This window comes from Trachurus trachurus (assembly GCF_905171665.1).
Source record: "Trachurus trachurus genome assembly, chromosome: 1".
Classification (NCBI taxonomy): Eukaryota; Metazoa; Chordata; class Actinopteri; order Carangiformes; family Carangidae; genus Trachurus; species Trachurus trachurus.
Genome location: NC_139891.1, coordinates 39,470,539 through 39,591,393, shown reverse-complemented (window position 1 = coordinate 39,591,393; position 120,855 = coordinate 39,470,539). Strand labels below are relative to the sequence as shown.

Below are 120,855 nucleotides of genomic sequence, written 5' to 3'. Positions count from 1 at the left end.
GGCCTCCAGCTTCATCTCCACCTGCTGCCACTGGTGCAACCGAGTAGTTACATTGTATGTAACATCTCCTGTTGCGTGCCAGTGAATGTTTGATCCAAATCAGAAAACTTCCTTAGTGCCTTTGACAACCAAACGCTAACCGATACATCCTTGAGTCCTAGTGAATGTTTGAGCCAAATTTGAGGCGAGTCCGTCACAGTGTTACTGAAATATAAACTGGCTTCTACCTCAAACAACTGTCCAATCTCAAACACATGGGAACCAATGAAGGTGTAGCTGAGACATAAAGAGCCTAAGCAGAAGCAGGAAGTAACGTCACCATGGGACCTCAACTCTGAAAAAGTCTCCATGTAAGTGAACGGGAGTCAAAGTTTTATTTCGTGATCCGTTTGATTTGCGCCATGAGAAAAAAATCTGTCCTCTACCTGTTTAAAACATCACGTTTCATGAAGAGAAATCAGCAGTTTGTTGTAAAACTATTGTAAAATTCCGAAGAATCCGTAACCAGAAAGACTCAAAGTCGCGTAGGTGGCTTCAGGGCCGTTGTATAGGGGAGAAAGGTGATGATAACTCTAGGGGCCCAGCGCCCAGTGGGGCCCACAAAAAAACCCAGTAGTCTAATCTTTGTATGACTGATTTATTCTGCATAAGACCCTGATTAATACTCATACAGTAGTAATGCTGCATTAGCATCAAAACAAAGTAAATAAAAAATGATAATACATACGTAGTCTAAGAAAGAAGGGGAAAAGTCAGGGGGAGGGGCCCACTTTAGTATTCTTTCAGGGGGCCCAGAATTCCTAGCAACGGCCCTGAGTGACACCAAATGCCCAATGCCGACCACATGCCGCCCTTTCCCGTGTCAGTTGGTGACGTATTTTTTGTGGGACACCAGATCTGTAGTCCTAGAGCGTCTTCACACTAAATACATTCTTCTGTATTTATGTCTTTATGATAAACTGCTGGTTTCTCTTCATGAAACGTGATGTTTTAAACAGGTAGAGGTCATATTTTTTTCTCATGGCACAATTCAATCGGATCACGAAATAAAACTTTCAGTCCCGTTCACTCACATGGAGACTTCTTCAGAGTTGAGGTCCCATGGCAACCGTTACTTCCTGCTTCCGCTTAGGCTCTCTATAAAGAGTTGGACCTGGTTTGGACTCGGCACATGAGATCTGTTGACAATGTGAGAAATCACCAGAATGAGCCTTTAAACACAAAGCTAACAGTTGACGGTGCACTGATGATTCACACGGAGCTGACGATGTGAAGTTTGTCCTGAGGTCACGAGGTCGTTACACTACAAAGAGTTAATTAGTGTGATTCCTGGCGGGAGGATTACGACATGACACCGAGTTCAGTTCTACCGCTTTGTGTGCCAACTATAGCAAACGTTGGCATGCTAACACATTAAAAACAGGATAGCCGCTAAATATCAACATGCTAGCAGTGTTAGTGTGTATGTTAGCATGCTAACATTAGCGTTCAGCTTCACGCACCACAGTGCCTCTCTACAGGCTTACGCGGCTGCACTGCAAAAACTCAAAATCTTACCAAGAATATTTGTCTAATTTTTAGTCTAAATGTCATTTCTAGTCAAAACAAATCTAATTCTACTTAAAATAAGACTCATCACATTAAAAAGTAGCTTGTTTTTAGACACTTTTTAAAAATTCTTTCAAGTATATTTTCATTTGAATTAATCTGATAGTGGAGCAAGTTTTTCTTTCTTATTACAAGCACAAAAAACTTGCTTTCACTGGCAGATTTTTCTACTTATTTCAAGTGAAAATTTTGATTGAAACAAGTGAAAATGATCTAAAAACAAGTTGATTTGTAGGCGATGAGTCTTATTTTAAGTGGAAAGAGATTAGTTTTGACTAGAAATGAGACATTTTGACAAGAAATAAGACAATTATTCTTGGAAAGATTTTGAGTTTTTGCAGTGTGCTAGCATGGCTGTAGCTACACTCCAGGTCTTGTTGTATTTCAAAAGGCAGTTTCTCAGTTTTATCAATTTGTGTTTTACAGGAACTGCTGCATCGTCTCTGTCTGTGGTTCAGGGATCAAAGAATAATGAGGGAAGAGGTGGAGATAAACTGATCGAGAAAAAAACAAGGGACCCAAGATTGAACCCTGTGGGACGCCGCCACAGCCTGTGGAGGATGAGCTGCACTGCAAAAACTCAATATCTTACCAAGAATATTTGTCTTATTTTTAGTCAAAACAAATCTCATTCTACTTAAAATAAGACTCATCACATTTAAAAAGTAGCTTGTTTTTAGACACTTTTTACTTCTTTAGTATATTTTCACTTGAAATAAGTAGAAAAATCTGATAGTGGAGCAAGCACAAAAAAGCACAAAAAACTGGCAGATTTTTCTACTTATTTCAATTGAAAATTATGTAAAAACAAGTTAATTTTTAGGTGATGAGTCTTGTTGAAAGTGGAAAGAGTTTAGTTTTGACTAGAAATGAGACATTTTGACAAGAAATAAGACAAATATTCTTGGAAAGATTTTTGAGTTTTTGCAGTGTGACCACTTAACAGACTCTGGTTGAATTATCTGTGTTGAAACTGAACTCTCCTTTAAAAACAAAGACTTTAGAACCAGGTGTCCATCAGTCAGCAGGCACGCTGCATTTAGGTTCTGTGGGAAAACCCAATGTCAACCGCAAAACTCGGTCAGATTTTCCCACAGGACCTGAAGGCAGCAGCTTCTGTTTGGATAACTATTTTCTGAGTCCGACACTTAACACTGCAAAAATTCAAAATCTTACCAAGAATATTTGTCTTATTTCTAGTCAAAATGTCGTTTCTAGTCTAAATAAATCTCATTATACTTAAAATAAGACTCATCACATTTAAAAAGTAGCTTGTTTTCAGACACTTTTTTACTTTTTTCAAGCAAATTTTCCACTTTAAATGAGTAGAAAAATCTGATAGTGGATCAAGTTTTTCTTTCTTATTACAACCACAATTTTCAATTTTCTACTTATTTCAATTGAAAATTAGTTTGAAACAAGTAAAAATGATCTAAAAACAAGTTAATTTGTAGGTGATGAGTCTTATTTTAAGTGGAAAGAGATTCGTTTTGACTAAAATTGAGACATTTTGACAAGAAAGAAGACAAATAAATATTCTTGTAAAGATGTAGAGTTTTTGCGGTGTAGTTAGTGGAGCGAGGAGGACGAAGCCGTCTCTGATTGGTGGAGGCCTGAGGGCTGCTGGGCGGAGCTCGAGCCCGATCCCCCGAGGTTTCCTCCTCCGCCGCTCATGAGGCTCATGGGCGCGGGCGGGCGGGGGTTGAGGCGCGGCGGCAGCGGGTTGGAGGGGCGGATGAGGGGCGGCGGCTGCTGCAGCGTGGGCCGCGGCTGCAGGAATCGAGCCTGCTGCTGCAGCGGCGGCGGCTGGCGGTGCAAGGACGGCGTGGCCGGGAGCGACGGCCGCAGGAGGGGGGGGGGCTGGTGGAGCGAGGAGGAGGCGGAGGAGGAGGCGGAGGAGGAGGCGCCGGGCGTCACCACAGTCTGAGCTGATGAAGACGAGGCAGCAGGAGAAGCCCCCGAGGAGGTCACCTGACCCTGCAGAGAGGAGAGGGGGCGGGGCCAAAGTTACCTCACATTGTGCACTGCAAAAACCCCAAATCTTTCCAAGAATATTTGTCTTATTTCTTGTCAAAATGTCTCATTTCTAGTCAAAACTAATCTCTTTCCACTTAAAATAAGACTCATTAACTAAAAATAAACTTGTTTTTAGATCATTTTCACTTGTTTCAAACTAATTTTCACTTGAAATAAGTAGAAAAATCTGCCAGTGAAAGCAAGTTTGTTGTGTTTGTAATAAGAAAGAAAAACTTGCCCCATTATCACATTATTTCTAGTGAAAATCTGCTTGAAAGAAGTCAAAAGTGTCTGAAAACAAGCTGCTTTTTAATGTGATGAGTCTTATTTTAAGTAGAATGAGATTTGTTTTGACTAGAAACAAGACAAATATTCTTGGTAAGATTTTGAGTTTTTGCAGTGTGTTTTTGTAAATTTAGCTAAATCCTAAATTAAAGGATAATTACCGTTTTTTTACAATCTGGACTAGGGATGTCACGATTACTTGTTTTCACAATTAATCGTGGCAATAAACGCCACAATTAATTTATCGTAAAGATTCCTAAATACCGTCAAAAAGATGATGTTGGAACCTTATTGGTGCTCCAAAATAAAGGTGAATGCTCAGATAACTGGTCCATTTATCTAACATTAACATTGAAATGTTGGGAATTTAAATGTTAGCGTGTCATTTTTAATTTAAAAAAAAAGCAAAACAAAACAAAAAATGATTAAAATAAACGCAAACATTTGGTATAAATGACAATTTATGACCTGAATATTTCAAACGCTTCCCCCTGTGGATTAAGAATTGGTCATATATTAAAAGATACTTTTATATATAATATAATAATATAATATTTTGTGTTAACAACAAGTAATGTAATTATATTTTGACTATATTTGATTTTACACATTCATAGTGTTTTGAAATTAATTAATGCATTATAATCGTGGTCATCGTAATACCGTGATTATTTCTCTGACAATAATTATACCAAGAAAATGTATAATCATGACATCACTAGTCTGGACCTTATTTCTATCATAAATCCGATCATTTCCTCCCCCAGATAACTTTGGTGTCATTACAAGTGGTTGTGATGAAATGAGCTCCAGCCGAGAGGCGCGTATATCCGTATAATGGAGTCTACAGGGCAGCAGAATGCAGCCTCTAAATAACACATTATCTGCAGAGAAACTCCTTCATTTCACCAATATTTAGTTCTGATAGGCTAGTGCTATTCCCCTCTGAGTCCGGGGTTAGCTGTTATCAACATCCGGGGTCTGTAGGTTGACCTACTGACCTCTGACCTGGATGATGTCATCTCTGAGCGCCGCGCGGCTCATTCTGATAATAATCATTCTGCTTCGGCATTCGGGTCCATTTTTATCTCAACTAGCCGGAGCTTTAGTGAGTCCAGGTTGAGGAGAGGAAGCCTGTGGAAGCTGAACTTCATCCAGCTGCTCATTTTGTTCTGACAAGTCAGAAACACGCAGAAACCAACCGTAGCATTAGCGGTAGCAACAAGCTCAGAGATGACATCATCCAGGTCAGAGGTCAGTAGGTCAACCTACAGACCCCGGATGTTGATAACAGCTAACCCCGGACTCAGAGGGGAATAGCACTAGCCTATCAGAACTAAATATTGGTGAAATGAAGGAGTTTCTCTGCAGATAATGTGTTATTTAGAGGCTGCATTCTGCTGCCCTGTAGACTCCATTATATTATATATATTATTTCGTTGGAACGACTTGTGGGACAATGACAAGGAGCATGAGCAAGCAAAACTGTAAAATTCGAAGGTGCAGGACAACATTCGGTCAATCATCACTGTCAATACAGCATTTTACTAATGTTTAATGTATTTAATTTGTGCAATTTCTTGATCTAAATTTTGTAGCTGTGTTTATTTATTCATGATACATATTCACTGTATTTGTATTATTGCACTTATTGTATTCAGTATCTCTTATCCTTCTTTAGCCTGACCAGGGACAAAGACTGCAAATTAGCTGAAGCTAGACGTCTTGTATGCATCGCATGTTTCATTCTTTGTGGCAACGTTGTATGTATCGTCCCTGTTAAATAAACATTAAAATAAAATAAAAAATTACACCAAAGTTATCTGGGGGAGGAAATTATCGGATTTTATGATAGAAATAAGGTCCAGATTGTAAAACGTAATCATCCTTTAACACATCAGTGACCTCATCACACAACGAGCTGCTGAAAGGAGATAAATAAACGTCTGTCTCACCTCTTCGTCTTCCTCGTCGGTGCTCTTCCCTGACGGAGTGGTGCAGCTGTTCTTCCCCTCCTCTCCAGAGGTGGCGCTGTCCCCGTTGGGGGCGCGTGTCCCCTGCTCGGCCTCCCACTCCTGCAGCACCTCCTCCAGGTTGAACCGCCGCCGGTAGTTCACGAAGAAGTTCTTCACCTGGCCCACCGTCTTGTTGCCTATGACGTCGGCGATGGCCTGGAAGTCCTTCCCGTACTTCCTGACTCCTGGTGAGGAAACCACAAGGTCGTTTACGGTTTCATTCAATCAATGATCATCACCTCTTTAAATTCATCACAAACACTAATGTGCTTCAAATCCAGAGAACATCTTCATCAGTTCACCTCCCAACACAACAGGAAGTGTTTCTATTACTACTAATCACTAGGGCTGGGACGATTCGCTTTTCTCCTGATTCGATTCTTCTACGATTTTTTGGATGGCGATTCGATTTAAATTGTGATTCTACGACATTGCAGATTCTCTTGATTTTTAGTCTTTAGCATTTTTAACATTTATCTGCACACAAATACTGTAGGAGCCTAGAAATTAACATACTCCATTATAAAGTGAACTTAAACCCTTTTCAAAACCTGGACTCTCTGGATGTAAAAAAGACGAACAAATGCACATTGCACAATATTTAAAAAAAATTCCCCCCAAAATTTCAGATTTTTGGAAAAAAAAAATCGATTTAAAAATCGTCAAAAAAGATATTGTGTTTGGTGTGAACGCCCCATAAAGGCTAATGCTAAGCTAACATGATCAGTTGTAATAAACCAAACAAACTCAGCTTATTGTCAAACAGGAAGCTGTCTGCACAACTTCTAAAGTCAAGAAGAACAGCCCAGAAACACTTCAAACGTCAAACTGAAGTTGTTGTTTTCTGAAATTGTAGCACGTATGTGAGTCTTTGTGTGTGTTTCATTAAGCTGTAGTGCACTGAGCCTTCAGGGCTGCCGTAGCTTTCAGATCCGTGCACCTCCCGAGACTTTTCCCCCTGTTGTGAATTCAAACAGTGACGTTACCTTGAACGGCCAGGAGCTGCTCGTCCGTGGTCCAACGGGCGTTCACCTTCTGGTTACACTGCAGACACACAACATCCATTTGTATCCACTTGACAACTGTCCTCCTACTGTTTAAACCAGCTTTGTGTCTTTTACTGTGAAGGACGAGGATCAGGTGTGTGGTGTTTGTACCTCCGGCAGCCGGAACTCCTCGACCCCCGACTCCAACATGTGCTTCAGTCCACTGTTCATCTGTTTGGCGTTCTGGACCTGGCAACAAACAGATGGATTCACTCAGCTGGAGACTCAGAGCTGCTGCACTGCAAAAACTAAATCTTAAAAAGAATATTTGTCTTATTTCTAGTCAAAACAAATCTAATTCTACTTAAAATAAGACTCATCACATAAAAAGCAGCTTGTTTTTAGACACTTTTTACTTCTTTCAAGCAGATTTTCACTTGAAATAAGTAGAAAAATTTGATAGTGGAACAAGTTTTTCTTTCTTATTACAAGCACAAAAAACTTACTTTCACTGGCAGATTTTTCTACTTATTTCAAGTGAAAATACGTTTGAAATAAATGAAAATGATCTAAAAACAAGTAAATTTTTGGGTGATGAGTCTTACGTAAGGGGAAAGAGATTAGTTTTGACTAGAAATGAGACATTTTGACAAGAAATAAGACAAATATTCTTGGAAAGATGTAGAGTTTTTGCAGTGTGGAGCCCGTGCAGCTGTCACCACCAGGTGGCAGCAGAGCCCCGACATCAGGCAGGACTACTTATTTTTTTTTTGTTTTTTTCTACTTTTTTTGTTTGGAAAAGGCATTTGCAAACAAAATACAAAATTAGTATTTTCCATTTTTCTTTCTTTCCTGCATATGGGTGAACAACAACAAGAGTCTGCAAGTCTGTTTGCGTGGTAAAGGACAGTCCTCTGGGCGCTGCATGAGCCTCCAGTAGGGATGTCACAATTACTTGTTTTCACAATTAAAGGGATAGTATCATTTTTTTTAAAGTGGGGTTGTATGATCTACAAATAGCCCCTAAGTACTTTAATTGCAGTAGAAGACTCTCTGCACTCCTCCCGTTAGCAACGCAAGCCCATAATAGCCCTGCCCAGAGATTTACAACATACAGTGTTGTGAACAGACCCAAAGAAACGGCCTATTTTCACGGCCTAAAAGAGGTTTTACCTTGGTTAGGTCCAAATAAAAACTGTGTTTTTCCTGCACTTTGAAGGGCTGGAAAAAATTATATTATAGTGAACAATGGAACTGTGTATTTTTTTCAGGTAAAACCTCTTTTAGGCCGTGAAAATAGGCCGTTTCTTTGGGTCTGTTCACAACACTGTATGTTGTAAATCTCTGGGCAGGGCTATTATGGGCTGGCGTTGCTAACGGGAGGTCAATGGGCCTCATTCACGAACCGTTCTTAAGAACAAATTTGTTCTTAAGTCCTACTTATGAAGTTTTTACGAAGATTGTGGCATTCATGAATGTTTTCTTATCCAGAATTTGTTCTTAACTAAGAACAAAATCTACGAACAGTCAGGAGTATACTTACGCACTTTTAGGTGCTGAGACTTCTGCAAAAATAACCGATTATAGCGTTTTCTTTTGTTCTGCAGTTGTATGACATTATATGATTTGAATAAGAATTATTTTCTTATCTTTTATGATGTTTTTAATAATCATATATATTAATAATAATAATTGACAAATCATTGCAGTCTCTTAAAAAACATTATAGACACTTAATTCATATCAGTTTTGTTGTGTGCAACATACAGCTGCCGATATGATTTTTTTTCCCCTAATTGCGGGCTGCAACAGTACACTTACTGTAAGTGTTCACACTACACACAACAGTTTTTTTTTTTTTCATATGTGATATGATGATATTTATGATGGCACATGTGAGAGTGTGGTCTCTCTGATAACAACCGAAGAGCTGCATCTACTGCTGACGCTACTAAATATAGCCTAAATATAAATATAAAAATATAAACTAAATATAAGCATTTGTTTGTTTCTTTGTTTCATTCCTGCCGCAGTAGCGCCACTTCACTACTTAAGTTCTTTTTACGTTTGGAGTCTGGTGCTCCCTCCCAGATTTTCATTTGAGCATTTCAACTTTCTTTCTCACTTCACCTTCTCTGCTCAGTGCCTGTGGGTGCTGTGTGCACACGGCCCTGCAGTCTCATGCCCTTTTACGGGCATTGATGGGGCGGTTACCTATGCTGATCCTATGTTAATTAGACTCACCTGGCACACGCCCTCAACTTACGAGGAGATGGCATAAGAACACAGCTGTGAACAATTCTGAGGCTTACAAACGCGTTGATGAATCTGACGTAGGGTTTTCTTAAGGAACTTCTTAAGAACAATTTAAGAAATAATCTAAGAAGATTCTTAAGAAGATATTGGTGAATGAGGCCCAATGATACTATCCCTTTAACACTCCACTTGAATCATTCCCATTCTGCCGGTGAAGGTTTTGTGGTCTGTTGTGATGATTGGTGCTGTGCTGTGTTGAGGAAGAGGAGGAAGAGGAGGAAGAGGAGGAGGAGGAGGAAGAGGAGGAAGAGGAGGAAGAGGAGGAAGAGGAGGATGTCTCACCTGTCTCTTGAGCGACACCAGCTCCATGTCCAGCTGGCGCAGCAGCGTGTTGGCGGCGGCGGCGCTGCAGGACACGGCCACCACGTCCTCCTGGGTCAGGAACATGCCTTTGGGGGGGCGGCAGCGGGAACGCTGGTGGTGCCGGTGCTGCAGCGTCTGGTGCTCCCGCCGGCCCAGAGCCACTTTAGAGCCCGGCACCGGGGGCTCCACCTGGGTCTGACAGGAGGACGTATATAGTGTTCATTAGTTTTTTATTTTTATTGAGTTTTTCAGTTTGCTTTTTTATTTCAGTTCAGTTTCAGTTAGTTCAACAAGATAGTTATTACATAGTAACCAGATAGTTATAGTGATTGGTTTAATGAATCCTGTTCCTTAGTACTGTGTATTGCTGATGCACTAAGAACTGATTATATTATGAGCACTAACTACCTTGTGCCACTGCAAACGTGTGTTATGGCCTCACAAAATGTATATTTATTCATGTGAATTGAATGTGTCTTTGGTCTTTTGGTGCAAATGTGTGTTATTGTCTTACGTGCCTTAAGTGATGAATCAGTTTTATTTCGTTTTTATTGCTGAGGAATTGACAAGTTTTTATTTAGTGTTTGTTAGTTGTAGGTAGGGTTGCAAAATTCCAGGAATTTTCAAAGTTGGAAACTTTCCATGGGAATTAACGGGAATATGTGGGAATAAACTGGAAAAAATATGAAATTTACTAAACTGAAGGTTGGCCCTTAACAGGGAACTTAAATATAGTTGGGGGAAATATATTGTAGCATAATCTTGGCTAAAACAACCAGATTTAATCCAATATAGTGAGTAATATTTTATTCACCAATGCATTCATGTTTTTGTTGTTCAGTAAAAGAATTGATTGTTCATACAAGAATTAAAACTTGATAAAGTTCTACTCACAAATAAATCTGTAGAAATGTCCTGTTTTTTAATTGTATTATTGTGCATGGATGTCTGCGTATGACAAAACTAAATATTTACATTTATGTTTGGATATGATACAGTTTGTTTAGATTAATGACCCCCAATTTCCAGTTAATTCCCATAAATTCCCAATAATTCCCATGGAAAGCTAGTTTTAGTTTTAGTGAACTATAATAACCTGACGCTGACGGTCGGGGGTCACGTACCTCCTTCTTAGCTTCCTTGTTGGGGTCGTAGTCGCTGTCATTGGCCTCGATGGGATTGGCTTCCTCCATCTCCTCGTCGCTACGGCAACAACAACATCCACAACAACAAACGACAGTGATTAACCTGGTTTCAGACTGGACTCCGTGGAACAAGTGACCACTGTTCTTGGTCTTGGATAATAACATTTCATGCTTTAAGAAGAAGGAAGGATAAATCAGCATGGCCTGGCCTAGCTTATATTCAAGTGCGGCCTAGATATGTATTTTCTTTAAAAATGTAGCTGGTGCGGCTTATACAGGTGAGTCTATAGTCCGGAAAGTAGTAAATTGTCCATGATGTTGAGTGTCAACTGTTGGATACATTCATTCTTATGGCGTAATCTCACGGCGCACCACTCCTCCTCTCCCAATAATCGCAAAACAATAATAAATGGAAACGGTCATAAATTCGCATTTGCTTTTTGCGCATTTTCACAAAATCCGCTTTTAAATTCGATACGACTTGGATGGAAACCAAACTAATGTCGGCTGCAGTGCCTTTCTTTGTTTTTGTCTTTACAACTGTCTTTTGTCTTTGTGTTGTAGTGTTCTCGTAGTCTAGAGTGTCTATGTCAGTGTATTTTGTCTTGTGTTGAGATGTTTGTGTGTACTGTGTGTGTGTATGTAATGTATTTTAATGGGTGTGAATATGTACGTCAATGTATTAATGAAATTATGTATTGTATTATCATTTCAGTGATCAAGACCCCAGGGAGAGAAGCAGCTACTGGGAGTCTTTAATAAACATAAACATAAACTCCTGACGTGGCGTGTGTGTCTGGTACCTGTCGTCATGGTTACTCCGGCTGGCCAGCTTCCGGGCCTGCCGGTCCATCAGGCTGGTTCTGGACCGGGTCTTCTTCCACGAGTAGTAGTACTTCACCAGGCTGGAGATGGACTTGTCCGGTAACTGAACACAGCACGGGGAGAAAAAAAATCAACACTTTTTGTAGAAACGAGAGTTAAAGACACGTGTTGCAATAACTAATGATCCCTCAAAATAAAAGCCTTTAGTTTACAGGCCGTTAATAACAGGATAATGTCAAGAAATAGCCTAGAAATAACAATTAATTACGTGATAATATCAAGAAATAGCCAAGAAATAACAATTAATTGCGTAATAATGCCTAGAAATAACAAATAATTGCGTAATAATGTCAAGAAATAGCCTAGAAATAACAATTAATTACGTGATAATGTCAAGAAATAGCCAAGAAATAACAAATAATTGCGTAATAATGTCAAGAAATAGCCAAGAAATAACAATTAATTGCGTGATAATGTCAAGAAATAGCCTAGAAATAACAAATAATTGCGTAATAATGTCAAGAAATAGCCAAGAAATAACAATTAATTGCGTAATAATGCCTAGAAATAACAATTAATTACATGATAATGTCAAGAAATAGCCTAGAAATAACAATTAATTGCGTAATAATGTCAAGAAATAACAATTAATTATGTGATAATGTCAACAAATAGCCTAGAAATAACAGTCAGTGTCATCATAATGTCATGTTTTTCATAAAGGCAAAAGATTACACGTACTTTTCACCCTTTGAATTTTTTGGGAAAGGCCAGAATGTTTCTCCACCGAGTCCTTGAAATCAAAATGTATTTCTTCGCTATATTTCTCAACATTACTATGAAATTGATCGTTATTGCGAAGCTATTTCTAGACATTATGACATAATTAATTGTCATTTCTAGGCTATTTCTTGACATTATTACACAATTAATTGTTATTTCTAGGACATTTCTTGACATTATTACGCAATTAATTGTTATTTCTAGGCTATTTCTTGACATTATCCTGTTATTGACGGCCTGTAAATTAAAGGGTTACCAAAGTCTTCAATGTCTTAAGGATGTCAAAGCTGAGAAGAATAAAAAGCTCAATGTCCTGAAGTTTCACAGTAAAGTATCAGGGTACAAGTAGTCAGTCAGAGTGTTTGTGTGTAGTACTGTGTGTAGTACTGTGTGTACTGTGTGTAGTACAGTGTGTAGTACTGTGTAGTACTGGTACCATCTGCTGGATGCGGTGGAAGCTCTTCCCGTGGAAGCTGAAGGCCTGTTCAAACAGAACCTTGTCCTCCACCGTCCACTCGTCGGGGAACGGGGTGAAGTTGGGAAGATCGGCCAGAGACTTCTCGATGTTGTGTTTGTGCCAGAAGAGCATTCCCAGAGCCTACACACACACACACACACACACACACACACACACACACACACACACACACACACACACACACACACACACACACACACACACACACACACAAACCTTTAAAAACCTGTGGGTAAGTTAATTAGCGATGGTCTTTTCCCCCGGGATGACGACGGAGGTTGGCCGGCTGACCAGCTCTCAGGACGGGTGGTGTCTCTGTGTCGAGCCGTTGATCTTAATTGTTTGAATTAAATAAACATAATCTAAAGACATATTTATTTTTGGAAGTTTTTGGCAACATTGTACTATTACGGTTCATCATCTACTGTATTAGAAACAGCAGTCTCTGTAGACTTTCACCTTCACTGGCCTCATCCTCATTCACATTCTCATCCTCATCTTCCTCATCATCATCATAATAGCCTGATGTTTACTTTACTGCATCCAAAATCTAATTTATTAAGGATAAAAAACAAAATTATGATGAATTATATGTTTTTGAACATTATATTTACACCTGAACACACACTACCATAGTCTCATAATGCTATATTGATTCCATAATGGTCCACTGTCGCCTCAAGGCAACACTGCAATTTTCTATAATGGTACGTTGTTGCATTTTAACAAGTTTCCATTATTTAATAAGTAAATAAATTGCATGGAACTATTAAAAATTAAACTTGACTAATCTATTAGTGTAAATATATTTTTTTCCAGATGAAAAAGGGCCAGGAAGTTACTGTATGTTTTCAGACCGTTCTAGTGGAGCAAAATCTGCAAAAAAGGGTTTCAGTGGCTTCTTGAAAGTCATGTGATAAATTAAAGCATTGTTATTGGTTCTCTAAGGTCTCTTCTCTTTTTTAAAGTATTACAGCATTAAATGGGATGAATTGTGGAGATGTGACAGGCCAAAAAGTGGTACGTTGTTGGTATGTTGGTACCATAGAGGGTTAAAAAAATATGGCGGCGTCACTTTAAAGGGATAGTTCAACATTTTGGCAAATTGGCCCATTGCCATAATCCTTATAGTCATAGCAGTTGGTTCGTTACCTTTAATTGTCGGTGCAAGCTATTTTTAGAACGGCGGAGCAGAGCCGTGAGCTGCTCAGAGCTACGCTACGGAGGCTCATTATGGGATTTCTTGGTTTCCCTCATCAAACTCATCAAATACACAATCCAACAACTCCACAACGCTCTGGTGGACAAGTTGTGAGCTGCACATTCACCACGCTATGAGATAATAACACAACGTTACCACACAGAGTTGTTTTAGAGGGAAATTCATGCAAAACCACTGATGCGCGTTGCCTTCAGGGACAGTTTTTCATCAACAGTCTCTGTATTTCCCTCTAAAACAACTCTGTGTGGTAACGTTGTGTTATTATCTCATAGCGTGGTGAATGTGCAGATCACAACTTGTCCACCAGAGCATTGTGGAGTTGTTGGATTGTGTATTTATTCACGGCTCTGCTCCGCCGTTCTAAAAATAGCTTGCACCGACAATTAAAGGTAACGAACCTGCTGCTATGACTATAGGGATTATGACAATGGGCCGATTTGACTAAATGTTGAACTATCCCTTTAAGACTTGGCGGCTCTCACCTGCTCCACGTTGTAGCCGTGCTTCTCCTTGGCGATGGCGATGTACTCGTCCACTGTGGAGGGAAACACACAGCGTCAGACCGGACCGACCGTCGTCATGACAACCTGAGGACGGGGACGGGGTTGGACTTACGTTTGGAGTCGATGATGCTGTGGTACGGAGACCAGACCAGCATCCCGCCGCTGTCCTTGTCCGTGTACTTGGTGTTGCCTAGGGCGACCACAAACACACCACGGGTCAGTGAGAGAAGCTGCTGCTGCTGTGGTGCATTATGGGACATTTTTTACTTCTATTCATTTTCTTGGTGAAATCTCCGTCCTGGTCTTAAGTTTTAATAATTATCAGCCTGGTTTTATTGATTTCTGATCACTGAATTTGATACATTGATCATTTTTTCAATAAACACATGATTGACTCATTGACACATTTTAATTTTCTGTAACTTTTTGTCGTTGTAAAGAAACAAAAACATTTGAAGTGATCTTAAATGTTACGTATTTATGACATACAGCTCTGGAAAAAATGAAGAGAGCACTCCCAGAATGATCAGTTTCTCTGGTTTTACTATTTATAGGTATTAAATTAAATGTTTTTTGTTTTATTCTATCAACTACCGACAACATTTCTCCCAAAATTGAAATAAAAATATTGTCATTTAGAGCTTTTATTGGCTGAAAATGACTAAACTAGTCTAAATAACAAAAATATCAAGTCTTTTCAGACCTTGAATAATAATAATAATGCAAAGAAAACATGTTGATATTTATTCCTAAACAACACAGCAAGAATATTTGAACTCAGGAAGAGTTTATAAATCAGTTTTTGTGGGATAATGTCGATGTTTTTTTTTTGGTGTTTAAAAAAGAAAAGAAAAGAGAAGAATGACTGTCAAGTCTGTCATACATGGAGAGATGCTTTTAAGAAACATTTGTGAAAGTGCTCTCTTATGTTTTTCCAGAGCTGTATATATAGTCTATGAAATTATATTTTTTATTACCATTATTTTTAAATGATTGTGGTCTGTTTACACTGTAGGCTCCTCTCTGGCCTATAAACCTACATTACAATGCGTTGTAAAGCATTTATTACATGTCAATATGCTGATGTTTCAGTTTAGTGTTATAATCGAATCACAAATGTGTCACGCGGCTTCAACATGTGATTTATTATATAAATATAAATATAAAGGACTGAACTGAACCAACAGCCAATTAAACGGATGCGTCACTGTTGTTGCATCACCTTAGTTTCCCTCTGTTCAGCTCTGATTTTACTGTCTCAGGTGAGTTAGTACCTGTTGACAGGTGAGACGCAGTAAAGTGTGTAGTTACACCGTTTGTCCAGCAGGAGGAAAAAACATTCAGCACAAACACTGAAGACTGTTGGTTTAAAGACAAACTAACTGAACTCCTGTAGGAAAAACTGTTTTTAAATATCAGAGAAGCAGCTACTTAAAGTTTTAGATCCTATCTATCTATCTATCTATCTATCTATCTATCTATCTATCTATCTATCTATCTATCTATCTATCTATCTATCTATCTATCTATCTATCTATCTATCTATCTATCTTATAAATACAGTAACATTCAAACTGATCGATTAGGAAAACGGTCTGGTCCAATAATCTCCATAGAAACTGTGATGTATTACAGCAATGCCGTATTCCTTATTACTGTTTGACCTGGTAGGCTTGCCGTACTGGAGTAGTGGTCTGCGCATGCCCAGTAAGGCTTCTGTAAAATACTCACGTGCTACCTGTGTTGTACTGGTTACCCCGAACTGCATAGTAAAAGCTACTAAACGTGTGCAGCTGCCTTCGTTATTGGAATAATACACCACATAATTGGCGACGAGATAAACTGGACGAGGTAAATGGCGACCTTTGCAAGACCGGACGAGTTCAAGCCTGAAATTGAGCCATGGTCTGCCTACGTGGAGCGCATGGAGCTCTTTTTCGAAGCACACGATGTTGCAGACGACAAACAAGTGGCGACTCTGTTGAGCACAATGGGGGCTTCTGCCTACGGACTTTTGCGCAATCTGGTCCAGCCAGAAAAGCCAAAGGATAAAAGTTTTCAGCAGATTGTGACCGTTCTGCGGGGATATTACGAGCCTAAACCGTTGGTCATCGCGGAGCGCTTCAGGTTTCGTAGGTGTGTCCAGAAAAGTAATGAGTCGGCTTCTCAGTTCGCGGCGGAGCTACAACAGTTAGCCGCAAAATGTGACTTTGGAGACCGGTTGGATGAATCCCTACGAGACGGTTTCGTCAGCGGGATTAATAATGAAGCGTGCCAGCGGAAATTGCTCTCAGAGGACGGACTTACTTTTGCAAAAGCCCTGGAACTCGCAATGAACATGGAAACAGCTCAACGAGATGTGCAGCAGCTGAGGAAGGGAGACGGCGCTACCGTTTCTGTTAACAAGGTAAACGGGAAACAGAGACACTCACCTTCAGCACAAAAAGAGTGCTATAGATGCAAAGGCAAAAATCATAGCGCTAGTGACTGCTACTTTAAGGACAGTAGATGCCATAAGTGTAATAAAGTGGGGCATATCCAAAAAGCGTGTAGGGCCGGCGGTCCCACGCATGAGAAGAGAGGAGCGCAGAAGAGGCGCACACAAAAAGTCACCACAGGCTATGTCCATGCAGAAGGGGCAGAAGTGGATATGTTCCCAGTGCTTTGTGCAGGTGACACAGACAGGCGGCCATTCAGCGTTGACTTTGAAGTAAATGCGGTTCATGTACTGATGGAAATAGACACGGGAGCCGCTGTCAGCATTATCTCAGAGACTGTGTACGAAAGATCATTCTCACACATACCGCTAGAGGGCGCGAGTGTCAAGCTAAAAACCTACACAGGTCAGCCCATCCCAGTGAGAGGACAGTTCATGGCTAAAGTGACATATGAAGATCAGACTGCTGACTTGCCACTGGTAGTTGTAAAAGGGAAGGGTCCTTCACTGTGTGGGAGAAACTGGCTTGAACAAATTAAACTCAATTGGAGAATGATTAAAACTGTCAGTGGACATACACAGCCGCCCAGGTCTATTCCTGAGGTGATTGCAAAATACAGTGAAGTTTTCAGAGATGAGCTCGGGACATTAAAGGACGTCAAGGCAACAATCTCTGTCAAGCCTGAGGCAACCCCAAAATTCCACAAAGCACGCCCCCTGCCTTTTGCAATGAAAGAAAAAGTGGAAAAAGAACTGGAAAGGCTGGAGAAAGATGGCATCATCTCCCCTGTAAAGCACAGTGAGTGGGCTGCCCCAGTAGTCCCGGTAACCAAGCGGGACAGCACACTCCGTTTATGCGGCGACTACAAGGTTACTGTGAACCAGGCTACAAACACCGAGATATACCCCCTACCACGCATTGAGGAGGTGCTGGCAACACTTAGTGGTGGGAAGTTGTTCTCAAAAATAGACCTGGCTTCAGCATATCAACAGGTACTACTTGATGAAGACTCCAAGAAATATACAACTGTAAACACTCACAAAGGACTGTTTGTTTACAACCGCCTCTGCTTTGGTGTAAACTCTGCTGTCAGTATCTTCCAGAGAATTATGGAGAACCTGCTGAAGGACCTCAACGTGGTGGTTTATCTGGATGACCTCCTTATAATGGGCAGAGACGAAGCAGAGCACCTCATGAACTTGGACAGAGTTCTACAGCGTCTCCAGGAGAACGGGTTGAGGGTGAAAGAGTCCAAGTGTGAATTCGGCAAGACTCAGATTGAATATCTGGGTCATGTGCTGGATGAAAAAGGTGTGTACCCGTCCCAAGACAAGGTGAGAGCCATACATGATGCACCAGCACCCACAAGCGTCAAAGAGTTAAGAGCTTTCCTGGGGCTGGTAAACTATTATGGACGTTTTGTGCCGCAGCAGAGCACAGTGCTTGCACCGCTCTACAGCCTGCTAAAAGATGAAACCACCTGGAGATGGAGCAAGGCTGAACAAGATTCCTTCAACAAGTGTAAACAACTTTTGACAAGTGACAAAGTGTTAATGCACTACGATCCTCACCTGCCGCTAACTCTCGCATGTGATGCTTCTGCTTATGGGATCGGAGCGGTAATTCAGCACACAACGCCAGATGGAAAAGAGCATCCAGTGGCCTATGCTTCACGGTCTCTCTCCCCAGCAGAGAAGAAATATTCACAAATCGAGAAGGAGGCTCTGAGCTTGGTGTTTGGTGTGAAAAAGTTCCACCAATACCTGTGGGGACGGCAGTTTAACCTAATTACAGACCACAGACCTCTGCTAACACTGTTCGGAGAGCATAAGGGACTTCCAACAATGGCGGCAGCACGTATCCAGAGGTGGGCCATCATATTATCTGCATATGATTACCACATACTGTACCGCCAGTCTGAAAAGCATGCCAACGCAGATGGATTATCACGTGTTCCGCTGCCTGAGACCAAGGATGCCGGAACAGAGACAGTGTCCGCATACATTGATGCACTGGTGTGTGAGCACCTGGAGGGGGCACCACTGAGTGCAAGACGGATCGCCAAGTCAACAAGAAACGACCCAGAGCTTTCAAAGCTGCACAGGTACATCATGGAAGGATGGCCGAAGGAAATACCAGAGGAACTGAAGGTGTTTCACAAAAAGAAAGATGAATTGTCTGTGGAGCAGGGATGCGTCCTGTGGGGGACAAGAGTGATTGCACCTGCAAAACTGAGATCAGCAGTGCTAAAAGAGATCCATGCCGGTCACCCAGGCATCGTGAAGATGAAGACAGTCGCACGGCAATATGTCTGGTGGCCTAAAATCGACATCGACATCGAAAAAGTCTGCAAAGAGTGTGAGACTTGTCAGCTGGATCAACACATGCCACGCCAGGTCCCACTACACCCATGGGAGTTCCCTGGGGGTGTTTGGAAAAGACTTCACATTGACTTTGCGGGCCCGTTCATGGGTAACATGTTCATGATCGTGGTCGACGCGTACTCAAAATGGTTGGAAGTTTACAAAATGACACAAATAACTTCTGCAGCGACCATTACCAGGCTAAAGAGGCTGTTTGCGTCATATGGAGTTCCGGAACAAATAGTCACTGACAATGCAACAACCTTCACATCAGATGAGTTCCAGCAGTTCGTGAAGAGGAATGGAATCCTCCACACAACTGGTGCTCCGAGACACCCAGCTACCAACGGCCTAGCTGAGAGGTATGTTGCAACCTTCAAGGCAGGCATGAAAAAGCTGGCAAAGGAAGACCTGAGCATTGATGATAAAATCTCACACTTCCTGCTTCGGTATCGTACAACTCCTAACAGCACGACTGGCGAGTCACCGGCTGACTTGTTTTTAAAGAGACATGTGCGAACCAGATTGGACTTCCTGAAACCAAGCATCGCAGAAACGGTGAGAAGGAAGCAGTATCGACAGAAGGAACGACACGACAACAAAGCTGCAGAGAGGCAGTTTGACGTGGATGAACAGGTTTATCTGCGCAATACTGCAGGAGAAAGTCCAAGGTGGATTCCAGGAGTAGTAAAGCAGCAGACTGGCCCTGTCTCATACAAGGTGCTAGGTGAAAAAACTGACCACATGTACAGACGTCATGGGGATCAGCTTAGACCTCGCTTCTCTCCAGACACTCCGGAGTCAGCACCTGAGGAGGAGGCCGTCGAGTTGGCTGGGCAGGCAGAGGCTTGTTCAGGAACGGAGCTCCTGGTACCTGAGACCCCAGCATCTGAGCTGCCCAGGCTCCCTGAACCACCTGACCCAGCTACAGTGACTTTGAGGCGCTCACAACGTGCCACACGCTTGCCACAGCGTTACCAGAACTGATCATGGAGATTAGAAGTTCTGAGGACTGTTGAGAAACTGATTGCTGAATTTGAGTTTATTAAAAGTTTATAATTGAGTAACACATTAAGAGCATTCAGTATGGTTAAGTGAACATGTCTATTTTCTATTGTTAACAGTTACAGTGATGATAGTGTTTGCTTATGCACTATAGTGATAAACACTGTTTTGGGGTGTTAGAATATTTTGAGTTAGTTTTGAGCTAAGGGGAAGGAAATGTGATGTATTACAGCAATGCCGTATTCCTTATTACTGTTTGACCTGGTAGGCTTGCCGTACTGGAGTAGTGGTCTGCGCATGCCCAGTAAGGCTTCTGTAAAATACTCACGTGCTACCTGTGTTGTACTGGTTACCCCGAACTGCATAGTAAAAGCTACTAAACGTGTGCAGCTGCCTTCGTTATTGGAATAATACACCACAGAAACGTTGGAAATTAAATGTTTAACAGAACTGACGTGTTGTTGATGAGTTGTTCATGTTGTTTTGATGAATGTTCCTGTCACTTCATGATGAACCGTTACACACAAACTCCATTCATCTTCATTAAGTGAAATTAATTCATGTCTGTAACAAGTTGTGATGAATAAAAACTGACTTTAAACTCTGATTCAGTTTTAATCCACACGTATAAGCTACATAAACACACAACACACTCTACAAACCAACAGCCAAAAAAAAAAAAAAAAAAACCTTTACCGGGCTCGAACTCGGGGATGTTCGCCTGGTAATCGGATCCAACCCGCATCCCCACATCTGGAAAACACACAAACACACACATAAAGACACACATAAAGACAAACACACACACACACAGAGAGAGAGAGAGAGAGAGGGGAGAAAGGTTATAAAGTGTATGTAACGTTCAGGTTCTCAACATCAGCAGCGATCAGCGGCGGCGGAGGTTGTTCGAGGCTATACTCCTCACCGTGTTCGAGCAACACACACACACACACACACACACACACACACACACACACACACACACACACACACACACACACACACACACACACACACACACACACACACATGCAGACACACACACACACGCACACACACACAGACACACACACACACACACACAGGCACACACAGAGAGAGGGGAGAACGGTTATGAAGTGTAACGTTCAGGTTGTAAACACAGACACCCATCCAGCGATCAGCGGACCAGCGGCGGTTGTTCGAGGCTATACTCCTCCTCACCGTGTTCGAGCAACACACACACACATACACACACACAAACACACACATATAGAGACACAAACACACGCACAGACACACACACAGAGAGACACAGAGGGGAGAGAGGTTATGAAGTGTATGTAACGTCCAGGTTGTAAACACAGACACCAGCGGCCAGCGGCGGTTGTTCGAGGCTATACTCCTCACCATGTTCGTGCAACACACACACACACACACACACACACACACACATATATATATACAGACACAGAGAGACACAGAAGGTTATGAAGTGTATGTAACGTTCAGGTTCTCAACACGGACATCAGCGGCGATCAGCGGATCAGCGGCGGTTGTTCGAGGCTATACTCCTCACCGCAACACACACACATACACACATACATACACACACACACACACACACACACACACACACACACACACACACACACACACACACACACACACACACATACAGACACACACAGAGCGGAGGAAGGTTATGAAGTGTAACGTTCAGGTTTATAAACACGGACATCCATCCAGCGACTAGTGGCGGTTGTTCGAGGCTATACCCCCCCCTCCTCCTCCTCCTCCTCTTCCTCACCGTGTTCGTCGTCGCTGCCGCTCTCGTCAGTGAAATGTCCGTTGGAGGCGGTGGACGGACTCTTGGTTCCGTTGGAGCGGCCTTTGCCCAGATACTCCGAGCCCTTGTCCATCATGCCCGGCATCTCTGCGGCGGAGGGACACACAATGTCACCAACACCAACACACAACAGCAGCAGCAGCTTCTCTTCTTTTTTCTTTTTTTCCCTCTCTCTCTCTCTCTGCCGCTGCTGTTCGCTCGCTCGCCGCAGCTCCGTCCGCGTCGCTGTCTTCTCCTCTGCGCGCTCCTCCTCCTCCTCTCTGCCTGTGCGCGCTCCCGCCACCTATAGTCTTCTTCACACAGTCACTTCCGGCTGAAACAGAAACACAAACGACAACAACAAGAGTGTGTCCTCTGAGTTTCGCGGTGGTTTAATGTGTGTAATGTTTCATTAAAGGCGGAGAAGGGGAGGGTGTTTGTTTCCGAGGCTCTATCCTCCGCGGCGGAAGGGTTTTTACGCACCGTGGAGCGGCTGTGCGGCGACTTGCTGCTCTGCTGCTGCGGAGCTTGTTGCAGCGTATCCCTCCGCCGACACAAACTAATAAACTAAAAAAACACACGATGAACACAACAAAACAGAACTTTAACAACAGAAACAGAGAATTTAAACAAATAAAACCGGAAGAGAGTCACACAATGTCACACAAAAACCCACAAATATCAGAGAAACACATTCATAAACACAATATTTTTACAATATGGCTACACATACAACAGGCCTATATATTTATTAAAATATAGTAACATTATATATATATAATAGCCTCTGTGCACCGAAGTAGATGTAACACGGCAGATAATTCACTCTGTTATTGGTCTTTTTCTCCTTGTTTATGAGTCGGTCTGCTGCGCTGAGTGTTGATGACCAGCAGAGGGCGACAGCGTTTCACTCTGACAGCAACAACACAACCTCACCTGAGCACAGAGAGGGGATGTAAAGAGTTAACACCTGCAGGTAGACAAATCTAGATTCATTCACTTTAATCCACTTTTACTCACAGACTGTTTCCTATAACGAGACATTCATAGACTTAAAGAGTCACAGCTTTTATTACATCCCATAGGCCGATATTACAGTGGGTTATTGTGTAGAGAAGAAAAGTGTTATTATGTTCATGTATTAGGCTATGTAACAGGTTATGTTTCACTTAAAGGGATGGTTCAACATTTAGTCAAATTACCCCATCACCATAATCCCTATAGTCATAGCAGTAGGTTCGTTACCTTTAATTGTCGGTGCAAGCTGTTTTTAGAACGGCGGAGCAGAGCCGTGAGCTGCTCAGAGCTACGCTACGGAGGCTCATTATGGGATTTCTTCTTGGTTTCCCTCATCAAACTCATCAAATACACAATCCAACAACTCCACAACGCTCTGGTGGACAAGTTGTGAGCTGCACATTCACCACGCTATGAGATAATAACACAACGTTACCACACAGAGTTGTTTTAGAGGGAAATACAGAGACTGTTGATGAAAAACTTGTCCACCAGAGCGTTGTGGAGTTGTTGGATTGTGTCAAGTCAAGCTGCTGCCATGTTTTCTCAAGGCTATTTGCATGTGTTTTCCTTAAAGGTCCTGTGTGTGTTGTGTTGACCTCTTGGAGCAAATCAATACTTTTATTTTCAGAATCTATTGACCAGTGACTTGTGTCAGAGGTCACTGGTGGCGATGAACTGACAGTGAAGTATCTGCTCTGTCTTTAGTCTTTATGCTAAGCTAACCCACTGCTAACTGACAGAAAGATCAACAGGTTGATAGATGCATCAATGCTGTAGGCGCTTTGAAGAGTGAGGTGTAATAATTCATTCATAAAAAACTAAAATTTTAGAAATAAAATATTAAATAACCATTTTAAACTATTTTGAAACTTATTTTTTGAAAACCAGTTATTATTTTTTGCATCATTTTGGCGCCTCTTTTCTAAAATTAAAAAATCTTAAAGGGCCAGTTCAACATTTAGACAGATCCTTTTCTCACCATAAGTTCTATAGTCACAGCAGCAGGTTCATCACCTTTAAACTCATCAAATACACAATCCAACAACTCAACTGAGTTGTTTTAAGCTGCGTTCACACCGGACCTTTTGTTTTTAGAACGAGCGACGAGTTTACATGTTGAGTGAATGCAAACCAGCGATTGAGCGTTTTATCGCCCAGGCGAAAATACACTCGGGGCGTTTTTTCGCTCCGTCGCTCGAGATGAGAAATCCCAACTCTCCGGCCGTCAGTCGCTCGTCGCTCAGCGCTGATTGGCTGCCGTGATCCCGGTGTAAACAGAGGCACATGGCAGTGGGCATGACGTCATCAAAGAGAAAATGCAAGCGACTGCAGCTGAGCGACGGAGCAGTTATTTCGGAGCGATACGAGCGACAGCGACAAAAACAAAAAGGTCCGGTGTGAACGCAGCTTTAGAGGGAAATGCAGCCGGAACTACATTCCAGACACGGCTGCTGCTGGGCGGAGGGATTTCAGAAGAGAAAGTAGTTCAGAGTATTTGCTTCATGTGTCGTAATGTTACATGATTATACGTTATTATCTCGTAGCGTGGTGAATGTGCAGCTCACAACTTGTCCACCAGAGCGTTGTGGAGTTGTTGGATTGTGTATTTGATGAGTTTGATGAGGGACAGGGGACCTGGACCGTTCACTGAGCAGCTCACGTCTCTGCCCCGCCCATCCCACAACAACATGCACCGATAATTAAAGCAGAAGTAAGCAATATTTTTGTGTTAATATAAGTCTTAAATAGTTGTATCTTCCGACAGCAATCACTTCTATAGAGTGTTTGGACAGAAACACGGGTCTGTCAGTCACTCTGCTCTGCTCTGAGCCCAGGAGAAAACTTTTCTCGTATCCTACAACCTTTATCCAATGAGGAGAGAGAACGGCATAAAGGGGCAGTCCTCTCTGTGTGTGCAGCCAAGGGACGCCGTGAATGTGGTGACGTAGGGACGAGGACCAATAGATCCATGACGAGGGCGGGGGCTGCTAACTCCATCGGCTGACAAGACGTTATGGTGCGTTCAAGGAAACTCGTAACTTGTGTATTTCCGACCTGTGAAGTCGTACCAGTTTGATCTGGTACGAGTTCACGGGTCGGAAGTTACGAGTGGCCGTTATAGTGACTTTCACAGGTAAAACAGGTCGGAGAAACACGAGTGGGTTGCCTGGAACGCTACAAAGTCGTAAGTCGTGACATGACGCTGTAATTTACGGTTTCAAAAGCCGGCCTGGAACGCAGCATTAGCCAAAACCACCGGATCGCTTACTTCTGCTTTAAAGGTAACAAACCTACTGCTGTGACTATAGGGATTATATTATGGTGATAGAAGAATTCGCCAAAATGTTGAATTGAACTATCCCTTTAAGCCTTGGAGGCCACGCCCTCTCTTCTCCAGGTAGCAGCAGTAAATAAACAACACACAAAATTGTTCTTCTACATTTGTGACGAACTGACCCTTTAAGTGAATTCACAGAGTGATGTCATGATACCTGCTCTCTCTCTCTCTCTCTCTCTCTCTCTCTCTCTCTCTCTCTCTCTCTCTCTCTCTACCACAGCAGCCTCACGGAGCGCGTGCTGCAGCCATCTGCCCAATAACCATCCTGCTGAGAGACACAGAGAGAGAGAGCGCACGAGCAGCTCCTCCACGGCTCGTGCAGCAGCAGCAGCAGCATCAGCTATGTGAGGCTCGCGCGGCGCCGCGTGCAGCTGCAGGAGGAGGAAGGATGGCGGGAGGACGGCGGGGGCTCGTGGCCCCTCAGAACACCTTCCTGGAGAACATCGTCCGGCGCTCCAACGGTAGGACCGGGGTGTGTGTGTGTGTGTGTGTGTGTGTGTGTGTGTGTGTGTGTGTGTGTGTGGTTCGGTTCCGTTGTGTGATCCATCCATCCATCGGATCTTGACCGCGGTTAGTTAAAGGGATAGTTCACCCTAAAATTGAAATTTATCTTACTCATTATCTATTATCTCCTACTCCCCCTCATGTGGACTAAGGGCTGGGAGAAGTTTCAGAGTCCTCCGTGGCTTCTCTGAGTTACAGGGGGTCTCGGCGTAGCAGTGCATGTCCATATAACTGTTGCAAATGGATACCAACTGTCTTCGTAACAAAAAGACACACCAAAAAACATCCAAATACCTCCATGCTGCTCGTATGGCAAGGCAAGGCAGTTTTATTTGTATAGCCCGTTTTTACCACCAGTTTGTCTCAAAGGGCTTTACATGGCATCATAACAACATCCTCTGTCCTTAGACCCACACATCCACTGAGGAAAAACTCCATGGAAAACCCTTTTAACAGGGAAAACCAGGAGAAAGCTCAGGGTGAGCAACAGAGGAGGGATCCCTCACCCAGGACGGACAGACGTGCAATAGATGTTGTTACGTATGTAATGTCCGTCTTGTATTGAAGCCCCGAAATGCGAATTTGTCCCGAAAAAAATTAAATAAGTCTATATTTAAAGCTTGTTTTGTAGTGGAAGCTTCTCGAAGCTTCTCTTCCCGGTTCGTCTAATTTGATGAACCAGGAAGAGGAGCTTCCGCTACAAAACAAGCTTGAAATATAGACTTATTTAATTTTTTTTGGGACAATTTCTCATGTTGGGGCTTCAATACAAGAGGGACATTACATACGAGCAGCATGGAGGTATCTGGATGTTTTTTGGTGTGTCTCTTTGTTACGAAGACAGTTGGTATCCATTTGCAACCGTCATATGGACATGCACTGCTACACCGAGACCCCCTGTAACTCAGAGAAGCCACGGAGGACTCTGAAACTTCTCCCAGCCCTTAGTCCACATGAGGGGGAGGAGGAGATAATAATGAGGGAAATTTCAATTTTGGGTGAACTATCCCTTTAAGTGGACATACTAAAACCTGCTCTCTGTTGTGAATATTTTCCAAAATCAACTCCATGTTTTCGGGTTTTTTGATTTTGTTGGTTCAAGAAGATCAATCAGAACACATTACTAAGGGTTTAAAGGAATAATTCGTCACTATTTTGTGAAGTTACGCAGTTTAGATGTTTTAAGAAGCTAAGGACACAGAGGTAAAAATACGACCTTGATTACTGGAAACATAGAAAGATGTTTAAAATGTTCAAAATTCTTGCTAGCCATTTCAGACGTTAATATTTTAGTAATAAATCAATATTTGGGGATTTTCGGGGCTAAACGGACAAATAACGGGCATTTTTGTACTACCTTTAGACACTGACCAATAAACCGATTTTGAATAAAATAATCTGTGCTGACTAGTGGGCATAATACAATTTATCCTGAGATTTTTTTCCTGTCTTGATTAATTGGAATCTTTAAAAAGAAAATGTTGTCAATGATTCATTTTTTAAAAGCAAAAACGCTTCATAAGATGACTCAGATTGTTATTATCTTGTTATTGTGCAAATGGATTCAATAGTTTGGGATTTTGGATTGTTGGTTGGTCAGAAAAAAGTCAGACAACACACAATATGTTAATTATTTTGTATTTTACTCTCTTTTCCGAAGTTTAACACACTGACCAATCAATAAACACTATCAGATGTATTAATAGTGAGGATTAATAATAGCTGAAGTAACAGTTCCTCTGCGAAGGAACAATAGGAACAATAGATTGTGTTAATTACTTGAAACATAGAACAATTTAATTTTTTTTTTTTTTTTTTTTTTTTTTTTTTTTACCCTAAATCATCTAAAAGAAGCCCAGGCTTTTATTTGCTTCAACAGAACTGAACTGAACCGGCTTGGGACACGCTTTTACTTAATTTTACACAAATCTTGGGAAAATACAATACTCTGGGGAAATACAGTACTATCAAATCGTTCTATTCTCACTGTTGTAAGTAAGAGTAAGAATAGTTACTTACTATAATTATAAGAAAATATAAGATTTTTTTTTTTTTTTTGCCAAACTTCGGCCCAGAATTGATGCTAATGAGTCGGGTCGCAAATCTACAACATCTGTCCCCACATCGCCACGGCAGCAATGAATGGGAGCGGATTGAAGTTCTGCTGCTTAGGCTGTTTCCATCCCTCAAAGCCACAGACAGCGTCAGATGGAGACTCAAACATGCAGCCAGAAGTTTATTTACTTCAACAAGCCGACATGTTTGTAAAACTAGATCTGATTCAAAGTCTGGCGGAGTCGAGACCTAGTTGACGCTCGGTGTGTTCAGGTGCAGGGGGAAGCTCCCGTTTGTGTCATAAACACAGGAATATCAACTCTTGACTTGCTTCAAGTGTACATTTTTTCCCACAGACAGCGTCAGGTGGCTACTCAAACATGCACTGAGAAGTTTTTATTACTTGAAGCAAGTCAAGAGTTGATATTCCTGTGTTTATGACACAAACGGGAGCTTCCCCCTGCACCTGAACACACCGAGCGTCAACTAGTTCTCGACTCCGCCAGACTTTGAATTAGATCTAGTTTTACAAACATGTCGGCTTGTTGAAGTAAATAAACTTCTGGGTGCATGTTTGAGTCTCCATCTGACGCTGTCTGTGGCTTTGAGGGATGGAAACAGCCTAAGCAGCAGAACTTCAATCCGCTCCCATTCATCGCTGCCGTGGCGATGCGGGGACAGACACAACTACCGCAAAACAGGAGACATTAAACTGGAAACCTTCAGATTCCTTCTTTTAGACCTAAAATGTTAGGAACATACAGCCTGAGTTGAATTTGCCCAGAATTGTCCTTTAAGGCTTATAGAACTACACTCTCTCTTTATTGTCTGTAAAATGTGGAGTTATAGCTCAGAGTGAACCTGCGAGGCCATTGGTCGGTCTCACTACAGATGTTGGGTTGGATTCTGTTTTTGTCGTTTTTTTAACAAGCGACACTGCTGTCGTTTTGTTGTGTTGTGTTTTTGTTTTATTTCAGTGCAGGTGAACAGACTTTGGTTTCTTGCCCCAGTCCGACATGATTAGCCAAAGTCTTAAAAATGAGTCGTAAATCCACAGTAACATTAGTTTTAATGGCTCTAGAGGGACGACAACAGTGAGTAAGGGACTTTTCAGCTCCGACTCTGTGAAACGTGAAGTCATCGGCTGCCTCTGCTCCTTTAACCACTTTTCTTTTCACCTTTTTCAGTCTGGACATTATCACATAGACAGACAGGTACAGACCAGTGTTTCCACGTACTGTTGTGTACATGTGCCCCCAAGTAGTTTGTGTGTTTAATCCTCGCTGTTGTTGTGTCTACTTCCCTCCCTCTATTTGTAGCTTCTTATTTCTCTTCCAGTGTCTGAGGGGTTCATGAAGCCAAATGGTCATTTTATCATTTTACTGCCTTGAATTTATTCATTTTTTTGGGTTGCTACCAAGTTTTTTTTTTTGTGTGTGTCTGTGTGTGTAAGATTTACAGAGTCCAGAGTCAGATTTTATGTTATTAAAATTTACGTTCAGGCCATAATAAGCCAAACCAACGGAAAGAGAGTTTGTTCTAATACAAGTCAGTGCTCCATGTGTATGTGAAGCTTTTAATGTTCAGCTACTGTGTAATAATAATGAAAAGTGATTTTACAGCCTCAAAATGACCATAAAGTTGAATTAACTCCTCTCTGACACCAGTCATAAAGCTCCATGTTTTCTCCTTCTGCTGCTGCTGTGCTTTTATTTTGAAAAGGTTGATCCATGAGGAGATCTAAAAACCATCTGTGTAGTTTTCATCTCCTCTCTCAGATTCTCTCTGGAGCTCTAGTAACAACAGGTCAGTGTCAGCCAATCAGAAGAGAGGAGGAGGAGGAGGTTCTGAGCCCCTCTTCTGATTGGCCGACTGTTTTCTGAAGTGATTCAATAAAAGAACAGAGCAGATTTCAAAATAAAACACTCAGAGAAACCACATCCTGCAAGTTGTCGGATGGTGGTGGGCGGGGCTTTGGGTGACAGCTTAGTTGTGACATCACAAAGTGACAGGAAGTCCTGACGGCTGGTTTTAAGGCTCAGTTTCTAAATCCAGGCTGTGTGCATTTCTCTGATACTTTCACAGTATTAATATAGAACCTAGAGCTGCTTTATAATCACACTACACATGGACATCTACCTTTATACTGTATGGAGCTTTAACACAAACATCTACCTTTATACTGTATGGAGCTTAAACACAAACATCTACCTTTATACTGTATGGAGCTTTAACACAAACATCTACCTTTATTTTGAAGGAGCTTTAACACAAACATCTACCTTTATACTGTATGGAGCTTTAACACAAACATCTACCTTTATACTGTATGGAGCTTTAACACAAACATCTACCTTTATACTGTATGGAGCTTTAATACAAACATCTACCTTTATACTGTATGGAGCTTTAATACAAACATCTACCTTTATACTGTATGGAGCTTTAATACAAACATCTACCTTTATACTGTATGGAGCTTTAATACAAACATCTACCTTTATACTGTATGGAGCTTTAACACAAACATCTACCTTTATACTGTATGGAGCTTTAACACAAACATCTACCTTTATACTGTATGGAGCTTTAACACAAATATCTACCTTTATACTGTATGGAGCTTTAATACAAACATCTACCTTTATACTGTATGGAGCTTTAACACAAACATCTACCTTTATACTGTATGGAGCTTTAACACAAACATCTACCTTTATACTGTATGGAGCTTTAACACAAATATCTACCTTTATACTGTATGGAGCTTTAATACAAACATCTACCTTTAAACTGAAGGAGCTTTAACACAAACATCTACCTTTATACTACTGTATAATGACCCTTTAACACTTTTACTTTACTTTATCTCAGTGTAGCCTAAACGTCTTTACCAAACCCACTTTTACAGATCATGTTCAGGTCTCAAATTTAATTTAGTGTTAATTTTCAAAAGTCTTGTTAAAAGAAGTCGTGGTTTATTAACGTGGCTCCACTTCCAGGTTTGTATTTGCTCTGGACCTTTAAAAAAAAAAAAGAAAGAAAGTAAACAGACAGGGTTTTCACATGACAGCTGTACATACAGCATGTGCCCATATCCTAAACACACAGACACACACACACAGCAGCGTCATGGATGTTGGTTAATTCACTGTACCGACAACCTGCAGCTCAACAATTAATTACCATGACGCAGTTCTGCCGTTGAGTCCGTTTCACCCCCGTTAATTAAATCACAGAGGATGAAAGCGAGCTGAGTCTACCTCCACGTGTCCTAGAGGGGGCGCTAGAGGGAAGGTCATGGGAGGTCACAGAGATCGGCAGGAATTATCCCAATTAGTGCAATCATTTACCAGCGCTGTGAAGCTGTTTTAACATGAACGCTGTAATGAGGTTGGATTATATAAAGAGGTACACACATTTGAACAAACACACTATGGTATGAGAAAAGAGCAGTAAGAGTTATCCACAAGGCAGGTAATAGAGATCCCTCAAATAGGTTTTTTTTATTTCTGTGGGTTTGTTGAAAATGGGGGATATATTAGAATTACAGACCCTAAAAATAATGTTTAAAGCAAAGAACAGATCGTTACCAGAACATTTACAAAGCTTGTTTAAACTGGAGGAAGAGGATAAAACAGACTGAAGCTGGATTTTAAACATACATTTGCAAGGTTAAGCTTAAACCAAATGTTTATTTCTGTTGCAGGTGTAAAACTATGGCATTCACAAAGCAAGGAACTGAAAAGTTGTACAAGTATGTCTCAGTTTAAGAAAATGTTTAAAAAAGAAAAGACAAGTATCTACAAAAAAGAAGAAGGAGAAAGAGAAAAAGAAGGGGGAAAAAAGAAAAAGATAGATAGCCGAGTGGTGTCTTCCGTTATTTTGTTTGTTTTTTTGTCATTACTGTTTCATCATCTTTAATATTTTGAAACAGAGAATAATATTGGTGTTGAAGTAAGACAATGTAACTATAACAACAGAGAGGGGCAGGTATTATAAGTTTTCTTCATCCTGCTCCTTTTCATTTATGGTGAAATTGTGTACACTATATGTGCAACTATGTGAGAATGTACATACCATGAATGAAATAAATCGAAAATGAAATGAAGTTGTAAAACAGCTACAAAGACATTTCATTATCCCAACAGTGTTTCATTATGTTAAATATAGTTATTTTCCCTCACTATGACTGATAATCAATGCAATTATATCAATATCAACATCAGATATTGACATTTCATTGAGCTTTTGACTGACGTGTGTTTGTGTTTGTGTTGTGACTGTGTCATAGTGTAGTGTTGCTTCCTTTCAAAACAAATCTCCGTCTCCTCCGCGCTGCTGCGTGACGTTTGGTCCCGTCATGTGTTTAGTTTCTGCATCGGAGCAGTCGTGTAGTCGAACTCCTCTGAGGTTTTTTTTGGTGCATGTTAAAGCCTGCAGGCTGCACTGCGGCTGCACGCCATGCTCCTCTTCCTCCTCCTCCTCCTCCTCTGTGGCGATCCAGTGCAGGCTTTTGTTTTGAAAAAAAAAAAAAGAATGAGCAGAGAGAAACATTGAGGCTTTGTGTTATCATGGTAGAACTAAACATTAATGTCAGCGCTGCACAGGAAACACTTGTGTCGGCCAGCGTGTGAAGACAAGACATCCATCACAGCTGCGTGACAACGACACTTCACCACACTTGAAATGTGTAAATGCACTTACACTTCATCACTGGGTTCAGAAGAGAGGCGATTGGCTGACTGGTCTTTCAGTGATCCAATAAAAAAATAGAACAGATTTCAGAATAAAACACTCAGAGAAACTAAATCCTTAAAGGGATACACCAATTTTTTTTTTTCGTGTCTTGCCTCACTCCCGAGTCCATGACCAGCAGATAGACACCATCCTTTCCACTGTGCGTGCAGTAACAAGGGAGATAGAGCCGTATCGCCCGTAATTAGCTTAGCTCAAACACTGGAAGTGTATGGGTAGTGTTAGCCTGCCTCCACCTAAAGTCGCTAATTAGCTTAGCTCAAACACTGGAAGTGTATAGGTAGTGTTAGCCTGCCTCCACCTAAAGTCGCTAATTAGCTTAGCTCAAACGCTGGAAGTGTAAGGGTAGTGTTAGCCTGCCTCCACCTAAAGTCGCTAATTAGCTTAGCTCAAACGCTGGAAGTGTATGGGTAGTGTTAGCCTGCCTCCTACCCGAGCCGAAATCAGCAGTCAAAAGCTGATTTTATTTTAGCTCTAAACTCTGTAAATATTTCACTTTATCCACATTTCAAACATGTTTAGGCGAGAAAGTAGCCGTTTAGATCAGCAGTGTGTCGTTAATTTGTCTAAATACCAGCTGTTTATAATTTTGTTCGGACGAATTCGGCGCTACTCAAGCTAGCTTCCGGTTACTTTCACAGAATAAAACACCCGTTGCCCTTATACAGAAAACCATGAGGATAGAATCTGTGCTTTTACTTTGAAACAGGAAGCTAACCTACCTTCGATGTAGCTAGCTTTAACCAAAATAAAGCGTCTTAGCTTGAACCCTCCGTTTTGACCGATCTGGTCCCGTTAGCGGCATTTGACCGCTCAAGATGCCTTACCGGAGAGTTTTGTCAGCTCTGAGATGAAGATCGGCCCGCCGGTTTCCGTTTAGAGTTGCTGAAGAGTTTCTCTGATGACTTTAGGTGGAGGCAGGCTAACACTACCTATACACTTCCAGTGTTTGAGCTAAGCTAATTAGCGACTTTAGGTAGGAGGCAGGCTAACACTACCTATACAATTCCAGTGTTTGAGCTAAGCTAATTACAGCGATACGGCTCTATCTCCCTTGTTACTGCACGCACAGTGGAAAGGATGGTGTCTATCTGCTGGTCAGTTGTTGGGTGGATGGTGGGTCTGGGTGGGCGGGGCTTGGTGACTGCTTTGTTGTGACATCACAAAGTCACAGGAAGTCCTGGCGGCCGGTGTAAGGAGCTTTAACCCAGTCCTGATTGGTCCAACCTCCCTGTGCTGCTGTGGCCTGGTGTGTTTGTGTTTGCTGTGATTGGCCTTTAGCTGTTTGTGGAAGTGAGCTGTAATTGGTCAGTACCAATAAACTGCTCCACGATGGGTTTAGATGAACATTTTGCGATTCATTTCATTAACTGACTAGAGAATAATTGGAAACATGGTTGTTATGTAATGTGTGTGTGTGTGTTTCTAACCTACTTGTTTGTGTGTTCAGACACCAACTTTGTTCTGGGCAACGCACAGATCGTTGACTGGCCGATCGTCTACAGCAACGATGGCTTCTGCAAACTGGCCGGCTACCACCGAGCCGAGGTCATGCAGAAGAGCAGCACCTGCAGGTATCATAGCAACAACAACACATACACCTAGCACTATATCCTTTAAAGGGATAGTTCAACATTTTGTCAAGTTGGCCCCATTGCCATAATCCCTATAGTCATAGCAGTAGGTTCGTTGCCTTTAATTAATTGGAGGCTCATTATGGGATTTCTTGGTTTCCCTCATCAAACTCATCAAATACACAATCCAACAACTCCACAACGCTCTGGTGGACAAGTTGTGAGCTGCACATTCACCACGCTAGGAGATAATAACACAACGTTACCACACAGAGTTGTTTTAGAGGGAAATACAGAGATTGATGATGAAAAACTGTCCCTGAAGGCAACACACATCAGCGGTTTTGCATGTATTTCCCTCTAAAACAACTCTGTCTGGTAACGTTGTGTTATTATCTCATAGCGTGGTGAATGTGCAGGTCACAACTTGTCCACCAGAGCGTTGTGGAGTTGTTGGATTGTGTATTTGATGAGTTTGATGAGGGAAACCAAGAAATCCCGTCACTGATTCTTGGAAAATTGGATAAAACAGGTTTTAATTTTGAAAATAAAAAGTTACTTAAATGACAAAATCTAAAGGTATATCATTATAGACCTTGGTCTTGGCAGTACAGCAATGTATCGGTGCAACCTCCTGATTTTGTTATTTTTTCATAAAATAGGCGTTTTTACAGCTATAACTTTGTTTTTGTTAACACCGTCAGACACAATAAAAGGCACATTATTTTGAATTTATTTGGTCTAATTGGTATTTACAACACATTTTTGAATTAAAAGAGACTAGTACTTTAAAGGGATAGTTCAACATTTTGGCAAATTGGCCCATTGCCATAATCGCTATAGTCATAGCAGTAGGTTCGTTACCTTTATTTGTCGGTGTAAGCTATTTTTAGAACGGAGGAGCGGAGCGGCAGGCTGCTCAGAGCTACACTATGGAGGCTAATGGAATTTCTTGGTTTCCCTCATCAAACTCATCAAATACAAAATCCCAAAACTCCAAAACGCTTTCGTGGACAAGTTGTGACCTGCACAATCACCACGCTATGAGATAATAATGGAACGTTACGAAACTGAGCCGTTTTCGAGGTAAATACAGAGTCTGCTTGCTGAAAAACTGTCCCTGAACGCAACGCGCATCAGTGGTTTTGCATGAATTTACCTCTAAAACAACTCTGTCTCGTAATGTTCCATTATTATCTCATAGCGTGGTGATTGTGCAGCTCACAACTTGTCCACGAAAGCGTTTTGGAGTTTTGGGATTTTGTATTTGATGAGTTTGATGAGGGAAACCAAGAAATTCCATTAGCCTCCATAGTGTAGCTCTGAACAGCCTGCTGCTGCGCTCCGCTGTACTAAAAATAGCTTACACCGACAAATAAAGGTAACGAACCTACTGCTATGACTATAGGGATTATGGCAATGGGCCAATTTGCCAAAATGTTGAACTATCCCTTTAATAACTCAACAGCACTGAGGAAATGTTGTAAGTATGTTCATTTAAAACAAATAAAAGTCCCTCTGACGGTGGTGACACTAATCTGACGGTGGTGACAATGGCTTCATTTACAACATACAATTCAAAAATGAATACTACCAAAGTCAATCACTTCTTGCTTAACAAATTTATTTAAGTATTTGGTCCAAAACATAACAATCCTGAGCAGTATGAATACATTTTCTTCACCGTCAGACACAAAACCTGACGGTGGTGACGTCTGACGGTGGTGACAAAAATCTACTCTTTCACATGATATGCATGAGTTGTTCACATTAGCCATTTTGTTTTCCTCCTGTTGCTAGCTACTTCAAACCTCTTTTTAAAAAGTATACATTAATGTCATAATCTAATCTAATATTTTTTTTACAAAAGAGACGGTGTTGACATGTTATGGTTGCGACAGTATCAGTGTCAACAAATATGAACCATTTTAAGAGAAAATAGCAAACTTACAGGAGCTTGAGTGATCTTAAAGCATGCTGTAGAGCTGAAGGTTTGAAAAGGGGATCCTCAGAAATATTGCTGACCTTGTATTTGCCTGATTTTATTGTTTTTTATAAATATCTGACGGTGGTGACGAATATATGGGACACATTTTCAGCAGCCACAAAGTAATAGTAAATATTGTTCAAAACTCACTTTTTGTAGTTTTTAATAAACATTACAATGTAATCTTTCATTTAGTAAAGATATTATTCAATTAAATTATTACTTTTTGTTTTTTTAATCAAGTTGAAATTATTAACCCCTATCCGAGGACAACTGATTTTGTAGGCCATGGGCCAGCATATAATCATGAAATTAATACAAATTAAAAATAAAACCATAAAATAACCTTACATGTGTGCAAAGGACCCCCTGAGTATAATCTTTCTTCTTTTTATTCATGACAATGTTATTCATTTCCAACAGAATGAGCACTTTTCTTAGTGGGACATGTTTTTGCCAAAGTTTCAAGAATCAGTGCCATAATAAGCCTCCGTAGCGTAGCTCTGAGCAGCTCACGGCTCTGCTCCGCCGTTCTAAAAACAGCTTGCACCGACAATTAAAGGTAACGAACCTACTGCTATGACTATAGGGATTATGGCAATGGGCCAACTTGACAAAATGTTGAACTATCCCTTTACGTGATGATTGTGCTGAGCGTCTGTGTTTTCTCTTCAGCTTCATGTACGGAGAGCTGACGGACAAAGAGACGAGCGAGAAGGTCCGTCTGACCTTCGAGAACTACGAGATGAACTCCTTCGAGATTCTCATGTACAAGAAAAACCGTGAGTGCTTCCTGTGTGGACGAGGCCGCGTAGCTTTCTGTCTTTCTGTCCTGTGTGTAGCTACTCGTCAAGGTGTTTCATCTGACCTGAATCCCCAGAATCCCAGAAGCCCAAGGATCTCAAGACCCGGAGACCCAGTTTTAGGTCCTAAACTGGGACATGCCACGGTGACAGTCGGCGGCCTCTCAGCCGTTTGAGCTCCTCAAATCTGGCAGCAGAGACTGTCGGCGGAGAGAAGTGACCGGCCGCTCGGCTTAATGAATCAGCAGTTTCACTCATTAGCTTATTTATCTCTTCTACATGCAGAGAATCAGACATGTATCCAGGTCAGCAGCAGTAAAAATAGAAGGTCGATATGAAGCTGTGAATCATATTTAAACTGAACCTGTTGATTCGTCTCTGGACACCGACCTCACAAACTTAAAGGGATAGTTCACCCAAGATTAAAATTTCACTCATGATCTCCTCCCCCTCATGTGGACTAAGAGCTGGGAGAAGTTTCAGAGTCCTCCGTGGCTTCTCTGAGTTACAGGGGGTCTCGGCGTAGCAGTGCATGTCCATATAACGGTTGCAAATGGATACCAACTGTCTTCGTAACAAAAAGACATCCAAATACCTCCATGCTGCTCGTATGTAATGTCCGTCTTGTATTGAAGCCCCGAAATGCGAAATTGTCCCAAAAAAAATTAAATAAGTCTATATTTCAAGCTCGTTTTGCAGCAGAAGCTTCTCAAAGCTTCTCTTCCCGGTTCGTCATATTTGGACAAACCAGGGTCTGTTCTCTTCCCAGTTCGTCCAGATATGACTAACCAGGAAGAGGAGCTTTGAGAAGCTTCTGCTACAAAACAAGCTTGAAATATAGACTTATTTAATTTTTTTTGGGACAATTTCTCATTTCGGGGCTTCAATACAAGACGGACATTACATACGAGCAGCATGGTGGTATTTGGATGTTTTTTGGTGTGTCTTTTTGTTACGAAGACAGTTGGTATCCATTTGCAACCGTTATATGGACATGCACTGCTACGCCGAGACCCCCTGTAACTCAGAGAAGCCACGGAGGACTCTGAAACTTCTCCCAGCCCTTAGTCCACATGAGGGGGAGGAGATAATGAGTGAACTTTCAATCTTGGGTGAACTATCGCTTTAAACTCTCGTCATTTGCTCAAAAAATCTAAATAACCTCCTCTCTGACCGACTCCCCCTCAATGCTGGTGGAAAACATCACAAGGTCAAGGACAGATGTGAGAGAGTTATTTATTGAAACTAACTTTATTTGTAACAAATGGACAATAAGTGAGTTCCATTCAACACCACAAAAACAAACAGGAACGGAAAGTTGAAATAAGACGGCACAAAAGAAAAAAACCAAACACACAGCCATTGACATGATAATTAAATATTATAATAATCTACTGACTTCCTGTGTCTTGGCGCCGTAGGGATGCCGGTCTGGTTCTTTGTGAAGATCGCCCCCATCAGGAACGAGCAGGACAAAGTCGTCCTGTTCCTCTGCACCTTCAGTGACATCACCGCCTTCAAGCAGCCAATCGAGGACGACTCTTCTAAAGGTGGGTGGCATCCTGATAGTCTGGACTCACCTCATACCGACTCTTTGACAGAACCATACGAATGATTACTGACGATTTAAAGGGATAGTTAAACATTTTGGCGAATTGGCCCATTGCCATAATCCCTATAGTCATAGCAGTAGGTTCGTTACCTTTAATTGTCGGTGCAAGCTGTTTTTAGAATGGCGGAGCAGAGCCGTGAGCTGCTCAGAGCTACGCTACAGAGGTTCATTATGGGATTTCTTGGTTTCCCTCATCAAACTCATCAAATACACAATCCAACAATTCCAAAACGCTTTTGTGGACAAGTTGTGACCTGCACATTCACCACGCTATGAGATAATAACACAACGTTACCAGACAGAGTTGTTTTAGAGGGAAATACAGAGACTGTTGATGAAAAACTGTCCCTGAAGGCAACGTGCATCAGTGGTTTTGCACGAACTTCCCTCTAAAACAACTCTGTGTGGTAACGTTGTGTTATTATCTCATAGCGTGGTGAATGTGCAGCTCACAACTTGTCCACCAGAGCGTTGTGGAGTTGTTGGATTGTGTATTTGATGAGTTTGATGAGGGAAACCAAGAAATCCCATAATGAGCCTCCGTAGCGTAGCTCTGAGCAGCTCACGGCTCTGCTCCGCCGTTCTAAAAATAGCTTGCACCGACAATTAAAGGTAATGAACCTGCTGCTATGACTATAGGGATTATGGCAATGGGCCAATTTGACTAAATGTTGAACTATCCCTAAGGTCTGTTGGTTTCTTAGTTTGCACCAAAGGTCAAACCGGGTCAAAGAGGTGGATCAGGAACTCTTGACACTCCTCAGTCCTGTTCGCTGCTGATGTCTGGTTGTTTTGTGTCTCGTTGGCAGGTTGGGGTAAATTTGCCCGTCTGACTCGTGCGTTGACGAGCAGTCGAGGAGTTCTTCAGCAGCTCGCTCCCACCGTCCACAAAGGAGAGAATGTCCACAAGCACTCGCGACTGGCAGAGGTAACATCATCTCACTGACTGAAGTCCTATCAGCTTCTAGTCAAACTGTCTCAGTCACTCTACTGTTCCACTATGTACTGTTGAGCCTTTGAACGGTGGTTTTAAGGTCCACAGAGAATTAGTTGATCCATGTCAATGTCTTTGGGCGATCATTGACCTATAGGGAGGCTTCAGATCATGAAAGTGTTACAGATTTCTTCAGCATTTTGATGTATTTTGGGCTTCACAGCTTCACGTACCAGGTGGTTTTGTCCAGTTCGTCTCATACAGTTGGACAAAACCATAAGGTGCATTTAGATTCAGGGACTTTTCTCCAACAACCAGAAGGTTCCTGTGGGTCGTTCTTGTCCACTTTACCAATACATTTCTTGGCGTTTGAAAGCAAAAACCAAAACAGTCTATGTCGACTGTGTGTTTATCCACAAGGTGAAGAAGGGAACCAGGGAAACCTTTCTGATAGTTAGTCCTCATTTCCAAACATTAGAAACACAGCAGTAGAATCTAGTCAAGTCATCAGCTCTCACACTTTGCACTGCAGCAGGGAGCAGGTTTGACAGACTGTGCTGTATTGGATTCAGGCTGAGTCTGTTATGTCTCCCAACAGGCACATTATCGTTAACGACACACACTCAGCGCCGGCTCATTAGAAACACCAGGTGAGACTCAACGGGTCTAATGAAGGTTCTGACAGTCGGTGTTGGACCTGGTCCAATTGGGAATGTGGTCTGTGGTTTGTACAGCTTGGGTCATCCAGTTTGTCTTCGTCCATTTGGTATCGTCCATTTGGTACCGTCCATTTGGTTTCGTCCATTTGGTTTCTTCCATATTGTATCGTCCATTTGGTATCGTCCATTTGGCATCGTCCATTTGGTTTCGTCCATATTGTATCGTCCATTTGATATCGTCCATTTGGTTTCGTCCATTTGGTATCGTCCATTTGGTTTCGTCCATTTGGCATCGTCCATTTGGTATCGTCCATTTGGTTTCGTCCATTTGGTATCGTCCATTTGGTTTCGTCCATTTGGCATCGTCCATTTGGCATCGTCCATTTGGTTTCGTCCATTTGGTATCGTCCATTTGGTTTTGTCCATTTGGCATCGTCCATTTGGCATCGTCGTCCATTTGGTTTCGTCCATTTGGCATCGTCCATTTGATATCGTCCATTTGGTTTCGTCAAATTTGGTATCGTCCATTTGGCATCGTCCATTTGGCATCGTCGTCCATTTGGTTCAGTGCGGTTTGTCTCATGAGGTTGGTTTCTTCCAGTTAGTCTTTTCCAGTTGATCTCCTCCTACTGGTTTTGTCCAGTTGGTTTTGTCCATTTTGTTTCATCAGGTTGTTTTTGACCATTTGGTCTTGTCCAGTTGGTCTTGTCCAGTTGGTCTTGTCCAGTTGTTCTTGTCCAGTTGTTCTTGAGACCGAGTTAGAACCAAGACGTCCCTGTAACCTGCCTCACCTGTGATACATCCACTGCAGCCTCCAGCAGTCACACACAGGCCTGAACTGGATGGATTATAAATGACTTTTCAATGGGAAATAAATACAACTGGTGTTTGATACAGAACGACACGAGACAGAATTGATATGAAGGAACAACACGGGCTGAGCGGAATATTGTTGTTTGTTGTGTGAGAGAAGAGGAACTTTAGATTGATGCGAGACAAAAAGCCTCTGACATCTTCCTGTCGTTTTGGCAGAGCAGAGCGTTGAGACGGGCTGATGGATGGAAGTGTTTCCTGTTGTTTACCGATGGCAGCAAGGCAAACACACTCTTATTGAAATTGAACGTTGGGCCTGTTGTTTACTCCCTGAGCTCTCCTCACTCATCCTGGCTCATCACAGGTGTTGTCGATCCTGAGGAACTTCAAAACATTTTAGCTTTCACTCCTTTGAGGTTCAGGAGTCATAGAGGACTGTGAACTACAAGCTCCAAAGCCTGTGCATATTCTCATTTGTCCAGGTCATAGTATCTCAAAGGAGGTTAAATCGAAAGCAACTGGACTTAGTTATTTGTCTAGGAAGACGTTTCACCTCTCATCCAAGAGGCTTCATCAGTTCATGTAGCATCTGACCAGGCTGAGACTGGTCCAACTATCTGGTGTGGAGATCCAGGTATTTAACCAAGATCCAGAGGTCTACAATAGTTTTATGTAACTTAAAGGAGAATTCCGGTCATTTTTGACCCCTAAATCGTTGTCCTAATGGTCACCCAGTGTTGGGGGGGAGCAAAAAACGCGACTAAAATTGATGCAGGCAAACCGGAGTTACCATGGCTCCCCGGCGCTAGCGATAGCCACAATGCTAACCTATGGGGTCAATTCTTTCAACCACAACAAACACTACAGAGAAAGAAAAAAAACATGATAAATGTTCCTTCAGTTGTTTTATTTTAAAGATGTCTCCACCTGCTGCTGAGGGTTTGTCCACATTTTTTGCGGTTTGTTTTCAGTATTGATTATTGTCAGTCAGTTTGTATGTTTGTTGTCCTCGTTGGACTCATGCATCAGTCTGAGGAGGAAACCCTGTGATAGGAAACTATACTATAATAAATGTGATAACTGTCATTTATATCGAACAGATGTTTTTTAGAATCGGATGAAGTTGAAGAGATGTTCTCATGAATATTAATGAGGAGGCAGCATCATGTTGTGGAGAGAGTTTGTCTTTATTTAGTTTATTGACTTGTGTTCAGTTCTTCTCCACTGATCCACATCACATCGTCTCACAGCAGCAGAGGACGAGGTGTCTGGTTCTGGTTCTGGTTCTGTCTGGTTCTGGTTCTGGTTCTGTCTCCACGGTGACACTGCTCTCTGCTGGGCTGGCAGATCTTCACACTGTGTCGTTTTGACCCACTTTTCAGAAGAAAAGAAGGATGTCAGTTTACAACTTCAGGGCAAAAGGGATGATAACGAGCTCATTCATTTATTTATTTCATTCTCATCTGTGTGTTTTTGGCTGATTGTATTTTCCTCTGTGTATTAAAAACATCCCGGTGTATAAATAAATCCAGAGAATACTCATGTTTTATCAAACTAACTGTTGTCTTACAGTTGACATGATGAAAAATAAGATGTGTTAACGACACAAACGTGCGCGGCTGCCGTCAGGCCTCATGCTGCTGATAAGTTCTTCAGCTGTAATGAGCTGTGACTAATCTTTCCATTAACCACAGAGAGATAATTAGTGTTTGCACTAATGAATTAGTTCATTATTGGGGCGATCCACTGGGGTGATGCTGTTTGTACACTGTGTTAAGATTCAAACATGTTATTTTACAGTGACTTGTCTGTGAATTCAGCCACAAGGCAGAGAAACTGTTCTTTGTGCACGTTGCCAGAAGCTGTGAGCTCATTTATCTACTTTTAGTTTTGTCATTTTAAATCCATAATTAAAAGCAGAGAGACTGTAAAAAAAAAACCCAATGACATTTCCTCCGGTGTCATCGTTGTATGATACATTTCATTTGTCTAACTCCTAAGTTTGTGCAGATCCCTGCAGAGATCGACATTCCCCTCATGTCAGCATGATAACACGCTACACTAAACCAACAGTTAGCATGCTAACACGCTAAACCAACAATTCAACAAAGAAAACATGAAATAATGCATTTTACATTATTACATTACATAATTTCTTCAGTATTGATGATGCTGTGACAGTTGAGGTTCCTGTCACTATGCCCCCAATTGATCATGCGCCCTGGCTACTTGGCCAAGGGGACGTCCCTTTGGGTGACTGGCAAGCGCGCATGACTCTTACCCGGGAGGTGTGGGTTCGATCCCCGCCCGGGCCCTCTTCACCTTGCCACAATGCTGCTTTTTGTTTTTCCATTTGTATTTCAAAAAAGATTAATTGTGAATTGTAGTAAAGTGTGTTTTTATTGCGAATGACCACAAATGTATGAAATTTAAAAAAGGACGTGCCATAAAAACATGGCACACAAAATATACAAAACAAAGAACAAGTTGCATACTCGGATAGGAGTGAGAAGAAGTAAAACTGATTCGCTCCCACGACTTATCCATAAAGTAATACATGATATAAATAATCTGTTTGCTCTTGTAGCCGGGATGGGTCTGCTCGGTCCCGACCACGCTGTTCGTGTGTAGTACTCTGCGTTCATTCAATGACCGGGGGACACGGGGCTGGTTCTCACATCAACTTTATTCCTGCATGACGGTGACATGAGACACAATGTGAGTGCAATGGTCATCTCCTCTCCACATAACTCCTCTCTCAGTGAGGGACAGCGCAGACTCACTACTCACTACTACATTTCTCCACACAGTAAAGTAAACAAACATTTCTAACATGGCGGCCAAACACACACATACCTGCATGACGGTGACATGAGACACAATGTGAGTGCAATGGTCATCTCCTCTCCACATAACTCCTAACACACACAAAAAATAAAATACATTGAGCATGTAGGCTACAACATGGAGGACCGACCCACACACACGCACGCACTCACTCGCTCACTCACGCACACATATACAGGGAAAAGTCGCAGCAAAACAAACTCTCCTTCTCTCGCTCAAAATGGCTCTTAAAACACGCCACTACACAAAGGCCTCCATAAACACATCTCGAAACATTTGTACACCAATATTCTTCCGTTAATTTTGCATTTAAACTCAAGAAATATGATTTGTTGATCCCAGAGCAAAACAACATACCTCTCTCAGTGAGGGACAGCGCAGACTGAGGAGAAAGGAAGCTACGCACCGTCATGTCCTCAAACTTTCAAAATAAAAGCTCAGATTTGTAAAAATAAAAGAAATACAAAAATAAATCCACAAAAACTTGAATTATATTGCTGATAATCCATATTTAAAGTGAAAAGAAACTAAAACACATCATGTGATGGATTTTGGTGAAATTAATAATAAAATAAAATAAAAAAATACCAAAATATGTTGTTTCCTTTTTCTATCTGTTACATTCACCCCTCCTTAATTTCTCCAAAATCCTGAACATATGGAGAGTATTGTATTCAATAATTGAGAATGATTAAAGGGATACAATGTTCAAAATTCACTCAAACCAAGATGTCCCCTGGAATCTAAGTCCTTAAACCAGCATATAAAGCTACTTATATAATAAGTTCAGAGAGAACATAAGTTGATCAGGCTACTGCCTCTCCTAGTTAATATGATGCCTTGTACATCACATAAAATCTTGGTACACAATCCCACATATGAGAACATTTCCCACATCAGATCAAAAGAACACATTTACTGGAAAATACCACAAAAAAACACAGGCTATGCCTCTATTGTTCCACTTTAAAACAAAGTCATCAAAGACTGGGACTTTCTTCTGAACCCATGTATACCCCTTGGTAGTGGTTTCTGCACCATATTCTCTATCAGTCTATTAACTGCTTTAACGACCCTGCCTGTACGTGTTCTGACAACATGTCTCTCGGGCCCTGAATCTTGTGTAGGTGCCTGACTATCATTCACTGTTGTGGGCATGATGTCACAAGGTCTTGTGTCACTTATGTCAGGAAGACTGGTTAAAGGATCATTCTGCTCATTGGTTAAAGGGGACTTGGGAATCACACTGGAACCAGGTGAGTCTCTTGGAGGTGAGACTTCCTCTCTTTGTCCTATGCTTCCACTGCCTGCAGGGTCAGCTTCAGAACTTCCGAGTGACATCCGATCAGAGTCTCTGATTGGGGAACACATCGTCTCATCCTCCTCTTCTGATTCTCTGTCCTCCCCTGATGACTCACAGTCAGCATCAGATGACATGCACACCCATGAGCAGGTCCGGTCCTCTGGATTTTCCTCCGCCAGATCACTCAAGGTATCAAGTGGCTGAGGCCGAAACTCACTGATCTCGTCTGAGGTGCCTGGATCTGGTTCTGCACTGGTTTGTTCAGGGATTGGTAAAAAACTCACATCCAAAATCAGATTCCGATGTACCACCTTGGTCTTCCCACTCTCATCCTGAACTTTGTAGATGTGGGTTTGGGGATTACGATCTATAACTGTATAGATTGTGGGTTCCCACTTGTCCGCCAACTTCCTTTTTCCTCTCTCTGCTTTGTTGGCGAGCAGAACTCTATCCCCAACATTCAGACAGGTGCCTCGAATCTTTTTGTTGTAGCCATCGGCTTGATGTTGCTGCTCTTTCCTTGTATGCTGTTGAGCGATATTAGCAGCTTCATGCAGGCTTGCCATCAGTTTGCTGGCGTAGGTGTTGTAGTCAACCACACTGGCATCCTTCAAGACCTGCTTGAAAACCATGTCCACCGGGAGTCTAGGGACTCGACCGAACATCAAGTAGAATGGGGCGTATCCAGTTGTTTCATGCACGGTGGCATTGTAGGCAAAAGTCAGTGTCTGTATCTGTTGTGCCCAGTGTTGTTTAGCTGCCAGAGGTAAGGAGCGTAACATACTGCCAAGCGTCCTATTGAATCTTTCAGTCTGCCCGTTTCCCATTGGATGGTATGCGGTTGTGTGTGACTTTGCTACCCCTGTGAGACTGAGGAGTTCTGAGATGAGTTTGCTTTCGAAATTGGCTCCCTGATCTGAATGTATCCGCTCTGGAAAACCATATATGCAAAATACATTGTCCCACAGCTTCTTCGCGACCTGTTTCGCCGTCTGGTTTACACAGGGGAAAGCGTGAGCCAACTTTGTAAAGTGGTCTGTTATGACCAAAACATCCACTGACCTCTGTTTGTTATCTTCAGCACTCCAAAAATCGATACACACCAACTCCATGGGTGCAGTGGTGCAGATACTCTCCAGGGGAGCCCGGGCAGCTGGTTCAGGGCTTTTTGCTAGGATACATCGTTGGCAGCATTTCACATAGTCTTTAATGTCTCTTTCCATTTGCGGCCAGAAAAACCGCTGCCTGGCAAGGTGCAGGGTCCTGGCCTGTCCCTGATGTCCTGCGAGGTCATGCACACCAGAGAGAGCCTTGACTTTCAGGGCAGCTGGTAAGACAAACTGGTACCTTGCATGTCTAGTAGAGGGCTCTTTAAATGTTCTATAGAGGACGCCATCTTGAACTTTCAGACGATGCCACTGCTTACAGAGAGCTCGTGCTCTAGAGGCTAATCTGTTTCTCTCCCTTCTAGATGGCAGATTTCCCCGTTCCACCAATAGCAGGACTTCCTTGATGTCTGAGTCTGACTCCTGACTACGCCGAAGCTCCTCAAGAGACAGGGCTGGGAGTGTGTCTTGTTGTGAGGGCCCCATCTGAGGCAGAACCTTGAGAAACTGTACTGCTCGAGACTCTGCAGCCACTTCCCACTCAGTGTGAGCTTCACAGATGGACTTGACATCAGAGGAGCTCTGACCTCCAGCTCGATTACAACCAGGAGCACGTGTGGTCACAGAGCCTGACTCATTTATCTGAAGACATTGAACCTTGCACCGAAAAACATCCTGTACTCCTTCCTCCTTTGTCCCCTCAGCCTCCGCCAAAAGATCCTTGTACGGCTCACTCATCAACCTTTGACTCACTGACCTGGTGAAGGGGTCCCTACTCAAGGCGTCCGCCACAATGTTTTTTGTTCCAGGGATGTGTTTGATGTCAAATGTGTATGGAGATAGTTTTGCAACCCATCGCTGTTCGCATGCGTCGAGTTTCGGCTTGGTCATTATGTAAGTCAATGGATTATTATCAGTCCATACTGTAAAAGACTGACCCTTTAACCAATGACTAAATTTTTCGCAAACACTCCACTTGAGCGCTAAAAACTCCAAACGATGAGCAGGATACCTCTTTTGTGAGCCAGTGAGAGTCTTGCTTGCAAAGGCGATTGGACGAGCCTTGGCTTCACCCTCTGAGAGCTGAGACAAAACTGCCCCGAGGCCGTCAAGAGAAGCGTCGATGGACAGGATCAGCGGTTTGGAGAAGTCCGGGTGAGTGAGGACCGCGCAGTTCAACAGCTTCTCCTTGAGGCTGAGGAAGGAAGAATCACAGTCAGCAGTCCAGTCTGTAGGTTTGAGTTTTCTGAAGACCCCTGGCTTCTGATTGGATTTTCCAACCCTCCCTCTCCGCTTTTGACCTGCTGTGAGGGCAAACAAAGGTTTTGCGATTGAGGAGCAGTTCGGTATAAAGTGTTGATAGTAAAATATCATACCAAGGAATGACTTTACTCTCCGAACTGAAGGCGTGCAGCCGTCGTCTTCCATTAAGTCTTTCTTTGTCATTTTGACAATCACTTCCACTTTTCCTGGGTCAACAGCAACCCCATCACCATCAATAATGTGACCGAGGAACTTCACAGACTGTCGCAGCAGGTGGCACTTTTTTGGGCTTAACTTCAGATTATGTTCTCTTAGCCTCTGAAAAACAACCTCCAGTCTATTGAGGGCTTCCTGTTCTGATGGGGCAAAGACCAGGAGGTCATCTAAATAGCATAACAGGCTGCTAAAGTTAAGGTCACCAAAAATGCTAAGCATCATTCTCATAAAGGATGCGGGACTATTACAAAGGCCCTGTGGCATTCTGTTATATTCATGTAAGCCCAGTGGTGTTGTGAAGGCGGTATATTTTTTGTCTTCTTCATACATGGGCAGGTTATAAAACCCTGATGTTAAATCCATGGTACTAAAAACAGAGTTCCCACCGAGGGCAGCCAAACAGTCCGCCTGATGAGGCAGAGGGTGAGCGTCTTTAATGGTCCTCGCATTCAGCCATCGGAAGTCTGTGCATATCCTGAGGTCACCATTCTTTTTCCAAACCATCACGAGGGGGGAAGCGAATTCACTCATTGACTTTCGAATGATCCCCTGCTCCTCCATCTCAGTGAGCACCTGGCGCAGTTTTTGATAGTGAGCTGGAGGGACTCTGCGATATGGGAGGCGGAAGGGGCGGTCGTCTGTGAGCCGAATCCGATGCACGAAGCCTTTGGCTTCTCCACAGTCAAGATGGTGTTTTGAGAACACATCCTGATATTTTTCCAGCATCACCACCAGCTGGCTCTTGGTAGCGGGGCTCACCTGACAACCATCAATGTCGACGTCTCCCAAGCCAAGGTCTTTCAGTCTCTGTTTCAGGTCAGTGTTATGAACAGTGTTTTGTCGGTCATGTGTTTTCTTGTCTGTGTTGCTCTCTTTCTGACAGGAGCCCTGAAGCAGTGTGAAGTCTTCGGCGGCGATGCAGGGAGAGACATCTGCCAGTTTGCAGTTTCTTTTTAGGGTGAGAGGCTTTTCAGTGACATTGGTCACTCTCATCGGAGTCCAGCCATCTCCCCACAAAGGTGTGACCACTCTGCCAACCATGATGCCTCGGGGGACACACCTGGACGAAGTGGGCTCCACCACCACCGTGCTTCCAGGTGACATCGGGACATTACTGGGTAACCTGCCCCATAATAGGTACTCCTGCTTGGGTTGTAGTGTCACCGCCTGAGTCAGCTTAACTGTGCCCACCTTGTCTGGTACATCCACCCCCCTCCATCTCGTGAGGCTGGCCATCATCTCCAGAAACTGCTCACACTCCTGAGACTCCTGTGCACTGCATGAGATAAGTTTCCAGTAATTATCATCATTCTTCAACTGATGGACAACATACTTCAACATATTGGTGCCTATGATGATCTCATCTTTCTGACCAGCAACCACCAGGACTGGAACCGTGCACTTTACACCATACAATCCCAGCTCCATCTCATACATGCACTTGGGGCTCACCTGTACTCCTCCACAGCCGACCAGGATAATGCGCTGCGTCTGTTCTTTTTGTTGTGTCAGAATTTTCTCTGATAAGAGTCTCTGTTCTGCTGCCTCATTTATTGTGCAGGCCATGGACCCAGAGTCGAGTAGTCCTTGCAGCTGAGCAGAACCATTGACTGTCACTGGAGCATGAAATAATTCACCAAATGGTTCAACACTATGGATGTTTTGGATAACTACTGTACAATCTTCTGGCATTGCTTTGCACACATTAGCATACACCTCTTTTAAATCTTCTCCAGCTTTGAGGGTTGTCTCTTTAACACTCACACGCCCCCTCTCAAAATGTGAGCCATCTAGTTTAAAGGTGCTGCACCTCGTTCTTCTCTAGACTGAGACTGGATGGGATGGGGCGGGGCATTATGTCTCGACCTACGTTGTCGACAGTCTCTCCTCCAGTGACCTGGTCGGAAACAGCTCATGCACAGGTTCTCCTGCCTGCAGTGCATCGTGGTGGAGTGGTCAGTGGCCTGGCAGACTTTACATTTACTCCTTTGGAAAACGTTTGCTTGCTCTCTGTTTGGTGCTGCAGCTACTACTGCCTGAGCTTTCTGCTCCAAAACACGATCTAGCAGGCTGATGAGTGAGTGGATGCAAGCGTTCTCAACCGGAGGAGTGGATGATGGCCCTGTCATGTTCTGTTCACAGGTAAGCTCCCTCACATTGTCAGTAGCTACATCTTCCAGCGTTGAAATCTGAACATGAGCACCAACCTGCCGGTGTTGTGGCGGGCGGCATGTTTTACCTTGATTTTTTGTCTTGGCCTCTCTCTGATGTTCGATGAGGTGCTCCTGTACCTCATGCGATGTCCACTTCTCTGCTGTTCTACATTTCAGGACACTGGAGAGTGCAGGGTCAGGACAATGTTTCACAAACATCATTGTAACTTCATGAGCAGGGGTCTCAATGTACCTTCCTTGCCTCTTTAAACACTCATCAGCCACATCCACTGCTTTATTCAGGCGGATCCAATAGTCCATTGGATTCTCTCCAGCCAGAGGTAAGGTGTTGTAAAAATCTGCTAAGGGCATCGAAGAATATGTTACCTCACTGAAATGTTGTTTAAGAATGTCAAAAACAAGCTTGGGGTCCTCAGCAGGCTTTAAGGATGGGATGCTGCGCAGAGTGACCTTGACAATATCCCTAGCTTTTCCCATCAGTCTTGACATTATTTCCTGGGAATGTTCCTGGGGCGGAATACCCCTTTTCTTCAGGTAGACATCCATTACTTCTTCCCATTCATGTACTGTGTGTTTGTCGGTTCCATCACCTCTGAAGTGTGGAGGCTCTTTAACATCTGCCTGCATCACAAACTTCACCCCTGTCATATTTAACTCAGAACGACCCTCTCCTCTGTTTGCACTAGGTGTGGGAATACTTTTGTCATTGTGACTGTCTGTAGTCTTTTGTATCTGGTTTGCAATGCTCTCACCAATTTCGTGAGCTAACTGAGTTATGAGGTTTCCGATGTCTGGAGATCTAATGCCTTCATCAGACCTGTGTTGCATGGGGGAAAATGTACTAGTATGCATATGAGTGGAGGATGATGTACGGGGGCGTACTGCACTAGCCCCTCTCCCTATGCCTGAAGAACTAGTGGCTGGGTTGAGCACATGTTTTGGAGTAATGCTATCATGATACACTCGAGTGGAAGATAAAGCTGGGTGACCTACTGTAGCCTTAGCTGGAGTTGAATCTCCCAGAAACATGCCCCTCCCAAAACTCATTGCAACAGCACCCTCATCAAAGCTAAGTACCTTCTTTATATTCCCACCATCAGCCATATTAGCCAAATGTATTCAACTTTCATTCACTCATTCACTGATATCAAAAACAGGTAAGTAACACTTAGCATGTACACAAACAAAACAAACAAAAAAAATTCACAAAGTCAAGTTATGGAGATGAAAATATCATTAACCCTCAGTATCTCAAAAGAAGAAAAAAATTCCCCACTTTTTTTTCTTTCTTTCTTTTTTTTTTTAAGTGTCAAAACCCCTGGAATGTCCCTTTACTTGTTGCAACAACCACCGGTGATCACTCTGGCGATGATCCGTGGAGAAGATATCCGGGTCACGGCACCAATGTAGCCGGGATGGGTCTGCTCGGTCCCGACCACGCTGTTCGTGTGTAGTACTCTGCGTTCATTCAATGACCGGGGGACACGGGGCTGGTTCTCACATTCAACTTTATTCCTGCATGACGGTGACATGAGACACAATGTGAGTGCAATGGTCATCTCCTCTCCACATAACTCCTCTCTCAGTGAGGGACAGCGCAGACTCACTACTCACTACTACATTTCTCCACACAGTAAAGTAAACAAACATTTCTAACATGGCGGCCAAACACACACATACCTGCATGACGGTGACATGAGACACAATGTGAGTGCAATGGTCATCTCCTCTCCACATAACTCCTAACACACACAAAAAATAAAATACATTGAGCATGTAGGCTACAACATGGAGGACCGACCCACACACACGCACGCACTCACTCGCTCACTCACGCACACATATACAGGGAAAAGTCGCAGCAAAACAAACTCTCCTTCTCTCGCTCAAAATGGCTCTTAAAACACGCCACTACACAAAGGCCTCCATAAACACATCTCGAAACATTTGTACACCAATATTCTTCCGTTAATTTTGCATTTAAACTCAAGAAATATGATTTGTTGATCCCAGAGCAAAACAACATACCTCTCTCAGTGAGGGACAGCGCAGACTGAGGAGAAAGGAAGCTACGCACCGTCATGTCCTCAAACTTTCAAAATAAAAGCTCAGATTTGTAAAAATAAAAGAAATACAAAAATAAATCCACAAAAACTTGAATTATATTGCTGATAATCCATATTTAAAGTGAAAAGAAACTAAAACACATCATGTGATGGATTTTGGTGAAATTAATAATAAAATAAAATAAAAAAATACCAAAATATGTTGTTTCCTTTTTCTATCTGTTACACTCTCAATTACCCTGTGTAATATACTCCCGGTTCCATTCCTCTACGATTTTTTGGATGCCGATTTGATTTAAATTGCGATTCTACGATATAGCCGATTTTCTGGATTTTTAGTCTGCATTTTTAACACCAGTGAAACAGTTGAATGATTATGATTGTCTACAGACTATTACAGGAACCACATTTCCCCCAGAAATACACATCACATGTAAGTCAAGTTTTAAGATTTATTCAGCAGCAATATATATGTTGTTTACTCTCTTTTCAAAAGCCTGGACTGCATAAAAGAGGCAAAAATAAAAGAGTCTAGAAAAACCAGGCTTCTGACACCTTTCTGACAGAATGAGATATAGACTGAGGTTAACTGCTGCATTTTTTTCAAGTATATTTTTTTTGGATAGTACAGTTGAGACAGACAGGAAACGGGGAGGCAGAGGGGGATGACATGCAGTAAATGGTGCCCGACGCCGGACTCGAACCAGGGTCGACTGCAGCGAGGACTGTGCCTCTATACATGGGGCGCCCGCTCTAACCACTACGCCACGTGACACCTCCTTAACTGCTACATTTTAACATTTATCTGCACACAAACACTGTAGTAGCCTAGAAATTAACATACGGTACTCCATTATAAAGTGAACTTCAACCCTTTTCAAAACTTGGATTCTATGTATGTAAAAAAAAAAAAGGCGAACAAATGCACATTGCAATATTAAAAAAAAAAAAAAAAATCTATAAAAAAATTCAAAAAAAAAAAAAAGATTTTTGAAAAAAAAAAAATCTAAAAAGAAATTCAAAAACAGAAAAAAAAGATTTTTGAAAAAAAAATCAAAAAAAAAAAAAATTTTTTGAAAAAAAAAAAAAAAAAAAAAAATATTGCGATACTTATGTGAATCGATTTTTTCTCCCACGCCTATTGTGTAGAGTAATTTAAACCAGGGGTTCTCAACTAGTCTCACTCTGGGCTCCACATTTTCCCATGGTCATTAAGTCGCGACCCACTTTTATAGAATTCAAACCAAGATTTTTTTTTTTTAAAGCCTTTAAAAACTCATTTAGCTCTTTATTTTCTAAGAGACATTTTTGTTTGTTTGTTTGTTTGTTTGTTCACTGTAAATAAATGCACGGATTAACAGCAGTTTGTGACTCCAGCCATCATCCTTCCGACAAGAATCCCACGTTTATTTGACACTTAGTCGTGGTCAGCTTTTGGAGCAGCTCTTCACCTCAGACATGATCACTGATGAAATGTTTTCCCGGTGTGTCCCAGGTTCTCCAGCTGGGCTCCGACATCCTGCCTCAGTACAAACAGGAGACCCCGAAGACGCCGCCGCACATCATCCTGCACTACTGCCTGTTCAAGACCACGTGGGACTGGGTGATCCTCATCCTCACCTTCTACACCGCCATCATGGTGCCCTACAACGTGTCCTTCAAGACCAAGCAGAACAACGTGACCTGGCTGGTGGTGGACAGCATCGTGGACGTCATCTTCCTGGTCGACATCGTCCTCAACTTCCACACCACCTTCGTCGGTCCGGCCGGCGAGGTCATCTCCGACCCCAAGCTCATCCGCATGAACTACGTCAAGACCTGGTTCGTCATCGACCTGCTGTCCTGCCTGCCCTACGACGTCATCAACGCCTTCGAGAACGTCGACGAGGTCAGTGGAGGTTTTTCTTTTTTAATCAGCGTCTTAAAGGGATAGTTCAACACAGGGCCGTTGCTAGGAATTCTGGGCCCCCTTAAAGAATACTAAAGTGGGCCCCTCCCCCTATCTTTTCCTTTTTTTTTTCTTAGACTACGTATGTATTATTGTTTTTTATTTAGCCTTCTTTGTTTTGATGCTAATGCAGCATTACACTGCAAAAACTCAAGTATCTTAGCAAGAATATTTGTCTTATTTCTAGTCAAAATGTCATTTCTAGTCAAAACAAATCTCATTCTACATAAAATAAGACACATCATATTAAAAGTAGCTTGTTTTTAGACACTTTTTACTTCTTTCAAGCAGATTTTCACTTGGAATAAGTAGAAAAATCTGATAGTGGAGCAAGTTTTTCTTCCTTATTACAAGCACAAAAAACTTGCTTTAACTGGCAGATTTTTCTATTTATTGTGAATTTAAGTGAAAATGATCTAAAAAACAAGTTAATTTTTAGGTGATGAGTCTTATTTTAAGTGTAAAGAGATTAGTTTTGACTAGAAATGAGACATTTGGACAAGAAATAAGACAAATATTCTTGGAAAGATGTAGAGTTTTTACAGTGTACTATGAGTATTAGTCAGGGTATTATGCAGAATAAATCAGTCATACAAAGATTAGACTACTGGGGTTTTTTATGGGCCCCACTGGGGGCTTGAGTTATCATCACCTTTCTCCCCTATACAACGGCCCTGGTTCAACATTTAGTCAAATTGGCCCATCACCATAATCCCTATAGTCATAGCAGTAGGTTCGTTACCTTTAATTGTCGGTGCAAGCTATTTTTAGAACGGCGGAGCAGAGCCGTGAGCTGCTCAGAGCTACGCTACGGAGGCTCATTATGGGATTTCTTGGTTTCCCTCATCAAACTCATCAAATACACAATCCAACAACTCCACAACGCTCCGGTGGACAAGTTGTGAGCTGCACATTCACCACGCTATGAGATAATAACACAACGTTACCACACAGAGTTGTTTTAGAGGGAAATACATGCAAGACCACTGATGCACGTTGCCTTCAGGGACAGTTGGGCTGAACTGTATTGAGATATTTTGTTTTGTTTGTGTGTTGATGCCATTGTTTTTTTTTTTTAATTTTCGTCATTATATCAAAATATATCTGAATAACTATTATTGAAATTGCAATATGGCTGCAAGACTGCAAGATCCAAATCACAGGAGCTGCCTTTTTTTTAAAGCTGTGAAACCACAGACCATAAATGAAGTTGCCTTGCCTCTATAACTCAGTGTTTGTTCTGTGGAGAAACACAACACTCCTGTGGTGTGGGAGGTAAAGTGTGCGATGTGGAGGACTGAGGTCTACAGCACAGGTTTCTTTGTCTATTTTTTTTAGTTTATTTTAAACTCCCTCGCTGACCTTTTCATGGAGCTGACAGCTTTATTTAACCGGAGCCAGACTGAAGTTCTGAAACACATTTATTGTTTCCTTCAATCAATATTTCAGCTGAGGTAGCTCACTCTGTTCCTCCTTTTTGTCTCTTCTTTTCTCTTTTCTTTTCTTTTTTTGTTGGTGCATTGGTAAAAATAAGAGAAGTCTATTTGAAGATGCAGATTTGCAGCTTGTGTCTCTGCAGTTTGTGGTTTTTCAGCCGTGTTACTGAGGTGAATATTAAAAGGATAGTTCACCCAAAATTGAAATTTCACTCATGATCTCCTCCCCCTCATGTGGACTAAGGGCTGGGAGAAGTTTCAGAGTCCTCCGTGGCTTCTCTGAGTTACAGCGGGGCTCCGTGCAGCACTGCATGTCCATATAACGGTTGCAAATGGATACCAACTGTCTTCGTAACAAAAAGACTCACCCGGTTTGTCAAATTTGGACGAACTGGGAAGAGGAGCTTCCGCTACAAACAAGCTTGAAATATAGACTTATTTAGTTTTTTCGGGACAATTTCTCATGTCGGGGCTTCAATACAAGACGGACATTACATACGAGCAGCATGGAGGTATCTGGATGTTTTTTGGTGTGTCTTTTTGTTACGAAGACAGTTGGTATCCATTTGCAACCGTTATATGGACATGCACTGCTACGCCGAGACCCCCTGTAACTCAGAGAAGCCACGGAGGACTCTGAAACTTCTCCCAGAAATTTCAATTTTGGGTGAACTATCCCTTTAAACCAGCAGCAGCTTCCTGAGGGAAGGAGACGGGAGTGAACCTGGGCTCAGTGTGGTGCAGCCACCGTCCATCCAGCTGAGGCATGAAACTGATGGTGATGATGGTGATGCTGCTGCGTGCGGCGTCACTGATGTGAGTCTCATCAGGATGATGGAGTGAACTGTTTTACATTCATCCAGTCACTTCTCAGGCTGATTAAAGGTCGAGACCGAGCAGCAGCAGCAACAAACTGCTGATCGACAAAACATCCAAAACCTCCAGTCGAGTGACACGTCAGGCAAGAGCTTCAAGACAGGAGAGGAGGAGGAGGAGGAGGAGGAGGAGGAGGAGGAGGAGGAGGAGGAGGAGGAGGAGGAGGAAGAAGAGGAGGAGGAGGAGGAGGAGGAGAAGGAAGAAGAGGAGGAGGAAGAGGAGGAGGAAGAGGAGTGTAAAAGCAGCTTGGAGCAGAGACTCTGTCACTGATGTGTTTAAAGATGGCCGCTCCACCACCAACAAGGAAGGAGGAAGATGAAGGGTTAATTCACCTGAATCACACTCTTCCTCCTTCCTCTTCATCCTCCTATTCCTCCTTGTCTCCCATCTCCTCCTCCTCTTCATCCTCTTATTCCTCCTCCTATTCCTCCCCCTTCTTCCTCCTCGTTCCTCCTCGTTCCTCCTCTTACTTCTATTCCTCCTCCTCTTCCTCCTCCTCCTCCTTCTTTTCCTCCTCCTCCTCCTCCTCTGCCTCCTCCTCTTCTTCCTCCTCCTTTTCCTTTGCCTCCTCCTTCTCCTCATCTTCTTATTCCTCCTCCTCCTCCCCTTCTTCCTCCTCGTTCCTCCTCTTACTTCTATTTCTCCTTCTCCTCCTCCTCTTCTTCATCCTCTTCTTGCTCCCTCTCCTTCCTATCCCTCCTCCTCCTTCTCCTCCTCCTCTTCCTCCTCCTCCTCCTCCTCCTCCTCCTCCTCCTCCTCCTCCTCCTCCTCCTCCTCCTCCTCCTCCTCCTCTTCTGCTTCTTCTACACAACACAGACTCAGAGTCACGTTGTGTGTTTGCAGCTGCAGCTTTGGACTCGAGTACCAACCGTACTCTGTCAACAACAACAACAACAACAACACAAAAGAACATCCAGTTGAAAAGTGCAAAGAAACAGACGAGACACAAACATGAGACACAACAGACAGAAATAGAGGACCTGAGTGGGAGCAGGTCACTTTACACTGTAGCAGCAGTGAGCAACGGAATATAAACACACAGTTAAATATATTGATTTACATTTTTAAAAGGAATATGACTTCGACTTCGACTTAGAGATACTTTATTGATCTCAAGGGAAATTTAAGCGTCAAGGTAGCAGCAAGGACATAACAATTTGAATATAGAGGACATAGGATATAAGAGAAAATATACACTCTAGGCTATACATCCAATGTTATATATAAGATACTAAAAATAGAATAAATAGAAAGAATAGAATAAAATAGAAATAGAAAAGACAACTGAAATAGCAAAAAAAAATCAGTGCTTAATATATATAAATGTGCATAATGTAATGTACATAATGTACAAAAGTGTGTCAATATGGGCGTGGGATCAAGATGCATTATAGAAAACGCATGACCGGGGAAAAATCTAGAATATATGAAAAGGTTCACTTTTTGATTTCAGTTTAAAAAAAACATTCACATTTCTTTAGCTGTACATGTATACAATATATGCATATCCATGCGCAGTGTTGAGTGTCATTATAATTATAAGTATTTAGATCATGACAAAATGTAAAAGTAAATTAGAAAACAAATATAAAATAATTCTATATTTGTGTTTGAATATGATCTGAATATTTGAAAACTAATTTTCATGCAGCACGTAGCTACTGTCTGCTTCAGCTTTTGAGAGCAGAAAAACAAACTATTTGTCTTATAAGGAAACAAAAGGAAAACAAATCTTGTTATGTCATAATCCATTGATAATTATAACGTGACCACTGGAGAACAATAAAAGTCCTGTCTGGGCTTCCGTAGCCGAGGAAAACAAAGTGGTTGAGTGGAGGGAGATGAAGAGAAACCAGCCTTTTCTTTCTCTCGTCTCAGCCAAGGGCCGCTGATGGAGGAGCAGTGCATTGTGGGTGTTTCCCCGGTGAGGAAACAGAGTTGTTGATGAGGAGCTGGAGAGGCGGCTGAGTGGACGAGGACATGCACATCTGCAGCTGCTGCATGTGTCATACGTGTCTCATACATGTTTCATACACGTGTTAATGCATCTTTCATAGATAGACCACATCCATCCTGGCTCTAAAAGCTCTGACGATGGAGAGAGCAGAGACCAGGATTTAAGAGTTTTGTAAAAATCATGAGCGCTGACCTCGGTCAAGAATCAGTCATGAGTGTTTCATAACGAGTTATACACTGTACTTTATTTTACTTTACTGTGATTGGCTGCAGCAATGTGTGCCAGATATCACATATAATCCTATGAAACTGTAATCATTAGGGTCTTATAAGGGGCAAAGTCGGTCAGTGACTCAGTCCAGGCTCAAACGGCTCTATAAGCTACTGAAGTGAGGTTCTTGACATGTTTTAAACTCTGTAAAAATCTCTTTTGACGTCTTGGTTGATAAACCCAGATCAGATCCTGAGCTTCCAGGTGAGAGATCAGAGAGCATCTATGGTCAGAGAGAGAAACATCAAAGAGACTCGGCCACATGTTTGAGCCTTGAATGGGGGGAGCAACCGCCATTCCGACATCCCACCAGTCCAACATAGGCCTCTAATTGTCTAAATGGCAACATTTAATTTTCTATCAAACGTCCCATCGTTCCGACAATTTTTGCCTCCTATGGTCGGAATGACGGTATATTTTTCTATTTTTAAACATACTTCCTTTCCGACAATTCCTTTAATAGCGTATTTTTTTCCCCAAAAAGATTTTGCACTGGTTGGATTTAGGCAACAAAGAAAGGAGTTGGTTAAGTTTAGTGAAAAGAGCAGGTAGAGGCAGAATGGTGGGATGTCGGAGTGGTGGGATGTCGGAATGGTTGGATGTCGGAATGGTGGGATGTCGGAGTGGTTGGATGTCGGAGTGGTGGGATGTCGGAATGGTGGGATGTCGGAGTGGTTGGATGTCGGAGTGGTTGGATGTCGGAATGGTGGGATGTCTAAATGGTGGGATGTCGGAGTGGTGGGATGTCGGAGTGGTTGGATGTCGGAATGGTGGGATGTCTAAATGGTGGGATGTCGGAGTGGTTGGATGTCGGAGTGGTGGGATGTCGGAATGGTGGGATGTCGGAATGGTGGGATGTCTAAATGGTGGGTTGTCGCAGTGGTGGGATGTCTAAATGGTGGGATGTCGGAGTGGTTGGATGTCGGAGTGGTGGGATGTCGGAGTGGTTGGATGTCGGAGTGGTTGGATGTCGGAGTGGTGGGATGTCGGAGTGGTGGGATGTCAGAGTGGTGGGATGTCGGAATGGTGGGATGTCGGAGTGGTGGGATGTCAGAATGACAGCATGTAACCCTTGAATGGTTAGTGCAGTTAGCATCTTTTCAGAGCAGTTAGGGGAGTTAGCTTCCTATCTTTACAGAACTACGACTGGCTAATGTTAGCATGCTAATATACTAAAATGGGCTAATATAGCAAAACGATTTAAAAGAAGGAGAGTCACAGAGCTGCTAGCATCATTTTTTAACATTTTCTTTTTTAAATCTCTGTTTAACCTTTTCTTTCGGGATGTTCTTAACCTTTATTGCATTAATGCGTACTGTTTTTAAGTATCTGTTGATTAGTTTAAATGGATCTCATTGTCAAGCACTTTGAGAATCAGAACATCTCATGGACGTTCAGCAAGACAAAGCCAAGTCCCAACTCGGTCAGATGATCAGGAACTCACACACACATGGAACGCCCGTTGATATCATTCAGTGTGACTCACACTTTCCCCTGGGGTGTCATTATCTCTGACGTCCACCCAGAACAATCCTCCAGAAATCTCCACAGAGATCAAAGCTCTGCCATCGCCGCAGAACTTGCTTGAGGAATTTCACATTTTCTTAAGTTTTCCTTCAGTGGCCTACCTACCACAGTAAGCCAGTGAGAGATGTCTGTACATCCGCGGCAGCTACACTGCAAACAGGAGCTGCTAATAGATAATTCAGCATAGTTTTAATGGTGCCAGTTTGCCAATATGTCACTGAATATAGAGCAGCAGCTTCTGCCTGTAGCTGACTTTTACAGGGTCGTATGATGGCTCTGGTGTGTTTTTTATCTATCATCATATTGGTGATCTATAGATATGTTCTGATAGATTAGCCTGCATGTATTTTGGAGGGGGCGTGAAACAAATCCAGTCTGGATGGAGCAGATCTATGGAGTTGTTTAGTTTTTAGTATTTCCACCTGGAAGATGCTCAGGTGTGCTGCTGTCTGAGTTTCATCGCCTGCCGTCTCTAACCTATGGTGGATTTTGGGAAACACAAACTATAACAACGGTTAGAGCTTCGGTCTCCATCATTCAATAGATCAACTGAACGACCGGCAGACGGAGTCGATCAATGGATCAATGAAGTGAAGTGCAGCTGCAGGATGAACGGACGACACTCAGTGCTCACGACGCACAGTTTTAACTTGAAAAGAGACTAAAGAGAAGAGAAAAGCAGCATGAGACGTTTCAAAACGTTGATTTGTCCAACACGCACGTGTTCAGTGTTTCCAGTATTTTCAATCAATAGAGGCCTTTACAAAATAAAAGCATCAATAAAGGTTTCCACTCCTGCACACAGGAAATAGCTCCTGATCTAAAAGACCAGAGACCTGTAAAGATATCTGGAATAATATTATAAAAATGTGTTTTATTATCTTTAATATCTAGACAAAGGTTGTGTTATTATGGTCTGTGGTTCTGTGGAGAGTGTTTTGTGCCTCTTGGAAACCCGTAGATTTGTCCCTGTAGTCCCGCCCAAGGAAAACAATGACTCATGTTTAGGGATGTCACGATTATACATTTTCTTGGTACGATTATTGTCAGAGAAATAATCACGGTGTTACGATTATCACGATTATTATGCATTAATTAATTTCACAACACTATGAATGTGTAAAATCAAATATAGTGTAAATATCATTACATTACTCATTGTTTACACAAAATATTTCAAGTATCTTTTAATATATGACCAATTATTATTAACCCCCATGGGAAATGTTTGAAGTATTCAGGTCATAAATTGTCGTCTATACCAAATATTTGTCTTCATTTTAATAGTTTTTTGTTTTGTTTTGCTTTTTTTTCTAATTAAAAATGACACGTTGACATTTAAATTCCTACCAATTCAATGTTACGTTAAATGGACCAGTATCTGAACATTTACCTTTATTTTGGCGCCACATCTGCCAATATGGTTCCAACATCATCTTTCTGGGAAAGTAACGGTATTTAGGAATCTTTACGATTTATTAATTGTGGTGTTAAATACCACGATTAATTGTGAAAACAAGTAATGGTGACATCCCTACTCATGTTGTGTCGAACTTCTGCTCTGGTTCGTGTTCACACTGACCTTTTACAAACAGACCGAGTCATGTGACCGTCAGATCAGCCGTTGATTGGACTTTTTTGGTGACATCGTCCGGCATCACAAGGGGGTTTCGTCCATGAAGTTGTGACGGCTTCATTTGAGCCAAGCCATGTAACAATAATATGTCATATAGCTGTAGTTTATTTCTAATGCACTGTAGTGGATTGTAATTCATCGGCCGATACTGTTCACAAAGTTCAGGTTTCAGAATCGGTATCAGGAGGGAAAAACTGGTTTCAGAACGTAGCTGAGGTTGGTTACAGTTCTTCACACAGGAAAGGAGCTCATAGTGGTTTTCATTATAGATATACTTAAAGCAGATATCAGTGGAATGTTTTTGTTAATATAAGTCCTAAATAGTCCTATTTTCCGTCAGCAATCACTTACATGAAGTATTTCAGCCTAAACACGAGTCTCTCCGTCACTCTGCTCTGCTGTAACCCGAGGAGAAAATTTTCCTTGTGGGATACAAGTGTTATCCAATGAGGAGAGAGAACGGCATGAAGGGCTGTGTGTGCAGCCAAGGGATGCGCGTGAATGTGGTGACGTAGCACGAGGACCAATTGATGCCTGACAAGGGCGGGGGCTGCTAACTCATGGTGCGTTCAAAGAAACTCGTACTTTGTGTTTTTCCTTCCTGTGAAGTCATACCAGTTCGATCTGGTACGAGTTCACGGGTCGGAAGTTACGAGTGGCCGTTATAGGGAACTTTCACAGACAACAGGATGGTAAAAACATGAGCTACGGGTTACCTGGAACGCTACCAAGTCGTAGTTGTGACTTGAAGCTGTAACTTACGGTTTCAAAAGCCTGCCTTGAACGCAGCATTAGCCGAAACGGCCGTGAAGCTGATATCTGCTTTAATCTAGAAATAACCCAGTATGTTTGTTAGAGCTGGTTGTTTCCTCATGATAATGGACTTCCAGCTCTGTCGTGATGTGATAAATGTTTCCATTTCAACTGTGTGAAATATTACCTTGTATAGTTTTTAAAAATGTATGTGTTTCCATTACTGGTTCTGAAGTTTGCAACTTCATATTCATTAAAGGGATAGTTCAACATTTTGTCAAATTGGCCCCATTACCATAATCCCTATAGTCATAGCAGTAGGTTTGTTACCTTTATTTGTCGGTGCAAGATATTTTTAGAACGGCGGAGCAGAGCCGTGAGCTGCTCAGAGCTACGCTACGGAGGCTCATTATGGGATTTCTTGGTTTCCCTCATCAAACTCATCAAATACACAATCCAACAACTCCACAACGCTCTGGTGGACAAGTTGTGAGCTGCACATTCACCACGCTATGAGATAATAACACAACGTTACCACACAGAGTTGTTTTAGAGGGAAACACATGCAAAACCACTGATGCACGTTGCCTTCAGGGACAGTTTTTAATCAAGCAGACTCTGTATTTCCCTCTAAAACAACCAACTGCTGATCGGCGGGCGCTAACCCTGGGCGGAGGGATACGTGAGTTGGTTAGGTCCAAATAAAAACTGTGTTTTTCCTGCACTTTGAAGGGCTGGAAAAAATTATATTATAGTGAACAATGGAACTGTGTATTTTTTTCAGGTAAAATCTCTTTTAGGCCGTGAAAATAGGCCGTTTCTTTGGGTCTGTTCACAACACTGTATGTTGTAAATCTCTGGGCAGGGCTATTATGGGCTGGCATTGCTAACGGGAGGAGTGCAGAGAGTCTTCTACTGCAATTAAAGTACTTAGGGCTATTTGGAGATCATACAACCAACTACTATCCCTTTAAGCAGGTGAATGTAAACAGACGATGGATGTCTGGATGTCTGGATGTCTGAAGCTCTCTCTCTCTCCGTTTCTTCCTCTCCAGGGGATCAGCAGCCTCTTCAGCTCCCTCAAAGTGGTGCGTCTGCTGCGTCTGGGCCGCGTGGCCAGGAAGCTGGACCACTACATCGAGTACGGCGCGGCGGTGCTGGTGCTGCTGGTCTGCGTGTTCGGCCTGGCCGCGCACTGGCTGGCCTGCATCTGGTACAGCATTGGAGACTACGAGGTAGAGATGTGGTCACCATTATAGATGTTTCTTGGTACGATTATTGTCAGAGAATAGGGCTGGGACGATATGCTTTTCTCCCGATTCGATTCTTCTACGATTTTTTGGAAGCCGATTCGATTTAAATTGCAATTCTACGATATTGCTGATTTTCTCGATTTTTAGTCTGCATTTTTAACACCTTTTCAAAACCTGTACTCTCTGTATGTAGAAAAGGCAAACAAATGCACACTGCACAATAATTAAAAATAAAAAAAAAGGAAAATTCTAAAAAAAAAATCGATTTTTGAAAATAAAAATCAATTTAAAAATCGTCAAAAACAATATTGCGATACTTATGTGAATCGATTTTTTCTCCCACCCCTATCCGAGAAGTAATCACGGTGTTTACGATTATCACGATTATTATGCATCAATACATTTCACAACACTATGAATGTGTAAAATAAAATAAAGTCTAAATATAATTACATTAGTAATCTCTTAATACAGGACCAGTTATTAATCCCCCGGGGGAAGAGTTTGAAATATATAAGTCATTAGTTGTCATCTATATCAAATGTTTAAGTTTATTTTAATCATTTTTTTCATGATACAAATGACACTCTAGCATGTAAATTCCTACTAATTCAGTGTTATATTAGATAAATAGATGAGTATCTGTGCATTCACCTTTACTTTGGTGCAACATTTGCCGATAGGGTTCATACACAATCTTTTTTTTTGGAAAGTAATGGTATTTAGGAATCTTTGCTGCACATTTTTATGTGTTATGTGTTTATACACACCTGAGGTTAAGAAAGGCCAAGATGTAGTGAGTAAAGATGAATTTAACATTATAGCTCTGCCACTGACTTGTAATCACAACAAAAACAACAGTTATGACTCTTCAAAAATCAACATTTATTATTGTTTCAAATCAACTTAGGGGGCAAATGGACTGAAAATCAACCAAATCAAGGCAATGTTGGCTAATTATAATTGGCTCTAGCCAGAATCGGGCCGATATTGGCTGTGTATGGTGTATCCCTTTTTATAAGATAAAAGGAATACACCATAACTATCGATACAGATCATTTTAACTGTACCGATAGTTATGGCGTATCCCTTTTATCTTATAACAATAAAGAATAACTAGGACCAGGTTATAGCCTATATGTGGAATAGAAAAAAAAGTGTGATCTTTGCGATCAATAAATTGTGGCGTTTTAATTCCACGATTAATTGTGACATCCCTACTATACGAGGTGATCGACGAGGACACCAACACGGTGCGGATGGACAGCTGGCTGTTCCTGCTGGGGGAGACGGTGGGGACGCCGTACCGCTTCAACGCCTCGGGCTCGGGCCGCTGGGAGGGGGGGCCCAGCAAGGACTCGGTCTACATCACCTCGCTCTACTTCACCATGACCAGCCTGACCAGCATCGGCTTCGGGAACATCGCCCCCAACACGGACGGAGAGAAGATCTTCGCCGTGGCCATGATGATGATTGGATGTAAGTTGTTGTTGCTCTTCTTTCTTTGGTGTTGGGGACAGATGAAGGGATGGCTGCATCGTGATGTCATAACCACACCAATAAGTACCCGAAACTTAAAGGGATAGTTCAACATTTTGTCAAATTGGCCCATTGCCATAATCCCCATAGTCATAGCAGTCATTCACTCATCAAATACTAGGGGTGGGAGAAAAAAATCGATTCACATAAATATCGCAATATCTTTTTTGATGATTTTTAAATCGTTTTTGTTTTTTTTTCAAAGATCGATGTTTTTCTTTTTTTGAAAAAAATAATAATTTTGAAACATTTTTTTTTTATTTTGAATTTTTTTTAATTTTTATTTATTTTTTTTTTTTTTAATTTTTTTTTTTTAATTTTTTAAAATATTGTGCAATGTGCATTTGTTAGCCTTTTTTACATACAGAGAGTACAGGTTTTGAAAAGGGTTTAAGTTCACTTTATAATGGAGTATGTTAATTTCTAGGCTCCTACAGTATTTGTGTGCAGATAAATGTTAAAAATGCTAAAGACTAAAAATCGAGGGAATATCGTAGAATCGCAATTTAAATCGAATCGCCATCCAAAAAATCGTAGAAGAATCGAATCGGGAGAAAAGCATACCGTCCCAGCCCTATCAAATACACAATCCAACAACTCCACAACGCTCTGGTGGACAAGTTGTGAGCTGCACATTCACCACGCTATGAGATAATAACACAACGTTACCAGACAGAGTTGTTTTAGAGGGAAATTCAGAGACTGTTGATGAAAAACTGTCCCTGAAGGCAACGCGCATCAGTGGTTTTGCATGAATTTCCCTCTAAAACAACTCTGTGTGGTAACGTTGTGTTATTATCTCATAGCGTGGTGAATGTGCAGCTCACAACTTGTCCACCAGAGCGTTGTGGAGTTGTTGGATTGTGTATTTGATGAGTTTGATGAGGGAAACCAAGAAATCCCATGAGCTCCTGCTCCGCCGTTCTAAAAACAGCTTGCACCAACAATTAAAGGTAACGAACCTACTGCTATGACTATAGGGATTATGGCAATGGGCCAATTTGCCAAAATGTTGAACTATCCCTTTAAAAGTAGTTTCATTGATAACTCTCCGTGGTGCTGAAGTCACAGAAAAACCTTCAGTTGATATTGAATCGTCTCTGAATCAAACATCAAGTCTTCCCAAGACGTTTTAGCAGACAAAGTGTTGTAGAAGTGTCTTTCTTTTCCATCACTATGGCGACGCTGGGCAACCGTCACTCCTTAAGGTTGGTATTCATCACTGCCCGAGGTATTTCAGAACAGCTTTAGCAAGATACATATAAATTGGTGTTGGATATTGACATCTACTCATATATTCATAGACATCAGGGGAGGGCCACACTGACTCTGATAAAGTGAGCGAAGGGCCACACAATTTGAAATCGAATTGAAACATGAAATATTTATTGCTGAATTATATTAAACTCCATATATTTGGTGGACACATTGCTTTACAACAGGCTGTTTGACAGACCACAATCAATGCAATCGCATTTTCAACTTCTATCCAGCACAGGTCACTGAAGAAACAAACTGTATTATGATATAAATATGGACTCAAGGCAGATTGTTTTACTATTACTACTAAAACTTACTGAGCATTAAGTAAATGAATCATCAATGAATAATATTCACAGACACATTATCATGAATATTACAATTAACCACTCAGATCCTTTTCACTTCTGATTCAGTGAGACTGTTCTATTTCTGAGGATAACCCAAACTTTAACAGACCTGCATCACTTAACCCTCTACGGTACGCTGCATTATGATGCCAGTGGGGGAAAAAATGTTTGGAGTGTTTTTATGTCTCAAAATAGACTAAATAAACATAATCTAAAGAAATTTAAAAAAATTATTTATTTTTGGAAGTTTTTGGGATTTGTTGCCTGTAGGCAACATTGTACCATTACGGTTCATCATCTACTGTATTAGAAACAGCAGTCTCTGTAGACTTTCACCTTCACTGGCCTCATTCTCATCTTCCTCATTATCATCATAATATCCTGATGTTTACTTTACTGCATCCAAAATCACATTTATTAAGGATAAAAACCAAAATTATGATGAATGATATGTTTTTGAACATTATATTTACACCTAAACACACACTACCATAGTCTCATAATGCAATATTGATTCCATAATGGTCCACTGTCGCCTCAAGGCAACACTGCAATTTTCTATAATGGTACGTTGTTGCTTTGGGGAAACAGGTGCATTTTAACAAGTTTCCATTATTTAATAAGTAAATAAATTGCATGGAACTATTAAAAATTTAACTTTACTAATCTATTAGTGTAAATATATGTTTTTCCAGATGACAAAGGGCCAGGAAGTTACTGTATGTTTTCAGACCGTTTTAGTGGCGCAAAATGGCAAACCTGTTTCCTTTGAAAAAGTCTGCAAAAAGGGTTTCAGTGGCTTCTTGAAAGTCATGTGATAAATTAAAGCATTGTTATTGGTTCTCTAAGCTCTCCTCTCTTTTTTAAAGTATTACAGCATTAAATGGGATGAATTGTGGAGATGTGACAGGCCAGAAAGTGGTTATGTTGCCTGAGGGCAACATGGTCCCATAGAGGGTTAATGAAGAAATTATTAGGCTAATATGTTTTGTCTAGTTTTATTTATGAAGAAACACACAACTCCTTCGCTGCTGCTTTACTGTAACTAACTGCACCAACATGAAAATGATTCCAACTGTGAAAAATAACTGGTTTGATTACAAGCGTAACCATTGGTGGATGGAGCATAGTCATAGAAACAGGTTTCTATAACTATGGGATGGAGGCTTCAGACGCACGTGGCTACAATCAGTCATACGGTTGCACCGATCACGCTATGCTATCACTGTTTCAAACAGCTGTTTAATGCGCATCAATTAATGTAAAATAAACGTAATAACAGCAGTCGTGGTCACATAGCAGTTCTAAGTCATTGTAGTCTACTCATTCACCTTTACATAAGATGATGGAGGATTTTCTTTCTTTTCTTTTTTTTTCTTTGTGCACGTTGCGGCCCGGATTGAGATGGTCCACGGGCCGTAAAATGTCCAGGTCTGATATACATAATAATAATAATACATTAAAGGGACAACGAGGAGTTTAGTTAAAGTGAAGTGTTTTCCCACTACATTTATGAGCCTCCGCACCGTGAAATTCTTTGACCGGTGCAAGACAGACTCATGTTTTCATTCATCAAGAATTAAAGTCAGAGGTTGGAAGACGATCACATACCGTCGTAGTTCCCACCATAAACGGAGATTCATACGGCGGCGTTATTCTCATGACTCGCCACGAAACCGAAAGTAAAGAAACGCTGGTCGGCTCGCCCAGCATTTCCACCACCACTAATAATAACAAAATAACCATAGAGACAAAACCATATATTTATCTAAAATGGACCATTAACAAGTGGTAACGTAGATTCATCCACATTAATATGAGACTTTTTATAACCAGATAAAAACTCCTCATTGTCCCTTTAATGTATCATCATAAACATATATCTATAAATGCAGTAATCTATATGTCCTTGTGGTTTGGGTTTCATTGTGGGTGTGATCATGTGACCCTGTGAGACTTTGTCCTCCATGTGTCTTTTCCCGGCAAAATGAACCAACCAATCCCACGGTCCGTCGGTCAGACGAGTCCGTCAATAATTTATTGATGGTTATTGTCGACTCGGTGGTCTGACTCAGACTCAGAGCAGAGGGGAGTTCTCACTCTGCACCATTTAACTGGACATGTGAACCACTTCAACAGGAACAATGAAGCGTTATGGTCTGTTATTATCCTGTTAACTGAATGAGGGGGTTGAGACGGCTGGAGAAATGTCTCCACATTACATATTGATATTGATCAGCTCCATTAGTCATCGTAGATGCATTTATACAAAACATCATCTTTTATTTTTATTTAACCAGGTAAGTCATTAAGAACAACGGTGTCCTGCCAAAACAGCCTCTTCATCCTCTGTAAGAATGAGTTTAGATAATTAGAAAAAAAAAAAAATCTATTTTCCATCCATCCATCTACCATGCATCTGGTTTCACAGAGAGAAATAATAAATCAATAACTGATAATAATAATAAATGCCTGACACATCTGTTTCTTAATGAGCGTATCTTAAAGGAATAGTTCAGAAGCTTCTCGAAGCTCCTCTTCCCGGTTCGTAGGAGCTTCGAGAAGCTTCCGCTACAAACAAGCTTGAAATATAGACTTGTTTAATTTGTTTCGGGACAATTTCTCATGTCGGGGCTTCAATACAAGAGGGACATTACATACGAGCAGCATGGAGGTATCTGGATGTTTTTTGGTGTGTCTTTTTGTTACCAAGACAGTTGGTATCCATTTGCAACCGTTATATGGACATGCACTGCTACGCCGAGACCCCCTGTAACTCAGAGAAGCCACGGAGGACTCTGAACCTTCTCCCAGCCCTTAGTCCACATGAGGGGGAGGAGATCATGATGAGGGACATTTCAATTTTGGGTGAACTCTCCCTTTAATGCTTATGATAACTAGAGAGGAAACAGAGACAAGTAGCTGTGTTTACATGAGTGACCTTCATCCAGTGATGAGGTCATTTACTTATTGTTTATTTTTTCATCTGTGTCTGTCGAGTAATCTGAAACCTCAGATGATCACTGATCACCGATCACCGATCACTGATCAGTCTCTGTAGGTGAGACGTTGTGTTGCAGTCTGACGTGGAGAACATTGTTTTCAGAGATCACTCCTCTGCTTCCTCCCACGCTGCCGCTCTGCAGCTGGAAACTAAATAAATAAATAATAAAAAAACCCACACATTTAAAGGAACAGTCAGACAGAAACACATATTTAACGTCCAGTTTACACCTTTTTGTTTGGTTGTTAATCAACTTGTACCGGAGCTTTCAGCGGTGTGAGACCTCTGAACGGTACCCACACCTCAATACAGACCAACAAGTAAATACATGCAAACATTTTTTTTTTTTTAACAATATTTTTTATTGAAATTTCAAATGTATTTCAAACTCAACATTAAATGTACAAACATTTTCTCCCATATCCCCTCGAACAGACAAAAAAATAAAATAAAAAAGCAAATGGACAGTGACATCAGACATCAGGCTAATGGAGTAAATTAAATAAATAAATAAGAATAAAATGGGACAAAAATAAATAAATAAAATACAATTAAATTAAATTAAATTAAATTAAATTAAATTAAAGGCAGGATCATTTCATAACCTGTTATTCAGACAGTGTTATCTGTTTCATTGGTCAGGAATGACATAAATGATTCCCAAATACAAGCAAACTCCTCCTGTTTACCTTTAACAATGTACATGTGTGTCAATCTCTCCAGTCCAAGACAAGTTATCAACTCCTTCTTCCATATTGCCAGTGATGGTGTCATGCAAACATTATTAAATGAATCCGACCTTTTCCTGTTTGGCATCAGAATAAAATAGTGGAGTTAAAATGAATTTGTATTAACGTGTTATTATCTGGCAGACCAGTTTTTTCAGGGGTTTATTTTATTTATTTTTAGAAACATTTTCAAGGATCTTTGTGTATAATCTGTTGGAAGTTATTTAGAGTTTTGTTGTTATTAATCATCTATATTTGAAAATCAGAAGGTTTTTTACGTCCTTTAAATTATTCTCATACAATTTGACGGATTAAGGCAAAAACACTGTTTTTTCATGCACTGATCAATTTTGAGATTTTTGGCTATTTTTCTTCCTTAACATGTATTCTTTCTTAAAAGTCAAACGAAATGGTAGAAAATCCACATTTAGCTGGTTATTTGACTTCATTTTGTCTCTTTTGTCAGTAGATTTCTCCTAAATTCACCCATGTCATGTCAGGTGTCACTGTAAAGCTCTCTCTCTCCTGAACAATGATGTAATTTCCTCCGTGTCTGCAACAAATCCTAAAAGTAGGATTGACAATAACAATCTGTGTAGTTTTACAGTCCAAGTCTTTAAAGGCCGTTTCCTCAGAAAGAGTTTTTCAGACTCAGACTCTGAGCTAGAAATCTCCACTTCAGCAGCACTTACAGACACCAAACCTTCCACTTTGATCCCTTTCTATATTCTGAAGGTTTTTACAGAGGGGATTGTTGATATATCATTCACAGCCTCATTTATACAACATTTTATTACTAAAAACATGGAAACATTAGATGTTTTAGGGCTGGTGACAGTATTTTCTCATTTACAGAGTGATAAAAAGAGATATCCACAATCCTCCTCTGGAAAAACTAAAGACTCTAATATGTCAACAAGATAAAACAAAGTAGCTTTATCCATTGTTCAGATTTCTGTTCTGGAAATATATGCAAATTAGTGCATATTTCATCAGATATCGCCTCATTTAAATATTTAAGCATAAAATTTGACAAAACTTGTAATACAAAAAATATTTGTCTTAATGTGAGTGATAAACTTGGGAAGTTCACCTTTAGTGTCTCCCCTTAAAAAAGTTCTGTATCTTGTACTTTTTTTTTTGTATTCCTTCTTTAGGGCCAAACTGACTAATTCACTTTTCTAAGAACTAGTAACAGACTCGGTCCTCTGGTAAACAGATGGTGTCATGTGTCATGTGCTGCTGAGATGTTGTCGATATCATTGATTTTTACAACGTTGGAGCATAAACCAGGATTTAAACCTATGTTTCCCTGCACAGACCAGCTGCTGTTTTCCTGAATCCTCCCAGCTGAGGATGAGTCGGTGTTCCACCATGCAGCGTCTGCCGATGTGAGCGGCGCTCCGGGAGCATCAGGAAACATGACTCAGCTGTATTTGCTCTGTGCTGTTTGTCCTCCGGTGTTTAAAGAGCTGTCAGTCAGTCAGTCGGTCGGTCGGTCGGTGTGAGGCTGCAGCCTTTTGTTTCCCTCCTCCTCCTCCTCCTCCTCCTCTGGGTGATTGATCCTCTGTTTCCTCTGCAGTCCTGCATTTGAGGGATGTTGTGTTGTTCTCACACAGTTACACAAACACAACTCGTCCAGTGTGAGAGACGGTGATTGAATGTGGACCGTCGTCAGAGACCGACACACTGGAGCGACCAGTAGATGTTGATGCAGTGTGCAGGATCTTCTTCTTTCTTCTTGACTCCAGATCAGAGAAGGGAACAGTAAAACAATCATACCAACACAACATATTTGAGGATTAGGTGGACAAATAGGTTTTTCCTTTTATAAAAAGCTTCAAATTGGACCCTGCAGCAGCCAGTGAGAGCAAGCAGAGCAGGAAGTGTCACCAACCAGATGTTGCTACGTCGACAGCTCAGAAACACTGAAACAAGCGGAAAACACAAGAAGAAGAGTTTCAAAGGAGGTTAAATCGAAAGCAACTGGACTTAGTTATTTGTCTGGTACATCCCAAGGACAGAACACCACACACCCACAAAAGCAATCTGGTGTATGCAGTCCAATGCAACGAGGAATGCAAAGACCTCTACATTGGAGAAACAAAACAACCACTGCATAAACGCATGGCCCAACACAGGAGAGCAAACTCCTCAGGACTGGACTCTGCTGTCCATTTACATCTCAAGGAGAAAGCCCACTCCTTTGAGGACAGCAATGTTCAAATCCTAGACAGAGAGGACAGATGGTTTGAAAGAGGAGTTAAAGAAGCCATTTTTGTAAAAGTAGAAAAACCTTCCCTCAACAGGGGAGGAGGTCTGAGACACCACCTGTCTCCAATTTACAATGCTGCCCTTTCATCCCTTCCCAGGAGACTCAACCATCTAGCCTCAAAGAACAACTACTGTTCACAAGTGGCAAGTGACTCCAACGACTGTCGTTAGAACACAATAGGGCACTAACGAAGTCGAAACCAACTTCCCACCAACGACTGTCACTCCAACGACTGTCGTTGGCACTTGGAGCACAAAAGGGAACCAGTGACATCATCACTTGTGAACGCCCACACAAGAGGTTAAATAGTGAGTCTCCACACCAGATAGTTGGACCAGTCCCAGCCTGGTCAGCTGCGTACATGAACTGATGAAGCCTCTTGGATGAGAGGTGAAACGTCTTCCTAGACAAATAACTAAGTCCAGTTGCTTTACATTTAACCTCCTTTGAAATACTATGACCTGGACAAATGAGAATATGCACCGACAAGAAGAAGAGCAGCTAGTGGAGCAACAAGCAGTAAAACAAGAACTCGTCTTCCTGTTCTCTTAAGCGAGCACACACAGGAACGCTGTTCGACGGCGCCAATTGTCCACCATATTGTTTTTTTCCTCTGAGGTCACATTTGGTCCTGGGCTTAACGTATCGGCCGATAACCGATACCGATCCGATACCACTGTTGAGTTAATAAACTGTACATCTTACCATGTGGAAGACAGTGAAGGCATCAGGCTTGACTTTAACATGACTTTCCTAATTAGTGTGAATGCTTTTCACACTATTGTTCTTCTGTTCAGCCATTTTCTTCCGCCTTTTTACGGCCTTCTTCTAGTCCTTCATACTTTGTGCTATTTCAACAATTCATATATCAAAACGTGTAGCTTTTTCTGGACTTTATCGGATGTATTCAAATTTTTCATACTTTTTATACTTTCTAGATTTTTTTTTCCCCATAGAGAATGCATTGGAACAGTCTTCAAACTCTTCAAATCTTCTTACTTCTTTCAGCCACTAAAGCTTCACCGTACTTTCTGCTAGAGACTTCATTCAAATTCTAAGCTGTAGACAAACTTTTTAAGTGTTCCTCTATGACTCAGCTTAGTGATATCTTCAACAGTTTCTGATATTTGGCAGTTTTAAAATCATTACGTTTTTTGACAAAATCCAGCTTTATAATGGGTGTGTGTTGCGTCTAACGAGCAGAGCTAGAGTGGTGACATTGTCAGCCAGAGTGGAGAGAGGCAAAAAAAACATTCTAGAGTTTTTCTTTTTTTTTTTTTTTTTTTAACCTTTATTTTACCAGGCAAATTGCTTGAGATACAAAAATCTCTTTTACGACAGTGTTAATTTCGTCAGACGAGACGAGACGAAAAATATTCGTCAACGATGGTTTTTTTCATGACGAAGACGAGACGAAGACGAGACGAAATCAATGCCCTTAAACACTGACTGTGACGAAATTTACACGCATTTTTGTTGACGAAAAAAGACGAGACGAAATCTACTTAATCAAATAAAAACTTAATAAAATGTCTCTTTCTTTTTTCGTCACAGACTTTTAAATTAGCTACAATCCAAAAAGTGCCTTCACTGGATGCATGTCATGTTTTTATCCTCCTGCGCTGCTGCCAGGGGTGTGTTTGTGTGTGTGTGTGTGTGTGTGTGTGTGTGTGTGTGTGTGTGTGTGTGTGTGTGTGTGTGTGTGTGTGTGTGTGTGTGTGCCTGAGTGAGGAACACACACACACACACACACACACACACTATGTGCTATGTGCGGCGAGTAGGCTACAAACTGGTTATGGGGGGCGGGGGGCGCATGGCCATTGCAGGGGGGTGCGGGCGCTGTAAACCGGCAGCGGAATCGCTGCGAAGCTCCGAGCAACGGAGATCATGTGCGAGCCGGAGCCCTCCTGTTCACATCATTACATTTGTCAATCGCCGTGTTTTATTTTGAAAATTAACCGGATTCTCTCGTTGTTTCTTTGTGCGACTTCCTGCCCGGCTTGACAGGATCGCACGGGGCTGCGCCGCGGCGCTGCTGCTGTGAACCAGAGCGATATGGCTCCGGTGTGAACGACACAATCGTTAACATCAAAGGGCTCCGCGGCTACTCGCGGCGCTTCTGCGGCCGGTGTGTCCCTGGCGTATAGACGCGTCTCCGCGCTGGTCGGTCGCTTCTGCGCTGTGTGTGTGTGTGCATCTCTGTTTAGATACTGACAAATAGCCTACATAAACGCACACACAAGCTGGAAAGTTGGCTCATCTGACAGTTGCCTGTCAATATTGGTTTGAGTAGATTAGTTGTGATTAACATTACTGTCAATCTGCTTTCAAAGACTAAAAAAAGACTATTGACTAAAACTAGACTAAAATACTTTGGATTTTCTTTGACTAAAACTAAACTAAAATGCCAAGACTTTTCGTCGACTAAATGTGACTAAACAAAAAAGAATACAAGCTGACTAAATATGACTAAAACTTATAAGGGCATTTGACACAAGACTAAGACTAAAACTAAATTGAAAAATAGCTGACAAAATTAACACTGTTTTACGAGCATGGCCTGGCCAAGAAAAAAATGTCTGGCTTTCTGGCTAAACTGTCAGCACGGCCACAAATTAAACTCTAGACACATTATTTTCTCCAGTTTTGTAGCCACGCTTGTCTTCTGGCTAAAATTCGGGTCAAAAATGCAAAGAGACTTAGATAATAATTTAAAAATATTTTTTAAATGCAGCCAGGGAGCTCTCTGCTCTCATTCAGCCCAATGCATTTTTTTCACAGCAGCAGGAGAAGGAGCTCAACTTTGTAACTTGCTGTTAAGTGCTTTTTAATTCAATTTAATTCACCAAAAAATAGTCACAGGTCACAAAAAAGTCCTCTTCTTACTTGGTGTGGCTAATTTCTGCGCTTTCCTTACTTTTTTTTTAAGCAGAAGCCAGTGATCCTCTTATTAAAGGTTTTCTTTGCCCCCTTTCTTTGCCCCTTGCTGTGTCTGTAGCCTAGTGGTTAGCTTGCTGGGCTCAAGAAGAAGTGAATTATTTTCCCAGTCGTCCTCTGCTGACTTCTGATAACTTGCTTCACGTTGAAACTGCTGCTCTCAGCCTGAAATTCACAGAAATTTTAATTGTATGTCATTCAAGCTTGACTCTCAATCTTTCTTGGTGTTGACACAGTGTGTTTCCAACAGGTGCAGCTTTGGGCTCGTTAACTTCAGAGTGAGACAGAGTGCAGCTCCTCAACAGACAACAGTCTCTGCAACTGTGTGTACACTGTGGCCTAGAGGCAGAGTGAAAATCTACTGATCATGAGGTTGTGGGTTCGATTCCTACCTCGATTCCAACATTTGTATGGTGATCACTGCTTGCACTATTTCCTAATTCTGCAACAGCGTTCAGCTGCTTTCAGCATTTACACGCATTTCCATCAGGAAATGCTACTTTATCTAGTTGTAAGACGTTGTTGTGTTTGGTGTCTACCATCGTGCTGCCTCACTAACGTAGACTGACGTGAATAGATTGGCATCATGGATCAGTCCCATTACCCAATACCTGACCGAGATGTTTAGTCAATATCTTGGATCGGTGTGTCTCTAGTCTGGATGAATCGTCTAGTGTTATAATGGTAAAAATAAATAAATAAATAAATAATAATAATAATGGTAAACTCAGGTTGAGACTGTCCTCATGTCCCGGCCCGGGGAAGTCATGTAGGGAGGTCTGAGGGTGCAGATGCAACAGTGTGTAGACCTGTTTAATGTGAGTCAGCAGTGACTTTTATGTCATTTCAATTTCCACGTCGTTTCCTGTTTGACCTTTAGCTGTTTTTACCTGCTGCTCTGAGCCGCTCTCTGCTGCTCCGTTGGTTCTGACCGGTGCTGACCGGTGCTGACCGGTTCGGTCCGTCAGCGTTTCCTAGATCGTGATGGTCCCGTCTCCTCCCATCCAAAAAGACAGGCCGACAGTCAGACAGACAGACGGACAGACAGACGGCCTCTCGGTTCGCGGCGCGCTGCTCGGCGACGTGATGAGCTGTGACACGTTGAGCTCTGCTGCCGCCGAGTTCCTCGCTGAAATATTAAACCAACTGTCAGATCAGCTGGACTCACCACGTCCTCCCCGCTGTCTGCACACATCCAACCGCTCTGCACACATCCAGCCGCTCTGCACACATCCATCCAGCCGCTCTGCACACATCCAACCGCTCTGCACACATCCATCCAGCCACTCTGCACACATCCATCCAGCCGCTCTGCACACATCCATCCAGCCGCTCTGCACACATCCAGCCGCTCTGCACACATCCATCCAGCCGCTCTGCACACATCCAGCCGCTCTGCACACATCCATCCAGCCGCTCTGCACACATCCAACCGCTCTGCACACATCCATCCAGCCGCTCTGCACACATCCAACCGCTCTGCACACATCCATCCAACCGCTCTGCACACATCCAACCGCTCTGCACACATCCATCCAACCGCTCTGCACACATCCAACCGGCCGCTCTGCACACATCCATCCAACCGCTCTGCACACATCCATCCAACCGCTCTGCACACATCCAACCGCTCTGCACACATCCATCCAACCGCTCTGCACACATCCAACCGGCTGCTCGGCACACATCCAACCGGCCGCTCAGCAGCACGCCGCGCTCAGCTGCAGGACACCACACGCAGCCGGAGAGCTGTGATCCTGCACAGCCAGGGTTCAACACCACAGACTGAGACATGGAGTCGCTGCAGCTGCTTGTGCAACGCAATTCCACAAGTTACACTGCAAAATCTTTCCAAGAATATTTGTCTTATTTCTTGTCAAAATGTCTCATTTCTAGTCAAAACTAATCTCTTTCCATTTAAAATAAGACTCATCACCTAAAAATTAACTTGTTTTTAGATAATTTTCACTTGTTTCAAACTAATTTTCAATTGAAATAAGTAGAAAAATCTGCCAGTGAAAGTGAAAGTTTTTTGTGCTTGTAATAAGGAAGAAAAACTTGCTCCACTATCAGATTTTTCTACTTAGAGTACTTAAAACGGAAAATTTGCTTGAAAAAATTAAATAGTGTCTAAAAACAAGCTGCTTTTTAAATGCGACGAGTCTTATTTTAAGTATAATTAGATTTATTTTGACTAGAAATGACATTTTGACTAGAAATTACATTTTGACTAGAAATAAGACAAATATTCTTGGTAAGATTTTGAATTTTTGCAGTGTGAGACATGTAGTAGCTGCAGCTGCTTGTGCCACGCAGTTCCACAAGTTACACTGCAAAAACTCAAAATCTTTACAAGAATATTTGTCTTATTTCTTGTCAAAATGTCTCATTTCTAGTCAAAACTAATCTATGTCTACATAAAGTAAGACTTATCACCTAAAAATGAACTTGTTTTTTGATCATTTTCACTTGTTTCAAACAAATATTCACTTGCAATAATCTGCCAGTGAAAGAAAGTTTTTTGTGCTTGTAATAAGAAAGAAAAACTTGCTCCACTATCAGATTTTTCTACTTATTTCAAGTGATAATATCCTTGAAAGAGGTAAAAAGTGTCTAAAAACAAGCTGCTTTTTAATGTGATGAGTCTTATTTTGAGTATAATTAGATTTGTTTTGACTAGAAATGAGACATTTTGACTAGAAATAAGACAAATATTCTTGGTAAGATTTTGAGTTTTTGCAGTGCATCCACACTGCTGGGATCTAACTAAGGACACAACAACAGTGTGAAAACGTACGACACCACAGCAACGGGCGCTTCACTGTATCATTAAAGTATCGTATCGGTGGCAGCGTATCGATGTGTGTATTGAATCGGCCTCAGTGGTGGAGATATATACATGTACATATACGACACAAGCACTGCTGTTTCTATTATGATAATTATGACAGTTTGTTCATTTTATTTTATATTGGTTAATTTTTTCCTCTCCTTATTCTGTTCAACTTGCACGTCACAAAATGCCTTAAAAATAAAAAGGCACAGTTTTTGGACAAGTTTGTATGTTTTGCATTCTTTAAGCACCGGCATCGTTTAAAAAGTACCGGTTTTGCAGCAGTATCGGATAAAACCTAAACGCACCCATCCCTACTCCCTGTACTGAGCCACCACACCCATCATCCAAACTGACCGCAATAAGTCTGTAACCTCCTCTGGATTCCTTCACTGTGGAGTTTTTTATTTTATTTTCTATTTACCTTTATTTAACCAGGAAAATGACTCACTCTTTTTGGAGTGTTTTTGGAGTTTGCCTTTTCTATAAATGAAATAATGTAATGTAATGCATATGATCATGATTTTGCCATTTTGAAGCCAAAAGATTGAGCTAAAGTAGAAAAGAAAAGAATAGAATAGAATAAACTTAATTGTCCCACAGGGGAAATATAACCTTATAGTCAGTTGTAATGAATGCATATGATCAGGTTACTTTTGCCATTTTGAAGCCAAAAGATTGAGCAAAAAATTTTGTCAAATCAGCTCAATATTGGATCATTTGTACATTTCCAGAGAAAATAAAAACACCTCAGGAAGTGTCTCTTTGGTGAAGCTGCTCTCGGTTTTTACATAAGAGGTCACTCTCCTGATAGTTTATCCAGACTGTGTGTGCGAGCAGCGGCTCTGGTGGAGGTTTTCCAGAGCATGGGGGCCGGCTGCAGGTGGAAGCTCGGCCTCACCCGGCTGAAGGATGAAGAGCTCCAATGTTGACGATTCGTCTCCTTCGTCGGAAGCCGCTGTCGTCTGGTGTCACGTCGGGATCTACGGCCGTTTGTCTGGATCAGACGTTATCACTCTCAGACATTATGACAGTGAAAAACCTGTGCACTTTGACTTGTGATTGTTTAGAATCCACAGAAAGTCAACTTTTAACCCAGTTCCACTTCCTGTGGGTGAGCGCTGAGCTGAGCCTCATCCTGCTCTGACAGTTTGTCCCTCCGGGGCTCCTGTAGAGAAGCTGTCCCCGAGGCTGCAGTGCATGCTGGGTGAAACCCTCTTGGTTTTTCCTATTTATATTCAGGAGAAACACTGAAACTACCCCCCCCCCCCACCTCCACCTACAGCCCCCCGCTGCCTGCTGGCTGATGGGAGGAGGTTGCTATGACAGCCAGCATCCTGGGGTCATCGGCTGTCGGCGCTGTGATTCTCATCTGGCACTATGACACAAGGCTGCGACAGAAATAACTGGTCCAGTTTCTGTCAGGAGCATCTTGGTGTGTCGACTCGGGCCGGACCGGACTGAGTGAAGAGCTGCACCTTCGCTCTCAGCACAGACGACTGTTTCCTGCTCTGAGGGGCTTTCACACCTACCTCCTTTGGTCCGGACTTTCGGACTTTCCAGATAGTTCGGATCAAATTGACAGGTGTAAAAGCTCCCCCAGACCACGGTCCGGACTAAAGACCGAGTCTTTGGTCCAGCCTCAGGAGGTGGTCTCGGTCCGGATTATCCTGGACCAAGGTCCGCTGCTGCGTAGTGTGAAAGCACTTCCCGGTTCGTCAAATTTGGACGAACTGGGAAGAGGAGCTTCCGCTACAAAACAAGCTTGAAAAATAGACTTATTTCGTTTTTTTGGGACAATTTCGCATTGTGAATAGTGTGCCAATATCCAATATTCAACTTTCAAATTGGCTCTGAGCTCCTGACCCTGTTTCTAAGAGGGTTGGGACATCCAGAGGGAGTCGTAAAAAGCCAGATAAGGTGTTTCAGGTGTCTGATAAGGATGCCTCCTGGACATGTCCAACTGGGAAAAGACACCGGGACAGATCCAGAACGACACATCCCATCTGTCCTTCTCCCTGATGTGAGCCTCCAGATAGGCCCCGCCTTCTTCGCCCATTCTTTCTTTCTTTCTTTCTTTATTAGGATCCCCATTAGCACCTGCAACAGCATCGGCTATTCTTCCTGGGGTCCGACACACACACAACATACACACAAACAGTCACATCTACACATAAGAAACACACATTTATACATGACACAACAAGAACAAACAACAAGGCTCCCTAATAATGAACAAACCACAGAAAAGATCTGACAGACATTTGACAGACAACACAGACATCATCATGTCTCTACTCAGATTCCATTCAATACTTCAATACCTTAAGTACAACCGCAAAGTAAATTAATAAAAATAAATGGATCATATAATAAGCATTGACTGTCTGAAGTGACTGTGACCATGCACTTCAACTACTCACACACATACACTCCAAGAAAAAGGCTACAACCACAACTGCTTTTTTCTTCTTTCACTGGAAGTCTGCACTTGGCAAAGTTTCAGTCTGAAGTGATGAAACTTGGTGTTTGAGGAGAATTGTTGTTTTACGGCCGAGCAGCAGCAGCAGCAGCAGGAGGGAACAGTCCTTTAATCGATCAGAGATGGTCGGTATTGGACTCTGCCGTGAGCTTTCCCATCGTTTGTTTAGCAAGATCAAAATAACAAACACCTCCTGCTCAGACCTGGCTCTGGCTCTGCACTGCAAAAATTCAGTATCTTACCAAGAATATTTGTCTTATTTCTAGTCAAAATGTCGTTTCTAGTCAAAATAAATCTCATTCTACTTAAAATAAGACTCATCACATTTAAAAAGCAGTTTGTTTTCAGACACTTTTTACTTTTTTCAAGCAAATTTTCCACTTTAAATAAGTAGAAAAATCAGTGGATTGACAGTGGAGCAAGTTTTTCTTTCTTATTACAAGCACAAAAAACTTGCTTTCACTGGCAGATTTTTCTACTTATTTCAAGTGAAAATTAGTTTGAAACAAGTGAAAATGATCTAAAAACAAGTTAATTTTTAGATGAGTCTTATTTCATGATGAGTTTAGTTTTGACTAAAATTGAGACATTTTGACAAGAAAGAATACAAATATTCTTGGAAAGATGTAGAGTTTTTGCAGTGTGGCTCTGGCTCTGGACCTGCTGGTTGTGTTGCTGTGTCAGCGTTGAGCTCGGTCGCGCTGCTGTGCTGAGGCTGCTCTGTAGAGCTTTGTGAAGGTCACGGCCGGTCCGGTGCAACGACTCTGACTCTTCAGTCGCCGGCTCAGCTCCTCTGGGCCTCGACCAGGACAGGTCTCTGCTGCTGCTGACGGACGGACCGACCGGGTCGGCATCGATCCGGTGACCCCGGTCCTTACTGCTGACAGGCTGATAGGGAGGGAGAGGCTGAGTCAGGGAGGGAGTGCACTGCTGCAGTTTGTATTCATGAGGGTGAGTCCAACAGTTAAAGCAGAAGTAAGGTGAATGTTTGTGTTAATATAAGTCTTAAATAGTTGTATCTTCCGACAGCAATCACTTCTATAGAGTGTTTGGTCTGAAACACGGGTCTGTCAGTCACTCTGCTCTGCTCTGAGCCCAGGAGAAAACTTTCCTTGTATCCTACAAGCTTTATCCAATGAGGAGAGAGAACGGCATAAAGGGGCGGTCCTCTCTGTGTGTGTGGGCGGGGACTGCTAACTCCATCTGCTGACAGGAAGTTAGCCAAAACCACCGGATCGCTTACTTTAATCTGCCTCAGACATACCAAGAGGAAACTTCAGAACTGTTTATCAAACTTATTCTTGATGGAAACTGAAATGTTATTTATTGTTAAACCTTAAAATGTAGAGCCTCCAGTAGGAGTGTTTTTACCATGTCTGAGGGATCAATGCAAAAAAAAGATGTGTTTAACATGAGAAATATCAGACAATTAATCTGTTATCAGAATGTTTTACTCCCCTAGTTACTTTACTTTACTTTATTTGTTTATTTAGTCTTGACAATGCATATTAATGGACAGTGAGTGCTAGAGTACCCACAGTAAATACACCGGATTTAGCACATGTGCTAAATTACATCCGTAGTCCCCAAATCAATGCAACAATTAACTCTTTGACTGCCAGCCATTCTCACAGCAGCTTCCTCCAGCTTGCCAGGCTTTTTCCAGCTTTTTGACTGATTTCCGTAGACCCACCATATATTATGTACTGTTACTACATACACATTCAACCCATCAAAGGAAAGATGAGGGTCTCTAGTTTCCAGCAAAAAAAATTGTTTGTTTCTATCTTGTTCCAGTCTTGTGAAATTGGTGGTTGAATATAGGTTAGTTTAGCCCAAAATGCCATTTTGGCACCAAAATCTTGAGAAAAAGAGGTTTTTGTGTCGGATGTCATTTTCAGGTGAACCAGTACAATTGGCTCCTTTATATTTTGCCTTAGTGATGCCTCAACATCTGTACAGTTGTTCTCTTGTAAACAACAACTAAATCAACACTGACAAATGACTTTTGATGACAAAAGACAAAACATTTAGCTACTGACACACACTACTGCAGCCTCTTTTCTTTCTTTTCTTTGAGTTACAACTTTTTCTTTCCTTTTTTTTAGTGTGTGTGCGTACGTGACGTGTGCGTGTGCATGTACGTGTGCGTGTTTGTGTGCGTGCGTGTGTGTCTGTGTGTGTGTGTGTGTGCGCGTGTGCGCGGATCAGTTCGACAGGTTTTTGTAGCCGAAACACGGCGCTTTAGATCAGATCCAGCTTCCTCTGGTCAGCAGGCAGCGGTCTCACTCTCTCTGTCTGTCTCACACACACATCTACACACACACAGCCTACAGCTCTGGCTGACGCCCCCTGAACTCACAACCACAGACAGTCTGCTCACAGACACTCCCACCACCTTTACCTCTCCTCACGTTCGCCGGCGCCGTCCGTTCCTCATCCACACTAGATCGCGGGATTTTCAAGCTGCTATCTGAGTGATTTCTCGCAAAATCTGGCGACTTTCCAAACGCTCTTGATGACTAACGACGAGCGATCAACGGGGTTGTTGTTACTAACGTTTGTGCTTTGTATCACGGAGCTGCACGGAGCTGCCGAGCCGCCATGAGCCCCGCCGCCGCCCCCGAAGCTCTCACCGGCGGCCAGAGTGTCACGGAGCGGCGCCGCTGCAGTCAGACACCCGCTCCGCTCCGTGAGGGGGGAAAAACACGCTATTTTTTTTATATCTCTCAATCCAAATGTGTTTTTCTGCACTTTATTTTGATGATACAAGTCTGATCTTCACAGAGGAGTAGGGCAAGACATTCAACATGGCGTTGCAATTAAAAAAACGCTAAGACGAGTTATCTCGTCTTTGGCAGACTACGCTTGGATTCGCTAAGACGAGATAACTCGTCTTTGGCAGTGAAAGAGTTAAAATAAAAAGTCCATAAAAACAGAGTATAGTATAGACGCCCTCTAATCAAGCTGGGTTTTTAAATTGCCATTTCAATCGTTGTGTAATCGTGCATTTATCAAACTTTTTTTTTACTACTGCTACTCTCATACTACTCTTATTCTCTTTTTTCTGCCGGGAAGACGCTTTTTTAGTAACGCTGGGTTTTAAAAAATACTGCTTATTTCGGGGCTTTCTCTTGGCGTCACGCCCCACTCTGATTTTGACCAATCAGCAGAGAGTAAATCTCAAGCCCCACTTTCAGGGCCGATCTGAGTACCTTCCTCCTTTCGGCCCAGTAGAAGTTCTTGTAGACGGCCCTTTGGGGAGGCGATGTGATGTAATGGTTTGGTGTGGAGGTTTGTGGGAATGTAAAGGCACACATTGCACACTGAGTCCGTTTTCTCCGTCCGAAATTGCAGCACGTCAAAAAATAAATTTGACCTCATGCTGTGTCAAGTGCGTTTATACACTGACTCTGATTAATTTGATTTTTTGATGTCCTACCTTAGACATATTGTCAGTCAGTGGATAGTATCAGGCAGTGGTGTAGTCTGTGTGATACTCAGGTACTCAGTATTCCCACTGAAAATGCATAAATATTTCAGTATACCCAGTACAACAAAACTATCTAACTAAAGTAAATGTCAATTTACAAGTGGGAGGGTTGACAGGGTTCAAGGGGGTCCCCAACTTTTTCTTGAAATTTTACCACTTTTTCTAGAATTCTTTTGAGAATTTTTTAAAAACCTTTTTACTTTTTACTATTTAAATTTATTTAATTTACCCTTAATTAACCCTAACCCTAACCCTTTTTTTCTAGAAATGTTTCAACTTACCACTTTTTTCGAGAAATTTCTCTATTATCTTTCAAAAATGTACTCCTAATTTAAACGTACATTGATAGTTTGTGTATTTCTGGTGTTTTGTCCAATGGGGGTCCGTGGTCTAATTTGTGTCAATTTTGGGTCCTTGATATAAAAAACTTTGAGAACCACCACTTGTGATACCAGTATGAACAGTTTACCACCTAGAAAGCAGTTTACCCACTACAGAACATAAGACTACACCACTGGTATTGGGGTTGAGTCGAGTCGAGTCGAGTCGAGTCGAGTCGAGTCGGGACCTGCAGGTCAGTCAGAGGAACTCCTTCAGAGTTTAACTCCTACTGCTTGTGTACTTCCTGTCCGCAGCCCTGCTCTACGCCACCATCTTCGGTAACGTCACCACCATCTTCCAGCAGATGTACGCCAACACCAACCGCTACCACGAGATGCTCAACAGCGTCAGAGACTTCCTCGAACTCTACCAGGTCCCCAAAGGCCTGAGCGAGCGCGTGATGGACTACATCGTCTCCACCTGGTCCATGTCCCGAGGCATCGACACGGACAAGGTAACGCCGCCCAGTGGTGGACTGTAACAGAGTACATTTACTTGAGTACTGTACTTAAGTACATATCCAGAGGATGTGTACTTTACTTGAGTATTAGATTTCTTGGTACTTGTTACTCTTACTTGAATACATTTCCAAGACAAATATTTGTACTTTTACTGGAGTTAATTTGTAGGAAGGCTGAAAAGTACTGGTTACTTTCAGGTCTTTTTCTAAAATCCTATTGGACACAAGCTGTGTTTGTCAGAGAAGGAAACCCTAACCCCTAAAAGCAGCACATCAGTGCAGCTGCTTTCAAAGAGTTCATTCTCACTAACAAGAGTTAAAAGCTCCTTACATTCATTTACAAACTATTAGAGTCATTCATTGATGTGGAGAATAAGACATTTACTCTGACTCTTACTTTGACTTAAAGTACATTTAAAAGCATGTACTTTTGGATACTTAAGTACCTTTAAAAGCAAGTACTTTTTTACTCTTACTTGAGTAACATGTCGACTGAGCTACTTTTACTTGTAACTAGGGGTGTGACGATACACTCATCTCACGAAACGAGACGAGACACGAGATTGGGTTCACGAGAACGAGAAGAGATTTTAAGAAAACTACAATGACAAAATATATGACTGGACCAACAGACTTTTATTTAACAGAGTTGCACATGCATTTTGAATTGTTTTATTACATGCATAATGTAAGCATGAGCTTTTAATACACTTCTTCCACAAATTGAAACTAAAACTAAAATTTATAAAAGTTAAAATAAAATAAATTAAATTAAATATTCCTTTCTTTTTTTCAAGTGCAAACAATATTATGTGCAGTGTTTCCTCTAGGATTTTTTTAAGTAGTGGCAGCATTTTTACTAAGGAGGAACTATGAAGAACTCAGCTGTGATTGAAAAGAAAAGCACCTAAACCGAGTCGAGTAGAGTTACAACTGTGTAGTGGAAAGGGATGCAAAGTAATGGTAGTGGAAATCCTGTTTTACATTGTTTTAACATTAAAAAAAAAAAAAAAAGAATCACGCGAGACAGGTTTAATGCAACGAGAAATATCGTCGAGTTTAAACCCCTACTTGTAACGGAGTAAATTTTGACCAGTAGTGTTTGTACTCTTACATTGACCCGTGTGTCCACAGGTGCTGCAGATCTGTCCCAAGGACATGCGGGCGGACATCTGCGTCCACCTCAACCGGAAGGTGTTCAAGGAGCACCCGGCGTTCCGGTTGGCCAGCGACGGCTGCCTGCGAGCGCTCGCCATGGAGTTCCAGACGGTCCACAGCGCGCCGGGCGACCTCCTCTACCACGCCGGGGAGAGCGTGGACAGCCTGTGCTTCGTGGTGTCGGGGTCACTGGAGGTCATCCAGGACGACGAGGTGGTGGCCATCCTAGGTGAGAGCCCAACTAGTAGGAGCTTATAGTCCCGGCAAAATAGCGTTTTCTGACAGACTAATTGTAACAGAATGTTTTTCACCATCCATCATTTCTATGAGGTGTCCAGAACAACATACTAAAAGTCCTAAGAAATCCTAGCTTGGGAAAAATGTTTAATTCTCATCAATCCAACATTGATTTACTGTATAAAGTCTATGGTGCCAATACAGTACACCCCAATGGGGCTATTTTGGACCATAAGTCAATTAGTGTTGAGCTCATTTACATATTTAAAATTAATGTTACTTTTCATGTATACTTTAATTGTGTAAAGTTTCATTGTGGTAGGAGTAAAGGAAAGAAAACAAGCCTATTCGGGTGTATTTTGGGCATATTCCATTAGTGTATTGCTCATTTGCATATTCAAATGAATTAAAAAAAAAACTTGTAATACAAAAAATGTTACTTTTCATGGATACTTTCATTTTGTAAAGTTTCATTGTGATTGGAGTAAAGGAAAAAAACAGCCCCATTGAGGTGTATTGTATTGGCACCGTAGACTTTATAGTCCAGGCAAAATAGCGTTTTCCGACAGACTAATTGTAACAGAATGTTTTTCACCATCCATCATTTCTATGAGGTGTCCAGAACAACATACTAAAAGTCCTAAGAAATCCTAGTTGGAGAAATATGTTTAATTCTCATTGATTTACTGTATAAAGTCTATGGTGCCAATAAGGCCAGACAACAATACACCCTAATGGGGCTATTTTTTTTTTCCTTTACTGCTATCACAATGAAACTTTACACAATGAAAGTATCTATGAAATGTAACATTTTTTGTATTACAAGTTTCTTTGAAAATTAATTTGAATATGCAAATGAGCCACACACCAAATATGCCCAAAATACACCCAAATAGGCTTGTTTGTTTTTTTCCTTTACTCCTTTACTCCTACCACAATGAAACTTTACACAATTAAAAGCAGGATTTCTTAGGACTTTTAGTATGTTGTTCTGGACACCTCATAGAAATGATGTATGGTGAAAAACATTCTGTTACAATTAGTTCTATTTTTGGGTCCAAAATGAGCTGGATTGCCTGGACTATTAGTCTAGAGTTACTGCTTTGTTGTATGTTGCTATGGAAACGGTGTTAGCTGCAACTCAAACACACGGTTTTGTTTAAAGGGAGGATTCAACATTTTGTCAAATTGGCCCATTGCCATAATCTCTATAGTCATAGCAGTAGGTTCGTTACCTTTAATTGTCGGTGCAAGCTGTTTTTAGAACGGCGGAGCAGAGCCGTGAGCTGCTCAGAGCTACGCTACGGAGGCTCATTATGGGATTTCTTGGTTTCCCTCATCAAACTCATCAAATACACAATCCAACAACTCCACAACGCTCTGGTGGACACGTTGTGAGCTGCACATTCACCACGCTATGAGATAATAACACAACGCTACCACACAGAGGAAATGTAAAAGTTTCTGACGCATAAATAAAAATCCACCTTTTCAACCAGTGAAAGTGAAAACAAACAGAATCTAAAATTAAACTCAAAAGAAAGCTTTATCAAAGTTATTATTGGTGTGAAGCTGGTCTGGTTTCCAGTGGATACGTTCTCATGTGTCCTCGCTGCTCCAGACAGAAAATCTTTAGTCTGTAGCGACGGGGCGACCTGAAACTGGCGTGTAGCCATGGTGACGGTGACAGAGCACGAAGGAGATTTCCTGTTGGAAAAGTTCAGTCCAGTTCTGCAGAAAAAAAAACCTCTGGATCTCATCATCCGTCAACACTAAAAGCTGCTTCTGTGAGATCATGAGACATGAAACGTCCTCGTGTCTCTGTCTGCTGGATGTTGGTGGCCCCCTAAACAAGGTTTTTGTTTGTGGCCCTGCACTCTAAACACAAACACCAAATCACTGGTTAAAACTGAACACAGACGTGTTTATCCCTCTGAGGTTTGAGGCCATTTTCTCAACTTTTACATATTTTCTTAAATGTATCTTTTTAAGATACTTGCAGATGTAACAATACTCAAGTGTTTTATGTCTAAATATTAGAACCTCCGCTGTAAGCACACTGAGGCCAGTTTGTCCTAGAACACTGTAGAAAGAAATAATTTAGGACAAATGCTGGAAATTTGAGGTCTGCTTTTTGAAAAATTTCAAATCCCTTGTGAAAACACTCCTTCAGTCATGAGAATGAACTGTTTTGGTGCTTGAAATAGGATATGAACACAGTAATAGATAAGTGTAGAAAACAAGTCTAAAATGACATTTTGTAGAATTGCTTTTTGAACACAAATGTTGTCATTCTGCCGTTCTATTTTCACCAAATGTCTCAAATGTGAGATAAAAGAAGCTGAATATTGACTTCACATTACATATAAAGCTCATAGCTGCACGTGCAGACCTCAGGATGTTTAAATGACTTGATGAACCCCGGTACCTTTCTGATCATGTGGCCCCCCACCTAACGGCTGTGGCCCTGAACAACCGCATAGAGGGTTTATGCCAGCGACCGCCGCTCTCCAGAGGAAACACCTGAGACTGTCACCTGCCACGAGGAGAGACGGCACACAGAAGAAGGAGAAGAAGGAGGAGACGATCTGATGCCTCAACACAACACTAACACAACCTGGTTGCTATTTCTGTCAGAGTGCGTAGGAATGAAGCTCCAGGGCCCTCGTTAGCAAAACATTGTTTTTGTGTGTACGTGTGTGTGTGTGTGAGTGTGTGTGTGTGTGTGTGTGTGTGTGTGTGTGTGTGTGTGTGTGTGTGTGTGTGTGTGTGTGTGTGTGTGTGTGTGTGTGTGTGTGTGTGTGTGTGTGTGTGTGTGTGTGAGCGTTGAGCGGTTCAGAAGCCAGCAGACTGAGAGGTGATGGAGGAAGCTGTCGAGGCGGAGCGACGCTGTCAGACACATTCAGCTCTTCAGCTCCACCTCTGTTCCACACGTCGTTTAACTGAGCTGAAGTGTTTCCTGTTCTCTTCTCAAACCAGAGAGAAACAGCTGATGTTATTCACACTCATCTGACAGTGACGTCACTTTTTCGTGTACAAAATGTGATTGTTTGTTCTAAAGTAGACTGAGAGATTCTCTGTTTTCACCTAGACTGTATCAGTGATCATCTAACCAAACCAAACTATTGAAATATTTGGTAAAACTTTACAATAAGGGTCCCTTAAAGGGATAGTAGCATTTTTTTTAAAGTGGGGTTGTATGATCCACAAATAGCCCCTAAGTACTTGAATTGCAGTAGAAGACTCTCTGCACTCCTCCCATTAGCAACGCCAGCCCATAATAGCCCTGCCCAGAGATTTACAACATTCAGTGTTGTGAACAGACCCAAAGAAACGGCCTATTTTCTCGGCCTTAAAGAGGTTTTACGTGAAAAAAAAAAAAACACAGTTCCATTGTTCGCTATAATATAATTTTTTCCAGCCCTTCAAAGTGCAGGAAAAACACAGTTTTCATTTGGACTGAACCAACTCACGTATCCCTCCGGCCTGGGTTAGCGCCCGCCGATCAGCAGTTGGTTCGGTCCAAATAAAAACTGTTTTTCCTGCACTTTGAAGGGCTGGAAAAAATTATATTATAGTGAACAATGGAACTGTGTATTTTTTTTTCAGGTAAAACCTCTTTTAGGCCGTGAAAATAGGCCGTTTCTTTGGGTCTGTTCACAACACTGTATGTTGTAAATCTCTGGGCAGGGCTATTATGGGCTGGCGTTGCTAACGGGAGGAGTGCAGAGAGTCTTCTACTGCTATTAAAGTACTTAGGGGCTATTTGTAGATCATACAACCCCACTTTAAAAAAAATGATACTATCCCTTTAAAGCAGAAGTAAGGTGAATGTTTGTGTTAATCTAAGTCTTAAATAGTTGTATCTTCCGACAGCAATCACTTCTATAGAGTGTTTGGTCTGAAACACGGGTCTGTCAGTCACTCTGCTCTGCTCTGAGCCCAGGAGAAAACTTTCCTTGTATCCTACAACCTTTATCCAATGAGGAGAGAGAACGGCATGAAGGGGCAGTCCTCTCTGTGTGTGCAGCCAAGGGATGCGCCTGAATGTGGTGACGTAGGGACGAGGGCGGGGACTGCTAACTCCATCTGCTGACAGGAAGTTAGCCTTACTTCTGCTTTAACCTCTTCATGCAGAGGCCATTTTTGGCAATTTCCGCCTGTTTTTGTATCACTGCAATTAAAGCTTTATAACTACAGAGGTACTAATCCCACAACTATGGTTTATGGCTTAATAATGTACTAACTAACTAACGTTAATTAAGGGAGCCTTATTGTAAAGTGTTACCAAATATTCTAATATTTGAGCTGTGATCCATGAAATTAAAACAAAAAAAGACTCCATATCTATTTCTGCTGCTACGAGCTGTTTAGCTGAGTCATGCCTTTCAAGATTAAAAAGTAAACCAGAGTTAGTTTCAGAGTGCAGTGTTGTGTTAGTGTTGTGTTGTTGAGCCGTCGGTGGGAGTGAGAGTTGGTGGTGTGTTCAGGTGTCTGGTGGCCTGTGGGTGAAAGCTGTTTGTGAGTCTCCTTGTTCTTCATTTCACGCTTCAGCGGCGTCTTCCTGTCAGCACAAGTGTGAAGAGACTGTGTGTTGTTGTGTTGAAGAGTTTCCTGCTTCAGTCATTGTTGCCTCCCCCTCATGCTGATGATGAATACTCCTGAGCAGTTTTTTATTCCAAAGTGCATCTGGAGACCCGGGAGGCCGGTTCCTAGTCCAACCAAAACTTTATATGAGAGTAATAGGGCCCAACACAAAAACCTCCATAAAACTACACAACAACCATTTAATATTCCTTCACACTGCTCGTCCACTGCAATTTAGTTTACCTGAAACATTAGGACATTTTTACAGCCTAGACAATCCTGGATTGCACTCTGACGTTCATGCGCCTCAGGCAAATTCAATCTGTTTCCATCCCTCAAAGCCACAGACAGCGTCAGATGGAGACTCAAACATGCAGCCAGAAGTTTATTTACTTCAACAAGCCGACATGTTTGTAAAACTAGATCTAATTCAAAGTCTGGCGGAGTCGAGACCCAAGTTGACGCTCGGTGTGTTCAGGTGCAGTGGGAAGCTCCCGTTGGTGTCAGAAACACAGGAATATCAACTCTGGACTTGCTTCAAGTGTACATTTTTTCCCACAGACAGCGTCAGGTGGAGACTCAAACATGCACCGAGAAGTTTTTTTTACTCAAAGCAAGTCCAGAGTTGATATTCCTGTGTTTATGACACCAACGGGAGCTTCCCACTGCACCTGAACACACCGAGCGTCAACTTGGGTCTCGACTCCGCCAGACTTTGAATTAGATCTAGTTTTACAAACATGTCGGCTTGTTGAAGTAAATAAACTTCTTCGGTGCATGTTTGAGTCTCCATCTGACGCTGTCTGTGGCTTTGAGGGATGGAAACAGCCTAAGCAGCAGAACTTCAATCCGCTCCCATTCATCGTTGCCGTGGCGATGCGGGGACAGACACAACTACCGCAAAACAGGAGAAATTAAACTGAAAACCTTCAGTTTCCTTCTTTTAGACCTAAAATGTTAGGAACATACAGCCCCCACTTGAATTTGCCAGGAATTGTCCTTTAAATCAAAGAATGAAGGCAGAAGGCCCAACTCAGTCCCCTGTTCAAGCGGCTGTCGTCTTTCTTTAGTGTTGAGTTTTTTTTTGTTCTTTTCTATCTTTGTGACTGAGAGGAAAGAGGCTGCACCTCTCTGACCTGTTTCTGTCTCTGAGTCTCTGTGGCTTCACCTCCAGATGTTTTATCAGCCGACTGCATCGGCTTCAGTTCCTCTCTGGATAAATATTTAGATTGTCAGATCTCTCAGAAACGCGTTGAGCCGCTCCGCTGCCTAGCTCCGTACTTTCACATCACATTAGACACTATTTAAAGCTGCACGTCCTCCCAGCAGCGGTTTCGCTTCCTCTTTCCACATGAAGACAGATGTTCCTCTCTGAGCGGCTGCAGCCGTTCCTCACTCTGATGGATGTGTGTTTTCACAGCGGAGCTCTGTCGCTCGCTAAACGACAGCGCTCGGCACCGCGACCCTCTGACGCTCCGTCATTCATCCGTCTCCTCCCGAGGCGACGCAGCTTTTTATTTAATGGAGGAAGAAAAGATGGAGATGATGAAAGTCGTCTAGTTCCTGCACAGAAACATGGATCTTTTCAAACCCACTGCTCCGACGACGCTCGGTGACAGAGACTCGGCACCTTCGCTTTATCATCATCGGGTGGAAAAACACTTTTTCACACTGATGTGTTTCAGTTTTAAAACACTAAATCACTGTCGCCACGGTGACGCCCGGCTCCATGCTGCTGCAGGGTTTATGACCGGGGCAGAAACACCATCACATCACTCACAGTGTGTTTCCCCGTTTCATCATCGTGCACTCATTATGTAACAGTTTTCCAAAGGAAGTCACATGAGGAGTTTAAAGCTTTACCCGACGGTGACCGGGAGGGGCAAACCAACATTACAAAATGGTTTTATGATTACATATCATGGGAAAACTTGCAAGTTGGCCATGTGTGCGGGAACTCTTCTCTTCTAATTTGGACTTAATTGTCATCCTCCGACACATCTGCCAAAGAAATAAATGTGCGAAGATTTTTGCTTTTTCTGGATTACATATCATGAAACAAAATGACATTACCAGAACACATTTACAAGTCCCAAAACAAATTTACATTTCAGAAAACAAATTAACAAGAAACGAAACACTTTAACAAACACCAAGACAAAATGTACAAACAACATCAACCGGAAAGGGAATGTACCAACTCCGGGGTGGAACCGGAAGTGATAACGGGAGCAGCCAATAGGAGTTGTTGTTGTAGTTGATGGAGTTCATGGTGACCAGAGGTGGGTAGAGTAGCCAAAGTAAGAGTATAGTTACTTTAGAATAATGTTACTCAAGTAAAAGTAAAATGTAGCCATGCAAACATTTACTTGAGTAAGAGTAGAAAGTACTTGGTGAAAAAGCTACTCAAGTACTGAGTAACTGCTGAGAAACCTCTGATTTGTTCGTTTAATGATCAGCGCGTAAATGTAGGCCTAATCAAATACACAAAAATATAATAGCAATGAAAAAATTCAGATATTGCCAAAGAACAACATGTCAAATGTTGTTAGAACCTTCACGGACATTATCCACTATTATCCACGACATACCAGGGCTGACGTCATCCTAATCATTTACTAGCCGCAGTTTCTCAAATTTGAGGCGAGTACAAGTAGCCTACAAGTACGCTGCATTGAAACTACTCTTAGAAGTACAATTTATCCAAAAAGTTACTCAAGTAAATGTAACGGAGTAAATGTAGCGCGTGACTACCCACCTCTGATGGTGACCCAAGATGGACAGCGATCGGCGACGGCACCAATCGCTGTCCATTTCGCTGTCAATTTGTCTCAAGCTTTGTAAAAGTGTTTTGGATTTTGTAATGTTGGTTTGACCTCGAGGCCACCATAATATACTGTACTGTACCTGAGCTACAGCCACTCAAAATGATTAACAAAACTGAAAAGACAAGAAGAGAAACTTCATAGGGATAGTTCACTCAAAATTGAAATTTCTACATCTCATTATCTCCTCCCCCTCATGTGGACTAAGGGCTGGGAGAAGTTTCAGAGTCCTCCGTGGCTTCTCTGAGTTACAGGGGGTCTCGGCGTAGCAGTGCATGTCCATATAACGGTTGCAAATGGATACCAACTGTCTTCATAACAAAAAGACACACCAAAAAACATCCAAATACCTCCATGCTGCTCGTATGTAATGTCCTTCTTGTATTGAAGCCCCGAAATGCAACATTTTTCTTGCGAGATTTGACGCCGGCGCAAATCTCGTGAGATTTGAACGGACCAGGAAGAGGAGCTTCCGCTACAAACAAGCTTGAAATATAGACTTGTTTAATTTTTTTCGGAACAATTTCGCATTTACGGACATTACATACGAGCAGCATGGAGGTATCTGGATGTTTTTTGGTGTGTCTTTTTGTTACGAAGACAGTTGGTATCCATTTGCAACCGTCATATGGACATGCACTGCTACGCCGAGACCCCCTGTAACTTAGAGAAGCCACGGAGGACTCTGAGGCCCCGTCCAGACGAATACGCGGCTTCACCGAATCCGATCTTTTTCTTAATCGTTTTGAAAAAAATCTCCGTAAACACGGCATCGTTTTCAGAAATATCTGCGTCCACACTGATCACCTGAAAACGACCCAAAACGCTGTAGTACCTACATACTGCAGGCGTGTGTGTGGAGTGTGTGTGTCGCTGCAGCGCTGCCACACATAAACACTTAAGACAGCTGAAGAAGACGGGAAGTCCCCGCTGTAATTCAATAGAAGAAGAAGTCCCCCGCTGTATTCAAACTCAAACATGGATTAAATGTTGACATGGAGTCGTGTCAGAGTAAATATGACGATCAGTGATGATTAAACAGCCGTGATTCAGCCGCAGCGTCTGAGCGACGCGACGTTAGTCGGCCGTTGTTGTTGTTACGTCCATAGAGTGTGCAGCAGCTGCTGCAGCGGTGTGTGTGTGTGTGTGTGTGTGTGTGTCTCAGGTTACAGGTAGAGCGGCGGGGGGCATGACATCATCGTTTCAGAATAAATCCGTATTGGCCGTCCAGACGAAAACGCTGGGGCGGCGTTTTCAAATTTTCCCACTCTGGGACCCGTTTTCAAAAAATACCGTTTTCACCCCCTGAAAACGCCGGATTCGTGTGGACGCGAGGCCAATCCGATAAAGTATTTATCCGGATTCGAAAAAAACGGATTCGTCTGGACGGGGCCTGAAACTTCTCCCAGCCCTTAGTCCACATGAGGGGGAGTAGCTAGATAATGAGTGAAATTTCCAATTTTGGGTGAACTATTCTTTTAACACCATTGCTCTGGACAGATTACTTCTGATATGAAGGTAAATCGAGATCATTTTAGTTTTGAAACGCTGCTTGGGTTTAATCGGTCACCTCTCTGTATGAGGATGTTGACAGAGATTTTCTCTGCAAGATAAAAACTCCATGAGATATTTATCCTGCTCAGACGTCCTTAAACCTCACCTCACCTCTGTTTCTCCCCCCGATCCCGTCTGCTCAGCGCTGATGCTTCTGATTATTCAGAAAACTCCTCCAGGCTTGTTGAAATGAGGACTGTTCATACAGCCTGGCACATTTTGTGTGGTTGTAATAACTGTAGTTTATGTTCTTAATTCTGATTCATAGCCATCATCAATCTACTCATGCTTTGATCGTCGGTCTTTAAGTCTATTTTACAGCCTCATTTTCTAAAAGCCTGATCGGGGACAATGACTGCAAATCCACCACGGCTTGAAGCATCGGTTGCACTTTAATTAAATGACACAACGTCTCCATGAATTGCTTCTGACAAAATAAACGGATAAATGAAATGACGAGAGCGGGGGAGGTTTTCTGAGAGGGATGGTTAAAGGTAGAGAAAATGCCCCCGCAGTAAAGATCTTTAAATTTAGAGAGAGCGCTGAAGGTACTGTCTGTTCTAGCAGGGACAAACAGATGGTTGTCACAGACAGGGGCCAGATTAGAGGAGTGTTTTGAGCCAAAGTGGATTTGAAATTGTGACCAAATTCATAGTGTTTACAACAACAAGGTCGGAGGTGTATTGTGAGGAAGAAAGAGGGAGACTGGAAGCGACCAGAGTCGTATTTAAACTCACACCATGACAGCTCAGGCCTCTGGACCCAGAAGATGATTGTCTGAAACATTAGCTGTCCAGTGATAATAAAGCAGGTTTAGCAAACCCAATCCACCCTCAGAGCCGTTTGTGTCTCTGCAGAAGTTTGTTCTGTAGGGGCTTCACCTAGGGTTGGGCGATCTTGACATTTTCAGATCGTCCTACCCGCCCCCGGGGAGATCACCGATTTACGATGCCCCTTAGAGCTCTACTCGGCTCAACTCGACTCTACTCGACTTAAGCCTGCCACACACATAAAGATAATTGGGCTGATTTTGCCCCGATTTTCCCCCTTCCGACCACGGACAGAAATCGCCCGATTACCTTAAACTCTTAAGATTACCTTATAAGATTCTCTTGTAGTGTGTGGTGTGTTAAGAGTCAAAATTCTCCCGACAATCGGCTCGGAAAACGTTCGGCGCCGATAATCGTAAGTATTAAACATGTTCAATACTTACTTACGGCAATACAGCAGCCATGTTTAAATGATCATGTGACCGCCGCTCACAGCCAGTCATGTGACAGCGCACGGCTCCCTACTGGACAGCCGCTTGACTGCTCGGCGTCCGGAGCCACAGACACACAGACACACACAGATGGGATCGTTGTAAAGTGTGCCGCTTTCATTAAAAAAAAAATTACGTCGCTCTCATTGTCCATTCCAGAAATAGACCCGCAAAGAGAAGCTACAACGACAGTCCTGGTATCGCTGCTGATGCGGCGGATCTCTCTCTGAGTTTTCTGACCGGAGGGTCAAGATTCTGAAACATCTTAATGTGTGTGGTGAGCTGTGTTTGGAATATCGGAGCACACCACACACAATACAATTGATTGTCGATCAGCACGAGCCCAGCCCTTAACCCCCCCAAATATGAATGATGATATATGTTGTAGTCTGTCAATGGTTTGAAAAAAATGATTTTGGGGGAAATATAGGAAGACATTGAAAAAGGTAGAGGAATTGGATTTAAAGTCCCACTCCCGCGACCCTTTTTGGTCATTTTAAAACCAGCTCATTAGCAATGCACCTCTGGGGGGTGGGCGGAGACTGTGCTGCTCTGCACCCGCCCAGCAACCTCCTCGCACCCCACCCCCCGCTCGCTGACAGCTGGACATTGTACAATTACAGATTCAGCGCGTTTAGCGTAAAACTCCACACTGGGATTCGATCCCAGACTGGAACATAGTCCTTGTTCACAGTGCAAGCTGCTCTACCAGGTGAGCTACACCTGTTATACCGTGACAGCTACACCGAGCTGTGAAGCCTTTCACCTCTGAGCCAGATGCAGAGCGGGGCAGAGCTTGTAGCACTAGTATAGTAGTAGTAGTAGTAGTAGTATAGTATAGTGCCCTCCCCTGGAGCTGTGACACGTCAGCTCCAGTCTCCCTGAAACTGCCAGTTTGCGTCAGCCGTTGGTTCACAGCAGTTTGAAGGCAGAAAAACTCAGAAATGAAATTTTGCACTTCCTTTTCTGCTGATATGTGCTCTAACACAAGAAAAATGCCACAGGAACATGTGAAAAGCTCAAAAAACACGATTTTCACGGGAGTGGGTCTTTAAATGTTCATGTTTAGGAAGTGGATCTTTCCTGCCAGAGAGAGATTAATGGACCTGATGAATTAAAAAAAGAAAAAAGAAAGAAACAAGTCGGGAGCTGGAGAGACTTTTTGGCGTCTGTCATCAAAGACAAGTCAAAGTGAACCTGCTTCAGAAGCACAAAGCAGCCGCCTCCAAGCTCGACATGTTGTTTTCACAAATATCCTCCACTGTCAGAGGCGAAGGCGGCGCGGGAACAGCTTCACGCGTCGACTCCTCTGGCTCAGACTCAGTCCTGGCTGTCGGCAGCAGCAGCAGCAGCAGCAGCAGCAGCTCTGCAGCGTCGGAGGGAATCAGATGTGATGGTTTGTGTCACTGAAGCAGGAGGACGTTCTGACCAATCAGCACCGTCAGCAGCACCGAGACTTGACTGACTGTCAGATTTAATATAAAACAGTGTTTCTGTCCTGAGTCCGGACGTGGTGGAGGTGTCAGCAGAGTCACGTTACCCACAGAGCCCCACGGTCGCGGGCTAACCGTTGTTTTCATTGTATTTATATTGAGTCATTCAATGCTAAAGATGTTCCGTGGGTTCAGTCTGGCCCGTGGAGGCTTCTGGAGGCGACTGAGAATGAACCAGAGAGAAAATCTGTCAAACAGCTGAGACACATGAAGGAAGTGTCAGAGGAAACGCTGGTCTGACAGGAGAGAGACATACACTAGGTTTTACATATGATCTCGTTTCATGTCTCATTTTCGTGACGAGGTCAGGTGACTCTTCACAGAAAAAAATAGGGGTACAGAAGAGGGACATTTCTGTACTTAAAGGTACAGTTCTGTCCTACTGTAACCTATAGGGCCAATTATTGTACTCTAGAGTACCTATGTGTACCTTTTGGGGGTAGAAAAGGCACATAAATGTTCCAGAATAGCAAAAGGTACATGTATATGTATATGTGTAAAGGTACATTATCAGAGACCTATGAGGTGACTATTAATATGATTTAACATAGGGATAATAATTAAACATTCAACTAGTAATTATTTTTTAAATATATGTAACGGAGGTCTGCAGGTGAGCCACAGTCACGAGGTAGCTACCTAGTAAGGAGAAGTGACGGGTTGTGGCGGTAGCAGAACCGGAAGTAAACTCACTCACCCATAAAAGACGTGCTAACCGATTTGTCAAGTGGTTGTCAAACGTCTTGGCGAAGTGGTTAGCTGCGGGAGGTCGTGGAATCGATCCTCGCTCAGGACAGGTCACAGAGCAAATGTAGCCGATGTCAATCTGGCCCTCTGCGTTGTGTTTCTCACGGCCTGCCCTAGGTGGGGTTCGATCCCACGACCTCCCGCACCGGAGGCGACGTACTAACCTCTTCGCCAAGAGGTTGACAACCACTTGGCGGGTTGGTTAGCACGTCTTTTATGGGTGGAGTGAGTGCACATCCGTTACACAAACACACACACCAGTTACATATATTCCCGTTAGATGCTAGGTGCACAATTGTACTTAAACTGGTACATTTTGAAAAGGTACAAAAATGTACCGGCACCAATGGTTACAAAATTGTCTCTAAAAAAGGTACGCCTGGAGCGACAAGGGTTTGTACCCTTTTGAATATCAACTCTGGACTTGCTTCAAGTAAAAAAAACTTCTCGGCGCATGTTTCAGTAGCCACCTGACACTGTCTGTGGAAAAAAATTTACACTTGAAGCAAGTCCAGAGTTGATCTTCCTGTGTTTATGACACAAACGGTAGCTTTCCCACTGCACCTGAACACACCGCGCACGGCAACTGGGTCTCGCGCGAGACTCCGCCAGACTTTGAATTAGATCTAGTTTTACAAACATGTCGGCTTGTTGAAGTAAATAAACTTCTGGGTGCATGTTTGAGTCGCCATCTGACGCTGTCTGTGGCTTTGAGGGATGGAAACAGCCTAAGCAGCAGAACTTCAATCCGCTCCCATTCATTGTTGCCGTGGCGATGCGGGGACAGACACAACTACCGCAAAACAGAAGACATTAAACTGAAAACCTTCAGATTCCTTCTGTTAGACCTAAAATGTTAGGAACATACAGCCTGAGTTGAATTCGCCTGGAATTGTCCTTTAACTGTTCATATTGACCCAAACTTTTGCCACAGTATATTTGATTCTTCCATGTGAATATTTTTTGAATGTTTTGTAATGTGTCTGTCATTGAGAAAAGCTTTTGTACTGTAGATAAAATGTTGCCAGCGCTGTGTTTCACCGTCCGTGTTGGTGTTGGTTGTTCTGCAGGTAAAGGCGACGTGTTCGGGGACGTCTTCTGGAAGGAGATGACGCTGGCTCAGTCCTGCGCCAACGTGCGAGCGCTGACCTACTGCGACCTCCACATCATCAAACGGGACGAGCTGCAGAAGGTCCTCGAGTTTTACGCCAACTTCGCAAACCACTTCGCCAGGAACCTGGTCCTCACCTACAACCTGAGGAAGAGGGTGAGCGGTTCTTTCTTTCTTTTTTATTTTTGCATTTAGCACTTTAAGAATAAAACTTAAAGGGATAGTTCACTCAAAATTGAAATTTCTTACTCATTATCTCCTCCCCCTCATGTGGACTAAGGGCTGGGAGAAGTTTCAGAGTCCTCCGTGGCTTCTCTGAGTTACAGGGGGTCTCGGTGTAGCAGTGCATGTCCATATAACGGTTGCAAATGGATACCAACTGTCTTCGTAACAAAAAGACACACCAAAAAACATCCAAATACCTCCATGCTGCTCGTATGTAATGTCCCTCTTGTATTGAAGCCCTGAAATGCAAAATTGTCCTGAAAAAAATTAAATAAGTCTATATTTCAAGCTTGTTTTGTAGCAGAAGCTTCTCGAAGCTCCTCTTCCCGGTTCGTCAAATTTGGACGAACTGGGAAGAGTAGCTTCTGCTACAAACAAGCTTGAAATATAGACTTATTTCATTTTTTTTGGGACAATTTCGCATTTTGGGGCTTCAATACAAGACGGACATTACAGACGAGCACTATGGAGGTATTTGGATGTTTTTTGGTGTGTCTTTTTGTTTACGAAGACAGACCCCCTGTAACTCAGAGAAGCCACGGAGGACTCTGAAACTTCTCCCAGCCCTTAGTCCACATGAGGGTGAGTAGATAATGAGAATTGAATGAAATTTCAATTTTGGGTGAACTATCCCTTTAATTTTCAGCTTCATATCAGAAATAAACACATCCTATCACAATAACGTAAACTGAGCACGCTCGTGTCAGTGTTAACAGGAAGTAGGCTACATTGTTTACAGTGAGAGTTCAACACACTGTAAAAAAGTGATGGACCAGGCTAAAGACTAATGCTAAGCTAATAGTAGCCTACATATTATCAATGAGGAGGTGAACGTGTGAATGTCTGTGTCATCGTTTCATCGAGTTTTTAAATCAAAGCGGGTCTAGAGGATTTTTTTCAGTGTTTTTCTCGACTTTGACGGTGTCAGATGGAAACGCAGCAAAAAGAGATGAGTTTTCAAAATAAAACGTCAGAGTGGATGAAGCCTCGGAGGAGAAGAAGGGAGGTTCAGCGTTTTCCTTTCTGTTGTAATTCAAGAGGGACGAGTGGAGAACGGACGGAGACACTGTTTCACTGCTCACAAACAAACACACACACACACACACACACACACACTCAAACCTGCTGTGAAGTATGAAAACAAACAAACATCACCGTGCTGTGGAGGAGGAGGAAGAGGCGCTTGATTTACACACAGTGACATCCACACCACCGAGGTGTATTTGTCTACTTCAGTGTGTGGAGAAGTTGATCTGGTGTATTATAGTCCAGGCAAAATAGTGTTTTCCGACAGACTAATTGTAACAGAATGTTTTTCACCATACATTATTTCTATGAGGTGTCCAGAACAACATACTAAAAGTCCTAAGAAATCCTAGTTGGGGAAATATGTTTAATTCTCATCGATCCAACATTGATTTACTGTATAAAGTCTATGATGCCAATACAATACACCTCAATGGGGCTGTTTTTTTCCTTTACTCCTATCACAATGAAACTTCACACAATGAAAGTATCCATGAAAAGTAACATTTTTTGTATTACACGTTTTTTTGAAAATTAATTTGAATAAGTGAGTAATATGGAATATGCCCGAAATACATCGGAATAGGCCCATTTTTTTTCCTTTACTCCTACCAGAATGAAACTTTACACAATGAATGTATCCATGAAAATGACCATTTCTGTATTTCAAGTTTCTTGGAAAATGAATTTTAAATATGCAAATGAGCTCAACACTAATTGACTTATGGTACAAAATAGACCCATTGGGGTTTATTGTATTGGCACCATAGACTTTATACAGTAAATCAATGTTGGATTGATGAGAATTAAACATATTTCCCCAACTAGGATTTCTTAGGACTTTTAGTATGTTGTTCTGGACACCTCAAATAAATGATGGATGGTGAAACACATTCTGTTACAATTAGTTCTATTTTGGGTCCAAAATGAGCTGGATTGCCTGGACTAGTAGGAAACAACCAAACCCTTGTGATCACAGGTCTGTTCCGATGTGAGAAGAAAACGAACTTTACACCGTTTTCCTTCTGCTGCAGTTTTGTTTCTCGGTTCAGTGTTGACACAAACACTCGGCGGCTGTTGTAAGTGTGTGTGCGTGAGTGAGTGAGTGTGTGAGTGTGTGAGTGACGATCGTCTTGCAGCTCGGCCTGTTGTCGTCTGAAGACTTTACATAAGCTGCTTTGTTCTCGGCTCAGAGCAGGTGTGATGTCGCCCTGTGGAGGTGGATGATGACAGAGTGCTGCCTTCACACACACACACACACACACACACACACACACACACACACACACACACACACACACACACACACACACACATCCTTGTAAATCTATCTTTGTGAGGACACTCGTTGACATAATGTATTCCCTATTGCCCCGTACCTTAACCTTAACCATCCAAAACAAATGCCTAACCTTAACCATTACTCTGAACCAGTGGTGTAGTCTGTGTGATACTCAGGTATACTCAGTATAAATGCATAAATACTCCAGTATACAGTACAACAAAACTATCTAACTAAAGTTAATGTCAATGGTTCTCAAAGTGGTAGGGTTGACAGGGTTCAAGTAACTTTTTCTGGAAATTTTACCACTTTTTCCAAGAATTTTTTAAAACTTTTTTTTCAGAAATGGTATCACTTTTTTAATTTTTGTTAGACTTTTTTTTTTTTTTTGAAATTTTACCAGTTTCTTCTCAATTTTTCTTTTTTACTTGTTATTATTTTTTCAAGAAATTTTACCCCTTTTTGTATTTTTGCCCCTTTTTTGAGAGAGAGAAATTGTACCACATTTTTCTACATTTTTTTGCGAAATATTACCACTTTTTCGCTTTTTCTAGAATTCTTTTGAGAAATTTTACCAGTTTTTTTCTCAATTAAAACATTTTTTTTCACTTTTTCTTTTCTTTTTTAGAAATTTTACCACTTTTTTTTAAAAAATCTTATCACTTTTTTCCAGAAATTTCTCTAAAATCTTTCAAAAACGTACGCCTAATTTAAACGTACATTGATTGTTTGTGTATTTCTGGTGTTTGCTTCAAAATGTTGTCCAATGGGGGTCCGTGGTCTAATTTGTGTCAATTTTGGGTCCTTGATATTAAAAAAGTTTGAGAACCACCAATGATACAAGTATGAACAGTTTACCACCTAAAAAGCAGTTTACCCACTAGAAAACATTAGACTACACCACTGCTCTTAACCTAATTTAAACCTAATTATAACCTAACGTCTTAACCCTCAAACAGCCCTTGGCCAAAATGTCCTCACTCTGTTGGTTAAAAACTCACAACGTAGTAAGAACAAAAACGCACACACACACTCGGCTCAGTCTGACGCTTCAGTTCTCCTCAGTCTGTCTGAAGGGAACATAACAAATAACAAACAGCAGAATTGATTCGATTATTTGTCACAGATTCAGAAGAGTTAGCTGTGTTTTTTTTATGCCTCCACACCATCCATCCATCCATCCATCCATCCATCCATCCATCCATCCATCCATCCATCCATCCATCCATCCATCCATCCATCCATCCATCTATCTGTGTCTCATCATGGTGATACCTCAGAAGGTCAGAAGTCAAGGTAGTACAACAACTATTACTGCCAATAATAATACCATTGTTATAATATTATGTTATGATAACATTATAATAACTCTGATCAAAGTGCTTTGACAAACAAAACCGCAGCATTAAAAGAGCGAAACAGGACGGAGAGAGAAAACAAACAATGTACATCAATATGACTCAGGACAAAGAGAAGGATCAGCATAAACAAACACACACACAATGATGCAGAAAAAAAAAACACAGATATGGAGTTGGATAATAAAAGAATAAAAGAACCCCCCTCCTCTAAAACCCTTCTGCACCTCTTCAGTTCTTCAGCTCTGTTCAACAGGAGAACAGCCTGTTCGCTTCAGGCTCATTCAGATAAAGTCACAAACATGACGGGCTTGATAAAGGTTTCATCAGAGTTTAATGAAGCATCTGTTGTTTTGTTTTGCTCCTCTTCCTCCTCCTCCTCCTCCTCTTCCTCCTCTTCTTCCTCTCTGGCGGTGGCGGCAGGGCCGGTTCTAGGCAGGCATATATGAGGGGGCAGTCAGAAATGTGAAGGGGGCATCATGTGAACACATCATGCTCCAGCACTTTTCTTTCTCTGTGCTTATAGTAACTTCATTGAATTGGGTTGTTGGCTATGTGTCCAACCCCAACCTGGAGAAGTGGATTGCAATTTGTCAGGCCTCTACCTTCAGACCTGTCCAACTAGGGGTCAGGGGGGCCAACCAGGGTCTTAGAGCCCAAATTCTTTACTGTTGTAATGCAAAGAGCCACATTATAGTGGGGGGGGGGAGGGGGTGCATATACCTGAAGATGCATTGCAAACCCAGAGGGGGTGAAAAAGGTGAGTAGCTAAATACCTGTAGGGGGGTCTGGGGGCATCCCCCTAGAAAATTTTTGTGATTTTAAAATGTGAGTGAAGCATTCTGATGTACTCTGAGAAGAGGAGGGGGGGGAGACAGAACATTTTAGAAAAGAACACTGTCCCTTTTTCAGCGGATTTTTGTGCTACTGCAGATAATTTTGTCAATTTGTAGGATTAAGATTATTAAGAGTAAGATTATTCTTATTTCTGCTCCCTTTTGTTGAGATTTGGGAGGTTTTTGTTTTTATTGTAGCTTTGTTAAAATGCAAGATCATTTTTCTGACTGATTTATTGCCCGATGCCATGTAGCTATCTCGCTTTCTTCCCCCCGCCCTCCGTCCGTTGTCTTTGTTGTCACTTTGTTGTCGCTCCACAGAGCACATGGCTAATTAATATGCACGTGCTGACCATATATGGTTGTGTCTAGGCATTCCGGGGACGGAGGTGCGTTCACTTGCGCAACTGCGCACCGTTCTTGGATCCAGTTTGATTTATCGAAGAGAAATTGCTGAGAGTTGTGCACGCACAGTTTGATAGATCTGAAAAAGGTGTAAATATTTTGGGTGTCTTTTCGCCGTAGGGCTAAGCAAAACATTTAGTAGCAGCAGTTTTACACTGCTTACTTACAGTTGTGATAAATGAGGCCCCAGGCCCTAAGCCCAGAGCCCAGACGCTCACAGATGAAGCTTCTCCGCGGCTCATCCGCGGCGCTGTCCGTGGTGCTGAAGGTGACAGGTTAACTTGATAGATAGATATTTATTAGTACAGACTCTGGGTCCAGTTAAAGTTGACAAACAAACTGCAGCATAGTTCTGTTTGTTTATCATGTGTGTCAGTTTTGTTTATGACTTGATGTTTAGTTGTTGAGATTAAGAACATCACTCCCTCATCAAACCGGTGATAGGCATGCTGAAAAGAAAAGAGAGAGAGAGACGCGCCTGGGTATCGCAGCTGTAAAAAAAAAGAAAAAGAAAAAAAAGAGACGCGCGGAATAGCGGTATCAAAAAGTGTCGGACTACCGGCATGTCTAGATAGAGGGATGTCTGAACCCCCAACTTAACTTCTTTCTCTTTGGTAATATACACATTTGTTGAGTATATTAAAATGTGCTTTCTCAACTTCTAAAATTTGGATTTGAGGGGGCAAGACATTTATTTGAGGGGGCACTGCCCCCTCTTGCCCCTGCGTAGAGCCGGGCCCGGGTGGCGGACTGGCCATCAGGCCACCGGGATGCTTCCCAGTGGCCTGATGGTCATCCGTCACACAACAATCAATTAGCTCCGCTGTGTTCACTCTAGTAGTCGAGAGAAATGGAGGGACAGAAGAAAAGGAAAGGTGGAGCAGAGAGAGAGAGGCCCTCGCCACAGATGCAGCGAAATGTTGCAAAATAAGTGACATGTTGACCAGGAGGGAAGGTCAGTCAAAAACGCTAGAGCTTTCAATCACCGTCACCACCACAGACTGTGTGTCTCACGGAGGGTTAATACCACCACCTCTTAAACAACAATAGTGGAAGTCACATGTGCCGCCCCAGCCCCCTCCACACACACACACACACACACACACACACACACACACACACACACACACACACACACACACACACACACACACACACACACGGCCCGACAATCAATCCAGAATACCTAGAGATGAATGAAAAATATGATTTTGTTGCATACTGGTTTACTAGGGATAATGGCTGACTGCTTACTCTTACTGATCTGCTTTATTGACACTAATGAGTGAATATTGTATTCTAAAGAAGTTAATTTATTCCAGTTTTGATAAATTTGATAAGTTTGATGCTTGAAAGTAAAGTTAATTATTGAACATCCGAGCTAGTATTTCTCTCTCTTTTAAAAAAAATATAGGCCCATTGTTTTGTGTGTCTTGCCTTGTACATTTGTGTACCCTATGGCTGCTGTCATCATGGGTTTTTGAGGATTCACCCATTGCTATAACATTTGAAAACAGGGTTTTCAATGAAAATCATATATTCAAATAGATAACTTATTGGTCACTCCTAAATTTCTTTTAACTCATTGAGTGCCAACCACGTAATTTCTCGTTTTTCGTTCCCATGCGTTGAGTGCCGAAAACGTAATTTTACGTTTTTTGCTTTTTTTTTTAATTATGAAAATAGACACTTTAATACACATTATATGTAAATTTGGGGACTCTACGACGAGGAGAACTGAAATAGATGACGATCAAAGTCACATGACAGCTCATGATCTGGAAGTTTTTATCATAACTCGGCTTCTGCAAACGAGTTCTGCATGCAGATGCAGCAGCTGCTCTGCTCTCACCTGCGCTGCTGCTCCAGCTGCTCGAGCTGCTCGGAGCTGAACCAGGAAGCTCTCAGCCGACAGTCCACCCGGTCTTCAGCTGGAGCAACACCGTGTCCTCCCCAAAGTCCTCCCGCGGTAAAATCTGATGGTCTCTGGACCAAAGCAGACCGGCATCACCGACCCGAACCACAGAAGGACCACGACCACCGGCGGGACCGGTCTTCCCGAGCCGCGGTGGCCGACTGACCCTCACGCTCCGCGGCTAGAGGCTGTGACACGGCACGGTGCGTCTGTGTTATTGTTGTTTAGTGGCGCCCCCCCCGCCCCCGCTGGTGGTTTTGTGAATAGAACAACCATTGTTGTATATATTTATCTTATACGAGCCCTTTGATCCAGAAATGCGAGTGTCAGAAGAGCGACAGACACAAACAGAGCACCTTTCATAAAAGACGCTCTATCTCCTTTTCTAGAAAAAAAGGAGGGATTTTGGTGAAACCCAGCCATGTTTAGCTTGACTTTTCTCAGGAACAGAGGCACGTAGAAACAAACGGTTTGTGGCCACTTGAAGCATTAAGGTAAACCTTTCAATTGAGCCACAGTATGTGTTGGTGGCAATAATATAGAATACACTGTGGCTCTACATAAAAAGTCAAAAATGGTCTAAATTGCCGGTACACTTGACTAAAACTTTGGAAAGGAGCGCGGCACTCAATGAGTTAACTATCAAATAGGGTTAGAATACACAACTAGAGGAATGGTGGTCTGTATGAGAATTCCCGGCCTGAATTATTGTCCCAGTCCGCCACTGCTCTCTGGTCATCAGCTGCAGGACTTAACGAGTCCTTCAGCCCCTGAAAGGTCAGTTTAATACGACCTTCTATTGATCGACACCACCACGCTGATCGATGCACAGATTCCATCGGTGATCCATCATCAGCCTCCTGACCCCGCCCACCGCCGTCTTCTCCTCGTCGCTGAGAGCTGAAGTGAAACTGTTTTAAAACCACAGACAGACTAGACCCACCTGACGCCTGAGGAGACAGACGCTCTCAGAAAAAACTTTAAATACACACGGTTCAGAAACAGGAAGTGAGGACACACAGGCGACCATCACAACACACACACTTCCTCGTTTTGCTGCAGCTTCTTCAGAACCAACATGGAACAACTAAAACCAGCGCCACCGCCGTCAACACCAGTTCAGCTCACATCCTCTTCATCACAGAACATTTTAACCACTTTGAAATCCCCTTAAAGGGTTCACAAGATACTCACAAGGCCACGCAGACCTCCACCTTTCACCTTCGAGCAGCAAAACTACCGTACTTTTCGGACTATTGAGTGCACTTGAATATAAGCCGCACCAACTAAATTTTAAAAGAAAAAATACATATATAGGCCGCACTTGAATATAAGCTGCAGGTTTTCATGTTGTAACATGAGATATTTACACAGAAAGACAGTAGGGAACTGTGACTGTCTGTTTTGGTTCCGCTCCTCTCCTCCATGTGCATCTGTTTACAACGAAGGATAATACATAACATATATGATGTTACGACGTGTGTGTTTGTGTAGTCTTAACCGTCATAAACAAAAGATTACGGGTTACGGAGCGCGTTTGTGTCGCGGTGCAGAGACGAGAGCTGGGGAAAAAGTAGCGGCTTATAGTCCGACAGTTCATCCTTGAGTTGAGTTCAAGTCTGAGTTCTGTTCCTGTTTGCCCATATTTGGGTTGGGTCGTCAGGAGGGCGGAGTCAGACCCTGGCAAGTGAAGTAAAGCTTCAGAAACCCGTCGGTGGAGTCCATCTTTGTTTTATGAACTTATTTTACTGCGTTGATCTGTAGTTCAGTTGCTATTTAAAGATTATATGATCATTTTCCAAAAGAAAATCTTCCATCATGAGCCGGTGCATATTCTCATTTGCCCAGGTCATAGTATTTCAAAGGAGGTTAAATCGAAAGCAACTGGACTTAGTTATTTGTCTAGGAAGACGTTTCACCTCTCATCCAAGAGGCTTCATCAGTTCATGTACGCAACTGACTGAGAAAAAAAAAAATCTTCCATCATCTGTTTCCCTCTCTGTTTTCATGTGTCTGAAACTCATTTGTAGAGAATTCATGAGGCAAAATGAAAACAGCTGTGCAAAACAAAACAAAGCAAAGCGTTTTATCAGGTGGATTGTTAATAAAGCTGAGTAAACCAGCGCTCAGGTGTTGGTCTGTTTTTCACTGAGCCGTGTCAGATGAGAACGAACACAGAGCAGAGCAGGAACGAAGACGAGGTATAAAACACTGACGGTGGCCATAAAGGGCTCTCTCTCTCTCTCTCTCTCTCTCTCTCTCTGCTGTAAATCGATGTGAGAGCCGCCGTGTCTTGTTCTGCTTGGCTGTGCAATAATGACGCTGGTGAAGAGAGATGACCTGCCAGAGCCGCTCTCACCTCCAAACCCTCGGCCCACAGAACCTCCACCTGCCTGCAGCAGCTCGCTGAACATCTCATCTCACAAGATTTACATTTAAAGTTCAACTACTTTACCAGTAAACTTCAGGAATCTGAAAATATTCTCCTTTTCTATAGAAGTTTACTGTATATCGAGGCACATTCTCAAATCTCAGCTCCAGAGAGACGTCTGCAGCTGAGGTTTAGTGGTTTTCTACTCTCACACAGCTGCCAGTCAAAGAGGTTTAAGGTTGTTTATTCATAGTGTTGGTTTCAGCAGCAGCAGCAGACGCCTCCGTCCTCAAGTCGGTTCCTCACAGGTGCTATGTGCCATCTGTTGACCTGTGTGAATATTGCACGTTAACACGTTAACAAGGGAAGAACAAAAAAGTTTGCATTTAACCACTACACAGAAAGATCTTGTGACTCATGCAAAGGAGAGGGGTTAGGTGGAGGCAGATGATTGGCTGTGGCGACCCCTGAAGGGAACAGCAGAAAGGAAAAGAAAAAGACTCAGTGTAAAAACGTATGGCTGCCTGCTTTAACATTTAACTTATTTAGTTTATTATCTCATCAATTAATCTCATAATAAACCTCTTTAATTCCTGAATATGCACTTTTTAATTCTTTACACTCCACACGTGTCTTTTTAAACTGTCAATTTATGGAAAAATCTGGAAAATTACCTAAAAACATGTAGTACTGTTACGGCCGAAGGGGGTTCAGCCTTGTCTGTGTCTCTCTCCCTTCTCCCTCACAGCTCCACCCAGGCCTCAATCACCAGAACGAGGCTCACCTGGGCTGGCCAGTTAAATACCTTGCAGCTGACACTGGAAAGCGGGGGCAGTGCGTGGGGACTGCTGGGCTTGCCTGCCTCCCATCATGGCTTTTGTTTGTTTTAGTTTGTGTTATTTGTTTGTATCACTTTTATGTTTTTGTATTAAATCTCCTTTTAGTTAATTTAGTGCCTTTGTGTTTGGGTCATTGCTTGGGTCCATTGTTATGCCCCTCTGGGCCAACGAAGTTCTGGGGCGTAACAATTGGGGGCTCGTCCGGGATCGAACAACCATGAGGTGAAGTAAAGGTTTGTAGCTGTAGTAGTCTTCTTTGCAAGATGGTTTGTGATTTAACTGACTGCCTGTGTTTACTTGAGAGCTCCCTGTAAGGTAGTCGTCGGGCAGAGAGAGACTCTTGCGCCACTTTGATGTTTTGCCATTCTTATTTTTGGTGGTGAAACCTGGGTGTGGGTACGTTTTCTGTGTGGCAGTGGGCCTTGCCTTGGTCCATTGTTCACTCGCAGAGTTCAACGTTTAAAGAAGCCTCCCGGGAAGCCACTGAAGACTAGATAGTTAACCATATTACAGGGTGACTCTCCACAACGTCACTCTTCTACAGAGTTGCACAGCAGCGGGATCACAATCGCTTCTGGGTTGGCTCTACCTCTAGTTTTGTCTGGATTCCGTGTAAAATGGTAACAGTAACTTTGGGGATGTGACTTATTGTGTGGTTCCTGCACAGTAAGTTCGTTGGGTCGTTCGGTTGCAGCTTAGGTGTGAGTTGGCAACATTTTGTGTAGCAGTGGCTACTGTGTGACCTCTTTTGTCTTGTGCTGTGGTAGTCCACTTTCGGTTGAGTCACTTGTGTATGTTACTGGTTGCTTAGTTGTGGCTTCGTTTGGACCTCGTGTGCGTCACTCCATAGATCAGTGGATCTTTGTGTGATGGAGTTGACTTAGTGATTTATAAGATCAGTGCCTGATTAATGGCAGACTGCTTGGTGGTCATTTGGCGTCGTCGCAGTGGCAGTTCACTTTGTTTGTTCGGGTCTTTGTGTGTTTGCTAAATGCAGCTGTTTTGTATGACCCGTTAGGTTGTGGCTGCACTCGATTTTGTGTTTGGTCACCACAGTGTTGTAAGTAAAATAACCTTTGTTTCGTAATTTCCCTCATGGTGGTAGCCATTTTTGTATCTGGTGGGAGTGGCACCCACTTGTGTGGCTACTGTTGGCTCACTCTCTTAAATCGAGTGTTGGTTGGCCTTTTTGTATTTTGATCTTGTTGGATCCACTTTGATCCTTTGTGTCCTGACCGCAGTCCCAGGGTTTTGATTTCATACATGTGCTTAATGTTGGTGTTCTTAGTTGAGGCCAGGTTCGGTAGACCTTTTCTTTAAGATGTTGCAATGAATAAACGGTATGATAGGCCCTATTTTGTTTATTCATTGTCTTAAGGGAGGGGTGTTACGGCCGAAGGGGGTTCGGCCTTGTCTATGTCTCTCTCCCTTCTCCCTCACAGCTCCACCCAGGCCTCAATCACCAGAACGAGGCTCACCTGGGCTGGCCAGTTAAATACCTTGCAGCTGACACTGGAAAGCGGGGGCAGTGCGTGGGGACTGCTGGGCTTCCTGCCTCCCATAATGGCTTTTGTTTTAGTTTGTGTTATTTGTTTGTATCACTTTTATGTTTTTGTATTAAATCTCCTTTTAGTTAATTTAGTGCCTTTGTGTTTGGGTCATTGCTTGGGTCCATTGTTATGCCCCTCTGGGCCAATGAAGTTCTGGGGCGTAACAAGTACAATAACCACAAAAACACTTAAAAGTAGAATGCTCCACTCATATCATTTAGAACTATGAACTATGGAGCCTTTTAAGCTGAAGATCTTTTTTTGACTTTGTTTATGAAAATGGTTAGGGTTAAATGAAGCAGTAGTTTGCAGTGATAACTGGATTTGTAATGTGCAAAATAAGCTATACTTCAGCCTACACGTTTTTGGTCTAAATGTCTATTGTACACCTTATTTTATCTATTTAATTTGTTGATTTTGCTCATTTGTAATTTCAATTGGTGCTGTGTCAGTAAACACACGAACAGCAGCAGCAGGTGAACATGATGGAGCCTCAGGCGGTTTCTTCGGCTGCTGGTGGAGACCAAACACTGAGCTGAAAGACAGACTCCACCACCATGAGCCATGAGGTGTCGGTGAGGGGGTCACAACTGGTTTCTGATGAAAACAAGTCACCAGACTCCTCAACTGCAGCAGGTTTTGAGTTTGTAATAACAGAGTCCTGAATGTTTAGAGTCGGTGCAGACTGTGGGATTTACATCCAGCCCAGCAGAGAGCAGCTTCAGTTGGCTGTATATCAAAGGGGTGGCGGCCTGATGTATAGTTCCTGTCAGGAGCAACACGGCAGCAGAGGTTGAAGATTAGCAGTTCTCTCATGTCCTGTGTTGCCTCCTCATCATCCTCACAGAGCTCAGTCCAGCTGGATCCAATTTCAGCAGGTCAGGAGCTCAGCGATTGGCTCAGGGTTCAACATACTGATGACATCGCTGAGAGGAAAGCCTCGGTGCCGCCACCGGTCGGTCGGTCAAAGACTCGTCAGCCTCAGCAGAGGTCAGCTGTAACACGACCTTCACTTCCTGCTTCACCTGCAACAGGTGGAGCTGTAGTGGAGCTTTTAATTAAAGGACCATGACGCTGTTTTCACACAGCGTCATGGGTAGATACAGGTGAGTCGGGCCTGACTTTACCTGAAGGTTACTAACAGAATAACCCTGGAAATCTTATTTTATTTATTTTAATGTTTATTTAACAGGGACGATACATACAACATTGCCACAAAGAATGAAAAATGCGATGCATACAAGACGTCTAGCTTCAGCTAATTTGCAGTCTTTGTCCCTGGTCAGGCTAAAGAAGGATAAAACATACGGAATACAATAAGTGCAATAATAGAAATTCAGTAAAGGCAAGGCAAGGCAAGGCATCTTTATTTATATAGCGCATTTCATACCAAGGCAACTCAATGTGCTTTACATAAAGACAAAACATTTAAAAAAAGAAGCATGAGACAGAATAAAAACAAACAAAAACACTAAAAACAGAGTTAAAAGCAAGAGCAAATAAAAGTAAAAGAAAAGAAAAAAAAGATAAAGTTTTAATTTAATTTTTAATTTTATTTTAGTAAATAGGTATCATGCATAAATAAACACAGCTACAAAATTTAGATTAAGAAACTGCACAAATTAAATACATTAAACATTAGTAAAATGCTGTATTGACAGTGACTTGAGAGAAGTTAATGTTCACATTTCTGCTGCTGCTTAAGCCAATGTTTAGCTTTAGCACTAAACATCTTTAATTCTGTTTGGGATTTGATTTCTGGTGGTAAAGAATTCCATAGGTTATTTAAATATTTGTGTTTTCCTCAAAACACAAATATGTAAAATAAGATTTGTTATTTAGATTGAACACATTTTTAGAAAAAAGTTGTTATTTTACTGTTTATTTTGAGAATTATAAATACTAATACCGTATCATAGTAAATAAGGGAGTGTCTTTGAGTAAAACCCCTACATTACTGTAGATTTTTAATGAAAATATGTGTTAATGTTTATATTGTCCAGTTGGTGCAGTTTGACGTCAGGGCCCCTCAAGTTAATATTTCAGACAAAAGGAAACAAAACAAAAAGTTCATTTAATTCATGATAAGTCATGAGAAGACTGAAATTGACCTCAACGTCCTGTAGAGAACACTTCAGTTTTTTGTCTGAAGTCCAGATGTTTGGATGAAGATCTTTAACCCTGAACCGTCTGCACTTGTTCCAACTTTCAGATCAAAGCTTGAGAAAAAGAAAAGGCTTCTTACATGATTTTACTTTTTTTTTTTCTAATCAGGGCTCAGAGCTGTGTAGAGCACAGAGACGTTTCTTTAATAATGAATGAGCTTGTTTTAACAGCAGAAGCAGATGCTCGATCCACACACACTTTACGATGCGAGCGCTCGGTCCGACGCGGCTGAACATGCACTTTTAATTGATGGCCCGAGGCTCCGGGTGGGACTCTCTGAGATCTGTTCTCCGATCTCAGAAGAGGAAAGTGAGGAAACATTTTCCTCGCTGTGTGTCACCTGCTGGTTTCCTCAGGACTCAGCTAACATGGTACATGGCGAGTCAGCATAAAGGTGGATTCAGCATCGTCAACACAAGTCAACAGCACAAACTCATGAGTCAATCAAGTAAATCTGATCAGTAAATCCACTGAAAGTGTTTTCATATCAGTTTCAATTTGTATTCTTTTGTTACTGTACCAAAACCCAAGATACAGTGATAGTCAACCCTGACAATAGACAACAGACAGATATTCATCCAACCTTTAATAACAAACTCTTACCACAGATACTGTACCGTCAATTGAAGACCATGCACTGGGGAGTTGATGAAACTGAATTGAGAGCAACGCTTAAGAGTTTTGATTTTTTTTTTCTTCAGGGAGTTGATAGAAAACATGAATAATAGACGTAAAACTAAGTGCTTGGCCAAGTGAACCTTAAAGAAATCATCCAACAGCTGCTCCACTGCCCGGTGGTTCACCTGCATCACCGATGGCTGTGATTTAGTGTGGTTGGTTGGTTGGTTGACTTTATTAATCCCTCTGAAGGGAAATTGATTGTCACTCTGTACGTACAACATCCAACACACAATACTACAACATGACAAGCATTGACAACTCAGGCAGTACAATAAGTGCAATGCAATGCATTACTGAGCATAGCACACAACAGAAAACAACAATAATCAACAACAATGTTCATTAAAAAACTTCACTGCACCAGGTTAGAGGTGACCTCTGACCCAGCAGTGATGTCACAGGGTCTTGGAGGACACCTGTACTTGAATGCGATAAGGTTTTCAGGTTCAGATTTTCAGTTGCTGTTCAATAGCTGAAACGCAGCTAATGAGTCAGTTTTAGAAGAACCTTTTCAGCTCTGTGTGGACTTCTGTTTGGAGTCACCACACGGGCGGATGTCAAAATCCGCCCGTCAACGCAAATCCTTCAGCTAACCTTAAAGTCTTTTTCTGATCTTCTTCTGGTTTTATGTCTTTAAACAGATTGTCTTCCGGAAGATCAGTGATGTGAAACGTGAGGAGGAGGAGATGCTGAAGAGGAAGAACGAGGCTCCTCTGAATCTCCCCCCGGACCACCCGGTGCGTCGACTCTTCCAGCGGTTCCGGCAGCAGCGGGAGGCTCGGCTTGCGTCCGAGCGGGTCGGCCACGGCTCTGGTGACGTGGAAAAAGGTGGTGGCACGGCTCACCTCGAGCAGCAGCAGTCCAAAGGTCCAGAAGTCCTCGCCTCTACGAGTATCACCATGGTGACAGAGAACCCAGCCACGCCCACCACCTCCTCCTCTTCTTCGTCCAGAACCTCCAGCAGAGTCATCCTCCACACTCCATCCACCGCCGTCATCCAAAACGGAAACTTGACCGGCTGCAAATCCGCAGAGCCGCCGCCCAAAGCCAAAGGCTGGGGACGGTTCAAGGAGTCGGTGGTGAAGGCGGAGTCGTGGAGCAGCGTCTCCAAGGCCGAGTCCATGGAGACGCTGCCCGACAGAACTAGTAAGTCTCACGACGAGACGTCCCTCAAGAAAACCGACTCGTGCGACAGCGGCATCACAAAGAGCGATCTCCGTTTGGACAACGCGGGCGATGCCAGGACGCCACAGGAGCGCAGTCCGGTTCAGTCCGAGGAGAAGGAGAAGGTCTTCTGTCCGATCCCGGAGCAGAGCATACAGGCCTCTTTCCTCGAGCTGAAACAAGAGCTGAGAGGAGACATCAAATCTCTGAACGGTCGAATGGCGGCGCTGGAGGGTCAGTTGGCCGAGATGCTCCGACTCCTCAAATCCCGTAAGTCGTCGGGCTCCTTCTTCGAGATCTCGCGGCCGCCGTCCCCCGACTCCGACAAGGACAGCGTCTCGTAAACTGAACATGGCATTGAGCCTGTGGGAGTCAAAACTTGAATCGTTCAGCCTCTTGATGTCAGAGAGGAAGAGTGTGAAGCTGTGCTCATGGTCGTCACTGGCGATATCCACGCGGAAGACTAAAGCACTTTGGTAGGTTCGTAGCATCACTCTGCTGTTTGAGACGTTACGGACTGAACTGACGTCAGACTAGAAAGAGCGCGAGTTGGATTTTTGCTTTGATCAGAGTTTATAGAAAGCGTCATGGCAGTCACAACGGCACCTTTGGTCCTCAGGAGGGTTTGGAGCCTGCAGACCTTCACACGATATCGGCAATAATAAGAGAAGGCTTTAAAAGTTGTTGTTTTGAACGGGGGTTACTATGACACTGTGATTTGGTGGCTTTGATGAAGTCTGGTCGACAAGGTCTGTCTAGCTGCTCAGAGCCTCCGGATACCGACTGGTCCATTCTCAATGTCTGTACTCTCACTCAAGAGGTGATGCACCGCAAAGCAAACAGGGGTGTGTTTGTTTTTTATCAAGTTTCAGACACCCTGTTGATTCATTTGCTACAGTTTTTACAAATAAAAGTCAATTTAGATGTCAGTGTCAATGCACCTGAGTTGAGAATCTGATTTTACAGATTCACAAACCTTTAAAACTCAATGGCGTCCATGTTTTCACGTGTTCCACATACTTACAGTTGGTGTCTTTCGGCGTAGCACCGTCTTAACAACCGCACGTCGTCATATCAAAGCCGTTGTTATGTGATTGAGCAACAGTCAAGACTAGAGATGGCCGTTCAGTCGGAGCAAGAGGCTGCTGAACAGGTTGAGGAACACTGTGTGGACCAGATCTTGCACCTGATGGTTGATGGTTTTTGCTTGGTGAGATGTGACAACAAAATGTCACCACCATGTTCATGCAAACTGAAACACTGTGTCTTTGATTATTGGGATGAGCAGCGTTTATAGGAATGAATGTGAAGGATTTAAAGTGAAAATGAGGCCAAAAATGTTTCTGATGTTGATGTCCCTGCACAGAGCTGGACGTTTGAAAGGTTTTAATATTGTTTTTTTTTCTATATAGGAATTTGCATGTATTCAAATGAAAGAGTCTCCACCTCTGAGTGGAGATCATATCTACCATTTCCAAATTCAAACAACACCAATAATAATGTGATTTATTAAGCTCATGAGTCTGTGGTTGCCTGAATGCATCTGAATCTGGACCCACACTCTGTGATTCAGGTGTTTTTTTGGAAATGGTTAATGCTATTTAAGAATATACAGTGTTGAGACCCCATTTCCACCCGGCACCTGGATATCTGAGAAAAATAGGGGTACAGAAGGGGGACATTTCTGTACTTAAAGGTACAGTTCTGTCCTACTGTAGCCTATAGGGCCAATTATTGTACTCTAGAGTACCCATGTGTACCTTTTGGGGGTAGAAAAGGCACATAAATGTTCCAGATGTTGTACTTAAACTGGTACATTTTGAAAAGGTACAAAAATGTACCGGCACCAATGGGTACAAAATTGTCTCTAAAAAAGGTATGCCTGGAGCGACAAAGGTTTGTACCCTTTTGAGTACATTTCCGTACTTCTAGTTTTCTCTACCTGGTAATAAGTAACATTATCTTAGTCTTTAATCTTAAGTGGGCGGGGTTGGTGGACATTTCCACAGGGTATACCCACGAAATTGAAGGTCACCTCTATTTATGTGTGTTTTCTCCAGGACCTTGACTCCAGGTGGAAATGGGGTTTTATAGGTATCATATAGTATCTCTATCAGCAACTAAAACCAGTCGACTGGTTTTGGTTTTCAGTCTGTCTTTTCTGCGTGATTCATTTCTAATGTTTTTTGTCTTTGAGTGTAACTGCTGGAGGACTTGACTTCTGTCTGATCAACAGACTCCATCATGTCAGGGAAACAACCGACAGTCCAGCACTGTGAGAGTTTTCCTGCAGTGAACACACACGCGGTCTCACTGGTTGGTTGCAAACAAGTTGAACATTCGGGTAAAAACACTGTAAACCGTGATGTTACTGTCCTGACCAAACCAAACAAAACCACATTACCTTCAAGTCATGAAAAACTGCTGGTGTTGGATCTACTATCTGAAAGAAGTCGCTGCAAAAACTGACAATTACTTCCTCTCTGCATTTTTAAGGTTTCACTAATGATTAAAGCTGCATTGAATTAACCGCTAGAGAGCAGGAAAGTCTCGTAAACAAAAGAAAATGTCTACTGCGTTAAGAAGTAAGCCACCGGTGTGTTTTGGTCTCTGGCAGGACTCTGGTTCGGTCGGTGTTAGAGGTGCAGGTCGGTCAGTGCCTCCTCTGGGAGAGATGTCGCACCTCTCCTCAGACTTTTGCCTCTTTGTAGAAACTTAATGAGTCGCTGTCCACTGGTGAAGGACAATGTTTTCTCTCCAGAAGTCGCTGGTTCTGCCTCCGAACGCTCAGCGACGACTTGTAGCAACTAAAACCATCTTCGGTGCAAACGTGAGGTGTGAAACGGAGGCGTGAAACATTTTCCTACGTTTTCACCTGTAGACAAACATCCACAGAACAGCGACAGCAGCGACTGTTGATCCATCGGCTGGTGTTGTTTGCTTTTTGTGTTGTCGGTCACGATTTGTGAGCTGAAACCTGATGATTGTTGTTTTTGAACTTCTCGGCTCAATCAGATGTTTCTTCGCTTTTAGCTTTGATGTCTTTGTTGTGCCTCCATCAAAGGTTTGAAAACCTTAATGACTTTATATGCAACCGTTTTTCCTTTGGCTCATCTCTTCAGTCATCTTAGAGATTATTCTGAGAGCCCAGACACGACTGCAAAACTCAAAACAGACAGAAAAGGTCCTTGAACTTTGGTGAACTCCAACTCACCACACCATCCTGAACCATCTTCAGTTTTATAGAAACAAGCATGCACTGCTCCACAGAACAGCTGATGATACAAATAAACTTTAACTTCCCATTCAAGAGCAGGAAATGAAGCAACCATTGTTAACTTACAAAGAGACCGTGTTAAGTGCAGTAGTTCCTCAACAAGGACCTCCAGATTCAGTTTTTAATTCCTTCTGTTTTTTCCTCCATGGGTTTCCGACTGACTTCCTGTTGTGTGTTTGCTACTCTCACCTTGATCACAGCGACACCTACTGGCCACCACAGTCTGTTCACTCACAGCTCGCTCACAGACACCTGCTGACGGAGGTGAAGACATCCAAACATACTTGAATCTTGTATCTCCCGCCGAACTTTGTCTTCAAAGACAGGCGTTTTCCAGTTCTGTACAATCAAGAGTTTTCCTGTTGTTGCGTCTTGTGGACATTAGAGAAACGGCAGGAGGATGCAGAAATACCAGGATGATACTTTACCACCTTCTTCCAGAAGTGGAGAAGACACACTGGATGTTGCAATGGTCTGCATAGCCACATATGACTAACGGTGCGTTCACACCAAACGCGATAAACGACACAACTTTCCATTAAAAGTAAATGTAAATGACGCGATGACACACGATGGCGCGTCGGGCGACACGTTTCGGGCGATACGAGCGACGCGATGAAGCAATGAAGCGTCCATCGCTTGAAGTTGAAAAATTTGAACTTTTCAAGCGACATCGCGTGACGCTGTGCCGCGACATCCAATCAGTGTTGATATTCAACCACGTCACCGACACAGCTGCAGACACACATTTCAAAACATGGTGGAGAGGATTACTGTGGCTGTAGTCTCTCACCAGACCCTCGTCCAGAGAACCTGTGGCTGTGTAAAAAAAAAAAAAAACCCCGGGGCTGTGTGTGTTTTCTTCAGATCAATAATATAACACATCCATGGCTGTTTCCCGGAGCTTTACGACACAACATCGTACTTTTACCGCGATTGTAATAAAAAAGATAATGCCTGCAGAGGGTCAGAGGACCTACAGCTTCCTCCTTGTGAATATTTCATATGTATTTATATTTATTAATATTTCTCAGCCATGGTTGACGAGAGAAAGAAAATAGCGGGAGGTGGTTTGCGTCATAGCGCGATGAAGCGATGGTGAAAAATGTGACAAATGTGTCAAGCGACGCGATACTCGCTGTACGGGCGATGGCATCGCGTCCATCGCGTTTGGTGTGAACACACAGATTAGGTAAAATGGCGTCTACGTTCACTCTGGGTTTAACCGTTTTTAGTCAAACCAGATTAACAACCAT

The 120,855-nt window shown here is 42.4% G+C and overlaps 2 protein-coding genes across 2 annotated transcripts; one reads left to right on the top strand and one right to left on the bottom strand.

Annotated features, from left to right (window-relative positions):
- Nucleotides 1-2,401: 2,401 nt before the first annotated feature.
- rcor3 (REST corepressor 3) lies at nucleotides 2,402-22,205 on the bottom strand. The gene is made up of 12 exons (XM_083970551.1): nucleotides 22,081-22,205; nucleotides 20,988-21,044; nucleotides 14,598-14,675; nucleotides 14,465-14,517; nucleotides 12,719-12,880; nucleotides 11,478-11,602; nucleotides 10,654-10,732; nucleotides 9,509-9,724; nucleotides 7,082-7,159; nucleotides 6,911-6,968; nucleotides 5,865-6,109; nucleotides 2,402-3,585 (listed from the first exon to the last, which is right to left on the bottom strand). The coding sequence occupies exons 1-12, from the start codon at nucleotides 22,202-22,204 to the stop codon at nucleotides 3,178-3,180; spliced, it is 1,683 nt and encodes a 560-aa protein (XP_083826677.1). The 5' UTR covers nucleotide 22,205; the 3' UTR covers nucleotides 2,402-3,177.
- Nucleotides 22,206-25,844: 3,639 nt separating this feature from the next.
- On the top strand, nucleotides 25,845-116,666 carry kcnh1b (potassium voltage-gated channel, subfamily H (eag-related), member 1b; the record flags this gene model as incomplete). Its single annotated transcript, XM_083970031.1, has 12 exons — nucleotides 25,845-25,917; nucleotides 34,224-34,347; nucleotides 37,010-37,116; nucleotides 38,559-38,687; nucleotides 39,559-39,677; nucleotides 53,626-54,018; nucleotides 63,589-63,768; nucleotides 65,016-65,265; nucleotides 85,326-85,525; nucleotides 86,666-86,918; nucleotides 100,464-100,660; nucleotides 115,800-116,666. 12 exons carry the CDS (start codon nucleotides 25,845-25,847, stop codon nucleotides 116,664-116,666), a joined length of 2,892 nt encoding a protein of 963 aa, XP_083826157.1.
- Between the last annotated feature and the right edge of the window lie 4,189 nt (nucleotides 116,667-120,855).

Coding starts and splice junctions, on each gene's coding strand:
- rcor3 (XM_083970551.1), bottom strand. CDS start 22,204: ATGCCGGGCATGATGGACAAGGGCTCGGAGTATCTGGGCAAAGGCCGC. Junction 14,518..14,597: donor CAGCATCATCGACTCCAAAC/GTAAGTCCAACC, acceptor TTCCCTCCACAG/TGGACGAGTACATCGCCATC. Junction 10,733..11,477: donor CGGAGTAACCATGACGACAG/GTACCAGACACA, acceptor TTGTTGCCGTAG/CGACGAGGAGATGGAGGAAG.